The 144,179-nt window shown below is 40.0% G+C and overlaps 3 protein-coding genes, 4 long non-coding RNA genes and 1 other non-coding gene across 13 annotated transcripts; all 8 read left to right on the top strand.

The window, feature by feature from the left end:
• The first annotated feature begins 17,962 nt into the window (after positions 1 to 17,962).
• Positions 17,963 to 24,973, top strand: LOC123637400. Of its 4 annotated transcripts, none has more exons than XR_006734842.1 (6): positions 17,963 to 18,074; positions 20,504 to 20,637; positions 21,044 to 21,168; positions 21,734 to 21,807; positions 22,438 to 22,555; positions 24,476 to 24,973. It is a non-coding gene; the product is annotated as an uncharacterized LOC123637400 (long non-coding RNA). The 4 variants fall into 4 exon arrangements; XR_006734841.1 differs by having other exon boundaries at positions 22,438 to 22,575; XR_006734843.1 differs by having other exon boundaries at positions 21,010 to 21,168; positions 22,438 to 22,575.
• Positions 24,974 to 34,029: 9,056 nt separating this feature from the next.
• LOC123637492 (putative ankyrin repeat domain-containing protein 20A5) lies at positions 34,030 to 50,073 on the top strand. Its single transcript, XM_045550650.1, has 7 exons — positions 34,030 to 34,280; positions 37,751 to 37,865; positions 38,028 to 38,201; positions 42,112 to 42,218; positions 43,557 to 43,691; positions 46,276 to 46,346; positions 49,970 to 50,073. Exons 1-7 carry the CDS (start codon positions 34,030 to 34,032, stop codon positions 50,071 to 50,073), a joined length of 957 nt encoding a protein of 318 aa, XP_045406606.1.
• On the top strand, positions 45,016 to 45,122 carry LOC123637592. The gene has a single exon (XR_006734956.1). It is a non-coding gene; the product is annotated as a U6 spliceosomal RNA (small nuclear RNA).
• A 4,566-nt stretch (positions 50,074 to 54,639) lies between the features above and the next one.
• LOC123637398 (ankyrin repeat domain-containing protein 26-like) lies at positions 54,640 to 75,261 on the top strand. Its single transcript, XM_045550586.1, has 6 exons — positions 54,640 to 54,661; positions 56,511 to 56,603; positions 57,421 to 57,469; positions 69,952 to 70,012; positions 70,105 to 70,307; positions 75,078 to 75,261. The coding sequence occupies exons 2-6, from the start codon at positions 56,557 to 56,559 to the stop codon at positions 75,204 to 75,206; spliced, it is 489 nt and encodes a 162-aa protein (XP_045406542.1). The 5' UTR covers positions 54,640 to 54,661; positions 56,511 to 56,556; the 3' UTR covers positions 75,207 to 75,261.
• Positions 75,262 to 75,515: 254 nt separating this feature from the next.
• LOC123637399 lies at positions 75,516 to 80,324 on the top strand. The gene is made up of 3 exons (XR_006734840.1): positions 75,516 to 75,557; positions 77,999 to 78,092; positions 80,285 to 80,324. It is a non-coding gene; the product is annotated as an uncharacterized LOC123637399 (long non-coding RNA).
• Positions 80,325 to 83,706: 3,382 nt separating this feature from the next.
• Positions 83,707 to 118,829, top strand: LOC123637395 (ankyrin repeat domain-containing protein 26-like). Of its 2 annotated transcripts, none has more exons than XM_045550584.1 (11): positions 83,707 to 83,828; positions 91,313 to 91,346; positions 91,622 to 91,694; positions 94,203 to 94,416; positions 95,760 to 95,943; positions 96,605 to 96,742; positions 98,149 to 99,108; positions 100,730 to 100,947; positions 103,947 to 104,169; positions 106,534 to 106,576; positions 118,810 to 118,829. In XM_045550584.1, the coding sequence occupies exons 1-11, from the start codon at positions 83,806 to 83,808 to the stop codon at positions 118,818 to 118,820; spliced, it is 2,121 nt and encodes a 706-aa protein (XP_045406540.1). In that variant the 5' UTR covers positions 83,707 to 83,805; the 3' UTR covers positions 118,821 to 118,829. The 2 variants fall into 2 exon arrangements, with proteins under 2 accessions (XP_045406540.1, XP_045406539.1); XM_045550583.1 differs by lacking the exon at positions 118,810 to 118,829 and adding an exon at positions 107,811 to 107,929.
• LOC123637397 lies at positions 107,987 to 117,830 on the top strand. Of its 2 annotated transcripts, none has more exons than XR_006734839.1 (4): positions 107,987 to 108,002; positions 108,296 to 108,500; positions 108,643 to 108,669; positions 117,130 to 117,365. It is a non-coding gene; the product is annotated as an uncharacterized LOC123637397 (long non-coding RNA). The 2 variants fall into 2 exon arrangements; XR_006734838.1 differs by lacking the exon at positions 107,987 to 108,002 and adding an exon at positions 117,639 to 117,830 and having other exon boundaries at positions 108,261 to 108,500; positions 117,130 to 117,443.
• A 37-nt stretch (positions 118,830 to 118,866) lies between the features above and the next one.
• Positions 118,867 to 129,588, top strand: LOC123637396. Its single transcript, XR_006734837.1, has 6 exons — positions 118,867 to 118,963; positions 119,064 to 119,154; positions 123,854 to 123,929; positions 124,859 to 125,054; positions 125,989 to 126,217; positions 129,510 to 129,588. It is a non-coding gene; the product is annotated as an uncharacterized LOC123637396 (long non-coding RNA).
• Positions 129,589 to 144,179: the final 14,591 nt, after the last annotated feature.

Below are 144,179 nucleotides of genomic sequence, written 5' to 3'. Positions count from 1 at the left end.
GGAAAACCTTTGGATCTAGATATTTAAGGATCTTTCTGTCAAATCATTTATACGTCAGAATATTTCTACCATCCTGAAATTTTTAGTGACATAACAGAAGGAGAAACAGATTTCTTGGCTCTATCACAGTAAAAAGATCCAGGGTTGATGGTAAGACCAATTTAAAATGTTTTAGTCCCCCCCCTGCCATTTAATTTCTTTAAGTTGCAATTAAATGAGAGGTCTCTCACAGGGAGATGATAAGGAAAGACAGAGCAAAAGGATAAAAACTTGAGGTAATCAGGTTGATAATGATTGACTACTATTCATAACATTAAATTAACCTGTTGTTCTCCTGCTCTAGAAAGTGAACTGAACACTCCTTCAAATAGTTTGGGTATTCATAGCAATTCAAACATCACATATAAAGCTCCATTTGGTTGGATTATAATCTCAAATAGAAATAGAAGGTTCTGGCTAATCCAGCTAATGCAATATATTTATGGAAAAGCAGACTGTTTTACTACATCAGAAAACTTTGAAATAATAGCATGGAAAACATAGTCAATGCATTTGTGATAGTATATATTTTTGTTTCACCTGGTCTTACATAAAAAAATTATTTAAAATAATTATATCACTGCCCTTAGTGGTCTTCCTTCTGTTCTTTCCTTAATGTGCACACATGACTCTTTTTTCTGTCCAGAGGAATTTTCTATCCATGTGTGTTATGCCATAAACAATGATGGGAGAAAAAACAAACATTATCCCATGTAATCAGCAGATTATGAATGATTTTCAGCTCCTAACCAACCAAATATTATTCAACTAAAATCATTCTGAAAGCTAAGAGGTTCTTAGTTTTGAAAATAAGGAATGCCTGAAGTCTGGGTTTCGCAGCTCCTCTGTGGTGGTCTCAGTTTGAAATGATACTTTACTACTGATAAGAAAGTTACAATCATCTTTGTAGCAAAAAAAAAAAAAGAAAGAAAGAAAAAGAAAGAAAAAGAAAAGAAAAAAAAAGAAAAAAACTTCTGAAGTGTTTGGAAATATCTACATATCTTTTGTTTTTCACATTGTGTATCTGTAGAAATTTCAGAGAAAAGGTTCCACTGGAATACCTATATATTTCCATACAGTGTATAAATCTGTAAATGAATGAAGAAAAATAAAATGGCATTTTCTCTTTTAATTTAATTGTTTTGACCTAAAAACAGTTTAGAATGTGGCTAATAAACTCAGATCATTTACAATCCTGAACGTAGATAACTGATAAATGTTTCCAATTTCTGTGATTCTTTTAAGAATTCTCAAAAGCCTAATTCCACTCACTCAAGCAGAATCACTCTTTACAGGCTCACGATGTGTACTCAATTCCCCCCATAAGATCAATGTATAAAAAGCTCAATTTCAAGAATGAAATATTTGCAGAGACAGGTAAATAGTAGAAATAACATCCTAGAATTAGTCGACATCTTTTTCCTGTAACGTGATGGCCTTTTACAAAGTGGTAAAAGGAAGGATTGAAAGGAAGGAAAGAGAACAAATACTCAAAATTTAGCACTGATTATTTCTACATGCTACATTAAGCACTTCACATAGGTTATTTCATTTACTTCTGACATCTCTTTGATTTAAACATTAATATTTCATTTTTAAGCTATTATAACTGATATTCAGAGTTGAATTAACAGGTCCAAGCTCCTACAGTTGAGCTCAAACTCACATGTGACTGGCTCTGAAGCCCATGAATGCTCGCTACTGTTCCTGCTGTCTCCCTAAATGTCTGCTAAGCAATATCTACTGTTATGTTGGTCTTTTCACACAATCCTTCAAGATGAAGAGAGACAAGAACAGGTATTACCTCATAAATTTAAAATGTGAAATATGTCACCTGTTCCAATTCAAATGCACATTTATTGGGAACTGTTATGAGAACCCTTTTTCTTTCTTGTCTGTAATGCTAGTAAGTCTTCAAGATCCAGACCAAATCCTGAAGGACAGTAGCAGCTCCCTTCTCTGTGTTACTAGAACACAGAACCGCTAATATATTTCTGTTGGGTTTTTAACATTCATCATCATCAACTTTGTCCTGAATGCATGTACTAGGTTTTTATAATCAGAGACAGATTTCTATTTGTTTGCAACCAATAGTGCTGGTGCAATTCTTATCCCTGGGGCAATGCAATGAAAGCCAGATCAAATATCCTATGTGTACAGCCTCTATCATAGGCAAGAATGGTTAAAAATAAATTTCAGCTGCTTATATGGATAAACTCTCCTAGTGAGAGAATCTGAAAAATATAACAGGAGGAGGGATCCTAGATTCTAACTCTTAACTGTACTATGTAAATAATCTCTCCACCAGCCAGACAGGTCCACTGTTTCTAGCTTTACAACACAGAGATGTCTCTAAAGTCCCAGATCTGATCCCCTTTTGAAATATAATATAAACACAAACCTCTGCAGTTAGGTAAATCTCTCTGGAACTCTCATTTCCTACTTATACAATTCTAAATTTCTTTCCATAGTTTGGTCTGTTAGTACAGATCTCAAATTTCAGCAAAAATTTGTTCAGAATGACCAAAATCCACAGGGACACGAAAACACTTTCTCTACAACAAATTTCACATCTGTTAACCCGTTTTTTCCTCTATGTGATGAGCTCCTTTAAAAGAAAAAGGTGCCTTAGCTTTTGTATCCAGAACCTAGGACAGCAGTTGACACATAGCATATGCTGTGTAAAGAAGGTGATCTTAGTTCCCAGTTTGCCTGACACATCCCCAGCCTACTCCTGTTTTCACAATGTAAGCTTTTTCCAGTTTCTTTTACTTTTGAAAAAGTTTAAATCTTCAGAAAAGCTGCATGAGTAGTATATTGAATACCCATGTATTTTCACCAACTTCTCCAATTCAGTCACGTTTATTTTTTCTCCTCTCTCAAATTTTTATCTTCTGACCCATTTTAGGGTAAGTTATAGACAACATTACAATTCAACTTTGACTACTTGGGCATGAAATCCCAAGAATAAGAACATTTCCTTATATGTCCTCAATAAAACTATCATATGGAAGTGTATATTGCTTTGTCTCAGTGTTTGCAAGCATGTGTATTATGTGTGCATGTGCAAGCATACGGGTGCCTGCATGTGCAGTGTGTGCATGTGTGGTGTGTGTGTTCCACATGTGTAGGCATATCATGTGGGTGGGTATGTATGTGCATGCCTGTGTGGTGTATGTGCAGATGCACACATGGTGTGGGTATGCATGCATGTGTGTGTTCATTGTGTGGGTACATGTGTGTGTGTATTGCACACATCTCTGTGTTGTGTGTGTGTCCATGTGGTACATGTGTATTGCTTTGGGTGTGTGCATGCCTGTACATGTGTATGCATATGTGAGTATGTGTGTGCATGCCTGTGTGGTGTATGTGCACATGCACACGTGGTGTGGCTATGCATGCATGTGTGTGTTCATTGTGTGGGTACATGTGTGTGTATTGCCCACATCTCTGTGTTGTGTGTGTGTCCATGTGGTACATGTGTATTGCTTTGGGTGTGTGCATGCCTGCACATGTGTATGCATATGTGAGTATGTGTGTGCATGCCTGTGTGGTGTATGTGCACATGCACACGTGGTGTGGGTATGCATGCATGTGTGTGTTCATTGTGTGTGTATTGCACACATCTCTGTGTTGTGTGTGTGTCCATGTGGTACATGTGTATTGCTTTGGGTGTGTGCATGCCTGCACATGTGTATGTGTGTGTGAGTATGTGTGTGTGCATGCCTGTGTGGTGTGTGCATGCCTGAGTGTGTGTCTGTGTGTGTCTGTGTGTGTGTGCATGTGCTGCTCTGTCTGGGAGTGTAGTAGCATCTTCACGTCCATCACTGTCTCAACTGGGCGGACAGTCCTGGTCCCCGAGGCCCATTTCCAGGGCCTGGGTGAGAGTTTGTCCCAGACTTGCTGGCCTGGTTTGTTCTAGAGGGAAAGGGGACGGGGAGGTGGGTTGCCTTTAGCTGCGCCCGGGGGGGGGAGCGTGGCCCGGGATGCTGAGAGCTGGGAGCTAATTTACAGTTCCGGGAAGGCCGGGCTGCCGATGAGCCAGGGGCAAGAAAACTTGCTTTTCCGTTTATCACCCCAGCTCAGAGGAGCAGAGCATGGAAGGGCCTCAGAGAGCATCCACCTCTACTGTGCAGATGGCGAAGCGGGGGCCCAGAGAGGGCGTGAAACTTGCCCCATCACAGAGAGAGCAAGTGACACTGTAGGACAGGGCTCAGGTTACCCCGCTCTGCCCTGGGACCATCCCCTGGAGCCTTCGGTCATCACCCCAGGGGTCCCTCCGTTGGGGCTGGACACTGGAACACAGGAACACATGAAACATGACCTCTGCCCTTGGGGAGACGGGATCCAGGGACATTTGTTGAGCACCACTGCATATTTCCAGGACAGATGAAGGGACACATTTTCCAGCGTAGCTCAGCCAACGTCTGCTGCATACAGTGCCTGGACACAAGCCCAAGTCACAGCCCTGCCACTCACCAGCCATGAGCCTGGACCAGAAGGTCCAACTGTCTGAGCTGCTGTCCCTTCAGCTGTAAAGGGAGATACGGCACCACCTCACCTGGGCCCACACAGTGCTGCCCAGTCAGTGCTCAGTAAACGGTCTCAGCCTCCCATCTGCAGCTCCCCTAGGTCCTGCATCACCCACCCCTGTCCCTGTAGTCCTGGCCACCTTCCCCCAGCCCTGTCCCTGCACAGTTGGGAAATGCCTGAGCCATGATGTCACCCAGCTCGCTGACACGGCTGCTCTCTGGGCAGTGTCCAGCCCTGTGTGATGGGCGGGTTGGTGGGGAGAGGGACGTAGCGGAGAGGGAATAGGGAGGGGTGTCCTGACACCTGGGGGGGACCTGGCTCCCTCCCTCATCCGGCAGCACAGGGAAGTCTTTGTGGTGGTGGGTCCAGGAATCCAGGTGTCCCCCTGTCATTGTCAACTGTCTCCCCCTTTCTGTTTCTGGTCCTCTCTCAAGTTGGGAAAAATTACTAGTACTTTTTTGTAACTTTTTTATTATTAGTAGCATTATTACCGATTGCTTCTCATAATAAAAACTATCCTTTCTCATTATGGATAATTTAGAAAGTAGCAAAGGGTATGCAGAAATCTTTTTAAAAGTCACCCCCTGTAGTAAGTTGAATGGTGGCCCCAGAGACATATGTCCACATCCAAGCCCCCAGCCACGCGATGTGCCCTTATTTGGAAAAAGGGTCTTTGCAGGTGTACGGAAGTTGAAATCATTCTGGGTTATCCACAGGGACCCTAAATCTAATGACAGGTGTGTCCCTGTGAGACACACGGAGAGGAGAAGCAGGGGAAGGAGGAGATGGCTGAGAAGATGGAGGCAGAGGCTGGGGTAACGCGGCCACGAGTCAGGGGAATCCTGGAGCCACGGGGACTGGAAGGGGCAGGAAGGAGCTGCCCGCCAAGAGCCTTTGGAGGGAGCGCAGCCCTGCCCGCGCCCTGATTCTGAACTGGCCTCTGGATGAACCGCGAGAGATACATTTGCGTTGTTGTTAACCCACCCAGTCTGTGAGTGTGTGTTACAGCAGCCACGGGAAACTAACGCTGACACCCGGGCCCTCGTCTCAGTGGCCACGGTGAGTCCTTGTCACTCACGCCAGGTTACTCTCCTCTGGTCTTCAGTCTCGGGGTGTATGTATGAAAGTGTGGGTGTTTGTGTGTGGGAGTGCGTATGTGCGGGAGTGTGTGCGAGTGTGTGTTATAGCTAAGATCATACCAACAGCCTGGCGGTATCTTCATCTTTAGAAACATGATTTCATGAGAGCTTTCTCATTCCATCAAATAATTTTTACAGAATTTAATTTCTTTCTGATTGCAAAATACGATTATTTCATAACATTTGGAAGATACAGACATATACACACAAGGAATAAAAATTGTATTTCATTATGCCAACCAAAAATAATGATCATTTTTGTGGTTTTCTTCTAGATTTGTGCATTGCTCAAAATCCTCTCAGGAAACGTAAAATTGTACAGCCACTATGGAAAATGGTTTGGTGGTTTCTTACAAAAACTGAATCTACACATGCCACCCAGCTATTGACTCCCGGGCAATCTTCCCAGAAAAAGGAAGACTTATGTCCGCACATCCCTGTGCATAATTGTCCATAGCAGCTTTATGTGTAAAAGCCAAAGACTGGCAGCGACCAAGCGCACCAGGTGAGCAGTTAGTCGGATCAAGGTGTGCCCAGACCACGCCACCCACCCTGCGGCGACGGCGCAGCAGGGCTGAGGAGCAGACTACCTACGCCAGGACCTGGGTGGATTGCAGGGCCATCGCGCTGAGAGGAAAAGCCAGTCCCCAGGCACCACACACTGTGTGACTCCATGTGTATAACCTGAAAATGGCAAACCCACGGAGACAAAGCCCAGACTTGCGGTCCCCAGGGTTGGGGAGGGGCTGGGTGTGACTGCAAAGGGGCAGCACAGGGAAGTCTTCGTGGTGGGGGGTACAGGGATCCAGGCGTGTGATGACACGAGGCAGAACTATAGACACGCGTTGCACCCACGGCAGTGTCCTGGCCTTAATATTGTACCACAGTTGCGTGAGATACAGCCACTGGGGGAACTGAGTGAAGGGTACACGGGACCTCACTGTGCTATCTTTGCAACTTCTTAGAAATCAATAAGTATTTCAAAATAAAAAGTAAAAAAAAAAAAAAAAATGCTTTCAAAACAGAAGCTACTCTAGGTGTTTAAAACAGAAGTGATTAATTCAGGGGATTGGCCACGTAGTGATGGAAGGACAGAAAAGCCACTCGAGGACGTGGGGGCACAGGGCCAGCTCTTCCCATTCCTGGGGCTGGGGGCAGAGGGAGGAGGTGGGATCACTGGAGTGCTAGGGCCGGGGTGGCCAGAGCTGTGCTTATTTTTGTCAACGGTGCTCACGTTACAGTTGTGTAGTCTATGTGTTTGACTTATATTAAATATTTTTAAAAACACACTTACATAGCTACCTAGAATCTAGTGGGTTTGTGACGCCGAGGGCGTCACATATAGTCCATCAGTCCCGCAGCACTGAATGCCGTGCCGACGGTCTCCACCCTGGGGTGAGCATCCTTGGCATGAGCGTTTGCGGCATCTGCGGTTCCTTCCTCGGGACGTAGATAAGAATAGGACGAGGACAAGAGTAGTCGCAGGTCAGTGAATATAAACTCTTTCGAGACTCTTGACGTAGAGAGCCAACTTCTTTCTAGAAGCTGGTTTGTTCTTCTACCGGCTTGTTCTTCTACCCTTGATGCAGCTCTGCAGCCAGGGACTATGACCTTCAAACGGCATTAAACGCTTCAAAGGTCTAAAAGCTGACTCTGTGCAACGGGCTCCTGGTGCTTGATGAGTCTCCTGGGAGTGACACAAACAGAGGCCATGGGGCGGTGTCTGGGACAGAAAGTCGGGGAAAGCCAGAGGGCTCGTGTCGGCGGGTCCCCTGTCCTCCCTTGCGTGATGCCTGGGGTCTGGCAGCAGCTGGTCATACTGAGACGCTCCCATCTGGCGCCCTACTTGATCGACCCCTCCAAGCAGCCCAGGCTCCAGTCACACCCTACAATGTGCTGTCCCAGCAGCGTCACACGTGAGCTGGCCCTGCCTGGGATTCCCTCCCCCTGCCCTCCCGCCTTCACCGGTTTGCTCATTCATTCCTGGCTCCCGATGGAACACATGCCCCCCAGTGCCCTAGGCCCGGGGGTGCACGGGCGGCACTCAGGGGTTCAGTGCAATCGGGGAGGCGGGAAACATTGAGGCGCTGCACACATTTTAAGACCCCACTGAGTCACGGCTTCCTCTGTGAAGCCATGCGCAGTCCCCCAGGGAGGATTTCCCCCTCCCCCTGCCCCGTTCCCTGTGTCTATCAGCTAGTGGTGACAGTGTCCCTGTCCACTCTGCATTATGTGATGAATCGTTTATTGCTGCCACTCGGAGCCTACCCAGACCCAGCACCCAGTGGGGCTTAATTAGCTGGGATTCTGAGAACTGTGCTGGTGTCGTGCACGGTGGTCTCTCTGGGATGCCATTGGGAGCCCACCCATCCTGTGCACTCTGGAACACGCTCCCCCCGTGCTTGTAGCATCATTTTATAGATGAGAATCCTGAGGGTCAGAGAGGAAAGCGACTTGCCCCCAGTCACACAGCGAGCAGTGACTCTGTCAAGCTAGAGTGGGACGGAGCGTCCTCCCTGGGCCCTGCCTGCTCAGGAGCTTGTGATTCTGCTCAGGGAGGCCCTGGGCCGATGTCTCCTCGAAATTCATGAGTCCAGATGATCTGACCTTGGGAATGTGATCAGGAAGACAGAATTCATGTACCAAAATGTCCATTGCAGAGCTGTTTATAACAGTGAACCGTCAGGCAGCCTTTTGCTTGGAGAATCGTGGCCGCTTGCTCCAGGTACACTGGCCCCGGCAGCTCCACCTGGGGAGTGCCACCCAGCGCCCCGTCCTTGGTGTAGGGCAGCCCCCCAGGAGGGCGCTCCTGGCCTCACCACTCCCTTTGTACCCACCCTGTCCCCAGGCCCTGGGTCCCTGGCCATCAGGGCACGGCACCCTTGTCTGTCTGTCTGTCTCCTTGAGGCCAGGGGCTGGGGGGCTACTCCTCCTCCAGGCGCTGAGCCTGGCGGGGGTTGGGAGGGAGCACACTCCAGAGAGGGAACGCAGGGGAGGGAAGGGATGGGTGAGTGGCTCAGCGCACGGCTGAGCAGAAAGGCCACGGGCCTCCTTGTCTCATCCCAAACCCCAGGACTGTCTGGGGAGGGGCAGCGATTTAAACGTCCTCGCCTCCTCCTCCAAGATCGAGACAAGGACAGAGGTGGGGGGAGAAGTGTAAAGTTACAGGGGTTGAACTGCCCTTGACGGGTGGTCAGCAGGACAGGGCCCCCAGAGACGTCCACGCCCTAAGCCTGGGTCCTGGGCCTGTCCCCTACGCTGCAGACAGAGGGATTTGCACGTGTGACTAGTCAAGGGTCCTGAGATGGCAGACTGCCCTGGGTCATCTGGGCGGGCCCTAAATGCCATCACAAGTGTCTTACGGGAGGGAGGCAGAGGGAGAGTGGCACGCAGGGGCCACGCTGATGAGAAGATGGAACAGAGTCAGGTGTGAAGGTGCTGGCTTTGAACCCTGGGGCCATGTGGCCACGAGCCACAGAATGTGGCAGCCACCACAGCTGCAGAGGAGAGGAGCGGGTCTCCCCTAGGACCCTGGGGGGAGTGCGGCCCTGCTGACTCCTGACTTTGGCCCAGAGATACTAATTGTGAATGTCTGGTCTCCAGGACTGTGAGGGAGTAAATTTCTTTTAAGTCCCCCAGTGTGTGGTTGCAGCAGCCGCAGGACACTCACGTGCAGCCTTTGGGCAGTGCCAGAGGTTTGATGACCCTCCCTTGGTCTCCAGGTGACCGAGGGACCAGCTCTGTGAGATGCTGACCAGCATGGAGCACCTTTCTCTAATGTGTGAGTCGCTCTTTTACCAAGAAAATCTGCGTTGGGCCCGGGATCCCAGGAGAGGGGCAGGAGTCCGGGCACCGCTGGAGACCACTGGCCCCAACCTCCCACGGGCTCCCCTGGAAGCCCAGGCAAGCAGGCGCTGAGGGACAGTGACCAGACCACGCTGAGGGAGAGCCCCTCACCCAAGACTGCCACTCACGCCTTCCTCAGCCAACGTCCCCACCTCCATCTCTGTCCAGCCCCCGTGGGCCTCAGAATCACAGTGAAGACCCTGCTTTTGACTCATTCTCAAAGAGGTCACACTGCTGAGGGAGACCAGTGATGGAGCAGGGCAAGACGGGGCTGTGGAGGCACCACAGAAGCACCTAACAACACTGGGGTATCAGGGAAGTCTTCCTGGAGGAGGGGATATTTAAGCAGCATCTTAAAGGACAGACAGGAGTTCAAAGCCATCAAGGCAAGATTTCAACACAAAGGTGAAAGAGTTTGGGTGGCCAGAAAGAAGGCTCCCAGGTGGTGGATGGTGAGTGAATGGTGAGCTGGAGGCTGGGCAGGGGCCTCCAGGGCCTCTAGGCCAGATGCAGGAGCTGGGACATCACCCTGCAGAGCCGGGAGCCACAGTAGTGTCTAAACCACCACAGTAAGGTGGAGCCAAGCCAGCCCCGATCCCTTCGGGCCTCACCCCTGCCTCTGTGCACCCAGGGAGCAGCTGAGCAGGCCTGTGAAGAAAAGGCCCCTGGCCTGGGGCCCTGGCACCCAGATAACCGCCGAACGGAGCACGCTGCCAGGCCGGGGGTCCCAGACACCCCTGCTGGGGAGCAGGCAAAGCCCCAGTGTGCCGCTGCCACTTCATACTTAAGCCCCCGCCAGACACCCAGCCCTTCTTGAGGACAGAGCTCCCCTGTGTGCGGGTGGCCAGACCTGGGCTCCGCGGGAAACCCCCCTGTCCCTGGGTCCCAGAGCCAGCAGGAGGAGCGACCCTGGGGCCCTAAACTGACCCCCGCTCCTGCCACCAGGAGAACACAGCTAACACCTGCCCAGCTGGGTCAGGGAAAGGGGCCCTCCTGCTGCCCCTCCCCGTCCTGGCACAGGCGCCCTCCCTGGAAGGAGCCCCCTCGTTCTCAGCACCTTGTCACCCTGGGGAGCCCCCACAGGCCAGACACTGTCTCTGGCCAGGCCCCTGCGCTGGGCACTGGGGACACAGAGATGACTCAGCCCCACTCTGAGGATGCCGCTGTGGGGACAGGGTGGGACGGGCAGACGACAACACCCCACATGGTCAACGCTCGGTGGAGAGAGGCCCATTGAGGCAGGAGGACAGGGAGGAGGGGGCTGAAGCAGACGCCGTGGGGGCTGGCGCCCAGCGGCCCAGGCCGGGGACAGCTGCTCAGGAGCACGTCCTCCCAACCCTGACTCAGTGGCCTCACGCCGGTGGCTGGAGACTGGCCGGGTGGAACCAGCTCTTCAAACCCACACTGCGTGTCGGTGGCACCGGGCTGCGTGTGATCCGGTGTCGTCTGCGTGTGCGTTTGCGCGGCGTTTGCGAGTCTGGCCTTGGCAACTCGCTGTCCCTGCTGGGGGGAGTCTCGCTGTGCGGAACCCACGCCCTCCCGATCTCCCACGGACGGGCACGGTGAGGTCCCCAGCGTGTCCCTGCAATCGCCACCGTTCACGGGCAGCCCCGTCCCTTAGTGGGTCTACACAGCAGCCCTTTTGTGCAGCTTGTGAGTCCCTGCGCCACCAGCAGCTCTGCACAGGCTCGCGGGGCGGTGACCGCGGAGCCCCCTCGGCTCTGGCGCTCAGCCGGCGTGTGAGCGGCCGGGTGGTCTGGGGTGGCCTCGCCCCCCTGCCCCGCTGTCGGGGAGGGCAGGGTCCCCCGGCCAGCAGGGCTGAGCCCCGATGCACACCCGCCTCGCACACCTCTGCCCGCGTCCTGTGCTGATGGGCCACCGGCCAAGCCTGTCACGTGGCCTGTCGGGGTCAGAAAGGGACAGCAAGGGAGGGGGAGACACGTAAAGGTGCAGGGAGGTTGAACTGCCCTGGACAGGTGCCTGTGGGTGGGAAGGAGCCCCCAGATCCAGGGGAAGGGATGGGCCATGTCCATCCTGCCTTGTGCTGTACTGACTGCCACCAAGGACGCTTCAGTGTCATCACGTGAGCCTCCTGGAGCAGCTGAGCAGGACTCGTCACGCAGCATGGCGCGGCCCTGTGGGCGCTGGGCAGTCGCCACTGAGTCTCTAGAAAATGCCGCATTGCTCTCTGCGGTGGCCGCGCCAACTCGCACCGCAGCAGCAGTGTGCGGGGCTCCTGGGGTTGCGTTTCCTCCCATTCTCCAGGCGCCGGGGAGGACCCGGACGTGAGTTGTCCTGACGGCTGGGGAGGCTGAGCTCCTTTGCAGACACTGTGGGCCATTTCGTTTGCCTCTTCCCTAATTTGCCTCTATTTTTATTCCCTATTTACAGTGCCTGTTGGATTGTATGTGTGTGTGGCCATGTGCATGTATGTGGTTACACATGATGTTTGCAGATCATATACCTATAGATAATATACAACTGTATACTACTGTATGTTGTATACGCATGTGTGTTGTATATTCTATGTGTTACACAGCACACACGCACACACACACACGTTGTTACTGCTGTTTGGAATACACATCATGATGGTTTGTGTTATGTGTCAACTTGAGTGGTCTAAGGGATGCCCAGATAGCTGGTAAAACATTAGTTCTGGGTGTGTCTGTGAGGTGTTTCCAAAAGAGACTAGCATTACGATCTGTAGATTGAGTAAATGGGGGAAGGCATCATCAATCCCTTGAGGGCCAAGATAAAACAGCAATGTGGAGGAAAGATGGTCTCTCTCTCTCTCTCTCTCTCTCTCTCTCTCTCTCTCTCTCTCTCTCTCTCTCTCTCTCTCTCTCTCTCTCTCTCTCTCTCTCTCTCTCTCTGTCTCCCAGCCAGCACAACCACCCTCTACCCCCGGATGTGAGCTGGCCTGGGTCTCAGGCCTTCAGAATCACACCACCAGCTCTCCTGGGCCTCCTCCAGCTTGCAGATGGCAGACCATGGGACTTCTTGGCCCCCATAATCACGAGCCAATTTCTGCAACAGATCTTCTCATGCATGTCTCCTAAGGCTCGTTTTCTCTGCAGAATGCTAATAGATGCGTTGCAAATGTCTCCTCAAGGCTTCTGTCCTATCTTTTCACTGTGTCTGTGTTATGTTTTCACGCCCAGTGGCTTATAACATTAATGTTGTCAAACCTACCCATCTTTTCCTTTTATGTTATGTGTGTATTGTTTGAGAAACTCTTTCCCACTCTGGCTCGTGAAAATATTCTCATTTCTTTATGAAGTGAACATCACTTTGCTTTCCATATTTTGGGTTTTAATCTGACAGGGGTGGGTTTTTGAGGCGGATGTGAGGATGCCCATGATTCCTGGGCAACTACTTGCTCCCATTCTGGTGACTGAACAAGCCAGCTTGTCACCGTCAATCTGCATGCCTTATGCCAGGTGTCCAGATATTTGATAATTCCATTCGCAGCTTCCTTTTCTCCATAGTTATTTATTTATCCCTGCACTGATAACACTCAGTATTAATAAAGTGGTTTTATAACAAATCAAGTCTAATAGGGCAGGACTCCATCCCCACTTCTTCTTCTTTGTAAGAAGTATTGTAGCTACTCCTGAACGTTTCGTCTCCATATAAATTTCAGAATCAGTTTGTGAAGTTTTACATAAACACTTCTGGGATTTTATTGGAATTGCCATGAAACTATAAATTAATTTGAGGAAAACTGACATCTTTACCGTATTGCATTTTCCTACCCTTGAACATAGTAAATATTTGGTTAGATTCATTCCTAGATATCTTACTTGTTTTTTTTTTTCTTTTTGGTATTCTAAATTGTATGATTTAAAGTTTGCATCTCCTGGCTCTCTGTTGCGGGTCTACAGGAACAGAGTTGACTTTTGCTCACTCCTTCCCCACCAAACCTGGCTACCCATCAGCTCTAAAGCTGTCTGAGACTCCCTTGGATCTTCTCCACAACGGTCCCACCACCCGTGAATAATGGCCACTTGTTTTTTCTTTAACAATCCTTTGAATCCATTTCTTTCCCCTTGTTTTGCTGCCTTGTCTGGGATCTCCAATAGGATGTTAGCAAGACCTGGTGGTAGGATCAGCCTTGCACTTGAACCTGAACGGAATGCTCTCACGTGCACTGCTGGGTAGGGCACAGCACCCTGTCACGTGTAGGCGGGTCTATGCTCCTGCTCGTTTGCAGGAGTATTTGTCACCAGTGTGGAACACTCCTCCTACAACTGCTGAGGTGGCTCTGGGGCTTCCCTTGATGTGTCCACACAGCGTGGGCTGGAGTTGGGGTGAAGCTCACACAGGGGAGTGCTGAGTGCACAGTGGTCCTGGAGCCTCCTTCTCTCCAGGGCTCTTCCCACACAGGGAGGGCTGTCCCCAGAAGGGCCGGGTGGACATGGGGAGGTGACGCCACTCCTCCTCAGCCACCCTGGATAGGCAGGACCTTCTGAGGAAAGTGCTGGAAACAAGGCTCAGGTCACAGTCTCACACTTGGCCCAGGATCCAGCCCCTGTCGGGAACGGGCATGCCCACAAAGCCCTGCACTGGGCGGGGTCCTCCCTGCTGGCCTGCTGGCCTACAGGTGACCAGTCAGTATGTTCCCTGCACAGGAGGCACGAACATGCACGGTGGCTCCATTCAGGACAGTGGGGGACGGGGCAGGGTTCTGCCACCTGCTGCCGTCGCCCAAGGACTGGGCCATCCTAGAGCCTGAGGCGCCGGCTTGCAAGAGCAGTCTTCCTCCCTTAGAATTCCCTAGAGAGCTGGCCCTGTCTCCCCAGTCCCCAGCCTCCCCACATCCCTGGGTGCCCGCTGAGGTCTCGCCAGGACCTCACAGACAGGGGGAGTTGCCCTGTTTGTTCTGGGAGGGACCCCCCGATTCCTGGAGACATTCTGGCCCTGGAATTCCCTCTTCCCAGGAGGCCTTAGGCACCCGGCCCAAAGCCCCAATGGTGTGAGATCCTGCTGGGCTCTGGCCGGGCGCTGAGGCCTTGTGAGCGCAGCGGGGGGTGGACAAGGGCTGGGGCAGAGAGGGGGGCCTCAGGCCGGTCCTGGCAGGGTGCCCACCTCTGCCCTGTGCAAGGGTCTCCCGGAGCCTGGGCTGGCCTGGGGTCGCACAGCTGGGTGCAGGGGGGAGCCTGGGGGCCCAGCCCCTGCCCTGCGTCTCCCTCCCGCTGCACTCCTGGTGTGGGAGCCAGGCCTCAAGGCCTCGGTTTGATGCGTGGACCCCGTGGCAGGCGCAGGGGCAGGTGGGGTGAGGCCTCGGGCAGGGCGGCCAGGTCTGCTGCTCACTGTGGGTCCTCAAGGCGGGGCCGCAGGCTGCAGGGACTCCTGGGGCTCGGCCTCCCGGGTCCTGGGCTCGGCTTTGTGTGCGCTACCTGTGCCGCGGAACAAATTATCACAGACCCGGCGGCTTCAAACAGCTCCCATTTCTCGTCTCACAGTTCCTGTGGGGTCGAGTCCGGCCACAGCTCTCCGCTCAGGGGCTCCACAGACTATAATCAAGGTGCCACCTGGGCTGCGACCTCGCCAGATTCGCTCCAAACTCTCGTGGCTGTGGCAGAATTGCCCTTGTAAAGGGCTCCCGGGTCAGGTCTGGCCCGTCCAGGGTCATCTCCTTTCAATAACTCAGAGTCAACGGATTAGAGTTCTCACCATGTTTGCAAACCCTGCACCTTCCCACCCAGTGTAACCTAATTATGGGACTGAAGTCCTGTCATATCCCAGAGCCAGCCACCCACACTCCAGAGGAGGGACGAGGAACAGTCATTTTAGAATTCCCTGCCCAGCCTTCCGCCCGGGTGAAGGCACCTCATCCTCCATCCTTGTCTTCCCTGTGTGTTCACAGCAGCCCTGGAGGGCCTGACAAGCCCTGGAAGACGCGCTGGTTGTCTGTCGCACATGCCGCTGTCCATCTTCTTAACCGTCCATCAGGGTCCCTCTCGTTGGCTCTTCTCCAGATGAGAAGCCTGAGGCTCACGGGAGGCACGCTGAGGGGCACTGCTGGGGGCGCTTGGTGCCTGGAGTCAACTGGTTTCCTGCCCCCGACTCACACAGACTCCACCCTGGCCAGGTGCACAGCCTGTGACCAACACCCCTGTCCTCCAGGCCAGGCACTGGGCACACAAGGTAGCTCGAGCTGGCAGCTACCAAGTTCCCTAGAAAATGCAGCCCAGATCACTGCAGTGCCAACCAGTGTCTGAGGGCACCTCAATGCCCCCAACAAGGTCACCTGGACACACTTCTCCATCCATGCGGGAGACCACCGTGTCCTCCTTGACCCTTCTCCCTGAGGTGGCCTCCCTTGTCTCTGGAGAACTCTGCCCAGGAGAGAGTTCCATGTCAGGCTGAGCTGCAACATCCCTGGAACGGTCACCCTCCCTCTCTGAGCCTCAGCTTCCTCATCCAAAGCAGGGGGCCAGCTGGACTCAGGTCAACATTAGATGAACCAGTGTGGGCAAGATGTGGGCTCCCAGGAGAGTGGAGGCTGCCGTGCTGGGAGGAGCTCCTCAGCCTCACAGTCAGGAAGTGGGGCTGTGTGACCCTGGGCAAGTTGCTTTCCTTCTCTGTTCTGGGAAGAGTCTCTAGGGACCCCAGACAAGGTGTGTGATTTCAACCCCAGCCCCAGGAGACCCTCTGGGAGGGCCATTTGGAACACTCTCCACGTGCCCACGTGGCTCAGCCTGCGCCTGGTCCGCAGCAGTTGATAGGCTGCACGCAGTAGGTGCACAGTGAGTGTGTGTGGGCCGGTGCCTGATTCCACCCAGGGAAAACACGGCCGCTGCCCTCTAAAGCCGGGGCAGCTGCTTCTGAGCTTGAGCCCCTCCACTGCACGGGGCCGGGCACACGCTCACTGGCAGTCCCTGCACCTTGTGCCCCGTCTCCTCTGCTGAGGGAGAAGTTCCGGGGGTGCTCCCTGGGGGCCTGGTCTCCGAGGGCAGAGCAGGGCTGGAGCCCCGGTGGCCTCGGCCCACGGCAGCCCAGCCCCACGTCCACCTGCCACAAACAAGGGCCTGGCTGCCTGGTTCCGTGACTACTCTGTGCCCAGCATCTCCACGCATCCTCTCTTCACTCTTGGGACCTCGTCTTTGGTTACAGAGGAAGAGACGGAGGGTCTGAGCAGTTAAGTGAGTTGCCCTTTGGTTGAGTGCCCCATAGCCCGTGGTTGTTGGAGCTTTTCCCGTGGTAATAAGTGTCATTAATAGCAAACGGTGGTGATTAGCCTTGGGGCTGGCCCTCTGCCTCTAGAAACCTGTCTTCAACCCTAGAAAGAGCGGCCTCATTTCAGTGGTGAGCAAACTTGTGCTCAGAGAAATGAGCTCTCACCCCCAATCCGCAGCCTGGAAGCGGTGGGCTGGGGTTTGAACCCAGAGGCTGGAGCACCGACGCTCAGCACGGGTCCCTCAGGCTCTGCGGCCCGCGAGGAGCAGCGTCCCAGGGGCCAGTACCTTCAGTGGGCCCAGGCAGGGTGGGCGGGGGCGGGCAGGACTGGGTGGGCACAGGGAAGGCACAGGGCCCAAAGACCCCTGTACCCCGAGGCAGGTGTCGGGTGAGAATGACCCGGGCCTGCTGCTCCCACCCCACGTGAAGGGCTGTGGGACCAGGCCATGGCGGGTGTGAGATCCGTGTCCTCAGTGTGACTGTGACAGGCGCGTCCTGCTGGGGCCAGAGCGGGTCGTCACGTCTTCGCGTTTCCAGTTATGCCACCTCGTCCTGCTTCCCAAGCCTACCCCACAGAGAGGGTGGTTTGGGGTCAAGGACAGGTGTGTCAGCAGTTCCAACAGACTCCTTGCCGCCCAGGAGTAACTGCTCTGGAAAGCTCTGGGCTGCCCCCTGGCGGGCGAGGCCTGGGGGTGGGCTCTGCAGGCAGGAGGGGGGCTTCCTTCCCGCCCTGAGGGACCTTCCGACCCCGCCACCTCTGCAGAGTGGTGCCCAATTCCTCGTCAGGGCCGTGCCTGCCTCCAAGTCTCTCTCCAGGACTCAGTTTCGCCTTGGGAAATTTTTCACGCCACCGAGCCCGCCCCGCCCATGGCTCCTCCTCACCGGATTGGTCGAACTCCGAGAGGCGGAGATAGAGGGACGGGGAGCGAGGAGGCCCAGATTACCTCCCAACGCCCCAGCGCTCTGGGCGGGCGCGCTCTGAGAGTGCGTGCGTTCGTGCGAGAGAGCATGAGAAGCCCAGGGCCATGCACGGTGGGCGGGGACAGGAATTGGGGAACTGAGGGTATGGGCTGCCGTTGCCATGGCAGTGACGCCGGCATCCGGGAGCGACCCCGGCCCCCTGCCCGCTAGCGCGCATGCGCACAGAAGCATGCACGCGCGCGCTCGGCCCCTCCCCACAGCCACGCTGGGGGGAAAGGTCAAACTCAAGGGCGGGCCTGACCCGCTGGAGGGAGCCCCCGCCCCGCGCCGTGACGACTGCGGACCCGCCGAGCCCCGCTCCCGCCGCGGCCCGGGGTGCGGGCGGGCGGCCCCTCGGCGGGAGCCGGCCAGGTGAGCGCGGCTGGAGGAGAAGGTGTCCGGAGAGGAGAGGACGCCGCGAGCTCAGTCCCCCGCGGGACCCCCTTCCGGGGGCGCCGACGGGCTCCGGGCGCGGCCTCTGGGGGGTCGTGGGCACCTCGGACGGGCGAGCGGGCGCCGCTCTGCGACCGGGGTGCGGCCGCCGGGCGGGCGTGGGTGCGACCGGGTGGGGGCGGCGGGCGGGCGCGGGCCGGGACGGCTTCGGGACACGCGCGGCGGCGGTCGGGGGAGCCCCGCGCTCGCGACGAGGCGCCCTGCTGCGCCGGGGCCAGCGAGGGGGGCGCTGGGTGGGGGCCGCCGGGCGGAGCCGGGCCGGAGCGGGGTCGGGGCTGGGCCGGGCGGGACCAGGGTGGACAGATCCGCCCGGGAGGCGCCAGGGCCCGGTCTGTGCGCGTGGCCAGGCCGGTGCTTGACGTTTGCTGCCTGTGGAAATTTCAGGACTAACCGATAAAAAAGTTACTCGGGAGACGGAGCCGCTTGACTGTCACGCGTTCTTCCCCGTGCATGCGGGAGATGGGTTGGTCTTGCATACACAGCACACACGAAACTGAATTTATGCCCAGTGGGCTTTAAAAGTAATAAAAACTCCAAAGCCCCTGAACAAGGTTAGACGAGTTTCAGGTGTCAGGCTTCGTGTTCCGTGGGAGAAAAATATAAAAGGATGCCCAAGTACTTGATGTGCCCAAGCAGTCAGGTTTTTGTAATCAGCTTTGGCGCGCATCACAGTGGTGTGTAGTTGTAAGGGCCAGGGTTAAGGAATCACGTTGACCCAGCGCCGCCGGGTTGGAGCCTCCCTCAGAGTCACCTAGAAAACTGTCACCAGCCCACTGCTGTGCTGACTGTGAATGAGCAGTGCTGTCGCTGGCTTTTCCCTTTCATGTTTTCCACCGTCATAATGTACGCGGGTATGCTACCTGCTTACGGAATGTGAGAATGAATTATCCATAAACTCTCCACTTTGGAAGTTATTAGGCAGGAGCTCTGGCATGTGTCTTTTTTCAATATTTGAAAGTTGTTTGGAGATTTCAAATATAATGGATTCAAACTGATGGGGATGTTTTGAGTATAAATCATACCAGGTGAGTAATGTGGGTTTTTTTTTGTTTTGTTTGAGACAGGGTTTCACTCTGTCACCTGGGCTAGAGTGCAATGGCCTCGTCATAGCTCACCACAGCCTCAAACTCCTGAGCTCAAACGATCCTCCTGCTGCAGCCTCCAGAGTGGCTGGGACTACAGACGCTATGCCCAGTTAATTTTTCTATTTTTAGTACAGATAGGGTCTGGCTCTCGCTCAAGCTGGTCTTGAACTCCTGAGCTCCAGCAGTCCTCTCACCTCGGCCTCCCAGAGTGCTAGGATTACAGGCGTGAGCCACCGTGCCGGGCCTTGGTGATTATTTTCTATCAGGTATTTATCCATATTCATTTTAGCCTAATAATAATTTTGTTCAAATACATTCTCTGCACTCTTAAGGCTGGTTTCATTGATCCCAAGTGAATTTCTTTTCCTAGAGTAAGGTAATTCTATGTTTGGCCAAAAGACTCAATGGAAAAATTCTACTTTATTCTACACAATTCTACCAGTCAGAAGTAATTTGGATATTATGTATATTACAATTCTGCTTGTCAGAATTCTGAAATTGAAATATTTTATATGTGCTAAATATTTGCCATTTCCCAGGGGCAGTGAGCTGTTTACGTACGTTCTGCTCTATGCCCAGCAGTGCCGGGCTTCCTCCCCTGCTGGTGTCCAAGGCACAAGCCAGAGAAGCTCAGCTCCATCTCTCTGTGGGCTCAGGCAGCCACTCCTCCTGCTTAATAAATAACTGAATTCAGTAGGGTAGAATTAGGAAACCACCTTTTTCTTCACATTAAAAAAGTAATGTAAAACGTTAAAGAATGTTTCCACAACTAACTTAAAATGGTATTCATTTGGACTTTTCTCAATTCTTGAAAACAGCTTCGGCGGGGCCTTTTGGGGATATTATTGAAGAGTGGTGTTTTTAGGTATTAGAAAGCCCAGTTCAGTCTAAAGCCAACTTTCCGTCCTGCATGCAACTTAAAGGTTTCCTGTAAGGTCTCCACCCTCAGCTCGGCTCAACCCTGCCCCTAAACCTTGAGGTTCAGCGGTGGGAAGGATGGGCAATATTTGTTCTTTTACTCTCTTCTTTCTTCCCCTGTTTCACCCTCCAAACTCCTAGACTGTGGCTCTTGGGATATATCCATTTGGGGAATAAGATACTAGCTCCCCCTTGTGACAAGCACCTGCACACTGTGAGTGAGTCACTTGAAAGTCTTCCTCACTTGGCTCTGGGGGGGTGAGACCATCCCTGTCTCATCTCTACCTATAAATTCACCTCTGTAGAACTTTCTTTCTAATGAATCTCTATTTTTCTCTTTCACAGGATGCTGGGGAGATGAGCAATGGATGATTTTGGCTTCCTCTGAATAACTCCTGAGAGGGCATGTGTAGTTCCTCTGTGGGAGGACATTGTCACCTGTGTCAACAGATTTGAGGCTTTAGCTAAACTTGTGAGAGGTAAGGAAATGTCTAATTATACATCCTGTTATGTTTGCATATGTTAAAAGTTATACTGAGAGGAGAAAAACAGGATTATAAGTGGAAGGAAAGGGATAACAGAAAAGATTATTGAGAAAATGGAGGGAGAGGAAAATCGGGGGAATTGGAGAGAGAAGACAAGACCGCTAACCTGGACATTCTGAAATTGTTGCTAATGTCTTGGCTTGCATTAATTCACTCTAAGCTATGCCTGCCTTTGGATGCTAAAGCATGATATTTTATTTGGAAAGAGTCTAATGTAGTAAAATAAGTGATAACTTTAAAATGAAAAAAAAAGGCAAGGAGGAACACACTGCACTAAATAGCTAAAAATTATTTTTTTAATTGTAGCAAACATTGAAGTTGTTCTACCATCCATTTTCAGTTCCCTCAAGTGACAGCCATGGTGTTTAGAAGGGGAAACTTCATCTTCAGATCCAGAGGAGGGCTCTGGTTGCTCTAAACCACTTGGAATAATCCCATTTCCCAGTCATAGTGATTGATGCAGATGTAAGTCAATCAGGGAATGGCACTTTCCTAGTTAGATAAATTGGATTGGGGCAGCCCAGTCAGAGTGAAACTTGAGACCATATGGTTTTAGAACCAGCAGTTCTAACAAGGGGCCTTGGCCTTTGCTCTGCCATTGGATGTGAAGGAGTAGCCAGCATGCGTGCTGCTGGCAGTCATTTTATGAGGCCAGCCTGACAACAAGCCATCATTTAGAGGCCGGCAATACTGCCTTTTACATCTTTTTGGCCAAAACTAGCCACATGATTATCTCTATCTTATGGAGAGTCTGAGATAAATCATTTTTCAGCTGGGTGAATTGACGCTCCCAAGAAAATGAAGGTTCTATTCATAAGAAAGGTTCTACCAAATTGGCCTTTAGATGACCCCACAGTGTAAGAAGAGCACGCTACCCTCATTTCTCTAGCATCATCTCTTGACACTTTTCCTGACAAATTCTATGCTACTGCCAAATGAACTTTAATTATTCCCCACTGCAAGCCAAGCATCCCCTCACATAACCCCCCTCACACGTAATTTCTTGCCCTATGTCTGCCTTTCTTCATAGGTTATAAACTCCATGGAAGTTCGCTTAATAGTGTCCCATAACTGACCATTGTCTTGATACACACTGGGTTCATAGTAAGTCTTTCTTTACTTATGGATGGAAGCATGGGTAGATAGATGGGTAGAGAATGAGTGGGTGGGTGGATAGATGGATGGACAAATAACCGAGTGGGTGGGTGGCTAGATGGATATATGAGTAGATGGATGGTTCAGTTCATTTATGGAAGGTTAGATGAATGGATGGATGAACGAATCGGTGGACAGATGACTAGATGGACAAATAGATCAATGTTACCTATACTCTCTCATGTCTGTGTTTACCCAAATGCTGCTTCCTTTGCCTAAAATGCTTTTCTCCCGCTCTCCACCCAGCTAACTCCTATCCACCTTTTAATATTCAGCTGAGACATTCCCCCTTCCAGAAAGCTCTCCCTGACCATCCTCTCTGGACTAGGCATCTTGCTTTTTGCTCCTGCAGTGCCTGGTGTAACTCTCTACAATTAGCTTTGCTACTTTGCTGTGCTGGGCTGCAGGTCTGGCTCCCCTTGCCTTCAGACGCTCAGCTGTCTGAGAGCAGCACCTGACTCTGAGTCTGTGTGCCCTGCACTGACCCCGCTGTCAATCATGGAGTAGGAGCACAAGAAATTTTCAATGAAGTTAGAATACAAATGAAAGTAATAAAGACCACATGTTCCTTGTTTCTAGAGAAAGACACGGCATGTGGAAGACACTGTGGATGAGGTGAATGAGGAGTTCTTCCAGCTCTCTTCTCCAGTCCTGGAGCTCCAGAAAGAGGAGGATGAGCCAGACCCACTGCCTCCAGGTGAAGACAGCACATTTGTGGTAAGCCCAGCAGACGAGCATCTCAGCTCCTAAGGTGTCCAGGGGGGTGGGACCCATGGAGTCACGGCCCCTTCCACAGAGAGGTGTTGGGACTACAGTAGCCAGCTCTGACCAGAGTGTCCGCCAGTCAAAGTCAGGTTCTGTTTTGTTGGTTTCATGAATGGAAAGCTTAGAGCTGGGGCTGGAGACAGGGAAGCTCACACCATCAGATTAGGTTGGAACTCTCTAAATTAATTCACAGCCTGAAAATACTGAGGACGGGCATGGAAAAGGAGCACTAACAATGGCTGTTGTAGATGTAGCCTAATTAATAGTGCACACCTCTGGGACCAGGAGCTTTCTGCAAGATGCATCTTCCATCCAGGCTGTTCCCTGTCCTAGCTGCAGACGCAGGAGAGGATGGAGAGGAAACGAAGAAGAAAGATAGAAGTGATCATGCCATTGTGTCTGTACTGAGCTCAATACAACTTTATTTGCTTAAAAATATCAAAAAAGTAAAGCAAAAAAGCCAACTTTATTTGCTAAAGCTTGCAGCCAGTCTCTGGGTGTTAGTTGACCAGTTTGATTGTTTTCGTACTGCATAACATACTATTCAACCGGACTTGAAGTTTCTGGCACCTTTTATGTCGTTTATCTCTACTGTGTGTCGTGTTCCCACTTTGCTATCGGGTCATGTTTAATCCTCTCTTCTAGACCCCTGGACTTTCGCACCGAACCCCAGTGCCTCACTTGTCCCAGCCTCGTCCCTGCGTTGCTAAAATTAGCGAAGCACCCTGGGTGGCGGAGGGGCATGGGTAGGCACCTTCTCACATCCGCCTTCCCAGTGTGGGCATCTGAGCTGGGATACCTTGAAATACCACAGAATCCCCTCTTCCCCAGCCAGGGAACACCCTCTGCCACAGTGACCCCAGGAGTCAGGGCCAAGGGGCAGGTTTTCTTCTCATTCTTACTCAGCAGGGAAAATCAGGTTGGTCCCTCAATATGGAGAGTTTCAGGAGAACATCGTGGGTATCTGGGTCTTGATGTCTGAAGATCTGGAATATCAACTCATCTTGGTCAAACTGACCTCTCAGTACAGAAATGATAAGAAAGGGCACCTGTGTCCACAAACAGCTGAGGGGACATTTCTCTTGTGAGCAGACAAGGCAGGGTGGGGCCCAAGGACTGGCCACGAGAGGCACAGATGCCCTTCCCAGTGAGGCTGCGGGAACTGTGTCTCTCACGGCCTTCCAGGGTCCCTGAGCCCCAGAGGTGGGTCCCCTCGGGAAACCCAAATGCAGATGCTGGCTTCCTGTCATCTCATCGCACCAATCATTCTTGCCCTGAGCTTTATCTGGACTTCCTCCACAGCGTTTGCTCTAAGCTGAGGGGTCAGTTCCTCTGTGAACCCGCCCTCCGTCCACCTCAGACGGGCAGCCGTGAAGGTAGCTCGACAGCAGAGGGACTAGGTAGGTGCAGGAGCCTGTCCTCACCTGCACTGAGGGGCCAGAAGAGCATGACTCGGTGAGGGTAAAGTAACAGGTGATCATCCTTAAAAATACATTTTATACAAATATCCCTGGTTTTAAGGAAGAGAAAATTAGGATTAGATGAGGGATTATAAAATATGCTGAGATTTAATTATTCAATAATCATTCTAAATTATTAAACATGACAATTGCATAATGATATAGTTGGCACTGTTGTGCATTACTGTGGTGACAGAAACTTGTGAACACTGTGTCTTCATTTGTTAATCATGATGTCAGTCCCTGGAGGGAGCTCACTGGCATCTTCCCATGTTTGGGGTGGATGTTGGTGCCTAGAGAGTGTCTAAATGACACACAGAGAGGGCTCAGGCTAGAGTGAGCTGAGAGCGTTCAGGGGTCACCTGTCCGTGTTGTACATCTGTCATTCCCAGGTGGCTCCCAGCATCTCCCCTTGTGAGTGGCAGGAAGATAAACTTCACCCACTGGAGACAAGTGGCCCAGACGGAGAGAAGCTGGGACCCTGGGCCCTGAAGAGCCACCGGGCCCTGGAGCTGGAGGTGAGGAGAGTCCACCTGGCTCAGAGGATTGAAGACCTGGAGTGGAAGCTGTCCTTGCTCCTTCAGGTGGCCAACAGCAGTTCGAGCATGGGAGGGAGCTGGCTCAGCTGACATAGCAGCCTAAGGGGCACTGAGTCACATCAGATGCTGCATGGTGGCCACCTCCGGGAGGTGCCTTCTCACCGAGAACATGAACGGGCTCCCCTGGTAGGAAGGAGTGGGCATCTGGGGCCCGGAGTGTGTGCTGGTTTCACGACGTGCTCCTACAGGGAAACACCTGGATTTCTTTCAGAGCCTGGACCTCAGCTTGTGCTCAATTCTGCCTTGAACTTTCTGGGGTGGGGGAAAATAAACTGACATGGGTTGACAAAATCAGTGTGTGCTCCTATCAGAGTGTGTGCCCAGTTTTCTCACTCAGCTGTGGGCCGTGGCTTCCCCCAAATAACTTCAGTTGGGGCCCCTGGCTTGAGGGGTGAGAAGTGCTTGGGCGGGGCCTGAGAACATAGGTGCAGCCAGAGCACATCCACGCCCCATCTTCCATCGCACCTCACGGCTGAGTCTCCTGGGCCCCCAGTGTGGCTTGTAGGGAGTCCAAGTAGCCATGTCCCCTCCTGGCTCCAGCCGACCTCCTGGACACAGAGGAGGGTTCTGTCTGTGGCCTGGGCCTCGTGACCACATCAGATGTCCCAGTACCAAAGGAGACTCTGTGAGAACAGCCAGAGCCAGACCCAGTCAAGCTGGAGTTCCCTGACCCTGGACACACATGGCCCTGCCCTCTGAGCCTGGCTCCAGCAGTTCCCTCCTCAGAAGGCCTGTCCCCCTGTGCTGTGCCCAGGTGAGATGTGCTTCACCTCTAAGCCCCAGCCCAGAGGCCTCTCACTCCACGGAGCTTTTTCCCACCCCTTCCCGGATTTCTACCCCGTCTCCACCACATGTCTGATTCCCACCACAGTCACCTGTGCCCTGGATGGCCCTGTCTTCCAGTCGGAGCTCCTCAAAGCAGGGAGTGTCTCATTCACCTTGGCGTCCCTCTCTCACACACACAGACACACTCACACACATGCACATATGGATGCGAACCAACATTCAGACACACACACAGACACAGTCACAAACACAGACCTGCATACTCTAACACACACGCACATATACCCTGAAAACACTGCTTTGCACCTACAGGGTAATAAGTGACCCATGAAGGCTTTAAGAATGTAATTGACTGCAAGGACATAGCTTCTAACCCAGAGATCACACAGTCATGTTGGAATGTCACACAAGCACACGGGAAACTGGAGAAAATGGTACAAAACTGAGTGCCAAACCCTGTGGGCAAACTAGAATGGAAGGATGAACTCGGAGATAGAATCCTTAGGGACAGCTTCAAGGTGGTGCTGAGTGGATGTCAGGTGGCTAGAATTTAGACTCTAGAAAGGGGCAGAGAGAAGATTGCGTTTCAGGTTGGCTAGGTATCTGGAGGGAGAACAACATGCAAGGTATTGAGTAAAAAGAGGTGGCATGCATCCCTTTAGGATGAGGAAACAGCAGTAGAAAGTAGTGTGGGGAAAGTGGCCGGAGTCTCCCCCGGCTGCTCAAGTGGTCTGTCTGCGCTGAGTGGTTATCCCCTGACTGGAGCCACCATTGCTCTGGGGGGTGTGAGAAGCTACACACAGCCCCAGGACCCTAGGCCAGGCAACGGGCCTTGGGCCAGATCTGCCAGCTTTCACCTGGCCTGTGGGTCTCCAGGCTGAAGTGAGAAGTGCATGGATGTGCAGAAAGCTTGGTCTCCACTATTTGCAGAGGATCGAGGAGGTAGAAACCAGATGGGATTTGAGTGGAAGACTTCTGGTACTACCTGCACTCGTAGGCTGCTGGTGCCCCTGTGCCTTGAGACAGTAAAAAGTCTGTGCTCTCAGGGCAGAAAGTCAAGTCAACTGTAACCAGACCACCAAGGGAAGAAACGGTCCTGACACCCAGAGTTTAGCACGTAGCTGTGCCTTCCCAGGAAACAAAAGGAAAAGCACTTGGGGCATCTCACTGTGTTGGAAACATTGCTTTAAAAAAACAGTGTAGCACAGCCTGTCAGTTTGGAGTTTTTCATGTGTACAGGGCACAAGCAAAGACATAACTAGAAATAAATATATACACAGACATAAATGTGGATATTTAGAAATATATGAATAAATATGCAACATAAATATATGTATCAACATATAAACTTAAAATATAAATATTTATGCATATAATATAGAAGTGCTGCCTACCATTCTGGTGATCTTTCTCCATACAGGAGAAAAACAGATGTATATAAATGTGTGTGTGTATATATATATCTTTTATTACATATATGTATATATGCACATATTAAAAATTATATAAATATAAATACATATGCATAAATAATATGTATTAAATAAATAAACATTATCCAAAAAGACAAACGCAAATACACACAGACTGACACACATACAAATATATTTATACTAGAGGCATCTTTCAATTAGAATAGATGCTTTTCCTTTTAACCTCTGAGGTGGGAGCAGACAATTTTGTCTCAGTATGGGTGGGTGAAGAAGGGGCTTTCCATAGAGATGTAGAAAGGCCAGGTCTGATCCCCCAGGATTGGCTGGAGGGACTGGGAGTCCTGAGGGGTAAAGGTGTTGGACTGAAGGACAACCAGGCCACATTGGCCACTGGGGTCTTTAAGGGACAAGAAACATGGCCTCAGATACTGAAGGCTGCACAGTTCTGGGTAAGCTTGTTCTGGCCTTTTCCATCTGGATCTAAGGAAACCTATAGACAGGCATGAAGAATAGCTGATGGGAAATAAACTCAAATATAGGTGTCTGAGGCCTCTTGCATAAGTACATTAGGCATAGAAAACAGAAGTCTGACTTGACAAATTTTCTGGACTTTAGCTGACAGGTCAAGGAAACCAGGTTAGGGGCAGATTGTTGGACATTGGCAGCCGAGGTGGATGGATGATGCCAGTGGCTAAGGTAGTGCCTACCTTGGGGGTCAAGGCTGGTCCACCCTGGCAGAGACGAACTGCATATGAGCAAGGTGGGAAGCTATATGGAGCCCTGAGGCCTTTTCCTGGCATGGGGCCTTGGACCAGGAGCTTTCCAGCTGACCATTGTGTTCGAAGGCTAGTATCAGGAGAGCATGGCCATGCCGGAAGTCCCTTCTCTTCTATTCTCAGAATCTCAGGAGGTAGCAACCAAAGGGGACTTAATTTGAAGACCACCTGATAATACGTGATCCCAAATGCTTTTGGCACCCATATTCACCCCCAAACAGGTCAACTCTCTGTGCTCTCTCCTAGAGCACGAGCTCAACTTTCTCCAAATACCAAGAGAAGAAAAGACTCTGAAGCTCACAGCCCACACACAGTTGCATTTTTCACATAGAGCAGCAGAGTAACATGAGGGGCTCTCAAGAAACACTGAAGCACAGTCTATCGGTTTGAAGTTTCCCCATGTATACAGGGAACAAAAAAACCAAATAACTAGAAATAAATATGTTTACACACAATGTGCATAGTATTAAATATGTAATTAAATATGTAACATATATAAATACAAGCGTCAACATATAAAATAGAAATTAAAATATAGATATTTATACATGCAACTTCATAGCCCTGCCTACCACTCTTTGGTGGTCTTTCTCCATACAGGAGAGAAGTGTATGTGCACATTCACACATATGCACATATATACAGATACATACATGCATAGATGTTATATGGTTACATATATGTATACATATACATGTAAAAGGAAACATACATATATACACACACACATATTATGTGAAGAAGCCAAACACATTTGTGTTTGTCCCTCCAGCCACCTAGTCTCAGCTACAGGAGACAAAAGGGCCACAGGTGTCTTTTCCTGCTGGTTTCATGTGACCATCCCTGATGGCAAACACCAGGCCTGCAGCTTTAAGTAATGTGCCATCATCTTCCAAGTAGGAACGCTGTCTCCCTCTGAACTTTTCAATCAGGATAGGTGCTTTTCTTTTTAACACCTAAGAGGGCTACAGATAATTATGTCTCAGAATGGGTGGGTGGAGAAAATGCTTTCCATGGAGAGACAGAAGAACAAGGTCTACACCCCCAAGATAGGCTGGGGGCATTGAAAGTGTAGGTGGGTAAAGTGGTACTGGCCTGGAAGAACAGCAAAACCAGGTTGGTTAGAAGTGCACTGATGGTCTTTTGGCTTTTGGGTGCCTGGCTATTGGACCAGAACGCTACACAGTCCAGATTAAGCCTGTTTTGGCCATTTTCAGCTGGATCTGGAGAAAACAATAAATAGGCCTTAAGAACACCTGGATTGGAAATAACTTTGAAGCTAGGTCCCCAAGGCTTCTTCCATAAGTACATGGAACATGGAAAACAGACGTCTGATTTGATAAACCATTCTGGACTCCACAGCAAGTGTCAGGCAAGGAAAACCAGGTCACAGGCAGACTGCTGGACACTATTAGCCCAGGGGAATGGATGATACTGGTGGCTAAAACTAGTACCTATGTTGTGTGGTTAGGAGGGTACATCATAGCAGATGTACACTGAACCTGCACAATCTGGGAGCTAACTAGCCCCTGCTTCAGTTGGATGTTCTTGGGCCAGGAGCTCTGCTACCTTCCTGGCTGGAATTTGGGTCCCAAGGCTTGAATGAGAAATGTATGGCCATATAAGACACCCTTGTCTTCTATTCTTAGAAACTTGGGATGTAGTAAGCAGAAGGGACTTGATTGGAATACCACCTGATATTACTTGATCCTATAGTCTATTGGTTCCCCTATTCATCCCAAAATAGCCAGTCAACTCTCTGTGCTCTCTCCTAGAACAGGAACTCAACATTTCCCAAACACCAAGGAAAGAAATGGCCCTGACACTGTCAAAGTCAAAATAAAAATATAGAGATGAATCTATAAATTTAATTTTTTATTTGGGAAAGAAGAATTGCAACTCAAGGCATACATGCAGACTGAGTGGTCTTTGGTATGTCTGAAAACAAAGAGAAGTTTGGAAGTTTTATAAACACCAGAAATGTAATATATTCATTTGCACTAGTAAGGTTTGATGGAGCTGGCAAGTTTTGATTAGGAAGTAATGGTAGTGGAAAAACTTAGCCTTAGATTTACAGCAGGTCATTTAAAGCAATATTAGATAAAACTGGCCTCAAGTTCCCTGAAGACGGTTTTAGCAGCCAGACTTACAGAGAATTGCATTGCTGACACATGTTATGTGTTCTCAGTGCTTTCCCCCACCACAGGCTGCTTCACTCTGTTTTAGTTGGGTGTGGTAAGAATGACACAGTTTTACATTTCCCCCTTTGGATCAATATCTTTTTCTGAAACAATCACTGATCAATCATTTTGAAGTTAGACGTAATTGTCCCTTGGTGCCAGGATGGACCTGTCCTGGCGGTCTCTGTCCCAGGTCAGGGGAAAGTATGAGGACCTGTCAGAGACCCAGGACACATTAGAGTAACAGAGAGGCCAGAAGGAAAAATGTTCTCTGTGCCCAGCTGTTTGGATTCCAGCATCAAGTTCCATCTTCTCAGTCCCACAGGCATCAGAAATTATCTTGAAGCATTTAGCCAAATTATATTATGAAGAGAGTTGGATTTACGAAGATTAGGCAGGCAATAAGAACAAAGCTTAAAATCATAATGAAATAATAAGCCCAGTTTGAATAATAGCTTTAAACCATGAAACTAATTTTAAAGGTAATCAACTAAACATACTGAAAAGTCCAGACATATGTGGTGAGTATTATTATATGGAGTCTTGTTTCAACCTCTTAGGAAAAGCCATTTACGGCACGGGAAATTCAACTTGTCCTGGTTTACATTTCAGTGTCTCTGGCTATAGCATCGGATAGTTTGGTGAACTTTCTGTGTGGCCCGTACATTACCCATAGACTTGTCTCTTGAAATTTATCTAGTTTCAGCTTATAGGGCTTAAGGCACAGAGAAGTTTGCATTTTTGTAATTTTTTGTAGGAAAGTTAGATAAGAAGAACACAGAAAAATTCACAAAATAATATACAGAGCTACAGTCGAATAATGAGTGTATTATAGCTTTTTTTTTTGGAAGTATAACTGTTTTTCCCTATATTGATCACATAGAAACCTCAGGTTTAATAACTTCTTAAGGCTAGGACGCCAAAACAAGGCAGACTTTAGGTTTTATTTACAGTTTTAAGGATGCTGGCTCTGGCAGAAAGTGAGTTTTTATTTTCTTATTTTAGTCTAGGGATGCTTGAAGTCAGGCATTGTATGCATATTTTCAAATATGATATTTTAGTCAAAGCCTTGGTAATAAATAAATCTGGAAAACAAACAAAAATGCTTTAAATAAAAGTCATAAAGACATGATTTTATCAGTTATTCAATGTCATATAGTGAACATTTGTTCTGCTTAATCTCTGTTAGTAGTATCATGAATCCACCCATTTCTTTAGCAGAGTTCTGGAAATTTTTATTTAGTCCATTGTCCTTAAAGTTATCAGAAAGCTGTATTTAAGAGTATTTGTTGGAGGCTTTCTCTCTCCTCTCTCCCTCCTCTCCCTCCCCTCTGTCCCTGGGAAAAAAAAAAAAAAAAACAGCGAATCTGTTGGAGTCTGTTTCATGAATCTGACTGTAAATGATTTTTAGAGAATTCAAAACTATAACCATGACAAAGAATTAGAATAGCCATGGTTAAAAATCTGATGAAAGTTTACAGTCAATAAGGAAACTTCACCATATCTATGACATATAGTAACCAGCATTATGACTGATAATATATTAGATTTCTATATACTTACATGTGTATAGAAATGATATTTTTGAAACATTCATATCAACAACATACCAATAAATGAAACTAAAGAAGATCTAGTATCACTTATCATTGGACCATGTTTCTTATACAATTTACCAAATACACCTAATCATTTAATATCCTTTTAAGATGGGAGATATGTATTTTGAAACTCTCCAGGGACCCAACTGGAAATTTTCATAATTAATTCTAGGTTAAAGATGCTTAAGTTAGAATTCAATTTGGGAGAGGTTTGTCAAAGATGTTAAAGGGCTGAAAACATTTGACCAATACAAAATCACAGAACACTGTAAAATAGTAGTCATTCATTTAACCAAACTGATAATCAAAAGACTTTGAAAACAGTACAGAAAGTTACATGGATGTAAAAACCTTCACTGGTAAGCCAGTAAACCGAGGCAAGAAAGTATGTTGACAACTTTGAAGACATTTCTAATTTCATTTTATCATTAATTTTTAAAACAATTAATTTATCAAAGCTTTTCTTGTCCTTTGAACTAAAAATAATTTGATTCAATTACTAAATATTTTGAGTGCTCATTTATTTAAACCAATCAAAATAGAACTTTTTTTTTTTTTTGAGACAGAGTCTCGCTCTGTTGCCTGGGTTAGAGTGCCGTGGTGTCAGCCTAGCTCACAGCAACCTCAAACTCCTGGGCTTATGCAATCCTCCTGCCTCAGCCTCCCGAGTAGCTGGGACTACAGGCATGCCCCACCATGCCCGGCTAATTTTTCTATATATATTTTTTAGCTGTCCATATAATTTTTTTCAATTTTTAGTAGAGACGGGGTCTCCCTCTTGCTCAGGCTGGTCTCGAACTCCTGAGCTCAAACAATTCGCCCATCTCGGCCTCGCAGAGTGCTAGGATTACAGGCGTGAGCCACCACGCCTGGCCAAAATAGAACTTTTGAAGGGATTTCTTGCTGACTACACCTGATTTTATTATGTAGGCATTACATATGACGTAATGCATGTATATATGCATCAATATATCTAAATATATGTATTGTGTGTATATATATATATATATATGTACACATAAAAAAGGTCTTAAAGTTTTCATTTTAGAATTTTAGTCATGAGATAGTAAAACACATAAACTCACCAGTTTATAAAAACCAGTTGGATCTAAATCATTTTTTCTGACAAAATGGCATAAGGTTAAGATTTTTTTTAGTAGCCCATCTTATAAAGTCTGTGCACCCAATTTTCAGTAAGGCAGTTTGATTCAGTTATCAATATACTGGATTGTACAAACAACAGTTAACTGTGAAAATGTGACTGAAATATGTGAGAAGGCTGAAAACTTATGAGTTTAGAACTCTTATGAGTTCTTCTAACAAGGTATGACAGTAGTTTCTTGGACTCATTCTTTGTCGTTGAAGATAATGTCACCATTTCCTTTAGTATAGGGAGGGTGTCTTTATAGGAATTTTACATTTTACTTTTAAAAAAAGTATGAATGGCAAAAATATTTCTTAAAAAAATCTGGTTTTCAAGAGGGTTTATGTTTTTGATAAGCAGTCTGACAGAATAGCTAAGGATTTTGTAAAAAGAAGAGGTTAGCTAAGGGAACAATTAAGAGGAGGAATTGTAAAAGGGGAAGAAGAAAGTTCCAGAAATAAGAGCCCAAGCTTGCTTTGAGATATTTTGTGGCCAGGCAATCTTTGGGTCTTGACTGATTTTTTTTTTTTTCAGCTTCAAGGTATCAATGAGATGTGCGTATCTTATTTAGAGTCTACAATTTTATAGCCATGGTCAGCAGAGAGAGACCAAAAGGCCACAGGAGTCTACCCCTGTCAGTTCCCTGTGACCCTTCCTATATGACAAACACCAGGTCAGGGACTTTAACCAGACCCAGGCCCAAATGCCATCACCCAACAATGGGAAAGCTGTCTATTGTTCCAAATCTTGGAGGATCATATTTTATTCTACTTCTCCACTGACAGCCTCTTTTCCCACCACTCATACTGAAAAGTAATTGTCTGCACCAGCTTTAGGTATTCAAAACAGAAACACATTTTCTGATAGAAAGATTTGGAAAAATAGACAGCTTTATTTAGAGTCTGTAATTTTATAGCCATGGTCAGCAGAGAGTTCACCTGGCTGGTAACCCACAGGCCCAGGGGTGCCACCCTCAGAGAGCCTGAGGCAGCCCCGGGGTGAGCTCCGCCAGCCCACGTAGGGGCCCGAGTTGCAGCCACACATGCAGGCCACGTGGCAGCAGGGACAGAACAGCCCCGAGTGGCATGTTCTGGAGAGTGTCACCAAGGGGGGGAGGGGGAGGGGGGCGGTTTCCCACTGGCAGTTGTGCGCATGCGCAGTGACGGCTCATTGTCACGCGCACGTGAGCAGTTGCTTTAACGGTTCTGGTGGTGCTTGTGGTCGCTTGGCTGTGCTTGGTGCTGCCTGGCCATTTACAGCTGTCAGAAGTTGGAGACCAGGATTTCCCTTGTTGGAGGTCGTGGTAGATCGGATTGTCTTCACTGCACTGGACTCCCAAGGCGGGGAATAGGCAGGGGGTGGGCTGGGGTGGGGTGGGGTGGGGGTGCGGGTGGGCTGAGGTTCCCCCGAAACCGGCAGCCGCCACCATGAGGAAGATCTTCTGCTTTGGGGCAGACCAGGGTGGGCCGCCCTCCGGCCCCTCCAGCCACCATGGCCAGACCAGAGAGGGCCTGGAAGGCGAGGCTGGTGACAGCGCCTTCCTGCAGCCACGGTACCACATCTGGAAGAAAGATCTCGGCCAAATCCACCAAGCTGCCAGCGCCGGTGACGTCGCGAAAGTGGAGCAGATCCTTTCGCTGAAGAAAAAGGTCTTGGATGCCAGAGATAGAAAGAAGAGGTAATGGGCGCGGCCATCCCGGGTTGTGGGGGAGATGCCTTTCCCAGACTGGCAGGAGCCCGGGGAACTGGCGGTGAGGGAGCCCGGCTGTCCTCCCTGCGGGCTCCGCAGCACCTGGGACGTGGCACCTGGGAGGGGTCCGGCGCCAAGGCCAGCTTCATGGGCAGCAGCACAAAAACAGGACTTCAGCTGCTTCCCCGTCCACTCATGATTCCCCTTCTAGGACAGCTTCTTGCCAAGTTTAGTTACTTAACTAGCACAAGTATACACGGTGTTTTATTGTTAATGTACACATTTTAAATCATTATGTTATATACCTTATGGGAAGGTACATAGTGAGAGGAATAATAAGTATACTATAAATAATTCTGTGCTAAAACATCTTAGCAAGAAGTTCAATATCCATTTCATGTCACTGTACACCTATGAAAATGTGTTCTTTACTCAGGGAACTTAGAAGGAAAATTTGAGGTGGGTATATGGTACCATAGTCTTCAATAGGAAGACTCATTTTTCTGAAAATATGAGCTCTTTCTATTTTATCAATTTTACATGAGCTAAATAAATGTTATAAGGTTTCTAAATTTTTTAGTTAACACATGCTGTCTTGCTTTTACTATTGTGATGACATGAAGAAAAATTTTGTAATGGAGTAAGACTTGCTCTTCTAGGCATCCAAATATGCTATGAATTTCCACAAATTAATCATTTATTAGCAGTTGAAGAGATAGATAAATGAATGGAATAGAATAGAAAATCTAGAAACACCCAAATGTATGAAAGAATTTAAAACTTGATGATGGTGACAAATCAAACAAGATAAAAACTGACGTCTAATTTAAAATTGGGCAAAGTACTTTTTTTTACAGATCTACAAGTGACCTACAAACATAAGAAAAAATATTAAGTGTCCCTGCTAAGAGAAGGATTTTAAGTTAAAAGAGAAATGAGATACTGTTAATCTATCCTCGAAGTTTGTAAGAATGAAGACATTAAATACTAATATTAAACATGGAAAATACTTATACTGGTGCTTACATTTTATGTTGCTGATTTCTTTTCAAATAGACAACTTGGTGGTAACTACATACAAAGGAGACGGACGCGCTGCCTACTACACTAAGGAGGCAACTGGAAGTACACATTTAAAAATTGTATATGCCCTTTACCCATCAATTGCTTTACAGTAAAATATCCTCAAGAAATAGAGATCATACAATTTGTTTTTCTCAGCACTTAAAATAATACGGTTTTAAGAGGAATGCATATGATGGCTTTATAAATCAATTAGATTGTGTCCATAGATGGAATAATATGTCACCATAGAAGGTGGCATAGGTACATATGTGTGCTGACATGTAAAGAGTATTTAGGTATATCAAGTAAGAATAAAAGTCAATTTGATTATTATACATATACACAAACACACTGTGGTCTCATGTTAGCTTAAAATATGTACACAATGTGGTAAAATTTGTTATTTCTGGGCAATTAGCATGTACGATTTAAAAGTTCTAGTAAAAGTTTGTCATTAAGAATATAATCCCTGGGAAGAGCAGTTATATGAATCTTGCACAGATAGAAGTAATTTCTTAATTTCTATGAATTTATTTTAAAATTATTTTGTGGATTGGAATATTCCACCAACTTTTATCCCTTCAGAAGTAAAGGGAATCTTTTCAGCTGTGCTTGAAGATTTTATTACATACACAGTTTTTTAATGTGCATCCGTTTTGTTATATAATTTATTACTTACATGCAAAAATTTTAGATGAATCATTATAATTTAGGTGTATCATTATGAAAATGAAAAATAGGAAATATAAATGTTACTATTACAAAGGTATTACTTTATAGGGGTTTTCTTTCAAAATATTTAACTCTTGTACTCTGTTTTCTCAATGCATTTATTCATCAAACATACTATGAAGACCTGTTATGTAGCAGACGTATTCTACTAACTTTCAGGACACATCCATCCTTAAAACTATTTACCTGACCAGCCTGAGCAATTTGAGAAATTTAAAATTGGAGGATTAGGACTTAATTTCAGTTAAAGTCATTGCTCACTCCTTTCAAACAAAAGCATTTCTGAAGGTAGACAATTGTAAAAGATGACTTTAACTGCCCTTTTAAAATTTGTAACAGTATTAATTATTAACATTAAACGTTCAAAATATCTGATTCTCACACAGTGTATAAATCTATATATTGAACAAATGGGGCATACCTATTCATTCTAGTCCTGAGTTTCTTTTGCTCTGAAGTTATTTGAAAATCAAAGTAAGAATTATTTGGTTTTAAAAATTTTGTTATTTCAACCTTCTTTTCCATAGTACTTTTAAGAACTGAAACTTACATAACTGCCAGTGAAATAACTAGAACTTCCATAGACCTATTGTATATGCCCTATTTCTCTTAATGTAAGGCAGCATTGATTTTGTGATGTCCCGTTATTTTGCTTATCAATGAGATAATTTTTCTATGCTGCCCATTGTAGTTGAAATAAATTATGAATAAGAGGTGCTGTTCCAGTATCAGTGATGTTAAAATGTGAGAAAATGAGCACCCTAGCAGCACTGAAATACAATGTTATCTCTAGTCTTTAAATAAATCACAATGTAGGCATAATTGCATTATTTTGCTTAATTAAAATGTTATCTTTGTTAAGCAGTAGTAATAATTACATTATGTAACAGTCATTGAGCTGTTATTTGCATTAGGAACTGTTCCACATACTTCGTACAGATTCTCATTTGAGCATCACAGTGATGTCCTATGAGATAGCTACTATTTTTTTCTTTTTGCCTATTTTATTGAAGAGGAAATTGAGGCACAGAAGGGCTAAGTGATAGATAATAAGTTTTTTTTTTTTTTTTTTTTTTAGGCAGAGTCTCACTCTGTTGCCCAGGCTCCAGTGCCATGGCATCAGCCTAGCTCACAGCAACCTCAAACTCCTGGCCTCAAGCAATCCTTCTGCCTCAGCCTCCTGAGTAGCTGGGATTACAGGCATGTGCCACCATGCCCAGCTAATTTTTTCTGTATATTTTTAGTTTTCCAGCTAATTTCTTTCTATTTTTAGTAGAGACAGGGTCTCGCTCTTGCTCAAGCTGATCTCAAACTCCTGAGCTCAAATGATCCACCTGCCTTGGCCTCCCAGAGTGCTAGGATTACAGGCATGAGCCACCGTGCCTGGTCAATAGCTCATAATTGATAGAGCTTAAAGTAGGATGCAAATCCAAGTTGAACTGATACCAAGAGCCAATCTCTTTCTATTAAAATAGGCTGCTCTTTTATTAATCTAGTGAGGAATAGCAGCTAATAAATATTGTACTTTCTTCACAAGAAAATTAAATATTTGCTTTAAAGGTAGAAGAAAACATGCTGTTTAATATTTATAATTACACGAATCATTGTATATTTTAAGGTAGTGCACTACAATTTCCTAAAAATCTCTCTCACTTTCATAGGACTGCTCTCCATTTGGCCTGTGCCAGTGGCCATCCAGAAGTAGTTACTGTCCTGGTGGACAGAAAATGCAAGCTCAATGTCCCCGACAGTGAAAAAAGGACAGCTCTGATTAAGGTATATAGCAGCCACCTATTGCAGCATGAGACGGATTTCATTTCAATATACACAATAAAAACAAATTTGTTTCATTTAAATGTAACTAGTCGGTGGAATCTTTGGAATGTTTCTTTTGAACTCTTAGAATTTATGATCTATTTCTTGATCTGATACTGATAGGCGGTACAATGCCTGGAAGAGGAGTGTGCCACCATCCTGTTAGAACACGGTGCCGATCCGAATCACAGTGACGTGTATGGCAACACAGCTCTTCACTATGCTGTCTATGGCGACACCCCATCGATCGCAGCAAAGCTCCTTTCACATGGTGCAAATAAAGAAGCCATAAACAAGGTAGAGATCAATGAACTGTATTTGAAAAATATCAAATGGTGACATATGTAACTGTCAATTTTCCATATTTGGAAGCTCAAACGTTCCGTGAATGAAAATATTTTGAAATACCTTAATTGTCTTAAAATTTTACTTAAAATGTTTATACATTTAAAGAAGCATTAGAAGATGCAGTTTTCTTTTCTACATTCATGGTTAATATTTGTGAAAACCCTGCATTTGTTAAAGGAAAACTTGTTAACTTTTTTTTGAAACAAGTGTTGTGTTTTGTTTGTTTGTTTGTTTGTTTTTTCTATTTAGTATAAAACAACCCAGGGGACCCAAATTTGCCCTGCAAATACGCTTTATCTTATACCTGAAAACTAAAGCATTATATAGTAAATGGAAGTCTTGCTGCTGCTGACAGGTTCCTTAGAAATGCAATTTATATCAAAGTGACTTATCTCTAATTGGCAAGTCGTAAGAGAGAGAAATGGAAAGGGAAAGAGAGAACAGTCAGAAATATGCAGGAAATTTGGAAATTAGGTAATTTGCGGAAAATACAATGAAGAGTTTTTTGTGTGTTTACTTGTCTGTTTGTTCTTGGTTTCTATGTTTAGACAAAGTGCTCTTCAGTTTTACGGAAAGTAATTCTTAGTTTGGGAAAGAGTGTTAGGGAGTTGTAAACTTGCCCAGAAATCAGTGTCAGGAGGACTCTGAGGAAAGCAGATTGGCAGTGAATAGGTGGTGAGGATGTGGGAAAGACTTGAGAAGAGGGAAGAATATCCTGCTCTTGCCCAGGCAGCCACTTATCCTCCTCTTGCAGAAACAGCCACTTCGACAAGACTCTACTAGAATTTCTTGTTGGGAAGGTGGAAGGTACAAAACTTATAAATAGCAAAATCAAGTTGCATTTTGAGTTTCTTAGTCCCTGTTCTAACCCTGTGCAGCAAGACTAAATGGAGTTTTCAGCAAATGACTCCATCTCTTACTATTTCCTGTTTTGGGCCAGATCTCCAAGTGATAAAGGGCCTTGGCCATGTGAGAGAGACAGGACACTGAAGTGACTGCCTGCTCTGCTAGTGCTCAGCTAGAGCCATGTCACAGTGACCGGGGAACATTTTTTAACAATCTAGAAGTCTAGGCTCAGCCCTGCAGATTTTAATTTAGTAAATCTAAGAAGGCCTGGATATGTATATTGAAACATTTCCTCAAAGCTGGGTGCAGAAGCGTGTGCTTGTTGTCCCAGCTAGTCTGGAGGGTTGAGGCAGGAGGATCACTTGAGCCCAGGAGTTTGAGTCCACCTGTGCAACATAGTCAGACCCTCTCTGTAGCCAATAAAAATACTTTTCTTCAGATTCTGATGCATTCCTATTTAAGAACCACTGAATAAACAAATATAATATAGAAATTCCCATGTTTCAAAAACATAAGAAATCTCCAGAAGAATTGGAGATTGATAGATGCTACTTCCTTCAAATCTCTCCTTTCTAATAATATTAGCCTGACTTTATCTGCCTCTCTCTAGCTCTGTGGCTGAGCAGTTCCAAAGAATATTATTGGCAACATCTATCAGCTTATGGAATAACACCCGTTTCCTGCTGTTTAGCAATCATTCACTGCCAGTCAGAGGGTCTTTAGAAATCTGCTTATGGACAGTCTTTCAATAAGTAGTAACGGGCCCTTTCGGGATTTCACATTTCTTTGTTATCATTCAGGGGATTAGTTCAACAAATGTTTACTACAAGCAAGGCGTTCTCAGTTAGCACAGTAGCAAATCTTGAATCTTTTATTCAGGTACAGCTGTATTATGGACTATCTCAGTATGTCTGTTAAGTTCATACAGCTTTGACATAGTGAGGATGGCAGTTTTCAACACTTAAAAGCATGAAGTTTCCAAGAACACAGAGAGGAATTCTTTTAATAATTTAGTTTTAGCAGTCTGTGAACTAGTTAACCATTTGGGTAACAATCTGGGGAAAATAAACACAAGTAGATAGTAAACGAATAGATGTTTGAAAAATTCTTGTTGTGGGTATTATAAATCTTAATAGCAATTTTTATTCCATATTGGGGCTTGATATTTTGGTAAAACCTATGACACTAAAGAAAACAAAGATTTCACATGCAAGTACTTGCTTTATACATGACTATTTGGAAACATCATTAGTGAATTTTAGAACATGAGACTATAGTCAAAATGCAGCCCATAAGTAGATTTACTTTGCCTCGATAAGTTGAGTCCGCATGTAAAATTTGGGAGACATGCAGGAACCTGGGTTTCAGGCTTCCCTAAAGAGTCAAGCCTATTGTCCCTTGAGCTCATATGTTTGCTGTGCTGTGCAGAATCTTCCCCCTTTATACAAGGTGTATGTTCTCCAGTTTGCTACTGTGCCTATCTAGGTATTTCACAGGCTCAGGACATCTACTTGCCTACCTAAGCATTTGAGAGGACAAAGCTTGTTTTTTAGTATTTTTTGAAATAATTTCAAGGTTTTCAAGACAGTTTATACTTGTTTAGAATGTATGTCATCTATATTATAATATACATTTATCCATTAGTAATATGGTTGAATTTTAGAATATAGAAATTTTTTAAAAAAAATCAAGTTTTTATTATATATACCATAAAAAATCATCATCCTATTGGAATACCTATAAGCTTTTTAGGTTACACATGGTGAGAACGCTGAATCCTAACCACTAGACCACGAGGGAACTTTACCCATGGTTATAGTTGGCTAGGCTGTGTGTAATGAAGACAGCATTATATCTTTCTCCTCAGCATAAACTCTATAAAATGCAAATGATTTAGTGGCTTCCATTGTGCTAGCAATAATCCATATAGATCAGTATTAGAACTCTAATTGATAAGCCATTATATTTTTATTTCTGATTTATATTTTGCATGAAGTAAAAACCAACTCGAGTACCAATTAAAATAGAAATCAGAATACAAGTGGATTAAAATAAATCAGATAGGCATTAGCATCCCAGGATCATCAGGATAATTGAGGAAAAAAATCATAGTGAGCCTTCTAATAACTAAGATAAAAATCTGTCACCTTGTCACAGGAGAAACAACATGGACCATGAAATAATGAGTTGAAATTCATTTGAAACCTCTCTCTTTTATTCAGAGCCCATTTCCTTAGTGACCCTTTGGAGAAGCAGTACCTGACATTGGTACCCTGGTGTCCTACACTACTGTTAGAAGAGAATCACATGAGTTTGTATCACCTGGAGGAAACCTCCACATTCACTGGAAAGTTCTTAAAACTGTATCTCTAAAGATTTAATTCTTCACATGTTGTTTACCAAAAAAACTAAATAATAATAATACTTGTCAAATAGAGATCAGGCAAAGCTTGAGAGATTTCTTTAATACTGGACATACGATGCACAGTTTTGCAGTACTCTAGCCTGGATGGTCATGGAATCTTCCTTTTGGGGTACAGTGTTTAACTTATGGTATCTAAATACTCTTTGGAATATCATTTAAAAAACATTGCTTTAGGTACAATAATTGATATTAATTCAATAAAAATCCTTGAAGCATTTATTACTACATCTTAGGGTTTGTAAATATGGAGATAAAAGATACAGCCCCTGCCCCCAAGAAGCTCTTGGTTTAGATGGAAAACAATAAAATAAGTACAGCATATCATGGTAAATGTTGTGATAGAAACAAATATTCTTAGAACCTGGAAACGTTTGAAATGAGTTTTGGAGATGGCAGGAGTTAGCCTGGAGAGGCAGAGGAGGGGAGTTTCTAAGGGAAGGAGCAGAACAGATGGGTGAGTGGATGAAACTACCTTTCATTTACTTTCTGTATGATACATTTAAGTCCATAGGCTCTTACATCAAATGTTCAGTTCAGTTGAGAAATATGAAATTTTTTGAATGATAAATTGATTTTTCTGTATTACAGGATCACCTCACTCCACTTCTACTTGCTGTAAGTGGAACTAAAGAGGAAATGGTAGAATTTTTGATACAGAAGAATGCAGATATAAATGCAGTAGATAAAATGAACAGGTATAGTATTTAGTGGTTTTTTTTTAAATGTGAATGTTATTTTAGGGTAGTAAGAGTCACTCAAGTCAGAATTATTAAATGAATGAGAAGATTAACATAACTGTTGAGAGGATAGAGTGACAAATATCAACACAAATCATCACTTAGGTAGAAAAGCAATTATTTGGACTGGGGAACCTAAAGAACAATATGCAGTAGGATTCATCATCTCTCATGATACTGACTGATATTTGTTATTTGTAATCTGATGTTTTTGATCATGTGATCTTATATCACCTAAAGAGGTTCCATATTAGTTTTATTGAAGTGTGGACTTTACCTTTTAGATCACTTTATGACTCAATATTGACCTTCTTAATACTTTTATAGTATTTTTTTAACTTCTTCTTATAGAGTTTTCCTTCAAAAATGCTATATGAAACATAAATAGAAGTTGAAAATCATTTTTTCTTTGGGACCACTCTTTTGCCTTAAGTGCTTTCTTTGAAAAATATTGATGTTAGGTGATCTGTAAAGGATTATTAATTGCTATAACTAGATACTGTGGGTTCATCAGTTGTTTTCCTTTTTCATTTCTAATGTATTTTGATTTTTTCTTTTTAATTGTCATGAGAAAAGGGAGAAAGACAACTTTAAGTGGATAAAATTTTTCTTTAATGAAGATAAGTCATAAGTGGATGATAAAGGGAAGAGACAGCTTTTCATTCATATAAAACCGGGTTTAAATTGTAGCTTTCCCACTTGCTAGGTGTGCGACCTTGGGAAGACCGCTTCCCACCAAATGTGTATTCTAATATGAGAAGGAGAATAACACTATGCCCTTCCAGGGTGGTTGTGTACAAGTAAGATTATATATAGAACATTGAATTTAGTCCCCAGCACATGCTCATCAACATCATTAACTGAAACTACTATGGCTACTATTTTCACCATTACTATTAATGTTATTGTTTAAGCCTGCAGATAGCTCTTACTTAACTGACCCCTAGTTGACTCTGAATTACAGTCCATTATGTCAAAATAGGGAAGACATGGAGCATACTTCATGCAATGCTTTGCTTACTTTAGATAAGTGATCTCAGCAGAGAATGACCAACTTCTACTATGTTATACCTTAATGGGACAAGAAGCTACGTTTTTGTCCCTTCCTTTTAACCTAGGTGGTAATTTACAAAGAGGCACGCTTGAGCACCCAAGATGCTTGTGTCTGTTAGTACATATAAAAGGTTAATTCTATACTGATAGGCAAAATATTCAGCTGGCAATGTATATCAAATTAGCATTTTAAATAACTTTATTAAAGTTCCCAAGGGTGAGGTTATCTCTTTGTTATTTTAGAACGGCCCTCATGCTTGCTGAACATCATAACTCACCAAGTATACTACACCTTCTTGAGGAAGGTATGGATGTTTTTTCTGAAGATATCTCTGGAAGGACTGTTAAGGATTATGCCACTACTAGTGGTTTTAATACGTAAGTATTTACATTAAAAGACCAGTGAACACTAAATCAAGGTTTAAAATACTTTCAAATTTTGTATCTTATACATCAGGTGAGATTTCATAGTGTGTTTCAGGTAGTGTTGGAATGGCAGTGAATTAGTCGAATTCATCAGCCAGAAATCAAACAAAAGGCTAAACTAGTTAGAAGTAGTAATGGGCACAGAATTCATCATCTCAAGACTTTCAAGAAACCTTTATCATCAGGGATGGTATCAGCATCATCCATTTCATTTGAAGAATAACTCTTGTGCATGGGATAATATGCCACATGTTTGATCCTTCTAATTAGTTATTTGGTCTTGAAATGTCTACTTGACAGATAATGTTGTAGTGTCTTCTAGGGGCTATTTCCTATAGCCTCCTCCTTGAATTTTTCAGGAAATGAAATGGTTCTCTAAATGCAAAGAAGACAGTTCTTTTTACAAGTCTGAGAGAGGGGAATGAAAGGACACTTCAATCATTCTATTGTATCATTTATTCTGTTATTCCATTTGACACTGGTCTTGCTGTCTGGAAATGATTGACCTTTGCAACCAGGATGCCCTTACAGATTCAGATCCCTCAGTCTTCATATGGTGATCCATATTTAGACTTCAAGGCTACATACACATTTTTTGAGTTCGTGCACATATGCTCAACCATTGTTCCTAAACCACCAGTACCCTGCTCTGGCAGCTGGGCCTCCTAGCTAGAGCCACACACGTAGTGAGCAAAATGGCCCTCCTCCACACTCCAAACCTTATGTGGAGCCCTCATCTCAGCCTAGACTTAGCGTAGGTCTTTATGGTAAGTTATCCTTTGATGCCCCTGATTGTCTTCCCTCTAGCAAACAGTTGAGATTGTTCTAAACTGTCAGAGAGTTTCAAATATCATTATAGGAAAACATTAGAACTTCCTTTTTTCTTTGCTACCAATTTGTATGCCAAGGCTCCTTTTGCCTGTGTTTAGTGCCTTTTTTTTAAGTATTGGAAAGTCACATTTCATCCTTCTGCAGAGTAATGGTCACTAACTTGTATCTGGTCTCTCAAGTGATGTGTTTTCCATAATAATGAAAATCTCCCAAGCTACTTGGACCTGTACCTGAGGTTTCTTAAATTCTTTCAAATTCTACCTCTTAGGGAAACCATTCATCAGAATTCTCTGAGCTAAAGGTAGGTTAATTGTTTGGCTTTTCTGTTAATACAATACATACATACATACATACATACATACATACATACATACATACAGGAGGTTGATTGGATTTAACAGGGCCAAACCTCATCCCTGACTCATCAGTGTCCATATAGGGCTTTGTGCTTGCTTCATCAACACATATACGAAAATTGAAAGAATATAAAGAAGATTACCACGGTCCGTGCCCAAGGATGACATGAAAATTTATGAAGCATTCCATATTCTGTGCAGTCCTGTGAACATCATTTGACTATTTGCTGACTAGCTCTGAGGAAACAGTGTATGTCAAAGCAAAACAGGTGTGACCTAATATTAAGATTGTGAGTTTCACTAACAAGAAATTTGTGTAAAGTGATGTATGAAATGACAGTGGAGTTGAGTGTTGAGCAACATGTATAATGTCATATGCAAATATGTTGTTGGTACTGGTCTCAGACATGAGAAAATATGAACCAGAATCTCCTTCATTGAATCTAGTAAAAATAAAAGCAAGGTTTTGCCTTCCCCATCACTTGGAGAGAACATGGAGATTAAGCATCTTGCTAACGAAGATCTGCTGGTTCAGAGTTTGAGTAGGTAGAGAAGGAATAGTAGCAGTCCAAGGCAGGTCTTGACATTTGTTGATTATTCTGCCTTTGGTGTGATTGATTAGCTCAGTAATGGGGGTAGAGTTATGTTATCTAATTTAATGAGATAATATATTTATTAATAAATTTTGTCACAAATTATGAAATAGCTGAGATACCCTGAATTACAAGCCACAAAGAATAGGACAACTAATAATCAAAATTAGGACTTAATAACATTTTCTTGAAACTTCAACATTTCATTTAATATTGCAGTCTAGGGAAAAATGCAGAATGGGTTGTATTTGGGATTCTAAAATAATTTCAGCAATCAAATTAAAGAACAAAGTAATCCATTACTTGACTATTTCTTCAAGCATTGTAAAAATGTTATAGTATTAATATTAAATATTTATAAAAATGTCTATTAAGAGTGACATAAGGAAGAAAAATCGTCATGTTTTGAAGACATTGAGCCTAAGACAAGCAACTTTTCCATGAACAAATAGCTGTTGGTCATAGCACCTAAGACTTCTTTTAAGTTCAGGACACTTTTTGTTATGTCAAGCGTACTCTAGTTTGTTGACTGAACTATGCTGCTCACACTTCATGAGGACTTCACCTTAGTTTTTTATTCTTTAAATCAAAGCATAATAAGTTTGCAGTGCTTACAGATTTGAAGTGTGTGGGCTAATTAAAGTTCTGATATTAGCCCTGATTTTGTTGAAATACTGTGAGAATTTCACATATTTGGTAAATGTTTTCATATCAGCATTAAAATAGTAATATTACTTATTACATTTTTATACATAGCATTCACCACCAAATTTCAGAATATAAAGAAGAAAAGATAACTGACGATCTTTCTGAAAACAGCAATCCAGGTAAGACTTCTGATAGTGAATTACTCTTGGTCGTTCTACCATGGATAAAAAAATAAAGAGTAAGGAAGTTTTGAGCACAAAAAGGGCAGTTAAAAAGTCAATGTGTAAATTGTGTGCATATTTTAAAAATTTGTTTCTTAGTAATCTAGAATTCGGAATTATGTAAGAAGTTAATTGTAGGGAGTTTATAATCACAAACACTATTGTCTAAAAAAAGTCTTCATTTAATTATGGTCCCTAAAATGCTCTATGATATTTTTGTATAAATAATAAAATAGGTTTTAAAGTTAGTATGTTATATGTTTCCTCTGTGGTGACATTATAATCAATTGGATTTCTTATTAAAATGAGTTATTTATATTTTATAATAAATGTTTCTGTCTAGGAAATGAATATTAATTAGAGTTGCCCTGAACATTGCAGGGGTTAGGGGCACCAATTTCCTGTGTGGTGAAAAATTTGCGTGTAACTACTGGCTCCCCCAAAACTTTACTAACAGCCTACTGCTGAGCAGAAGCCCTACTGTTAACTTAAGCAGTCAGTTAAAACGTTGTGTATATGTATCATACATTATATTCTTACAATAAAGAAAACTAGAGAAAATAAACCATTATTAAGAAAATCATAAGGAAGAAAAACTATTTACTATTCATAAAGTGGAGGTGGATCATAAGAAAGGTGTTCATTCTCATCGTATGCACACAAGGTAGGCTGAGGAGGAGGAATAGAAGTTGGTGTTGTTGCTTCTGTGTGGCAGAGGCAGAAGAAAATATGCATATGAGTTGCTCCCTATATTTCAAATCCTTGTTGTTCAGTGATCAAGGGTATTACATAGTGTTTCCTGTCACTAAGGAAGTAATTATCTTTAATACTGGCAATTCAAAAATAGCTTTCTGGTGTGAACAAATAGCAATAAGAACTGTAAAAAGTAGCCAGTGTGCAGTAGTGTCAGAAGAAGATTCTTTTTTAAAGATACTGAGTACAAAAGTCAGATATTCCTTGTTGAGAAGCACAAGTTATCTTACATATTTTTATACTAACGTGGTCTCACTATTATCGACCTCATCCCAAATAAATTGAAACTGCATGAGATATATTTACTTTGTTAAAACAAGATATATATTCTTCTATCTGCCAGATAACTATCATGATAACAGTAATTTTATTAGAATAGGATACCCTGTTACCATTAGGCAAAAGATTACCATAGTCAGTATTCCAACAGACTTATTTTGGGCTCAACAAATTGTAATAAAAGTACACAAACATTTCACAATAGCAAAAATGGTACTATTCTCCCTAGGTGTGACAACTTAAGCACCTGCTAATCTGAAGTGTACGAGACACCTTTAATTTAGTACGTCTTTAAGAAAGAGCCTTTATAAGTTAGGTTTTGCAAGTTGCAGTAGACAATGATAGATGTAGTTTCAGTCCTTAGGGTTCTCATAATAAAATAGAGCTGTCCTAGGAAGTAATGTCTGTGTTTTTTCAACAGAATTGTCAAAAATCATTTTCAATCATTTACTTTCTTGACCAATTGACAAATAACGCTCAAGAGTCTTTTAGGCAATAAGCATTTTTGTTATGTTACCAAATACAAATGTCTAAGAAATACACTCAAAAGCTTTATATTTTTATTGTCATTTTTATTATTTATTACTTTATTCAGTGCTTGCTATGTGTCTGATGCCCTCTGTGAGCTCATAACTACCATTTCTAATGTACTTACCATGTTACATATGTGCAAGGCAGTTCAAGTCCACAGCAAGGAATTCATGCTTTAAAAAATTGGGTAACATGTCAGGTAAGCTTGCCAGGTAGAGTGGCAGAAGAATGATGCTTGGCAGAAGGAACAGCTGACAAGATTGCATGTTTGGCAGAAGGATCAGCAAGTGCAAAATCTGAGATCCATGTGTGAACTTTGCAGGGTGTGTGAGCAGTTCAGTTTTGCTTGTGCAAAAAGCATAAAATTGTAATGGTTGGGAATGAGATGAACACTTAGCTAAGACAAGATTGTGGAAGGCTTTTTAATGCTTCCACACTAAAAAGTAGAAATGGAGAGATCTTATTTTTTAGGCCATGGGAAATTTCTCAGGTTGAATGCATTTGGCTGCAAATAATAGATGACCTAAGGAACAGAGGCTGAAACAATAGAAACCAAGTTGTTTTGGTGGTTCCGTAATGCCACCAGGATCCACTTTGTTGTCCCTCTTTCAGGGGTGCTCTTGGCACTGTTGTGCTTATGGCTCCTTTCCTGGTTGGCTCATTAGCACCAGTTCCAAACACAATGTTCTTACAAGACACTATCTAAAGGTGGGAAGGGCTGCTTTTCTTCATATGTTTTTTGTAACTCAGGAGAAAAGTGGGAAGGATGCAGTGGTCTCCCTGTAACATTTTATCAGGTGGGTCACACCATATGCTCATTTTTAAATCAGTCACTGGGAAACAGATGTAATTACTGTGATTAGCTTAGAATAATTATTTCTCTTTTTGGAGCCAGGGAGGGGTATTAAAATGATAAATATTGAAATAGAATTGTGTTTCTCCAGCAAGAGACAAGAAGGAATGGCTACTGGGTAGGGAGCCATTAAAGTTTGTTGTAGTGATTCATTGAAGAATATTGAGCAGGGGAGTCTTAAGTTGGGATTTCAGTTTTAGGGCATTTTGTATATGGTCTAAATCAGGCATGGGCAAGCTTTGTCTGTAAAGGATCTAGTATTAAATATTTAAGGCTGTGTTATCTCTTTCACATCTACTCAACCCTGCCATTGTAGTGTGAAAGCAGTCAGAAAATATGTAAGCAGATGGGCATGACTGTGCTCCAGTAACATTTTGTTTTACAAACGATATGGCAGGCTTGATTTGACCTGTGGGCTATAGTTTGCTGACCCTTCATACAGAGGATCCATAGAATTTAATCTGGGAGACAAGGCAGCTTTTGCAGTAGTCCAAACCATAGTTTCCTGGTTACCAGTCCTTACACTAGTATGAACCTATTATGAGGCTTTCACCTGTCCTTGGTGAAGTAGTTAGCAAGGTGGGTTTATTCATTTTAAAATGTTGTATTTTTACTGGTATTAGACCTTTTTCATTTGTTTTGCTTAAAATATTTTTTTCATGTAAGAAATAGTAATAATTGTTTCTGGTTTTGGTTCTTCTTTTCCCTGTGAAAGCCATCAGTTAAGAACCCATGCTTACCCTGGAACTATAAACATAAAATGAAGTTAATTAAAACTTAAGAAGTATGATTTAACTTATATTTGTCATGGCAGTGAAAATATAAAGCAGACACAGAAGGGAGGTACAGTTAATATGATTTAGTGATTACTGAATGTAAAAGTTAGGGGGTGGAGAGAAATTTCAGATGAGGCATAGGTTTCCGGGTTGGGCATTAACATTTAAACTGGATAGGAGGAAGGAGTAAGAATTGTCAGGTGCATAGAGAAGAGCAGCAGATCAACAAGGAAGATCAACACTTTTCTATAAATGTTGAGTTTCATGGATATTCATATAGAGTCTTTTTAGTGTTTTCCAGACTCCCAGAAGTAAAGCTGCTCTTCAGAATAAGTCACATTGTTTATATGAAGAGTTTTTAGGCACAGTGTGCCGCTCTTTTCACTTAGGGAATGGTGGGAACCCTCTCAAGGCCAATGTCCCGGATCCCAGCCATGGGCCAGCCCTGCAAGCAGGCCTTTCTAAGGATGGCAGTCTCATCCTTGCTGTATAAAATCTGTTCTGCACAGCAGTTACACCCCAACTTAATTTTTGGTGGTTTTAAAATTTTATTTAATAGCAGATAATATAATGATATAGCATAACATGGTAGTTGTTTTAGTTACATGATCCATATTAAGTTGCAATGCTGTTTACTTTTTTTTTTTTTTACTGTTAATGAATGTTTAACAGATATTTGCACATAAGTTACTATGGCAATTCAGGCACTTATTTTCTGTCCTTTTCATCTGATTAACATTTCAGTAAAATTTTAGGTAACATAAGTATAATGATTTCAGATTTAACATTAGAATAAAAATTCTCTTTTATGTTAACTATAGGAATGGTCCAGGTTCAATACATCTTATATGAATTCATTGTTTATAATTATTTTATTATTTATTGTCTTGCCTAAGTTACAATTAAAGTTATTTGATTTATGTATTTTTGCATATTTCAACTTGGGAGGTGATACACATATTCTGTAACTTTGATGATTAAATATCCCTAATTTTCAAGGTGACTACATTTTGCTACAATATTAATATATGGTAATAGCTGGTTCACTGAATCTTTTTTTTTGTTTTTCAAATAAATGAGTTTATGTTAAGAACACCTCTAGGTTCACAGCAAAACTGAGAGGAAGGTACAGACATTACCCATATACTACAGCCTCCTCCATTACCAATATCCCTCCCACAGTTGCACATTTGTTACAATTGATGAATCTACATTGACACGTCATTGTCATCCAAAGTCTATAGATTATATTAGGATTCACTCTTGGTGCTGTGCATTGTATAGTGTTAGACAGATGTATAATGTCATGTATCTCCGTTGTTGTGTCATATACAGAATAGTTTCATGGCCCTAAAAATCCCGTATGTTGTGCCTTTTTCTCCCTCCCCCTTTCTTCCTTATGAACCCCTGGCAACCACTGATCTTTTTGCTGTCTCCATAGTTTTGCTCTTCCCAAAATAGTCACATATTTTTGAATAATACCTTAGATATCTTTTTGAATTTTTCAAAAAGTAAAATTCCATGGTAATTAAAGGTATTCACTTAAGATAATTCTTTGTTTCTGATTCCTACCATTTTTTTTTGTCGTTGTTCATCAGTATGGGTTCTGATGACATATGCTTTATGTACTGAAAAAGCATGATTTTTATAGGCATTTGTCACATAATGGCGAGGGTTGAGAAGAATGACATCATGCAGTACTAATAGCACTAATGGGACCATCTTGCTGTATGAAGTGGGTTCAGATAGACTCTAGCAATGGAAGACGGCAATCTCACAAGGTTGTATTTTAGAAAACTGGGAAGACAAAGTACTTCGTACTTACCATGGAATTGGAAATGAGACCCAACAGTGAATACTACAGGTGAATAAATATGTTCCTCCCTGATTCTCTTCCTTTGAGGGATGAGTTTGACAACAGTCTACATAATTATATCATGGCTCACAAACTAGATTATCAGTTATGAGGAATATCAAGAGCGTCACACTGTTTAGCTTTACTTGTAGTGAAAAAGCACTTCTTTTCCTCCCACTATGGAGTTGGACAACGGTTGGCCCATTTTTGGAGTTTCAGCAAGTTAACAATTTCAGCTACATATATATTTTTTCACATCAGAGAGTACTCCTTGACAACTTACCATCACCTCCCCAGTATTTTGTCTTAAGCTTTCCTCTGAGTATGAGATACAGCTCAGAGTGGATAAGCTCTTGCTTGAGGGAGTGATCAATCCAGTGGTTCTTTCGATGAGAGATAAAATGGCAGTTGAATTTGAGCCTTGCTTGCAACATACATAGGGCAGATAGATAGCTAGAACTAAGTATAAACTTACCAGCATCTGCCTCAGAGTAAGATTAGTGAGAGTAAGTACATTGATTTCTCTTGAGACTTTTTCCACTAGCAGCTGAAAAGTCTTTCAAGGGTCCTTGTCCCAGGCTTGTTTCCTGTTTTGCCTTGCAGAGGAGGTACCATGTTCCTATCCCTAGCTTTCCCTCAGTGGGGTGTTTTATCCTAAACTGAACAGTTTGAACTGAATCTGGAGAGCCTGTGTTGTGTGATAACAAAATACGTACTGTAGTCCACCCTTATCTGTGGATATGTTCTAAGACTCCCAGTGAATGCTTGAAACTTTGAATTGTACCAAACCCGATATATACAATGATTTTCCTATATATATACACATACGTGATATATCCACACACATATATCATAAAGTTTAATTTCTAAATTAGGCACAGTAAGAGATTAACAATGATAACAATAAAATAGAACAATTACATGATAGTCTGTGCTGTTATAAAGCCATGGAAATGTGGTCTCTCAAATTATCTCCTTGTACATACCCTTCTTCTTCTAGTGATATGTGAGATGATACAATGATACAATGCCTACATGTTGAGATGAATTAAGTTGAGTAACATAGCAGTTTTAGGCTACAATTGACGTTCTGACATCAGAAAGATGAGCATCTGCTTTGGATGATCCTGAATCGGGAAGCTGCAATCATATTGATATTTGGATCTTAGGAGCAGAGCATTTTGATGACTATTAGGTGGATAGAACATCGAGTTTGGATACACTGGTCAAGTGAATGATTCAGGTCCTAGACAGGATTGAGTGGGATGGCTGAAGTTTTCAAGATGCTACTTAGAATGGCATGATGAATGGCATCTGCATTCCACATTTCAAAAATTTTCCACCTAACGTTTTGGAACCATGATTGGCCATGGGTAACTGATACCACAGAAATGAAAACAGGGGATGTGATATTGTGAAATATATATGTGGTCTTTGATCTGGTTTCCTGGCATACAACTCCTAAAATTTTTGTACTCTCCAAAGTGATTATCTTTTTTGTGAAGGATTGACTGATGGCTGGCAGCCACCAGGTAGCTGCAGGATGGAGGCTGGTCATCACAGACCAAGGCATGATTAGGGGGCTGGGACTTCCACCCTATCTCCAACCTCCAGGGAGGAGAGTGGGGCTTAAGATAATGTGATTTTCAATGGCCCATGATTTAATTTGTCATATCTCTGTAATGAAGCTTTCATAAATAGCCAAAGACTGAGTTCAGAGAGCTTCCAGATAGCTGAATATGTGGAAGTTGTTCTAGGGTGGTGCCCCAGGAGGGTATGGAATTGCTCTACCCCATCCCCTATACCTTATCCTATGCATCTCTTCATCCATATCTTTTGCAACATGTTTGCCTGAGTTCTGTGAGCCATTCTGACAAATTAGTGGAACCCAAAGAGGGTATTACAGGAACCTGGATTTGAATCTGATCATTCAGAAGTTCTGGAGGCCCACATTTGTTACTGGTGTGGGAAAAAGCCAGCCTTGGGAACTGAGCCCCAACCTGTGGGATCTGAAGATAGTGTTGGAACTGAATTGGAGGACTCTCAACAGGTGTCTCCAGCAGAATGAATTGCTTAATTGTTTATGGGGAGTCCCTGAACCACCACCACATTTGGTCAAAGAAGTCCTTTGTGTTCATAATTGCTGTTGTGGTGTGAGAACATACAGCAGCAAGGGGGACTGCTGTATACTCTGTGATTACATCTCCCGGTCTGTTAGTCCAGAAATCATGCTGTTTAAGTTTGACACTGTCTTCTTACCATACTGACTCTACTAGTGAGACCATTTTCTGTCACTCTGGTATGTTTCAGTTGGGATTATGATGATTGTACACAGCGGTTCACCTGTAGGTATCAGATTTTGAAAAATTCCAGTCTCCCTTGCATTTGATAAATCAAAGGAGGGGAGGCAACTGTTACTAATGTATTGATTGCCTACCAATAGTATCAATAATATTAATACTAGTATAGTCCTCAGGTATGACCCCAAAAGAATCCTTTGTAACAAAGCATGAGTCTTTTTCTTATTTTGGTCCAAAATCTAAAACATATACAAAAGTGTGCATTAATTATTTATTTTTTGTGAAGGTGGAGTCTTGCTGTGTCACTCAGGCTGGTCTTATTTTCGAATCCTTCAAAGGATCCTCTTGCCCCAGCCTCTCAAGTAGCTGAACTTAATGCAGGTGCCATTCATCATGCCATTCTAAGTAGCATCTTGAAATCTTCAGCCATCCCACTCAATCCTGTCTAGGACCTGAATCATTCACTTGACCAGTGTATCCAAACTCGATGTTCTATCCACCTAATAGTCATCAAAATGCTCTGCTCCTACGATCCACATATCAATATGATTGCAGCTTCCCGATTCAGGATCATCCAAAGCAGATGCTCATCTTTCTGATGTCAGAACGTCAATTGTAGCCTAAAACTGCTTTGTTACTCAACTTAATTCATCTCAACATGTAGGCATTGTATCATTGTATCATCTCACATATCACTAGAAGAAGAAGGGTATGTACAAGGAGATAATTTGAGAGACCACATTTCCATGGCTTTATAACAGCACAGACTATCATGTAATTGTTCTATTTTATTGTTATCATTGTTAATCTCTTAGAACACCATACTCTTCAATGCTTTTAATATTCTATATTTGTCTGTTGTTGATTTAAAAATACTTTGCTTTTTTTTTAATAGTGGATGGAATATCTGAAGACTCTACAATCAGGTAGGGTTTTGCAGATTTTAAAAAATTGTATGTTAACTAAGGGAATGCAGAGAAAATAACCTAACTTTTCAGTGTTCTATTCTGGGCTGCAGATCACATTATGTGCTTAACATTTCATATCTTCTATAGTCATCACAACTGCTTCTCAAAGAATCCATGCTATTACTTTTTACTGATTAAGTAACTGTGGTTCCAACAAGTTAATTAATTGCTCCATGATCCCATAGTTTGATTATCAGCCTGACTGGCTCCCAAATGTGTTTGCTTGTCCTGTAGCATAGATCAAGAGAAACCTGTGCAGTATTGTATCAAGGTACAGGTACAAATTAGATCAATTTAGAAAGTCAGATTTAGTTATATATTAATTCTCATCAAGAGTTCTTCTTATAAATCTGGTTATTCCAAGAGCATGTCCTGATGTATTTGAGAATGACAGTGGTCCTTCCTTTTAACATGAAAGGTTTTAGGACAGATCTCACTTTGCTGTGGTTGTAGGACCATAGGTTTACATAAGCAAGACCAGGCAAGTCCTAGAGAGGAATTGTTTTACTTTAAGTGAAGGTTATCTACATATAGGCTATGTTATGTTAATTATTTATCAGCTATTTAGAATTTCTTTCTAATTGATTTTTCTACTTAATGACTTACCAGTTTAGTTTTCCCATTAGGCTGCTATCCTTGCCTAATCCCATGAAAGTTTTTTTTTTTTTTTCTAGAATCTTTTTTTTCTCCCATGATTTTCTGTAATTTTGTCTTAATATTTTTTTACTTTCTACTTTGCATTTCTTGGTTTTTTATTGTTTTTTTTCTTCCAGTTAAATAGTCCCTGCTTTTCTAAACAGAGAATGCAAAGCACATAGAAATTCATGATTTTAAGGAATCTTAGGGACTAATAAAAATATCCTCTGGTACTTTAATCTGTGTTTAACATCCTGGTCAAGTAGTTGTTTAGATAGCATACCTGAAACTTTTTACTTTGGTAAATAACAAAGGATTGAAACCCAAGATATTTAAGTGATTTATTTGAATATAGTCAGAGGCAGAAATGAGATTTGAACTCGTGTTTCTTCATTCAAGCCCAGTACTGTTCCTTTTTCATCATCTTTGTAGGTGAGTGTTTTAATAATAGAAATGGAGAGTAGATCTAGGGAACCCAAAGGAAGAGAATAAGAATGAAATTAGCTGCTGAACCCAGTGGCAGTGGATAAGAGTGGAATTAGCATTGGAAGGCCAATTTTGAAGAAGAACAATGCTGGGTTGGAGAGAAATACAGGTTTAAGAAAAGAGATCAGAATATTGGGGCTTCTGACAAGTGTGATAAAGAGAAATCATATGAATGAATCAAAAGGATGTTGGGATTTATCTAGAAAGGCACATTAAAATAGAAGGTTTGAGGGAGTTCTGAACAGGTTGCTGTGTTTTTGTTTGTTTAATTGGAGGAACTGGCAAACTTGAAATTTCTGTCAAAAGATGTTAAAAGAATTTGAGCCACTGGGAAGAGTCTCTGTAGCAGATAGGAATGTGGTATCATCTACTTCCACTCCAACCTACACAGGGGTGGCTTACAGCCCCTTGAGTACTAGGGGGCTAGCGGTTGCTGAATTACATAGGTCTGTGGCCCATGGCACGTGTCCCCTCACCTCTGTCTTCTTTCCCAGTTCACTGATGTCTTTCCCATGTACATGTAGAGTAGAGACGGGGTAAGATTTGCTGGGAAATCAGTCATGGAGCTGGGGTAGCTGGTAATGTGCCTATCCTGGGAGAGGATGACTGAGACTCGTTTAGCCTGCTTATCAGGATGAGGGAAATAGAGGGTTTCTGCTCTTGGTCATTTGAGCCTATTTTTCAGGAACCTGTGCTGTATTAGACTGAAGATTAAAAGTTTGAAGACTGCCATGGAGTCCTCCAGAAGAAGGACCTGGAATCAGGAGCCCATAAGAAGGTACTTATATAGTACTTTGGGAAATAGAAGTATGACTACCAGGATTCTCCTTTTCCAGTAGTCTCTCTCCTTGAGTATCTGAGTGTCTATGAACGTTTTTAAGGGATTGCTAGTTTATATAGACCTGAATAAGGAATGACCTGTATGGGCAAAATAATCGGGTAATATAATTTTTAATTTTGTACTTTTTCTTGGAAGAATATCCCCAATAACAACATATAATTTTTTTTTACTTTTGTACATTTGTCCTTCAAACATTTCAGATGTTTCCTGGAACTCCCTGTATGGTTTTAGAGTAAAGGGGAGATATAGGGCCTTCTTAGGTGCTTTCCTTCCTGAAGAAGCAAGCCTCCCGATTTTCTGAGTTACACAGATTAGTCTTTGAAACAGAGACATGTAATGGAGAAGGGACAGCATATTTTTCTACCTTGTTTTAGGTTATCAGGTTTCTTCCAATTCAGGTAACAAAAGTCATGTCAGTGACTAAGTGAACAGACAATTTGTGAAGACATATTATACTTGGGATTTGCTAATATATTGGCGGTCGATATCTCTTATGAAGCTAAAAGTAAGTCTTCATTGACTACTTCATAGACTGTGAGAGGTGGAGACAGAAGTAAGTAACTAGAATATTTCTTAAAACAGAGACCAAATTTTACTAATAATTATATCAAGAAACATCATTTAATATCTAGATAGCTGACCTTTCATGTTGTTTTATTTTTTCTGAGTGGGTGCACCTAGATAGAACCCTGTAGATGTTTTTATTTTAAGGAGATAACCTCATTTATTTTTGTTGTATATTTTTTCTCTAAAGGATGTCCACCTACCCGACTATTGATGATTTAAGCAGTGTCGATACCAAGGTAAAGTGGTTTCTTGTGAAATTAATTTTACTACTCTGAATCTCCTTTTGTATAGTATTTTCTCTTAAAATTTAGCAGTGGTTTACATATGACTTTATAATAGAAAATTGGTTAGAGAAAACCATTCTACATAAGTTTGATGAAACCTTTGTTGTTACCTCTGACCTGTTATCTTCCTCTTCACCTCTTCCCAATGGAGTGTAGGGAGTTTGTTCCCCCAGCTTAAGCTTCAAGCTTGTGGACTGTACTTGTGGGTACGAATCCACTGCTCCTTACTAGCTTGAGACGGAGGGAACTGTGTTTAGCTATGGGGTTGTTCCTGCTGTCATTGCTTTTAGTTTGTGTGGAGGAGCCAGTTACTGAGGTAATCCTTTGTGCCCATGGTAGGCTCTGGTCCACCAGGTGGGGTATACGAATGCCTTAAGCTTTGGGAGGGCCGTTAGCTTCTATTTGTTGCTTGGACCCTGCTCCCTCCTTTAGTAGGGGGAAGAGCAAGATGGATCACAGCTGGGGTGCAATAGCCTGGTTGTGTGGGCTTCCATGGGGCTCAGAGGTTGCTTATCTGGCCATTAGGGGGAGCCACTGATACAGAGTTGAGAGTGGTCTCTGGAAGATTAGAGGGCTGCTCCTGATGGCAGGTGCCTACTCATGTGATTGCTGAGGCCTCTGGCCAGATTTTCCATTCCTATCCACAAACCTGGTCACTTTCCCCTCTGATTGGTCCACTTTTGTTTCCTCTTCACCCAAGGTGGGCTCTCAAGCTTCCCCACAGTTTGTGTATCTGGCCTGTTGGCATGTGTCTCTGCACGTCACTGGCAGATAGGGGGATCTCCAATTGTACTCGCTTTTCTGCCGCTAGACCCCAACGCAAGGTGGGTGGGCCTCTCTACCCCCCAAAGTCACCACTAAAGTGATGCTCCCACTGGGAGTATAATGGCAGCTAAAGGAAATTTTGGTTCAAGCTTAACTCTCTATTAAAGTGAGTGGGGATAGGGACGGTTGCTCTGATTCAGCCTGTGGCACTAAGGCATTTGGTTTCCATAGGAACCAGTACTTATGCAAATTGAGTCCCAATGGCACAGCCAACTCCAATATGGCACTTCTCAGTGGGGAAGGGGGCATGGGGCTCTCCCATAGAACCCTGCTCTCTTGTGCTCCTCCACACCCTCCCAATGGGGATGGGTTCTCACTTGCCACCTGAACTTAGAACTGGATCTCTCCCCCATGTCCCCTGCCCTTCTGTCTGCACAATTAGCAGCTGAACACACCAAGCACCTGTAGGCAGCAAGATCACAAACTGAGGGCTGTGGGTGGAAAAGTGCCCCTGGCACTGAAGCATGTTACTGAGCACAGAGAACTCCAGGGCTGCTATGGTTTGGGGAAGGGGCTGTGGACTTCCTGCACCACTCTGAAGTTTGGAGTGACACCTGTCTGTCTGCCTCTCCGAGCCCTGGTGGCAGCTCTGCTGACCCAGGCAGGCTCAGCTTGGCATGGGTTCTGGGAGTGCGCTTCCCTGGCCCAAGGCAGGCTCAGCTGGGAGTGTGTTGTTGTGTGGAACCAAGTCACTCAGTACAAGGTGTTTTGGTGGTTACTATGGGGTGGGTGCAGCCACATGGCTAGGAGTTGCTTGAGCCAAAATTACTTCCTGTGATGCCAGGAGGCGGGGAGTGCAGAGGAGATGGCATCTGAATGCAGCGATGCCAACTCCCTTGTCCTTCTGGCCCTCCCCTAATGGATGAGAACCCTGCATCTCATTGCTGCCCTGAGGCCTCTGGGTGGGGGAGGGGAAAACAAAACCCTTACCATTTCCCTGGGCTCCAGGACTCCCTGGAAGTAGTTCATGCCAATAACTCCCTTCTATCTTCCTCTCTCAGTAGCTCAGTTCTTCTTGGTGGTGTTCCTGGACTCCAGTGGTATCTATCCCTGAAGTCTACTTCCAAGCGGTAATCACTCTCTGCTCTCCTCAGTCCAATCCTCAACTGTTCTGCTGGGATGGTCCAGCAAGCTTTTTCTCTAGTCAGCTACTTTGGCTTTCTCCCCAAGGACTCCTATGACTCTTATGTTAGGCCTTTTACAGAATCCCATATTTCTTGTAGGCTTTGCTTGTTCCTCTTGCTTATCTGCTCTATCTCTTGACTGACTTGTTCAATTAACTAGTGTTGTCTTCAAGTACTGAGAATCTTTCCTCTGCCTGATCTAACCTATTCTTAAGGTCTTCCACTGTGTTTTGTAATTCCTTGAATGATTTTTTCATTTCCAGAAATTCTGTTTGATTTTTTTCTTTAATATTTCAGTCTCTTTGGTGTTTTTTTCATTCATTTTTTGCATTGTTTTGGTCCTTTCTTTGTGTTGGGTTTCCTTGTTATCCTGTATTTCATTGAGCTTCCTTTTAATCCATGTTCAAAATTCTTTATGTGTCATTTCAATATTCTGGTTTTGGTTGTTACCCATTGCCAGAGATGTGGTGTCCCCTTTTGGGGGTGTCCTTTTGCTTTGATTCTTCATACTTCTGGAGTTCTGTCTCATATTCCTTCTCATCTGGAGCAGATACTGCTTCTTACTTTTGGATTTTCTTTTGTTTAGAGAATGACATGCCCAGTTTATTCTCTGAACCAGTAGGTGGTGCTTGGAGGTGAGCATCAATTACAGCCCATATGATGAGTCAGTAAATGCAGTAAAAAGATGTACAAATTGACCTCACTGTTAGTAATTGGTGCTTGCCAGAAGGAACAAGCTGCAATGCTTTTTTGGGGGGGTCATGTGCCCAGGTCTAGTCCCTCAAGAAAAGCACTCTCTGGCCCCCAGTGGTTGGATGAACCCTGGGACTTCCAAGTGTGCCCTTACTTTCCACCACAGCAGTTGTGGGTGGGGGACTGAGGCTGGGCATGTTTGGCTTGGGTGGTGAACTTGCCATCAATATGAAAAATGCTATTAACAGGGGTTGAAGATCTGCTCCCTACCTCTGGACAAAGCTGCCAGGGAGGGGCTGAAGTAGCCCCATTCAACCAGAAAGTCTGTGTGAGGAGGCAGTGCTATCTGAGTCCCTCAATCTGGCAGTCTAGAGCATGCCTCACTCCTTTCCACCCTCCTTTATTACATGGTTTCTCCCAGGCCTCTGCCATTAGGCCCTCAAACCAGCCAAGGTCCCCTACAACTGTTGTGCAAGCCAGGATGTTTCCTTCCCAGAATCCTGGCCTCAGCTAGAAGTGCGGTCCTCCCATGTAAGAAGGGTTGCCCTTAGAGCACACTACATCTAGGACCCCCACTGCACTCTCCTCTTTGTCTGTCCCTGCAGGCACCCACATTTCATGACACTTATTCACAAATATTTCTTCTGTGCCTCCAGGCAATACGATTGAGACCTGGGCATACATGATCTGGCGTGTGGGCCCATCCCTGGTATCCAGTTCTTGACCATACCAGGGATATGGATGCTGTTCCCAAGTCATCCATGGGGTACCCAAGCTGATTCTATGTCCCCCCACCTTTGGTAGTTCCATGCTTTACTGGAGTTGCTGGGAAAATATCACCAGGGATGGCTAGCAGACAGGGAGCTCATGGTCTGTGTTACCCCTCTGTCTACTGCAGGACCAATAAGGAAAAGTGTGAACCCTGTTTCCTGTAGAGGCCTCCATGTGGTTGCCCAATTGTTTCTCTTGGCAGCGATGGGTTGGGGAGGGAAAGGAGAGAAGAAGAGTTTGGCTGGAGGAAAATCCACTGTGGTCATCTCCAGCCCTCTCTCCAGGAGGCAGTCTGTCCAGAATGATGGGGTTGCAGATTCATGCAGATCACCTGGGACCCACAGGACCCCTGTGGCTCCTGTAGTCTGGGACAAAGTTGAGCAATGTCTATGTGGGGGTGAGTAATATGGAACCTGAGGGGTTGAAGCCCCCTAGGGAGGACAAAGGTGTCTGATGGTAGAGAAGAAATATGATACCTGCTGTCCAGCTCAGATTTGTGGGGTGTTGTTGGAATACAGAATTAAGAGACATGGAAAGTTGCAGGAGTTTTTCAGGGCTTTGCTTGAAGGAAACTGAGCATATTAGTTCACATTCCAGAAGCTGCTTAGCAACAGGGGAGGCATTCCACTGTCCAGGGATGACTGCAAGGCTATGCCTGTCTCGAGGCCTGCAGGCCAGCACCTGGAGCTTGTGTAAGGCGGAGCTCGGCATAGGGTCACAGGTTAAGGAAGTGATCAAAGGATGCCAGCCCAGCAGGCACCTGTAGCTAAAGCTAATTAGCCTCATGGACAGTTCCTGCTTCGCTCTTGACCACATGTCTCAGTTAATGACAAACTAGATAAAGAAATACATGGTCTCTATATTTCTGTTTTAGCTTTATTGCTAATTGGTAATTTTATCTTTAACTTCTATACACAGGTAGGTCTATTCTTAACTTAGTGCTTAAGAAGTTTATCTGAGAAAAATTTTGTAACCATTTGCTCACGTAGATATAATTAATTAAAGGATCTCTTGAAACCTTTGGGGAGCCTTTAAACCTAAATGAATAATCTGTACACATAAATCTGTAACCGCTAACAGCTAATTGCTGTGCCAATAAATACTGATGCAGGATTTCACTCAGTGACTCTTGGCTCACGGGAATGCTGGAGGACCTCTGCCTCCCCCATCATTTTAAACTACACTTTGTCTCTGTCGCTATTATTTCCAAATGTCTTGCGAGGATCCTGCTTGGAACCTGTATTTCCTGGAGAATAGCTGACTCCCAGCAGGGCGGGAGGTGTCCAGGGAGGCTGGGAGCCTGGTTTCCTGTTTTTAAGAAGCTCCTTTCTCACTGGTGGCAACATTCTCTGGGCTTAGGTGGGCAGAAGGATGCTCCAGCAGCTCTGGAGCCCACCGACAGTCTGAGATGTGAGGGAGGGGGATGTTAACTCCTCCTCCACCTACCCTTCTTGTAGGTTTCCAAGCCTCTCATGGCTTAATCCCCACTGATGCCGTTCTCCTTCCAGTTGTGTTTTGCAGCCTCTTCCTGTGGAGTCTCCTGTAGGTTCAGGAACCCTTCCTTTAGACTGTCACTCAATCTGTGTTCGTTTGTCTGTTTGTTCTTTCTCTTTCATCTAAAGCTCCTCCTTCTTACAGAGATGCTCTGGCTAGTGGTGCCTCTGGTTCACCATCTTGCAGTTATTTATTTTAAACTTCTTGATCTGGGCTCCATTTAACATGACCTTCTTGGGAAGGCTTTCCAGATATTCAAAGGAAATTGAGTGTTGTTAAGTAACTTGTTGGTTACTACAGGTGAATCAGCACAGGGGGAACCCCACGTCCAGTAATGATATGACGATTGCTAGATCCTTGTAGTACTGGCTTGGTGGAGTTGGGAATGATATAGGAGAATTTCCTGGATTACAAGGAAAATTTCTCATTCTCTTTCCTCACTCTGTGTATTGAGTTGGTGGAGTTGGGGGAGGAGCAATGTGGGCACTCCCTCATGGTCACCATAGCTAAGACTTTGCTTAGGTCACACTGGAACCCAGCCAATCTCAACAAAAGCCCTTGGTGACTGTTGCCTGGCTCCCTCTGATGTTTATGCTAGCCCAAGGGCTCTTTAGTCAGCAAGTTGTGAATCCTGCCAGGACTGGGTCTTTCCTTTAATAGCAGAGCGTATCTTTCTGGCTCAAGGTGATTCTAGGAGTGTAATTCATGGACTATGTTCTTAAATCCAGGGCCTTAGGAGTCTGCTATGTACTTTATTTTGCTGTTGGCATACAAGTTGCAAAACAAAGTCTTCTGAATTTTTTCCTTTCCTTTCCTCAAATGGAAGAAGACTCTCCCTGAGCTGCACTGCCGGTGTTTGTGGGAAGGGTGACATAAGCACTGTCTTGGCCACCACCATTAGTGTATCTCTGGGTCATGTGTACCTCAAGCCCACTGGATCGGAGCCAGCACAGGCACAGGAACTACCCAAGGATGGTGTCCTTTGTGAAATCACTGCCTTACGAATGTATTTCAGGCCCCAGGCTGCTTTTTCTCAGCCAGTTGATGGACGTAGTCAGAACTAAGGTTTCAGGACAGAGAATTTCTCTTTGGCTGGGTGGGTCCAAATGCTCCCTCTGTGGGCACTGGCAGTATTCTGACCTGTGCTATGTTCCTCAGAAATTCAATACAAAGTCCCACAATCACTTCATTCTCTCTGACTCAGGGAAATGTATTCTCTTTGCTTGATGTGCTGGTGTGGCACTGCCTGTGGATGGAGGAGGGATAGTGTGCAAGGCTCTTTACTGCCCCAGTCAATGCCTCTTTCATTGATTGAATGTGAAACCTGGTACTGAGATCACTCACGTGATTTTTGGTTTTCCTGAAGGTGCTTCCTTGCGTGTCTAGTTGTTGTATTTGGTGTTCATGTGGAGGGATGATTGTTGCAGGTTTCTGTTTGGTCATCTTGCTCTTCTCAGATCTCCTACAGGTGTCCTTTTTATAATATGACTTCTTTTCCTTTGGGTAGATCACCAGTTGTGATATTGATGAATCCAATGGTATGTCTACTTTTAGTTCTTTGAGAAATCTCCATATAGTTTCCATAGAGATTGTTGTAATTTATTCTCCTACCAAAAGTGTATAAGCCTCTTCTTTTCACCACATCCCCACTAGCATCTATTGGTTTTGACTTTTTAATAACAACTATTCTGACAGGGGTAAGGTGGTATCGCATTGTGGTTTCGATTTGCATTTCTCTCATGAATAGTGATGTACAATGAATAGTGATATGTTTTCATATGTTTATTAGTCATTTGTTTCTTTTCTTTGGAAAAATGTTCATTTATTTTGCCTACTTTTGATGGTTTTGTTTCTTTTTTCGTGTTGATTTGAGTTATTTATAGATTCTGGGTATTAGGCCTTTTTCAGATACGGAGCTTGTGCATACTTTCTGTAGGTTTTTTACCCTGTTGATTACATCTTTTGCTATGTAAAAGCATTTTAGTTAACTTAATTTCAATTTATTTATTTTTGATTGTATTGTATTTGCTTTTTGGGTCATAGACATGAATTCTTTACCTAGCCCTATGTTGAGGATAGTTTTTTCTAGTATTTTTTTTCTAAATTTTTTTTTATGGTTTCAGGTCTTACATTTAAGTCTTAAATCCATCTTGATTTAATTTTTGTATATGGTGAGAGATTGAAATCAAGTTTTTTTCTTCTGTATATGAATATCCAATTTTCCTAGCACTATTTATTGAATAGGGTTTCCTTTCCCTAATCTATGGTTTTGTCTCCTTGGTGAATGATCAGTTGGTTGTAGGTATTTGGCTTTATTCCTGGGTTCTCTATTTTGTTCTATTGGTGTATGTATCTACTTTTATTTTAGTAGTGTGATTTATTGGTTAATATTGCCTTATAGTGTAAATTAACATCATGTAATGCGATGCCACCTGATTTCTTTTTTCCTTAACATTGCTTTGGCTGTTCGTACTCTTTTCTGGTATCATATGATTTTTTTGGTTTGTTTTTTATAATTCTGTGAAAAAAGTGACATGGGTGTTTTGGTATAAATTGCATTGCATCCGTAGATTACTTTGCCAATGTGGCCATTTTCACAACATTTATTCTTCTAATCCATAATCCTGAGATACTTTCCCAATTTTTTGTATCATCTAGGACATTTTTAAAGTAGTATTTTGTAGTTCTTCTTGTGGAGATGATTCACAATCTTGGTTAAGTATATTCCCAGATAATTTATTTATTTATTTGTTTATTTGGAAGCTGTTATAAATGAGATTGTGTTGCTGATATTATTCTTACCTTGTTTGTTGTTAATGCATAGAAATGCTAGTGATGTGTATACATGGAATTTGTAACCTGAGACTTTACTGAATTTATTTATCTATTTCAGGAATGTCTTGGAGGTGTCTTTATGTTTTTCTTTGTATAAGATCATATCCTGAACCAACAAGGATAGTTCGACTTCAATTTTTTCTAATTTGTATGCGCTTTATCTCTCTTTTTCCTCATTGTTCTGGCTAGGACTTCCAGTGGTGTCTTAAATTGAAGTGGTGAAAGTGGGCATCCTTGTCCGTTCCAATTCTTCAAGGGAATGCTTTCAGATGTCCCCCATTCAGTATGATGTTGGCAGTGAGTTTTTTATATATGGTTTTCACTATTTTGAGGCATGTTCTTCCTATGCCTAGTGTCTTGGGGGTTTTTGTCATGAAAGGGGTATTGGATTTTGTTGGATGTTTTTTCTGCATGTATTGAGATTAGGCTTTGGTTTTGTTTTTAATTCTTTTCATGTGGTGAATTACAGTTATGGACTTTTGTATGTTGAACCACATTTGCCTCTCTCAGGTGAAACCCACTTGATCATGGTGAATTATATTGTTGAAGTGTTTTTTGCTAGGTTTTGCTTGTTTGTTTGTTTGTTTTTGAGGAATTTTTAAATCTATTTTCATCAAGGACATTGGCCTATAGTTTTCTTTTTTTGTTGTTGTGTCCTTACCTGGCTCTGTTATCAGGATGATATTGGTTTTGACAGGTGAGTAAGGGAAGATTCCCTCCTTGTTGTAGCACAATTTCTGTAGAATAGTACAAGTTCTTTTCTGTAGCTCTTGTAAAATATACCTGTGAATCCATCTCAGCCTAGGCTTTTTTTTTTTTTTTCCATGGGAGTTTTCTTGTTAATGACTCAATGTTATTACTCATTATTGGTCCATCCAGGATTTCTATTTTATCCTGATTCAAGCAGGGGACTTTGCATTTTTCCAAAAAATGTGTCCACTTCCTCTAGATGTTCTAGTTGGTGTGCATAGAGGTGTTTGTAGTAATCTCAGATTTTGTTTTAAAATACGTCTCATTTTCCATTTTGGATTGAGTTTATTTGAATCATCTCTTTTCTTGACTAATCTGGCTCATGGTCTGTCAATGGTTATATCTTTTCAAAGAACGAATTTTGCATTTCATTGACATTTTGTATTTTCTTTTTGGTTTTACTTTTGTTTAGTTTTGCTTGGCTATTTGTTATTTCTTGTCTCCTGCTAGATTTGGCATTGGTTTGTTTTCATTTTTTCTAGTTTCCTGCGGTGTGATATTGGGTTATTAATTTGTTGTCTTCCTCATGTAGATATTTTGTGCTCTTATAAACTTCCCTCTTGTTACTACTTTTTCTGCATTTTAGAAAATTTTATAGCTTTTGTTGCCATTGTCATTCAATCGAAAAATATTTTTTCATTTCTGTCGTGTTTTCATCTTTGTCCCAAAGATCATTTCACAGGAAGTGGTTTAATTTCTATATATTTGCACAATTTTGAGAGTTCCTCTTGGAATTGTTTCTCATTTTATTCCACTGTAGTATGAGACAATAAATACATGATATGATCTTGATTTTTTAAAACTTTTCTGAGATGTGTTTTGTGGTTTAGAATAAGTTCTGTCTTGGAGAATGTTCCATGTGCTGATGAGAAGAATGTGCATTCTGCAGTTTTTTTGGCAGTATATTCTGCAAATGTCTCTTAGGTGCATGTGTTCTACCATCTTAAATCCATTGTTTCCTTGTTGATTTTCTGCCTCAGTGATTTATCTAGTTCTGTCAGTAGAGTGTTAGGGTCCCCCAGTATAATTATGCCCCTATTGATTTCTTTTCCTGGCTGTAGTAGCATTTGTTTTATGAATTGGGGAGCTCTGGTGTTAAGTACATATATATTTAGATTAGTTAAATCTTCTTATTGAATTGATCTCTTAATCATTATATAATAGCCATCTTGGTATTGTCATTATTGTTGCTTTAGAGTCTATTTTACCTGGTATAAGATTAACTACTCTTGCTTGCTTTTTATATCCATTTGCATCGAATATTTTTTCCAGACCTTCACGTTGATTCTGTGAGAATCTTTATGAATTAAATGTATTTTTTTGAGACATGATATTTTTGGGTTTTGTTTTTTTTATCCATGCCATGAATTGATACATTGCAGTGGGATATTTAGAAGGTTTACATTGAATGTTAATATTGATTAGTGAAATACTGTTTCAGTCTTGTTGATTTTTACCGGTAGCTTTGTATTCTCACTTAATTTACTATTTTGTAAGAATTGTGAGTTTTAACTTCTACTTATTTTTACACTGTAGAGTTTGACTGTACTCTGATTTTTAGAGCACTTTTGGGCATTTTCTGTAGAGCAGGTCCAGTGCTGTGAGTCAGGGGAGAAGAGTCTGAATGGAGGAGAGCTGGCACTCTGGTCTTCTTTTTCCCAAGGTGTACCCTGCAGGGGATGCACTCTCTTCTTACTTGAAGGGAGCCCACCGTGTATGTCCAAGCTCTGGGATCACACAGTTCCCCTAAGACCTACCAGTGCCCTGTGGCTACTGCAATCTGACTGAGCATTAGAGAATATTTGTGTGGGTTCCAGGGTCAAGAAATGTAAAATGCTGAATTCCCCTGGGCAGGGCAAAGGCACACAATAGCTGGAAAAGCAGTATGACAACTGCTGCCTCAACTTGGGTCTGTGGTAAGCGTGAGTGATAACCAGTGGGCTAGAAGCCTGTTGCTGTATTGTCAAGAAGCTCTCAGTTCACTGAGGGCAGCAGTGCTGGGCCTATGAGGCTACAGTGTCTACTCAATAGTTTGGAGCCTTAGGACTGCCAGAGGTGTGAAAGGAGGAAAATCAAACACACCCACCTACCTTTTCCATGGGGCCACTAATTCCCTGGGGGTTCATTTCTTCTAAAATCTTGTTCCTTCTTGTTATTTCCTGTGACTTCTTTCCTTGGTGTCTCTGGCAGATTCTGGCACTCTTTCTTCAGAATTACACCTGGGCTAGGATTTCATCTGAAACTTTCTCTTCTTTCTGAGATGATCTGGCTTCTGATGTCTCTACTCAGCCATCTAAGCTATATCCACTCCATGTTTTTCCTAGTTATTTAAATAATAATTTTATGACTCCTGTATTACTATGAGTTACTACAGGTTAGGAAACATATTTGTGTGTGTGTTAGAGTACGGAGAATGTAATCTGGCATGTATAAAGCATTTTAATATATTTCAATGGGAATAAATGAATAGATAAATGAATTTTAGTGGAAAGAAATGTTAGAATATTAAGGTTATAATGAAATGTTAAAAGTAACAATATCCATAATATAATTAATAATTAAATCTATTGAATTTTTAAAATATAATTTAAATTTATGTTCCCCTTTAGTAATTAGAATGTATAACTTCAGGAGAGTTATTATGAGAAAATATTTCATAAAAATGAACAAATTAGCAACATATCATAAGTAGGAAAGAGAATTATGGTATCTTTTCTAGTATCATCCAACTAGAAGTTTAGATTAGGATTTCAGATTAAAATTTCTTAAGTGTTCCTTATCTTCAACCGAAGTTCTATTAAAAAATGTCTTTTTAAGCAATACATGAATCTTTATAATTCTAATTACCAATTTTTTCTCCAAGTACAAAAGAGATGGAATATTTCTTTTTCTGATTTTTTTATCTCTGTAGCAATAGTGTCACAGCTTCCACATAGTGGAAGATGATTATGTTTCAATAATTTATTGTTTTATGGTAATTAAATTAAATTCTTTCCTATAGAAGAATATAGGAAAGTAAATTGTAGAGTAAATATTAATCAATTATCAGTTTTATCATGGATATACTGTAAACTAAAGTCTCTGTTTTATTCTCATATTTCTCCATGTACCTTATCATACAGAATATTTTTCCTTTTCTTCCATGGTTTAATCACATATTAGGTGGAGTGGTCATGTCTCTTTTTGTTTGTTTGTTTCATCCTCCTCTTCCACCTTGCAAAAATGCTTTTCCCCAATCTAAATATTTCCTTGCAGAATGCATTTCCTCAGTGTGTACTCTGTCAGTGCCTCTTTGTCTTCACTGTCATCGTATTTAGTGAAAGCTTTCTACTGAGTAGCTCTTTGTGGCTTTCATTCTTCAATGATTGCCCCACAAGGTTTATTATTGTTTTCTGTCTTTCTTGGGAGAACCTGAATCTATACAATAATTTATCTTTAGAATTTTGACAAACATAATAGAAGTGATTGATAATATTTGCAAAGCCAACCCATTAAAATAAGTTATTACTAAAACCTAAACTCTCCCATTTTCCCTGGCAAGAGATAGTTAATCCAAATGTAAATCATGCAAACACATTTCACAATGTAACACAAAATTGATTAATTTAAGTATCTTAATGATAGTTACTTTAATAATCCTGTAAGCTGACTAGGTCCATTTTTGTCTCAGGCTATTTTGGCTAAGAATATAATCTAATGGATATTATAGCATTTGCAGAATAATCGATTATGGGCAAAGGGAGTAACATTCTTAGGACATCTGTACCATCTCTCATAATCTTCACCCTATGAGAAGATGTAAATTAGTAAATGACAGAATTGAGGTTGAATCTACTCCAAAACCTCTTTTCTTTGCATTAGATCATATGGTAATGGTGAATATTATAATTATTTTACCACTTTGATACTTGTTATCCTTAAAGCTATTGTTTTTTGTTCTAGGATGTTTCTGAACCAAACTTAACCAACTTAACTACTGCTTCTCAGCAATCCAGGAAAAATTGTAAGCTTTTTAAAGATTGCCTATTTTTGTGTTATCCACTGATTCTTCATTACAAATATCTTTATATATTATTTACTTTCTTTTTACTGTAGTAGAAGCAAAATATGCTACTGTGAGAACAGGTAAGGGAAACGTGTTTGAGGACAAGATTTCTGATCATCCAAAGGAAGATGTGTTTGAATGCTTTCCCACAACATCAGGCAAAGTCCAGGGCTTTTTAAATCCTTCCTTTCCACCACCTGAGCCTCAGCGGAAACCTTCCTCCGGGTCATTGGAAAACTGTGGTCTTACAAAGGTAAGTTATTATTTGAAAAATTTTTCTCCCCCATATATTTATGTACCCCCATCCTCATAATGCTGACAAAAATACTGTAAAGAAATGGACCTCCTCAAGGCCATAATAGAAAACAAATGTAATAACAAAAGGAAGGATGGACAGGATTGAGATTTGTAAAAGTTGAGGGGAGTAAACAATTCTTAGGTTAGAAATTGTAGAAGGAAAGAATTAGAAAGCAACCCATCATGTAGTCATACCTCCATGACTACATGATGAGTGCCAGGTGCACTGTCTGGAGAATGAGAACGGACGCGCTTGGGACTCTGACTCGGGGGGATGGGTGGGACATGGAAAATGTATATAACCTAAACTTATGTACCCCCATGATGAGCTGAAATAAAAAAAATATATATATATAAAAAAAAAAAAAAAAGAAAGCAACCCAAAAGAGCAGCTCAGAAATGTGGAAATGAAGAGGGGGATGATGGGGAAGAATTCATGGAAGAAGGGCAAGATAAATACAAAGTTTGATTAAGAGAGTCAAGATCACACAAATTATTATGAAAAGATAACAGAAATAGTGGAGATAAATGAGAGTGGGAACTCTGTATTGTAAGGTATGTTAGAAATTGTTTTCATGCAAATCAAGAAAAGACAGGCAATGAAAAAGAGGCTGATATTCTTTTAAAAACTTATAGATTGCTTTAATGAAAAACAAACCGAAAAGTTAAGGGTGGCTATAATTAATATATTGTACATTTAAAACTAGCTATAAGAGAATAATTCAAATGATTCTGCCATAAAGAACAGATACTATTTAACATGATGCATATCTCAAGTACACTGATAAGATTCTAGAAATGTATCAAAATTTATGTCCCTTCAAAATTTGTACATCTATTATGCTCAAATAAAAACTATGTAAAAAGGAAAAAAATGAATCCTCATTTTTAAAAAATTATTAAGGTAATACATTTAATCTAGTAAATTATTAAAGTAATATATTTAATCGAGTAAAACCTATGTTCCTGGATAATGCCAAGTGAAATATATTTCAGGCCATATCTGATATTATGAATTATTAATTTTTGACTCTTTCATTTCTTCTTTAAGGTTTATAACTTATCTTTTGCTTATCCATAACTTAATTAAATAATTTGTATTACTGTTTGGTATAATGTTGACAATCATTTTAGATCTGTTTGAAAATAGAGAAAGGAATAAACATTTTATTTGATCTTTTTTAAAATTTCAGGTTATATAAGGGAGGTTCTTAATCAGTATTCATTAAATAAGAATATAAATTTTGAGCTGCAACCCTCTTGAAGAAATAAATGCTACAATTGTTTACTTCTGGACATGTTATTTATCTTGTGCCAATAATTTCTACATATAACAGACACACATATGTATACATCACATGAATGCAATCATAATTGATTATTGTTCCCTAGAATAAACTACTTATTGTCATAGCATTATAAAGAAGGGGTGACTGTCAACAGAGTATACACATTCATCTCTGGAAGATGGTTGTTTACTTTTAAAAAATATTTCTAGCATTGGGAACATTTTATATTATTCTCAGGAAGATTTATTAAGTTTAGTATTCATAGTTGTTATATCTTGCACATAAATTTTTTTATCTGCAAAACTCAGAAATCCTGTAGACTTGATTTTGTAGTCCTCTCTCCACTCCTTATGTGAATATTGGGGCCTGTTTGACAATTGTAGATGTATTTAAAGATTCTTAAATCTTCAATTCGGGTAATCATAGCTTTATGTTCTTTATAGTAGATGCTCTCTCCAATTTTTACCTACCGTCCTATATGATGGAAATAGGAAATTAGAGCTATGAGTATGTTGCTTACATGGGAGTAAGAAAACAAGGTGAAATTTAATGGAGGGCTTTATGTTTCTTTCTTACATGATCATAGTACTTAGAAATGCATCATAATTCTGCATCACATAAGCATTTCTCTTCTACAGTTTAAAATTTTAAGATTAATTTTATTTTTTGTAGTGTCATTCCTTTTTTTATTTTAATTTTTTTAATTCAGGATATTTTGGGGGTGCAAACATTTTGGTTACATGAAATATTGTTTGCCTCACCCTAGCTAGGGCTATAAGAGTGTCCTTCCCACATACAGTGTTCCCCATTTCCATTAACTGTGGGTTTACTCCCCTCAGTCCTCCACCCCCCAACTTGACCAGCACCCAGTGAGTATTACTACCCTATGAGCACCTTAGTGTTTATCAGTTAGTACCAATTTGATAGTGAGTATATGTGGTGCATGTTTTTTCATCCTTCTGATACCTTACTTAAAAGGATGGTCTCAATCTCTATCTAGGATCACATAAGAAGTACTAGATCACTGTTCTTTTTTGTAGTTGAGTATTATTCCACGGTATACATATATCATTTTATTAATCCACTCATGTATTGATGGGCACTTGGGTTGTTTCCATAGCTTTGGAAAAGTGAATTGTGCTGCTATAAACATTTGATTGCAAATGTCTTTATTCTCTTCCTTTGGATAGATGCCTAGTAGTGGGATTGCGGGATCAAATGATATCTCTATTTTTAGCTCTTTGAGGTATCTCCAAATTACTTTCCACATGGGTTGTACTAATTTGTAGTCCCACCAGCAGTATAAGAGTGTCGCAATCTCTCGTATCCATGCCAGCATTTGTTATTTTGGGCCTTTTTAATAGAGGCCATTCTCACTGGAGTTAGGTGATGTCACATTGTAGTTTTGATTTGCATTTCCCTAATGATTAGAGATGTTGAGCACTTTTTTATATGTTTGGTGGCCATTAATCTGTCTTCTTTTGAAAAGTTGCTGTTCATGTCCTTTGTACATTTATTGATGGGGCTATTTGACTTTTTCTTGTTGATTTTCTTAAGTTCTATATAGATTCTTGTTATCAGCCCTTTATCAGATGTGTAGAAAGCAAATATTTTCTCCCATTTTGCAGTTTGTCTGTTTGCTGTAATGATAGTTTCCTTGGCTGTGCAGAAGCTTTGTAATTTGATCAGGTCCCATTTGTTTATTTTTGTTGCTGCTCTGATTGCTTTGGGGGTCTTCTTCATAAATTCTTTGCCTAGGTGGATGTCTAAAAGACTCTTCCCAACATTTTCTTCCAGAATTCTTAAGGTTTCGTGCCTCAGGTTTGAGTCCGTTATCCATCGTATGTTGATTTTTGTGAGAGGTGAGAGGTGGGGATGCAGTTTAAATCTTCTGCACATGGACATCCAGTTTTCCCAGCACAACTTGTTGAATAGAGATTCTTTTCCCATATGTATGCTTTTGTCTGCTTTGTTGAAGATTTGATGACAATATGAGGATGGTTTTATGTCTGGGATCTCTGTCCTACTCCAAAATTCTATATCTGTATTCTTGTGCCTATACCATGGTGTTTTGGTTACTATAGCTTGTAGTAAAGTTTGAAGATACTTTCAGACCCAAAGTCAAGGGCTGGAAAACAAACTTCCAAGCAAATGGAAACCCAAAGAGAGAGGCCATGGTGATTCTGATTTCAGACAGCATAAATTTTAAAATAGCAAGACTAAAGAAAGACAAAGATGGTCACAAAATCATGGTGAAAGGAAAAATCCAACAAGAAGGCTTAACAATTCTTAATATTTATGCACCAAACACAGGAGCACCCAGATACATAAAGCAAACCCTGTTTGATCTAAATAGCATGATAAACAGTAATTCCATATTAGGAGGAGATTTCAGTACCCCACTGACTGAATTGGACAGATTCCCAAACAAAAAGTAAGCAAAGAAATCATGGACTTAAACAAAGCTCTAGAACGAATGGGTCTAACACACATCTACAGAATATTCCACCCAAATAAAGCTGAATATACATTCTTCTCATCATCTCATGGAACTTTCTCCAAAATTGATCAAATCCTAGGCCACAAATCAGACCTCAACAAATTTAAAAACATAGAAATTGTACCATGTATCTTGTCAGATCATAGTGGTATAAAACTAGAGATCAATTCCAACAGAAACACTGCTTCACAAGGTCATGGAAATTAAACAATCTCTTGCTGAATGATTACTGGGTCAAGGGAGAGATCCAGATGGAACTTAAGATTAATTTTAAAAATAGTCTTCTTGCAGCATCTTGAATTGGTACTTTAGAATTAAATCTTTTTATTCAATTTAAAAGTGTATGTTATGATAATATTCCAGAAATAAATATTTTGATATATTAGTACTATTATATCTCACATTCTTCAAATTTTTAAAAGTATAGTTGAAAAAATTGAACTGTATTTTTCCTCCTCTTATTCTCATTTTCAAAATTTCTGAGTTCTGTATAGAATTTCATTATTTAATTCTACCATTTTCATATACTTTACAAATACTCATCCTTTTTCTCACATTGCCCTGTCTTGAAATGCTTCACACCCATTCTCAGCACTTTTTCTATCTTTCACAATGTGGCCATATATCTTTGCAGTATTTCCTGATCTTCCCAGGGAGAACTCACTGCTCTCTCCTTTGTGCCCTTACTGTCCTTTATTCACTTTAATTGTAGAATCAGTGAATTATTCTTTTCCATCTCTCTTTCATACATCTCAAACTCCTCTTGAATCTAGGGCAAAATCCACTGTTTTTTTATATTATCAGCTTCTGCCAGAATAGTGCCTGTGATTTGATAGACAGAGTAACGTTCATTGTCTTATAGACTAATTGAGTGAGTGAGTGAGGGAATAAATGCAATGTTTTCTGAAGTTGGGATTTTTTTTTTTTTTTTAAATAGGAAGGAGCAACAAAGCCAGCATCTGGACAAAAGGAAAATGGTATTGGTATTATTGAACATGCTCCGCGAGAGCAAAAAGTAATGTCAATTTTATTTATGTGCACAAAAATAACAGAAGTGGTAAGTTAGTGAATATCTATGATACTCTTTAATCCTTAAATGCCATCACACACACAAAAAAAACATTTAAAGTATGCAGACCCAAATATATTATCCATTTCTTTTAAATATATTTCTTTTGCTGTCTTTCAGGATACTGTCTACTTTTTTCTTCCTAAAACTGGTTCAACCTTGAAATTATTTTTGCTATTAGTTTTATTTTATTGAGATAAAAATGAATGGTGATAGACTTGTATATGTATTTAAAATGTATGATAAAAATGTTCTCATGAGTGTATCTGTGAATACCATTTTATAGACAAGATGTCTGCATTAAAGCCTGGAAAAAATGAAGATGCAGAATCACCTCAGGATTTGGAGGTACTGTCTATTGTTGTTGTTATTTTAAAATATAAGTATCAAATGATGTTAGAACCTAAAAGGAAATGTTTAGACTTTATGTTCTCACCTCTGTTTATGCCTGTAAAGAGTTAGCTTCTTGTATTTTCAGCTCACAATTAACAAATTGGTTATTGCATAGTACAATTCTTCTCACCTGTGGGATTCATTTAAGAAGCTACTATAGTATAGTGCAACAAAATAAAGCTTAGAAAAGGAATCAGTTTGGGTTCTCAACTTAGGTTTTTCTACAACAAAAGAATTATTCCAGGTCAACTTATGATCAAATGAATCATTCTATGTTATATGTGGGTGTGTAAAAGTCCTAATGATACTCAGAGAGAAACTGTTTGAACGATTGTCTTTTCCAACGTGGAACTTAAAAAGATAATATCTGCAACTTGAAGGTGTTCGTATAATTGGGTTGTTAAGTATAGATCTGCAAACAACATTTCCAGACAAGGAAAAGTATGGGAACAGTAAATATGTAGGACTATAGTAACAACAGTTCAGTTTAGTGGTGTTTTAATAAGTAGAATTCATTTTTAAAAATAGAAGCCATTGGATATTTTTGTGGCATCCATGTTTGTACTAGTGTCAGCATAATATAATGACAGTGTACATTGAAGTGACAACTGTGGAAAGATATGGGAAGGGTCTGATGATAGAACAGCTGCTGCACAGTGGTACCAGCACTGAGTGGAAGCCAGAAGACATGTTAGTGTCCTGGTGCTGTCGCTTAGTAGCCATGCAATCTTGAAAAAAATGAATGATTTATCCTATTCAGATATCAGTGACCTTCTTCATAAATATGGTACTAACATCTATTCCTTAAGTACACGCAATGAACAAATGTGGTAAGAAACATAAAAACATTTTGTAAACTGGAGAGAGTGTTTATACAAATGAGGGACCAAATGATTACACTGATATTCACTAACTTAATGAATGCTGAAGGTACTTTTTGCAAACCAGAAGGCAGTAGTCCTAAGAAAAGAATGGAAGTTATAGCAAGCATATGGATTCCTAATTTTGGTTATGTTCAGTTTCCCAGCAGACTATTACCAGAGATGTCCTGTGGGAATATAGTGATTTGATGCTTGAGACCTTCCTGATGGGATTTTATATGTTTTGACGTTGATTAAATGTCTGTTATTGAGTACCAACTACATGCTGGGAAGTAAGACACTGAATATACAAGATGAGGGAATATTCTATAGGGGTAGGAAGAGAAAAATAAGTAAACAACAAAGAGCTATAGGTCATTATAAGTTCTGCATATAAGGAAAACAGAGACTGGTTAGAAAATATTGAGGTAGTTTGTAGTTAGGATGGGGATGGAAATGTGAATAGAATTCTGTAGTCAGAGAATATCTTTCTGAGGGTGACATTTACATCGCCGACTTTCACATGACTAGGAATGAGCAAGCCACGTGAAAGTCTAGGAGGAGGACATTCTGGACGGAGAGATGAGTGGATCACATCTCTTCATTTTACCCTTAACATCCTGGAATGACCAGGAAGCAGGAAATGGGACAACCACCATCCTACTCAATTATTATTAAGTATAGAAAAAATGTACAAATAAGTGTCCAGCACCATTTAGATGCTTTATGAATAAATATTCTTATAATTCTCTCTTCATTAAGGTTTGCTATTCTTTTTTGCAGTTTTCTTTTTAATTGGGAAAGAGTTACATATACTTTACTTTGTGTATCTCTAATATTTGTTTGCTTTACCTTGTACATGTGTAACATTTCCTTGGTTTTATTGAAATATGACATAAAGATATGTTTTTTTACTACTCCATCATTTTATTGATCCGTTTATACTATCAGTAAAAACTTTATTAAAAAATATTTAGATATTTGCAAGCCCTTGTTTCCAAAATGATGCAGCTTGTTAAATGTGCTGTTCTTCCTGAACTTGACATACTCTGATGTTTGTTATCATGCTAAGTATCTTATTTTAACACTAAACATTTCAAAGGTTAAAATTATTCTAAATATTTAATTATGTAATTATTATAGTAGGTGTATTGTATGTATGTATATATATTAAATACTCTTCTTATTTTTGGTGGGGATTGTAAAGTACAATCAGGTATTTTGAAGTTACTTCCTTGTTGAAATGTGCATACCCATTAATATTTTGTCTGTGACTATATTGCCTTTTTCCTCCATTCTTGGTTTTCAGAGTCAATAGCCAGAAATAGATAAAAGGTAACCTTGAGCTGGATAACATATGTGAAGTTCCCTGTACAAATGTTTTGGTTTTTCAATACATACTTCTCTTATTTTTAAGTCTAATTGCCTTTACAATACGAAATTCAGGTAGTTTTAAGAATATGATTGGAAAATTTTGATGGAATTCATTATTTTTATTTTTTAATTGAAACTTATTATTGATATTAATTTTAACAGAATGTCTCCACGAATCTCCCACAGAAGTATGGTGGTGATTTACGGTGGGCTGCAGTTCACAAACAAGAATACACCATAAATGGACAAGTAGAAGGTAAGAACCATATTTTATTAAAAGAAAATCATTTAACAGACTGTTTATTTAAAAACATGTACACTGATACATTCTAAAATCCAAAGAATATCATCAAGCATCAAGAAGCAGGCATATATAATGGAGGGTGGTCAAATAAAATAATTCTTCAGAAAAAGGAAGAGCAGAGTGTTTGAAATGTGGGAAGCATATAAAGTGAGCTTCCAATACCAGAGTGTGTCAGAGAAGTATAGCAAACATTTCTCACTCTTCTTATCTCCCTCACTGTTGGGAAGGCACTAAGGATTGAGGCACCTAAGCCTGCATCACTATCTTTTCTATACCATAGAGGAATAGAAGCATATGTGGTCAGCTGTACACATGCATAATTTAATGTGGTTTGAAATGTTCTTACTTCATAGGGTAGAATTAGTACTGCTCAAGATAAAAACTTTGGAGAGAAGAAGAGAATAGGGTCAGTTATGGAGAGATGAGGGAAGATAGAGGCTGATAAGCAGCCCATTAGAAACATTATGACTTGTAATACAATTTCATTTGTGGGGACATGATAGGGAGGAACATGAGGCTAGATTCCAAAAGGGTCAGTTCAGGTAGAGGAATGTGGAAGTACACTCAGTGTAGACCAGAGCGTCTCAAACTTTCATCAATCAGCTGTGTTAAAAATGCACCTTCTGAGTCAGCAGCTCTGGGATTCTGCATTTCTAGTAACTTCTCAGCTGATGCTCCTGCTGGTGGGCCTTGGGTATAGACTTCTTTTTAGAGAAATCTGGAAGAAGAGCCATTGGATAACAGTTTAAGACGTTACAGGATCAGGAGAAAACATTATTTTGTTATCATTTCTGAGCATGTTTGTAGCCAGAGGGGAAGGAGCCAAGTGATGAGGAAGGAGAAATTAGAGATGTAAGGTACTACTGCTAAATGAAGAGGAAAGATGTGGTGGGAATAATAAATCAAAGATGTTGAAGGAGGAGAATAAGGGGCACAGATCTCTACATGACTGCTGTAAAGGAAGAAAGATTGTGAGGGGTGAAGGAGGGAGGAATGAAAGAAGTTAGGAAGGTGATTTTGGAGTTGATGAGGAAACTTGGGAGCACTTCAGATGACTTCATTATATTTACACTCAAACAGAAGCTTAGATTCTTGCTACTTTAAAGGTTAGTAGAAGCAGGAGGGAGTGCTAGAATTGGGGTGAACAATAGTAGTTTATTTTTCCTCCCCATAGCTGTCAGACAGCAAATATACATGTTGCATTAATATTAGTTAATCAAATGAGATTAATTTGAATATAGATGCATCAGCCGCTTTTTTAAGATAGCTAAATTTTTGGTAAGGTAATTGTTTCATAAAAGTCTTTTAAAGACTACTTGGTAACCAAACTAATTTTAAAAAGAAAAAAAATTACAGAGTTCATCCTTGAATACTAAAATTGTTATTTCAATATAGAAAATTTATTATACATTGTTTCTTAGATGTGGTGTTAAGGCTTTTTGTATGTGTGTGTATCAAGAAAGTTTAAGATGACTAACCCAGAGGATACAAGAAATGTAGGCATACCAATAGCCCATATAACTAATGAAAAAGGTGAATATTTTCATTAACTAGCATTCCACAAATGAATCCAAGCTGATCAGTTCAGAATAGTTTTTCCGATGAAAGATGAATTATGCTCTCAACTGCATTGCAGCTGAGTACTTCTAAATCGTGGGACAAATTGAAGAACATGATAACTAATTATAGTATAATGGTACAAATAATTCTGTTGGGTTGTGTTACAGATATGCTGTAGCATTCTCCCATCAGTTTTGATGGTTACCCCCTCAGGGTCATGACTTTCTCCGCTGATTAATGATCCCTTTTCCCCTCATCAATCAGCATGTTCACACAGATCTATGGCCACTTTCCTCTTCAGTTAACAGACATAGCTAATAATTAATAGAATTTGTGAGTGAATCTTTGAGATGTTGTATGCCTTGGACCAGGTGTCTCCCCAAGTGGTTTCTTGAAGCTTGGGTTTTTTTCTTTTTTAATTAGAAGTATTTCTTAAAGAAGTAAGTATTTCATCATAGATTTAGCTTCATTTAAACTCTAAATTTATACAATGAAAATTTTATTTTCTATCTATTTCTATAAAGACTGTCTTTTACCTCACTCTTCTAACTAATCCAATTTAATTCAATGTATGGATTTTTTAGCAGAAGAAGACCTAGAAGTGACATCAGAGAATGAGCAAGAGAGTCATGAAGGAAGTGAAAATAACCAGCCACCGGTATGTAAAGATTTAAATTTAAATTTCTGGTTTAACATAATTTTCTTCATTTTAACAACATCATTTTGCACTAACCTGTTAGAGTAAATAATCATTTACTATTTTATAATTTTATTTATTTATATTTTTATTTTTCCAATTTATTTATTTATTTTCATTTTTCAAAAAAATTTCAGAATATTATAGGTCTACAAACATTTTGGTTATGTGTAATGCCTTTGCATTGCCCAAGCCAGAGCTACAAGTGTGCCCATCCCCCATACAGTGTGCTATGCGCTCATTAGTTATGAGTTTACCTACCCCCATTTAAAGTAGTTATGCAACTGAAAATATTCTTACAATCTCTAGTAACTTATAGCTGATGTTTACCTTGGAGTTGAGGCATATGTTTTTCCAAATTTTGTTTACTCTTCCATTTTTACAACTTCCTTACATGATAAAGAGGGTGACATCAAATATTGAATTATAAGCAATAGAAATTATGAGTAATTTAAGAGTGATGACCACTGAGTTGTATTCATGTCAAAGGAGTAACCATTGCCAGTAGTTCAGAATTTTCAGTTTTATGTTATCAATCATTAATGGCATGGTTAAAGATTTCTTCTGCCTTGTGGTCTCTAATTGACTTCATCATCTATGTCCAGGGTGAGAATAGGGTCATAAAGTCATCTGTACTGTCTGTTAAGGGACTCATATCTTTAAGAAGGGGTCCTTTGGTGTTAGGGTACAAACAACTTTCTCACTTGTTTTAATGTGGGAAATCATGAAATGTTATTATATTTTTAAATTCACTGTCATTAGGAGACTTTAGACTGTTAGTGGCCTCTGAATGGAGGTTTTTTCCAAGTTCTTGGTGTTAATCAGGAAAAGAATTTTAGGATGGACCATGAAAGTCAAGCAGGAAGCTTTATATTGAATGATTGAAAGCAACAGTGCACTCTCTCAAGAGTAAGAGAGTGGGCAGGCTTTGAAAAGAGCATCTGCATCAGGAGGAAGAGGTTTTTGGTGTTTTGAAGTCTTATTAATCGAGGGGAGGAGTATTTATGAGTAAGGGGCTGACTTTTGCTATGAATTTGGGTAGTAATTCCTAAAATTGGGTTTGCTCTCATTTTAATACTGTATATGGCTGTCTTTGAGCCATCATGGTGATTTCAAGGGTGGAGCAATTGTAAAACTCCAGTAATAATTGGCCTAAGTTCATGTAAAATGACAGAAATCATAATGACAAGCCAGCTGAAGCTGGTTCTTGCCTATGGTTAACAGCCCCTCTAGTCAGCTCCTGTCTAAGGGTTATTTACTTTAACATCTGCTCCCACTTTGCAAGTCCCCACATGTGATCTCAGCCCTGTCTCTGAAACTTCTCTTCTAACAAGACTATATTAGAACCAGTCTTAAGCAGATTGTCCATCTAGATTCGTGACATTATCATCTTATGGTATATCATTTGAATTAACATTTAAGAAATTCCTTTTCTTTCTAATTGGTGTGTTGATTTTGGATCCTAATAATTAAAAGTGTGACACTCTCCAGTTAGCAATCTTTAGAAAAAGTACTTAAGTGCTACCCTTTCTACTTTCTCTTCATCAATTGCCTGATCCATTCTGATTTTCTACTTATAAAAGTCCATGGGTAAGATGGAGTTATCTAAAGATATAATTGTATATAGAAATAGATTTTATCTGTTATGTAAATGATAGGAGTTCAGAATATTTTTTTCATAATCATTATTCCTTAATCAACCTGTTTCTCCATCACCAGTCTTCCAAGTGGCCTAAGGACTGGGAAGCTAATTCATTCACATGCCATATCATCTGAACAAGAATAAATGTAAAATAAGTTAATAAAAGTATGTAGTAAGGTCTAGGATTTTTTCACCCCCTAGTGACTTAAAGATGAATTGCATTGATTTGAACAATAAAATGAAAATACAGTGGGAAGGAAGCAGTGACTGAGAAGAGACAAATATGTGTCTAACCTTGAGAGTTGCAACAAATATGCCCAGCCAAGTTTATCTGTTTAATGTGCTTTTATGTGTGCAAGATTCATCTATTTGATTCAAACTGTTGGAACTTAAAATTCCATCATAACCACTTTAAATATTATTGACCAGAAACATATATAGTTCCACATAGCTTTTAAAATCGCCACTCTCAAATGTTTGTGAAATCAGAATTTACATTATGTTGCAAATATGGTATAAGATTTGACAAGTATGATTTGATCATATGAGTAGAAAAATCCCCAGCCAAAAATACAGTATTTGACTCCAAAATGGAAAGGTGAGTTCTGTACGTTGAGTTTTAAAGCTACACAAAAATCTGGAGATACTCTTTTTTAAATGTCAATGTAGATGAGGCCTGCCCCCCAATTAAGGCATTTAGTTATTTTGCCAAAGTCAGACAGTTAATTTATCTGACTAGTTTTTGACTAGTTTAATCTCGTAATTTACCTGATTCAGCATGATGCAATTCCACTATCTCCTTTTCATTTTTTTGTCAGAAATTGCTAGGTAATGCCACTTTAGGAGCTTTGAATGAATCATTTAATCTTTCTCAGTTTTACTCCAGTTATCAGTAGGTGAAGGAGCTAAAATAGATAATTACTTTATACTGTACATCCTCCAGCTATAAAATTGTATGGCTACTGAATGTGAAATTTGGAAAGCATCTCATTTTTCAGGACTCCACACCAGCAACTGAGCACTTGCACTCTGCTCCTTGTGTGGTGACAAACTTGGTTCATATACATTTGTGTGTATCTTCATCTTTTGATATTTCTCTATCCAAATGAAAAAAGAATGATAAACGGCAGCAGCAAAAGATTAACTTGGTGCAGAAAAGGGAAAGCTTTCTCTCTGTTCCTGAAGCCTTACAATATGGCATCCTCTAAATCTGGCCATTTAACGTAAAATCCAGGTGATAAGACAGAAGAAGACGTGATTTATGTCTTTGTCTTTTTCTTTCTGTCTCTGCCAGTCAAATGGGGGTGGAAATTCCTATTATCCAGAGAAGAGTGGATGTGAATAACAGCAAAAAATTAAGAAGGGCCCTTTTAGAAATTTGGGAAAATTCTGTTTCATTCACTCAAACAGAAATGAAGTAGACTTTATAAAAATTTCAATAATACCATAATAATTATAATTATATGATAATTATGTACAATAATATTCAAGTAAGCACAAAATATTTAATGATTAAAAATATGACAGTTAAGGTGAGTCAAGGGATAAAATCAATGAAAAGAGAAAAAGTTATTTTTATTGATAAGGTAATAACAATTATTCGTACTATCAAGCTTTCATTAAAGGTTGAAGAAAAGGAGAAGCACAAAAGCAATAAAATGGCAGCATCAGAAAACCTATGTGATGGTGCTGGTGATGACAGTGATGATGACGCATTACTTCAAGAAAGAAAGAGTAGAAAAACTGACAGTTGGCAATTTCCTAGGATGGAGAATGAAGTGTGTGATAGGTAAGCCTGTAGCAATATTTAACAGTAGATAATTTTATTGTGCTATACAATTAATTCTAATTGGACTAATATTCATGATTAACAAATTTTATGCTTTCCGTAGGTATATTCAGCCTTGCTCGGTGATCAGAAAAATGCACATTAATGATGTAACATATTTTCCAATGATACTGGCATTTTATTAAAAGATTAGCAGTGTTGGCAAATGTGAGGAAAATGCATTTTGATACACTGTTGGTAAATAAAATTGACAAATCCTTTTTGAAGTGTAATTTAGTAGCATGTATCAACACTTCAAATATGTCACTCCTTTGGCCTACCAGGAACTTAGGATCTGGAACTAGATGCTGCAGGAAAACATGACTTGTAGAAACACATGTAAACACATACGAGTTAAGGACATTTATTCTATATTGTATATAACATACAAGAAGCCCATATATTCATAAAATAGATAGCCTATGTATGTCAAAGATCTATAATATATGTGTGTTCAGCATATTCATACAAGTGTGTTACATGCATACATGTATATGCATGTTAAAGATAGTTACTGTAACATCATCATCTCAAAAACTTCGAGGTAGTCTACATACCAATCAAGAAGGAAATAGTTACATTGTCATGTCCATATAATAATGTCATATGCAACCATTTAAACAACAAAGTTAGATCTGTAGTGTACTGATTACTTCACAATTGACGGATATTTAAAGCATATAGTTTGATGACACATCTTAAGCAAATTATGTTAGAATTCTTGTAATATCTGCTGAGGTTCAAAAGGATGCTGCATGCTACACTGCAGCTCTACCTTGTTCCCAACAGAATTGCTAATTATTGATTTGTTGGGGTTTTGTTCTCAATGCATGAGTGCTCACCTGCTGGATCCTCACATTAATCCAGATATTGCCAAGGGATTGCATATCCATATCCCATATAAACATTTTCACATTTTGGGTAAAACTTACTAAAATACATCAAAGGATCTTTAATCTACTAACCAGGTATTGGCCACCTCATTCTGTAGAAAGCCAGATAGTAAATGATTTAGGCTTTGTGAACCACAGGGCCTCTGTTCATTGTAGTCCACAAACTGTGATAGACAGTAAATAAATAGACACGGTGGTGTCCCAATTAAACTTTACTTATGAAAACAGGCAGCGGGCTTGACTTGGCCCCAAGACACTAATTTGCTGACCCCCGTGCCAAGATCAAGGTGCTGCTAATGTGGTGAATCTTCTTTGTAAAGATAGCCTGAATTCATGGCATTAACCTTCCTTTTAAATGTATGTCAGTATGCATCATACCGTATTTTCTACAGTGACTTTATATGTTACAAACATTCGGTTTAAAAATGAGATTATTTTGTGCATTTACCCCTTTTATTCCTGTCCTTGAATCAGTATTTTAGTATGAGTGATTGCTTTCTATATTTGATGAGTATAAAATATCCTGCAATTGGATGATGTTTCTAAAGGCAAAAATACTACTTTTGAATGTTTTGGTGTTTCTGTGGTCTTTTTTATAAGTATGGGCAAAAGTATAAGCAAAAATCAGCTTATATGATCTAGAAATGTTCATAGGATCTTGTAATTCTATAATTTTTGTGAATTTATTCTTTAATACCTTGGTCTGGCGTTCTTTAAAATGCCATATGTATACAATTTGGAAACATTTAAAGTGTGAAAATATACTATATAATTATTTTATAGTGATTGAAATATATAGCTAAACAAGAAGAACATTAGAGTGTCCATGATCATGCCACTTAGGTATGATGGCCTTGAAAAAACTGCCTAGTGTCTGCACATGGACTTGAATTTCTTTGCCATTCACTCTTGAACTCATTCCAGCAATTTTCACTCCCACCTCTAGTGCAAAATTGGTTTTCTCAAAGTTCCCACTGATTTTCACTTTAATAAATCTAGATATAATTTCTGAGACCTCATTTTACTCACTCTGTCAGCAATCTTTTCTCCAGTGAAAAACTCTCTCCTCCATAATCCCTTTTACCCTTGACTTTCAGGATATCACTCACTCACCTGGTTTTTCCTCCTTCTTTTCTAGTTCATCCATCTTAGTCTGTTTTGTGTGTTCATCCTCACACCCCACCTTTCGCACATTGAAGTGTCCCAGGGCTCAGTCCTCAGGCTTCTTTCTCATGACTTTTACTACCTTGTGTGTGCTAATGATTTTCTTAATTCCAGACCTATAGACAAAACTGCCTACTTGACCCCCGTCTTTGGTTAGCTATTAGGTATCACAGCTTACGAGGTCCAAAATTGAGCTATTGATGTTCTTTCTTATACCTCACCCTCATCATGGAGTCTTTCCTACCGGAGTTAATGGGAACCCTTTCAGTTACTCTGGCAAAAACCTTGGTGTAATCCTTGACATCTCTCTCTCTCTCATTCTCTCTTTTTTTCTCCCTCTCTGTCTCTGACATCTCATACCAAATCTGTCAGCAAATCTTGTCAGGTCTTCCTTCAAAATAGATGCAGAAACCATTCACAGATTGGTGAAGCCACCACCAATGTCTAAGCCACCACCATCTGCTGTCTAGGTGAGTGTAACGCACTCCTAAATGGTCTTTTTTTTCTAGTCCTCTTTCCATCAGTGCTTAACCCAGTGCTCATATTAAAACAAGTCAGAGGATGTCATTCCTCTGCTCAGAACATCCCAATTGCCTCCCATTTCAGTCAGAGTATATGTCACCATTCTTCTTAATACCTAAAAGGAAGCACATGATCTGATCTTTAGTCCCTCTGCCTTAATTTTCCATTTTTTTAAATCCCTTTAGCTCTGCTACTGCCTCATTGAACTTCTCACTATTCCTTAAACTCTACAGGCACACCTCTGTACTTGGCAGTTCTGTCTATTTTAAATGGTTTTCCTCAGAAATCTTTCTGGCCTCCTTTTGTCTATTTCTTCAGTTCTTTCCTTAACAACTGTTTTCTCAGCAAGGCTTTTTCTAGACATGCTAACATTTCCACCATGCCTCTTCTCCGACACATAAACATTTCATTATCCTGCTTTACCTTTTCTCCTCTAACATATGATGCAGTTTGCCCAGCTGTTCTGTTTACTGTCATTGTGTGTTTCCTTCACTCTCATGATAGGACTTTTGCGTGTTCACTGCCATACCCCTGTGTCTGGAAAACAGCCTAGCATGTAATGTCATAAGGACCTACTCAATACACTTGTATTAACTGAGTGTATGGAGTTTACCCTGTGGGTATTGTTTTAATCATTAGACTAAATCTCATTTAAAAGTGTGACATGGGTTCATTGTGACAACTTTACCTAGCGATTATGCATTTTTGAATTCTTATGTACACTTTAATAAGCTATATTCTGTATATTTATTTGTTTTCATTTAGGGAGAAAAGCCCAATAATGTGTTTACTCAGTATTTACTCTTTTACTGTAATGATGATTGTTTTACATATGGTAAGACAGATCAAAGGAATTGCAAACTTCATTTGTGTTTATTAAGAAAAGTAAAATATAAGTGAGGTAAATTTAATGGACTTAACAATTCTTTCCAAAGAATGGTGAGCCTTCAATATCTGAAATAAGAAGATGAAGTTGGAATTTATTGCTTTCTCTACTAAGAGAGCTATGCTGGTGAGGCAGTTTCTTCTGACAGAGCAGTTGCTGATCTTACACAGGGTTTTGGGAAGAGTGGCATTGAAGGACTGGCAGCCTTTCAGAGGAATACATGGGTTGACATCGTCTGTACTAGCACGGTTATTTGAGTGACACAGTGGTTGAGTGCTGGGCACTCCCAGGCATGTTTCTTGGAATGAGTTTGTGTCTGACTGGCTGTCTCTCAGAAGCAAGTGGCTGATACTGATTGGTGAATGAGGCCAGTGGTCACTGATGGATTGACTAGATTTAAAACTACTTGGGGGTGGCTATTTGTTACCATGGCTACAGATCAGTCATTTTCTAAGTGTGAGGACCAGACATTTTGTGTTGTAATCAGCCTTCTATCAACTATGTTCAAAATGAAAACTATTTGTTATTCTAGAATCGTAAACTTATTTTGCAGTTTGAGTCAAGAGCAGTTGTTTGATAATTGCTCTCAGGAAGATTTCTCCCCAACCCCCTTTTCTTTCTGGCCTGTTTAGTCTTAAACAGAACAGTTATCTACATGATTCATTTTATAGCTGTTACTTTTGTTTTTGTTTTTGATATATTTAAAGGCTCATGCTCAACTCCTAACATAATCTCCTGTGGGAAATTTTGGTTTCTTTGTAAATTCATGTACGTATATGATAGTGATTTTCTTACACATGTGTTTATTCCACAAAAAAGTAAATACACTTTTCTGTTGGTATATCTTACTATTTACATTAGAATTAGCTAGGCTAAAAGTATATAAAATCAAAAAATTATTTTATTTTCAAAGAAAATTATAATTCATCACAATATTACCATTTATAAATCCTATATAGAATGATATATAGGTATTCTAAAAGTAAGGATTTCTCCTAAGATATTTGCTGATTTCTTACATTCATGTTATGTGTGCTTCATGCTATTTTATAACTTTTGAAGTGAAACATTGTCATATTTAAACAGAAAACCAAAAATATAGCACAAATCTAATTATTGCTCCTATGCCTAAGAATCATTTCTTGTAGGCAGTGAGCTCCCGGCTTTCAGTGTAGGATTCAAGGTCAGCGTAGCGTTCACCTCTCAGCATTTGCTTCTATGTATTTTACACTTTTCCTTTCAAGTTCCTAAGAAACACCTAGACACCCTGTGCCTCATCTTGGTACGCACATTCTTTCCTTAAGTTGGTTGGCTTTCTCCTACTTTTTGCCTGGTGAGCTTCTTTTATGTATTTTGTCTGTTCTGTGAAGCCTTCCCTGGGCTCATGTAGAACTTTTCAAAAAGATTCAGTCTTTTGTATCACATTGTATCATAATTGCATTTGACCTTTTTTTTTGAAGCAAGGAACATGTATTTCTTTGCATATTGTTGGTGCTTCATAATATTTTTTTAAATTAATAAGTGAATTGAAATGGAGAAGATGTAGAAGTTTATAAAAAATTCCCTTTTATATATTGTCAATAGAATTATTAGAAAACATTATCTCCTTTATGTGTTTGTTTTAAAGTACTAGTCCTGCATTGCATATAAGGGAAGTAAAGAAAAATGAAAATGAAAAACAGACCTCAAACGAATCTGTGATGAGCAGTGTATGCGCAGGCCAGTTTAGTACCTGGAGGTGTGAATGATGACAGCGCCTGAAGTGAAATAGAATGAAGGAACATAAAATCTATAAGTCCTTTATGTCCTTGTGAAAGAATGTCAGCAGTGATTACTTTTACTGGAAATATAATAGTGTTGTCTGCCAAAACTAGAGAATGCTCAACTGTATCCATGCTGTGAAATGATTGATTAAGATGAGGACAAGTGAACTTGGACAAGGAGTAGAGCAGTAGTTTCTTTCTTTTTTTTTTTTGTATTTTAAGCTAAGTATTATTATTTTTCATTTCAAAATATTAAGAGAGTACAAATGTTTTTGTTACATGGGTGGGTTTTGTAAAACTTGAGTCAGGGCTGTGAGTGTGCCCGTATCCTCTGAGCAGTGTTCAGTATACCCTTCAGGGCGGTCTGTGCCCCTTTCCCTATTTCCCCCTGCTTGATTTCCAATGACTTTCAGTTCCCTGTGTGTCTGTGTGTGCCCCTTAGCTAGTTGTAATTTATTATAGAGTGGATGGAACTAGAGACCATTGTCCTAAGTGAAGTAGCTCAAGAAAGGAGCAGTTTCAATAAATGGTTACCATGGAACCCTGACTGTAGTGGACAGCATGGACAGCTCTTGAGTGACATTTTCCTGGGAAAGGCAATGGAGAAATGGGTAATAACTGAAGAAGAATGTGGGATTCAAGGGAGTTTTATTTCTTTATTTTAAATTAGAAGCTTTTAGAGAATATATTTGTATGCTGTTGGGAATGACCAAGTAGAGAAGGAAATTTAATTTTGTTTACATGTCTGAGCACTAGAAACCTTCATACATTACGTTTTAAGCATTTGTAGTAAACTAATTGTCCTTAGAAGTTCTATTCATGTATGATTTTATAGTAGGATGTTATTTCTTCAGAACTGGTTCAGAAATGAAATTGTCTAATTGAATTAAAGATGCCAATGATGACTTAAAAATTAAACTGTAATAGATAGGATTTTTAAAAAGTGTAGTAAAAACACACAGACACTTAAGGCATATTTATTACAGTTTAAACATTCCTTTTTGACCATGTATATATTACAGTACCTTTACCAGTAGCATAATAAATACCTATGATTTGGTAAGGTGCTCTAAAGTATCAGGTATATGTGTCAACTTTATAATTATTTAGATTGTGGGAAGGGCTTTCTTCATGTACAACAAAAAAGCAAACTATTATGATCTACCACAGATTATTACTTCTGGATTATAAAGTTCTAAAGTATAAAATAAAGTTTCATTGTACCAACAATGTCATTCACATGTATTACATGCTGAATAAGTATTTGTTGAATGCATGAATGAACAGTTGAACAGATAAATGAATGCTTGCTGATGACGTTCTGTAGAAAAAATAAATGTTTAGTTTATTAAAATAGGTTTCCAAAATTGGTTGAATATAAAACCTTTTAAGAAAACATTTGTAAGGTTTAGAAATTATTATGTATGATTTTGGAAAGAAATGGAATGATAATATTGTTTCCTCTGCTATCATCTCACTTAAAACACTTAAAAATAAATGTTACTTTCACATCACATGGGGAAACCCATGCTTTGGAGTCAGAAACCTGGGTTTGAATGCTGGGTCTGCTACGGACAAGCTTTATGGGCTTGAGCAAGTTCTGTGGCCTTTCTGTGCTTAGCTTCTTCCTTTATAAAATACCTAATGTGTCACCTACCTCACAGGATTATGGTGAGGACAAAAATGAGTTTACCACATGCACAGTGCTTAAAATAATGCATAGTATCTGCATAATAAGTTCGGAATGAGCTAGCTAATACCATCATGAGAAAAACGTTTCCCTCATATAAGGACATAAGTATGATTTCCCAAATAGGTTTCAGTGCCAGTAAAAGCTTGTTTTTAGTGAAAAGAAGAATAATCACAATAAAAATACCCGATAGATTTCTTTCTATCAAATAATGTAGCTAAGATGTGTTTCCTTTTGTTTTGAATGTCAGAAAGCTTGATCAAAATTTAATTCTTTGTTATATTATTAATATATTTTCTGTATCTCTTCATATTACTTTCTATCATTTAAACTTCCTTGTAAAAATTATTATATTTTATATTGCCTGTAAATATAATTACCTGTAACATTTTGAAGAGGAGAAATAAATTTACATATGAATTTTATCATATAAAAATTAGACATTTTATATATACAAAAGTTTTAGCTATTCTTTGTATTTCATATATTTATTGTTTGTCTGAAAGAAATTGTTTGTGTTTTTCCAGGCCTGCAAAGAAAACACCTAATGAAAAGAACAAGGTATTTAAAAATAAATTATCAAAAATATTGTTAGAATATGTATTATACAACATAAAATAAGAAAATAGTTTACATTTTGTTGTAAAGTCATTTGCTTTGAAAAAGTGGTAAGAAGCAATAGGCATCGATAAAGGTATCCTTCGAACAAAAATCCATTTCTTTTAGAAGAACCTATGATTTTATTCATATAAAGGTTGGATAACTAGCACTTCTGTACATTTTTTTATGCTATGAGTATTTGGAGACATATTGAAGCAGTGTTATTTATTTTGTAGGTGAAAGAACAAATACAGTCTATGAGTGACCATGATGACTTAACTTGGTCATCTGCAACAGCCCCAGAGGATTGTGAGTTGCCTTCCTCTTACTATCAGCATTTTATCTTGCTTGTTGAACAGCTTGGAATGTATTGTAAAGGTAGAACCATTGTATAAATGTAAGACCTTCTTACGTATCCTAAGTAACATATATGTACCCATTGCTTAGCACTGCACCATACAGCACTGATGTGCTATAGTCACGAGTTCATCCCAGAAATATACTTTATGTTAATGTACAATTAGAACTAATGTATATTGTGCACTCTCAGCTGAAGAGTTATGATAATTCCACTGTGTTTTTCTCTCTGTGAATGGCATGCCCAGTCTTTTTGTTGACTCTGCTTCTCCTCCTACCTATAGCCAAGGGCAGGTTGCCATTAACTCCCACCTAGAATATTGGAATACACTTAAAACTGTTTTCCCTTCTACCCTAGCTGCCCAAACTGTGGTCTACTCTTCAACCATAATTATATATTTTGAAAACTCCAGATCTCATCATGGTCCTCCCTTGCTTAAAACGCAGCTATCACCTTTCATTGCTATAAGGTTAAAGATCTCAATTCTCCAGCATTATACTGCATAATTTTCTACCCTTCTTTCTCTCTGTGTTCCAGCCACCATCTTAGATGCTTGTCGCTCTAATCAATGGCTTTCATGAAGCATAATTAATATATGATAAAGACATAGATAAAATATACATTTTGATAATTTTGGACACATATGGAGACATTAAACCATCACCACTGTCAAGATAGTTAACATCCATCACTCACAAAAGTCTCCTCATGCCCCTTTATATTCCTTTATTAAGAAACTACTCAATTGTTTTCCAAAGTATTTGTACAGTTTTTCATTGCCATCAGCAGTATCTGACAGTTCCGGTTGCGCTGTATTGCCACAAACACCATGTTGTGCCATTTTTTAGAATTTTTAAATTTTAGGCATTCTGGTGGGTGTGTATTGTGCATATCATAATGGTTTCAATATACATTATCCTAATAACTAATAACCTTGAGCATCTTCCCATATGCTTACTTGACATCTGTATGACTTCTTTGTGAACTATCTTTTTGGAGGTTTTTTAAAATATATTTTGGATACTTTTACTTTATTAACAATGTTTTTTTTTTTTTTTTTCTGCAAGGACTTTGTCCCAGTTTGTGGTTAACTTTTCTTTCTGTTGGTAGTATCTTATAAAGAGAAAAAGTTTATAGTTTTAATGAAGTCCAATTTATCTATTTGTTCAATTATGGATTTTGATTTTCATAGCATGTCTAAAATGTCTTTGCCCAGCATAAGATCACAAAGACTTTCTCCTGTGCTTTCTTCTGGAAGTTTTCTAGTTTTAGGGCTTATATTAATATTTGGATCTATGGTTCCATTTTGAGTTCATTTTTGGTTATTGATATTCAATTGTTCTGGCACCAGACGGTATCTTTCCAATTATATAATGGAATTTAATTATTTCAGTGATATTGTATAGTTTTCAGTGTATAGGTTTTCTTGATTTTACCAGTTTTATCTGTATTTCATTGTTTGATGAAGTTGATTTTTAAAATTTTAATTTGCTTGTTTTTTGCTAGTATGATTTTTTTCCCAGCCTGGCTCATGGGAATGGCCACTCTTCCTGGCTCTGTGTGAACACCAGGCATGGTTTCCTCTATTTCTTTTAGCTTTTCCCCACCCCCCACCCTTGGTTTAGGTAGTTTCCTAGCACACATGCACTGTTCGTTACTTTACTAAATACCCGACAGGGGATCTCTGCAGGTCTCCAGGTTTCTTTCCCTGTGCTATTCTCTCCTATCCAGTGTTCTGTCCTGTGATCTCTCTCTGCCTTGGTTTTACCAGACTCTCAGCTTCATCACCTCAACTCAGGGAGTCTGGGAGACTCTACCTGAGGTTTTTCCTCCCTCAGTCATGGCCTGGAACGTCTGTCAAGGCAGAGAGCTGAGGCATTCATAAGGCTTACCTCACTTGTTTCCTTTCTTTCGGGGATCATGGTCTCCATTGCTTGAAGTCCACTGTCCTGAAAATCGTTGTTTAATGTGCCTTGTCTATTTTGTTCTGGTTGTTTCAGGTAAGAAGGTCAATCAGTACCTGTTCCTCCAACTTGGGTGGAAGCAGATTGCAGTGGAGCTTCAACCCAGGCTGTAGAGTGGCTGGAATGTTTTCCTTCTCCCTTTGCTCAACTGCTTCCTTTCATCTTCTGTTTTTCAGTGTTGCCATCCCTTCCTCAGAGACAGTTCGCTGGGCTCAGTGTAGATCAGTTTTTCTTAAGTGCTCATAGAACTCTCTTTACTTATAGCATCTATCTGAATTTATAATTGTCTTTGTTCCTGACCACACTTAAAGTATTTAAATAAGAACAGAGGTCTTATCTGTTTTATCTTCAGAGCTGGGTGTAAGGTCCTCCACATTGCAGGCCCTCGCTATATATTTGTTCACTGTATGAATGAGTGACTGTTAAATGTGCAGTCCTTTATATCCCAAAAGTACTCATGTATTTTATATCTTTATTGTTTTCTCCCTAATACAGATTTTGTTATCCTATTGAAAATGCAAGATGCCATTCTTTCCCAGCAAAGATTAGTAGAACTTAAAAGCAATGAGTGTGAAAGACTCACAATAAAAATTGGAAAAATGGAAAACGAGGTTAGCATTCTGCAAGATGAGCTCTATGAAGCCAAAAAAATAATGTCACAGTTAAATTATGAAAAAGCCGTATGGGAATGTGAACTCTCTACTTTGAGGTATGACATCCTAGTTTTAAAGAAATGTTTGCATGTACTGTTTACTTCACACTAAAGATCTACAGGAAAATTTGAATAATTGCTACTTCCATTCTGGGGTTTAACAGGGGTAAAATCTGTGATGTTGTAGAGTGTGAAATTCCTCAAAGTAAGACAGTAAGTTATAAACTGTGAATATGTCTACTAATAAACAAATGCATATTCTTTTACTACTTAATGCTAATGGCTACATAGAAGTCTAAAATTTGGCAATCTCATTATTCCAGAAATTATATTTTGAATTTTAAAATTTTCTGTATTATAATCAATGCTACAAGGAACAGCTTTGATATAAATATTTTCCTACGTTTCTAACTATTTACTTTGAATAAATTCTTCAATGTAGAATTTTTGGTGAAAGTATAAGAACTTTTAAAGAAAGATCTTTGATCAATATTGATATTTTTTTCTCAAGAAACTTCATATTAATTTACAATTGAACAGAATGTGAAATGGCCATTTTTCTCAACCCAGAATGAATTTTAAAAATTTTATATGCTTTTATTCTGAATATGCATGGAACAAAAAGTAACATGGAACATAATTACGGATTTGTTTCTTCAACATCACTCTCTCATACAGAGATAAAGTTAATTCAAAGTTCTATGTTAAAATACATATTATCCTATGTTATTTAATTAAATATTAGATCTTCTCTTGTTCCAAAGCAGATTTTAAAATTTTTTATGAAATATAAAATAATGAGCAAGATACACTGAACATGTTACCAAACAAAGAAATGCAAAAGGTGTGGGGTAATAGATACTGGACTCCTTAGGCTGTTCCTGGATCATGGTAATCTGTAGATACATGTTCTGTGAAAGACATGGGAAGGTGCTCTCCTACATGGTAAATTATTGTTAGGGATACCTGCAATATGTCATGAAGTTGACAATTTATTTCTACTGAATGTCTAAGCTTGTTTATAAACAGTGACTTTTTAAAACTTAGTTAACTTGAAATGATCTGCCCTAATTGAGGGGTAATTATGACTGTGTGAAAACAAGGAAACTTTCAACTTGTATCTTTAGTGGATCATTGCCAGTATTCTTTTCCATAATATTTACCAGAGGTACTAGTAACACAAACTTATCAGTTAGCAGATAGTTCTTTCATCAGTACTCTTTATATCCTTTGGAAGAGACTGAAATGAGAAATTAAAAACCTGAGAAGTAGGAAAAATATTCAAGAGCATGGAAATTTTATTAGGATAATAGACCAACATATGAAGAGGCAGATCATAAAGTGGACTTTGTATTTTCTACAAAAAACTAATTTTAAAAGATAAGTGTATTTAATTGCAGATGTACCTTAAAAGAAGAAGGAGAGAAGAGAAGAAATGCTGATCTGTTATATGAAAACACTCGAGAAGAGATAAGAAAAAAGGAAGAGGAATGCAGGAAAGAAGTTGAAATGAAACAACAAGCTGAAGAGTCTGTCAAAACACTGAATGCAGAAATGAATATATTAAGAAACTATTTGTCTGAGGTAAATTGATCTTCGGTAAAACTTTCTATTTTTTTTATATTTCAGCTTATTATGTGAGTATAAAAGTCCAGGTTATATATATTGCCATGTCCCGCCCATCACCCCCCCCGCCCCCGAGTCAGAACTTCAACCATGTCCTTTCCCCAGATTAACTTTATGTCAACAATATTGCTTACATCAATTTGGTAAAATATATGTTATGTAGGATTAAAACACAAGAAAAATGTTATCTTAAAAATGAATTATGGCATTTTTAGCTAAAATTCCTTATTATAAATATTGGCATCTGATAAGTGTTCAGTATATGCGTTCTGCATGGAGCAATGAAGGGAAAGTTGAGTTTAATCACTAATAAAAATGTTAATTTAGGCATTTTTATATTACAGTAAGGTCTATAGCTTTGAAACTCTAATGAAACTAGTTTAATGTTCTGTAAATTTTTTTTCACAGTACTATATATGTGTGTATTTAAAATTGTTGTTCTTTGATGAATTTAGCTGTCATTTATTCAATTAAAATTGGAGTAATTCTTGAGACATAAAAGTCCTTGTCTTCCATAAGCTCTTGCTTTTCACAGCTTTGTTAAAGGTTATACTCTTAATTAACTTTTTGGACTTTTTTCCCTGATGCTATTAGACCAAAACCTTTACTATATCTCTAGCTTGCAGAAAAGTACAACAAGAGTCAGAGGCAGCTATATGGAGAGCGGAATGCCAGACAGTTACAAGGTTGGATTCTGGCCAATCAACTTTACACACAAACTGAAACAGAAATGACTCTGAGGGAAATGGAATCTCAGGTATTTTCTTTAGTCATTTTCACATACGTGTTTGTGTGTGCTTGTATGTGTATATATTAATATGTAAAACACAAACTATATGCATCTTGGAAAGTATAAAGTATTTTAAGCTGCATGTCTGTGTATTTATACATCTATGGCAGTGATGGTGGTGGCATTTTTGGCCCATTGGATAAAATATTGTTCTCAATTCAGTTACATTTCTCTGCCATAGTCCAGTAGTTATAGTCACAATGGCCTCATCCAAATCAGAGGCTTTTAATGTTTTCTGTAGGAATTGATGGTATTTTCATAATCTCAAATCCCTTGCTACTAAGAATAGATGTTCTAGTTTTGGGAAGTGATTCCATTCCCTTGATATATTAATGGAGAGGTTAGTTTATTACTTGCACTGATGGTTAAGGAGGAAAAGGACAGCCAGTTCAGAGACCATATTTGGGATGCCATGCTCCTCACTGTGGAGAGGAGTTACAATTTGCTCCAAGTAGTGTCTTATTTCAGTACAAAGAGGTTTTGCAAACAATAGTATGCCATAACATAGACTTAGTGAGAATTTTTTGAAAAGTGTTTTGTTCCTAGTAAAATGATTGAGTGCATTTTCCCCTGTTCACACTGATTACGGTTTCAAACATTGTAACCAGGAGAAAATAAGAGCCATTGTGATGGCAATTCATGATTTTCTTAAGAAGAGCTCAATCAATGTTATCTTAGTTATGGCTGGTGTTTTGAAATGAAAGGCTTCCTTTGTGTTTATATGCTTACACAAGAGAAGTAACTGTGATTTGGTAGAGGTAGAATCAGAAGACCTGGGGGAAATTCTACAGCTTGCCTACATTGTTAACCTCTCCTTTTCAGAACTGTGATAACTAAATGAGTTTGTTGATGTATGTAGAAATGGTGTAGGACAAAGCCTAGATACATCATTTGTCCACCAATGTACCATACACACTGACTACAAATAGCTAGGAAGGTAGAATATCTATAAGGAAATTTTATCTGTCCAAATATATGCAAAGCTAAGTCTCTTCCTATGGGTAACGCAGAGGTTAGCTGTTACAGTGTAAACCCAATTTTTTAATGTAGTCAAATCTATAAATCTTTCTTCTTATGCCTTTGATTTTGTTGTAATTCAGGGAAAGGCTTTTCCAATTCTGAGATTCTTAAAAATTCTCTAATGGTTCCTTTTTCCTTTCATGGATTCATTTTCCAGAAATGAATGTTTGATGTTTTGAGAATTTATGCTCTATTATACAGTGTGAGGTTTTGATCCATCTTCTATTTCCAGTTGGATATCCTCTTATTGCATCATTTTCAATGTATAAATGGATAGGTTCTCCTTTATTTTAAGAAGAAATCATATGTCATTTCATTGAGTGCTAACTAAAAGTTCCCTTTGTTGTACTTAGATTTATCAGAGTTATGAAAAAGAACGATTTCTCATGCGTACAAATGACATGTTGCATGAAGAAATAGCCATGCTACAAATGGAAATAGCCACAATAAAATATCAGAATGAGGAAAAAGAAAATAAGTATATCAACCACATTAAAATTGTGGAAGAAGTGAATGAGAACCTTCAAATGACCATGAAAAAGAATGTGGAAAAGTTAACAGACACAGTATCTCAGTATAGTGACCAGCTTAATGCTCTGGCATGTGAGAATGCCTTGCTAAATGCTCAACTACAAAATGAAAAAGAGAGCAAGGAACAACTGCAAGCAGAACTTGAATCCTGCAGTTCTAGACTGACTGCTGCAATACATGATCAATACGTTGATCAAATTCTGATGTCAGGAAGAGACGTCGAAATGTCTTTCCAGAGAGCAGGACATGAGTGGTTTTGCTTACGGAATGAAATAAATGTACCTGTGTCTGATCTCAAAGAAAACCATGAGATTTTTGGTCAAAACTGTTCTAAGGCTCAAAGTCAAATCGGTAGCCTGGAAGATGAGCTCCATAGCACAAGAAATGTTCTGAGAGATAACACTCTGTCTTTGGAATGTGTCCAAAGACACCTCTACCAAACAGAATGTCAAATGGAAAAGATCAATCAAATGTATGAAAATGAACAATATCAAGTGAAGAAATACATTGGACAACAGGAATATCTAGAGAAGAGAATATCTGAACTAGAAAGAGGAAATATGTTGCTTCGAGAGCAACTGGTGTACGCTCACAGCAGAGCAGAGCATAAAGAGGAGACACTGATGAATATGCGAGAGCAATTTCAAGATACTGTGAAAAACCTTCTAGCTGAGAACGGAAAGCAAACCCGTCTGCTAGAAGATAGAAGTAAGCAGTTAATCGGTGAATGCAATCAGTTGAAAGAAAGGCTGTATCAAAATGAAAAAGGGAAACCAGAAGAAGTAAGTATCAAGAAACATAAATCTTTTTCAAAGTTCCTGAAAGAAAATTTAAAGTAATCTTTGTTTGTGACCATATGTTGAATCTAGTTGAATATAAACATATCTAGATGATAAATGTATTTGCAATATCAGGCTAGAAACATACCTTGTTTCCAGCTAATAAAAGGTATACATAAAAAATACTTTTTTTAAATTTATATTTTATTTCAGGATATTATGAGGGTACACACGTTTTGGTTACGTTTTATGTCTTTGCCTCACCCAGGCAGGGTTTAGAGGCACGCTCTTCCCCTCTACCATGCTCACCCTGTCCATTAGTTGTGAGTTTATGCCCTCCCCAAACCCCTAATTCCTGGAAAATATTACTACCGTGTGAGCGCCATAGTGTTGATCAGTCAGTGCCAATTTGATGGTGAGTACATGTGGAGGCTATTCCTCTGATCCTGTGATACCTTATTGTGGATAATGAGCTCAAGCTCAATCCAGGAAAAGTATAAGTGGTGCTAGACCACTGTCATTTCTTATTGTCATACACAATTGTGTAATATTCTTTGTATACATATACCAAATTTTAGTAATCCAGTCATGAATTGACGGGCACTTAGGTTGGAACAGAACATGGTAGACCGTGGTCAGGTTCAACAGTAGGAGCAGGAAATTCAAGAAAAAGCCACACAGTTTATTGCAGAAAAATTAGGAGAAGTCAACCTATTTTTACAGGTTAAGTGTGAACTGCACTTGCATTCATTTCCCTGCAGATTATATTGTCATATGTACATTGTGTGTGTTTTTTCTACTACACTTTTAGCAATTGGTTTTGTAGATTTCTAGAATTAGGGTGGCGTTTGTTTCTCCCTTTAACTTTTTCAGTTTCTATCGTCATTACAACTAAATCGATCTTTGAGAGTAGTGATGCACCTTAGAGAATCATTTGTATATTTAGGCCAGTTAGCATGCAGTTAGCATAAAACAATAGTACTAGGAAAAGAAAAAAAAATGGGATTTAGAAATTCTACCATACTCTTGAATTGTACTTGTGTTACAATGTTCAGTTTTTAAAATTGTAAATTATTTCTATTCTTTAGATTATTAGATTCCTTGAGTACTAATTTATGAATGATTCAATTTTTTAAAACCCAAATTGAATGATCGATTTAGTTGATAATTGCTGATAAATATTTTAAACCTCATCTTCTTTTGTCATGTATTTAAAATTGCTCTCTGAGGATGGGTGTGGTGGCTTATGCCTGCCAGCACTTTGGGTGGTGGAGATGGGAGTATCACTTGGGAACAGGAGTTCGACACCAACGTTGGCATCATAATGAGACCCCGTCTCTCCAAAAATAATAAAATGTGCCAGGCATGGTGGTGCACACCTGCAGTCCCAGCTAGTCGGGATGTAGAGGCAGGAGGATCGCTTGGGCCCAAGAATTGGAGGCTGCCGTGAACTGCGACTGGGCCACTGCACTCCAGCCTGTGTGACAGGGAGATACTTTCTCTAAAAACTAAGATAAAGCAAAATCAAATAAAATCACTGTCTGATTCAAAAGTGAAGGAAACAAATATGCAAGAATTGTTTAGGTTGTCACTGCTAAAAATGTATCCTTTTAATTTGTTTCAGGCACAAGCAGCATCGGAAGAATACAGACGACAGTTGAGAGAGAATCATCTGGCTGCAATAAGCAGTCAGAGGGAATTCAGAATGAACAATCTTGAATCCCAAGTCTCCAATATGACAACTGCTCCAGAAGATTTTCATTGTATTGAACTGGAAAAATATAAACACTTCTATCAATTAGAGTTAGAAGACAGAAAATACTTGCCAAAGAAACTAAAAATGTAAGTCAAAATATGGAATGGAAAATAAGTTAAGATCATTAATTTGCCTTGAAAGTACGCCTTTTACTAAGACAGACAGGTTCATGAGATTAGTGGGAAGTGAAAGCTAGCTAGATAATATAATTTTGGAAAATTATATTAATAAATAAACTTGCCTTTAAAATGGGAGTGCAGGACAGTTTACATCTCTCCCTCTTTTCTTGTTTTATCTGGCTTTGTTTCTCCTTAATAGTCTCACGTAGTTAACCTGACCTGATAGTCCTTGAGCTAAGTATTTTGGAAGCTTTATGATTTAGAGAGGGATACTGTCATAAAACTGCTTGTCACCATCCCCCTAAATGAAAATATTAATGAGTTTGACTCCTTTTCGGAAGACTACAGCCCGAACCAAATAGCCAAGTACTGCAACTACTTCTGGTGCATTCTGGCACTCAGTAAATTATCTTGTTTATATTGGTTTACCAAAAAAAATAATTTCTACATTTTCTTTTTTTTTATTTATTCAGGATGTTATGGGGGTACAAACATTTTGGTTACTGAAAGGGTGAATGAATGACCTAAAGGACACATTTCACACACAGGTTATGTGAGAGCAATGTGGCTGGTTTATTCACCCGGGTGTGGGTGGGCTGAGTCAGAAGTGTCAACACAGAAGGGAGTTCAATCAGGTTTTTTATAAACCGGGATAGCCGACCCCCTCCCACCAGCTGTGTTCAGTTCTTTGTTTCTGGGCCACACTGGCAGGTGGAGAATTGCTTCCTGCTATGGGCAGCAGAGGACAGTGGGCACAACAGTTGTTTGTAGTACATTTTTCTTAAAATGACCAAGTCCTATGGCCCCTTTCCCCAGTCGCATCCATCCTTCTGCTCTGACATAGTCCTTATCAGGAGACCTAGGGAGGGATAGCCTTGGTCTCCATCAGGGAGGGAGCGGGAAGGAATGCTGGCTGCAACTGTCTGATCTACAAAGTCCGGGGTCTCCCCAGACTGCTGTGGCTATTGTTTTATGAGCCTAAGCTTTGCATTAACCACATTCTGTCCTATACATCCTTTTTGGGTTTCTACCTGTAATAAACCTAACTGTTGCATACAATGCTGTTTGCCCTGCCCTAGCTTGGGCTACAAGCATGTCCCTTCCCCATACAGTGTGCTCTGCTTCCATTAGTTGTGGGTTTACCCTCTACCCTTCCCCCCGACCAGCACCCACTCAGTATTACTACCATGTGAACACCATAGTGTTGGTCAGTTAGTACCAATTTGATGGCGAGTACATGTGGTGCATGTTTTCAACCCTTGTGATACCTCACATCAAAGGACGGGCTCGATCTCTGTCCAGGATAATATAAGAGGTGCAAGGCTCTTTCAGACATCAGCCTAGGCAAAAAATTTATGAAGAAGAACCCCAAAGCAATCACAGCATCAACAAAAATAAACAAATGGGACCTGATCAAATTAAAAAACTTTTGCACAGCCAAGGAAACTATCATTAGCGTGAATAGACAACCTGCAGAATGGGAGAAAATATTTGCTTTCTACACATCTGATAAAGGGCTGATAATAAGAATCTATATAGAACTTAAGAAAACAACAAGAAACAATCAACCCAAGGACAGGAACAGAAACTTTTCAAAAGAAGACAGAATAATGGCCAGCAAATATAAAAAAGTGCTCAATATTTCTACTCATTAGGCAAATGCAACTCAAAACTACAAGATATCACCTAACTCCAGTGAGAATGGCCCTTATCAAAAAGTTCCAAAACAACAAATGCTGGCCTGGATACGGAGAGATAGGAACACTTTTTACACTGCTGGTGGGACTGCCAATTAGCACAACCCCTGTGGAAAGTAATTTGGAGATACCTCAAAGAGCTAAAAGTAGAAATACCATTTGAGCCAGTAATCCCACTACTGGGCATCTAAACAAAGGATAAAAAGATGTTCTAGGGCCAGGCATGGTGGCTTCCACCTGTAATGCTAGGACTCTGGGAGACCGGGGCAGGTGGATCATTTGAGCTCAGAAGTTCGAGACTGAGCAATAGCCTGAGCGAGAGCAAGACCCTGTCTCTACTAAAAACACAAAGAAATTATCTGGACAACTAAACATAGACAGAAAAAATTAGCCAGACATGGTGGCACATGCCTGTTGTCCCAGCTATTCAGGAGGCTGAGGCAAAAGGATTGCTTCAGCCCAAGAGTTTGAGGTTGCTGCAAGCTAGGATGATGCCATGGCACTCTAGCCTGGGCAACAGAGTGAGACTTTGTCTCAGAAAACAAACAAACAAACAAAAAGACATTCTATCATAAAGACATCTGCACTCCAATGTTTATAGCAGCACAATTCACAATTGCAAAGATGTGGAAATAACCCAAATGCACATCAATACATGAGTGGATTAGTAAAATTTCAGATATGTAACTATGGAATACTACTAATCTACCTTTTCATAGGGATAATCATTTTGTTGTGTGTATTTAAGGAGTATAAAATGATGTTTTGATATGTTTGTACATAGTGAAATAGCCATTATATTGCACCAAACTGATAAATTCACATTGTTCATTTTCACTTACTATTCCTTTCAATACAAGTGTTTCTTATGGCATCCACAAGAATCTTATAAATAGAGCCATTGCAGAAGGCAGCAATTATTACTTGTTAAGCCATACATTGCTGCATCATTGATAGACATTTCTCTACCCTCCTTACTTTATTTAAATTACTTCTTTTTCAGCAATTCCCCTAGGAATATATATATATATACACACACACACACACACACACACACACACACACACACACACTCACTCACTTCTTTGGAACAATTGTGAAAGCGTAACTGCACAGAGTAGGCATGCTTTGACACATCTTCAAAGTTAAAACACTATTTACTGGGAAGTTCCATTTACTCTTATGGTCACTTTTTGAAAATGTAATCATTTAGGAATCATTTAAGAAAAAATGAAATACTAAACATTTGTCTTTTTGCAATCTTCACAGAGCTACTGAGAGGCCAGCAGCGTTCAGTAGCAGTCTTGTTGCAGAGACACAGGAGACCAGAAGTTTCTCTGGCCCTTGTACAATGAGCACAGAGTCAGCTTCTGCTGGAACTGTTGTTGATGGGTTAGGTCTTCACAGAGAATTTCCTGGAAGAGAATACTCACTGTTTTCTTCTTCCTGCCCATGGACTTTAGATACCAGCTTGAAGAATAACTTGAGTGAGGTTAGTTATATGATCTTCTTTCCTTTGGGTTTCAGATTTCTGATATAATTACTGTTTTTAGTTTGGTGAAATACTGAGTTGTTTAAATGACCTATGCATGATTAGTAACGGTTATAATTATCTGAGTTAATAAAGAGAGGAAAGAGAAAGTTTTCTATTTTCTTAAATTCCCTGCAGCTCTCATTTTCAAGAGATACCCAGATAGTAATGTTATTCAATACATGTAAGTAAAATGACACATTTTAGATTTGTTTAAAGGCTGCATTTAAGTTAGATGTTAGAGATTGAATTTTCTGTAATAACAGGAAGTATATTGAGAGGTCCTTTGGCTTCCTTCCAATTGATTTTAGTTTGGCTGTGGTTGTGGTTCATAACACTTTTGAAGTTTTCCTCTACCATCTCAAAGTTTCCACCCTTAGTCACAAGGGAATGATTGGCATCCAAACACTTAACCACATCTGGATATTTATTATTTATAGCAGTCCAAGAGAGGTAAGTTTTATGAATTAAATAAACCTGTAGTACTACAAAGATTAACTTCTCTTTTTAAATTAAAAGATTTGTCATTTCCTTACATAAAAGTACATGTTTAATTGCTAAGGTAATTACAGCCTTTTAATCTCAAGTTTTGTAAAATTTGCCTATTGGTGGGCAATTGCACAGCACTTTTTAGTTAAATGAGGCATGTACTTGAACTTTTAAAATGGCATTCACTTTTGTCTCTCTATCTTGCCATCACTTGAATGATTGATGACTAAGATGGAAAATCTATCAAGACATTTTGCTGTCTTTTTTCCTTCTATAATCTGTGCCAGGCACTGTATTGCCCTTCAGGCGACAACAATTCTGAATTTCTAGTAAGGGAAATATGAGGAAAATGTGTGATTTAAGGGGAAAGTAAGAATAAAATGAAAGAGTCTTTTAAAACATTTAATATTTGACAGTCTCACTTGTCAATATAGATAAAATCACTCAAGCCTCCCACCAGCCAGGACAAAACTAGAAGCATCAATACTCCAGACCCTTTTCCTAAGCCTCTGGGTGCCCCTCCCAGAGCAGCTCCCTTGCTGGGATCTGGGTCCGTCCCTTTCCCTTCTGAGCTTTCATATGTAACCTGGGAAAAGATTATTACATTAATAGGCCCTTAGTTCAAGTCACGTTGCGATGTACATTTTACATAGTGTTTATTAATGGTAACGTAAGATTCTGTTGATAAAGCCTTCTCCCTTTATCTGGTATTGAGTTGTACTTTTACAACACCTGGCTGGTAATACTGTTATCAGATTATTCATTTGTTCATGCCTTTCTATGGTGGTGTTCTCACAAAAGTGTTCTGGAAAACAGTCTCTCAAAATACTGGGAAAAGTGTTAGTCAGACATTTGTGAAGGCATCAGATGTCATATTATGATTATCACCACAATATATTTATTAGCTTGAATATACTCTTTCAGGCCCCGTTTTGGGCATTTAGAGGGAGAATACCTTTTATACAAAGGAGTTAAACAAGAATCCTCTATATGAGAACATTTACAATACATTAAGAGTTAGAAATGTTTTCACACATTTTTAGAAATAACTAAAAATTGCAACTGTAAGCAGCCAGATGTTTCCAAAACCTGGTACTAATTTCTGAAAAGAAATAAAAATTACAATTCATGAGCTATATATTTTTGACCTCTTTTCTAATTCTAGAACATCGTGAATCAAAGAAACTAAGTTTGAAAACTGGCTCTAACCTATATTTATCCTTATTTCAAGCAAATTTTGGGAGATCTTAGTGTTCATATGACAAAATGTCAGTCATAAGACAGGCAGCACAATATTTTTACCTAATCTTAGCCAGTAGAATATTCACATGACATTATGACAGTGCCATTTTCTTCATGTGTGTATTCATGATTCTGTGCTAAAATGTTAGTAGCATAGAACATACTTTAATATTTTAGTTTTATTAGAAGTGGAAAATAAAAATTTTATTTTAAGGAAAAATCAATTACAGTGAAAAAACCTCATCATGTTTTATAAAGGGTAGAGTTTTTCTAAGAATTTCAAAGTAACACATTCATGTGAAAATGTGATTTGAATTGTCCAACCTTTGTACTGATAAGAGAAAATGTCACCCTTTTTGGAGTCGTGTATATTCAGTAGACCAATATTAATTGTACTTTTTTATTAGATGATTGTAGACAGCATCACACATACACACTCTGTTATCTAAATGTGAAATAAATAGGAATTTTATTTTATTATGTGATTATTTCTCTATTTAAGCAATCCTCAAGTTAAGTCTAGTCTCTCTAGCAATGCCATGAAAATGTCTCTGGTTTACCTGAAGATTATAAATAATATTTGACTTATTTCAGATGCAGCAGGAGTTGGAAGAAATAACTGTAGGACTAGAAGTAGGTATGCTGTCAAATTTTATGAATTAAATTGAGAGTAATGATTTGATTTCTGAAATCAACTGTAAGTAAGAAGTGGCATCCCTCTCTATTATTTGGTTAATAGATACTACATTAAATATTTCCTCTTACATGAATCTAGTGAAAGATGTGAAAACACTAACATTCATACTGAACAGTATACTTATGCTTCATGATTTCATTATCATATTTCATAGCTTCAGAGAAATCTCATGAAATTTATGTTTTGTTTTGTTATTTTCTGGATCTGCACTTTATTCACTCTACCATCCCTATGAACCTATTCATGCGTCAGGCAGCACACTGGAACTATTCTCAGAAAACGAAGGCATCATCAGCTTTCTACGTTTATGATAATGATTTAAGGCCAAAACCCCCAGACTCATCTAGTGACACTAAGCCAAGCAATTATAGTTCATAAGCAGTCACTTGACCTGTGACCTTTTAAATCCATCATCTACTTTTTCACTGGCATACTTTTGCCCTCAGAAAAGGTTCCATATTTCTTAGCATGGAAACATCACCCACATCAATGTGGTTCTTGTCAATTTTTTCAACTTCATATCTTGCCACATACCCTACACTGCCCCTCTGTTCTAGCATCTCAAAAACTAGACTACTTAGAATTCCACAATGTACCTCCTCACTGCCACCTGTTTTCCTTTACTTCTTCCCTCTATCTGATAATTGTCCCTCAGCTATCAAGTTATGTATCACTCCTACCAAAAAGTGTACTCTACTGATAGAAAACTTGGACAGATGGCCCTTGTCTGTGTTAAAAGAGTGTCCATTTTATACTTGTTATGGTCTCTCTGACTCTGCAGGGTGTTCCCTGCTTCTCCTCTTTGCATATTACAGTATACGATTGTTGAGGTCGGTCATGTGGACTGTGTCATCTTCACCTTGTCATTCCAGTGCTTGTCATAGTTCCTTCGCATGTGGTTGTTGAATGAGTGAAGGGAGCTGAGAAAACCAGATGCTGAACCACAATGATAATTAATTTAATGTGCAACTATGGGCAATAATATTTAATATAATAATAATAATATGATAATATAATATTAATATTACAATACGAGTTTTGTATTGCCTGTTTACATATATATTTATCATTCTTATTAACACCAATAAAGTTCTTGCCTCTTTCTTACTAGCTTACACTTATTTCCTACAAAATCTTTTAGGTAAAGAATATAATTCTTTACTTTTATTTCCAGGTGCTGCTGGATACAGTCCTCTAGAAGAGTTTCTCCTCTAGGATACATTAATGAGTCAAGTCTAAATGAATATATTCTTTGGAAGGCATCTCAACAATATATGCCAATTTTTTTTTAAATTATATGATGTGAAAGACTTTTAATTGGATCTTGCCAATGAAAGCCAATTTTATATTCTCAAACTGTCAAAGTGTGAGCTCTTTCAATAACCAAACACGCAAGTTTTCATGAATACTTTAGTGAAGTTACTTGATTTCTCATTCGTCTTTTACCATTTTCATCACTATACATAATGATAAATTTACATTTAGACAGACATCATTTTGGTTCAGGTACTGTGGTCATTGTCAATGTTTGGAGGTGTTACAATTGTTACAGTGCCATCAGACTTATGTAATTTTAATTTTCAGCACAGATTTATATGGCTCTTTCTTCCTAGAGACAAAAAGTTTGCCTAACTCTTTTGATTTTTTCTGTTCATTCAGATTTAGATCATGTGTGTTTTGACAAGTGTATCACAGAAGTGATCCTGTGGATCTTCTCTTTGCATCCTAACATGGGATCTACATCTGATTTGTCTTATTCCTGATGATGTTAGTATTGACCGCTAATGGTGGTATCTGCTGTGTTTGAGATTTGACTTGCTGAATGAGCCAAGCATAGTACCTGAAATAAATCTAACTCAGTCAGGTGTGTAATTCTTTTTACACTAACCTTACTTGCTTCAATTTCCTCATATTTTGGTGCAGATTTTATTTCTAAATTAGTGACATCCTTTGGTCTGTTGTTCTCTTTTTTTCTTTTGCTGTCTTTGTCTGGTTTTGATGTGAAGGTGATACTGGCTTTATAAAACTATTTGGTAAGTAATTGTCTTCTTCAATTTTTTAGGAGAGTTTGTATAACCCTGGTGTTAATTCCTTGAATGTTGGTTAAAATTCTCCAGTGAAACCCTCTAGGCCTAGAGACTTTGGGGAGAGGGAGCTGTTTTATTCCAAATGCCATTTGTTTCTTAAATAGTTATGGAGCTATTCAGGTTATCTATTTAATATTGGCTCAGTTTGGATAATTTGTGGTTCTTGAGAAATTGCTCCATTTGTTATACATAGTTAAGTTGATGAGCATGACATTTTTTGTAGCATTCATTAGTTATCATTTTAATGGCTGTAACATCTGCCTTTTTTGCTGCTCATGTCTGATATTAGTGATCTGTATCTTCTCTGTTTTTATCTTTCTCGGTCTTGTCAGATTTTTGTTGATTTTATTTATTTTTTTAAAGAACTAGCTACTTCTTTTCTTGATTTCTTATTATTTTTCTGGTTTTTCATATAATTATTTTTCTTCTTATATTCACTATTTCCTCGTCATTCTTATTTTCAGTTTCTCTTGCTCTTTTTTAGTTTCTTAAACTAGGACTATTGATTTGAACTTTTCCTTTTATAATAATGTAGGTACTTAGTGCAATAAATGTCATCTTCAGCACTGTTTAAGTGGCGTTCACATAATTTCATTAGTTATATTTTTATTTTCATCCAGTTTCATGTATTCTATATTCCTTTCAGTTTTCTTCTTAGACCCATGGCTTTCTTTGATGGGTACTATTTAATTCTCAACTGTTTGGAGAATTTCTGTTACCTTTCTCATTGATTTCCAGGTGTATTCAATTATTTTAAGTGAACGTACTTGTATGATTTCAATGGTTTTAAATTTCTTGAAGTTTATTTTGTGACTTAGAATATGGATTATTTTTGTGAATTCATCATGGATTATTGGAAAAAAAGTTTCATATGCTATTATTGGGTGGACTGTTCTATGACTACCCACTTGTGGGGGCTGAGAGTGTTATTCACTTGTTCTACGCCTGTGCTGATCTTCTGTCTGTAGATTACTAGAGTGGGGTGGTGAAGTCCTCAGGTAAAATTGTGCATTTATCTGTTTCTCTTTTTAGTTCTGTCAGTTTGTACTTCATGTGTACAGAGGCCATATTGTGTACACATTTAAACAGCTCTTATGTCTTTCTTGTTTGTTGGCCTTTCCATTATTGTGTGATGTACCTCTTTATGTCTAGTAATTGTTTTTGCTCTGAAGTCTACTTTATCTCATATTAACATAGCCATATTAGTTTTTAAAGAGAACTGAGGTTGCGTAGTTTATCACTTCCATCCTTTTACATTCGCTGTAACTATGCTGTTAAATTTGAAGTGCGTTCATTAACAGGCAGCATAAATTTTGTTGAATCATGCTCTTTCCCCCTCCACTTTGGTATTGTCTTTTAATTGACACATGCCCACTATTTGCATTCAAGGGAATTGTTATGTGCTTAAGGGTCAGGTGTGTGCTACTTTTTGATTTGTTTTCTGTTTGTTAATTATCTTGCTCTTTCCTCTGCATCTCTTTCCTTACCCTCCTGTTGGATACTTCAGGAGTTTTAGGATTAGATATTGATTTTTTTACAGTGTTTTTGATAATATATCTTTTATAATTTTCTTAGTGGTGACTTTAATTATTATTATACATGCACAACTTATCAGAGTCCACTGGTGTGGATGTTTTACCATTTGAAGTGAAATGTAGAAACCTTATTTCCATTTAGCTTCCTTCAGCTTTTTACTTTTTAAAATGGAATGGTGCTAAGTGATGCCCCTGTTACACTGGATGCCACATCAAATATCATTCAAAAACGTATGGGAAGAAGCATATTTTATCCTCCCCTATTTTCCCATTCTGATGTTCTTCTTTTTGAGGTTCCAAGCATTCTTCTGATACCACCTCCTTTCTGTTTAGAGAACTCACTGTATACATTGGTAAGAGGAGGTTTGCTAAGCACAACTTGTCTTAGTTTCCTCCATCTGAGGATGCCTTCATTTTCCCTTCCTTTCTGAGTGTGAATTTTGCTGGATGCAGATTTAGTGGCTGATAGTTCTTTTCTTTCAGCAATTTAAAAATGTTAGGCCTCTTCCTCCCATCCTCCATGGTTTTGAATGAGAAATCTGTCATTTGAATCCATATCTCTCCATCAGTCTACATCATTTCTCTTGGGCATGCTTTGAAGAGTTTTTAATCTGTCTTCATTTTTCAGTTTTCAGAAGGTTTTAAAGGACATGTCTTGATCTGGACTTCTTTGGGTTTATCTTATGTAGAATTCACTTAGATACTTGAATCTGTAGGGTTTTGTCTGCCAAATTTGTGATATTTTCAGATATTACTTCATTGAATATTTTTTCAGTCCTACTGTCTCTTTCGACTTTCTTTTTTTCCCTGGGTCTCTGATGATACAGATGCTGTCTGATGGGTCCCCGCGGCTGTCTTGTTTGTTCTGTTTTATATCTGTTTTTTCCTTTATTGTTCAAAATAGGGAAATTCTATTGATTTGCTTTGAAGTTCATTTATTCTATCTTCTCCCTTTTACTATTGAGTTTATCCTCCAAATTTTAACTTAGTTATTATAGTTTTAAAATCTACAATTTCCATTTGGTTCCTTGTTTTTATTTTGTATGTCGGAGTATTATAGGGTTACAAAGGCTTTGATTACATAATTGCCTTTGCCCTGTCCCAAAACAGTGCCCATTCACTAGGGAGTATGCACCATAGCCGCTATTTGTGGATTTACCTAATCCCTCTTCCCCATTCCTACCTGCTCAACACCCTATCAATGTTTCTTCCCATATGTGCACATTAGTGTTGATCATTTGGTACGAATTTAATGGTGAGTGCCTGTGGTGTTTTTCCATTCTTATGATATTTCACTTAAAAAAATGGACTCTAGCTCCATCCAATATAATAGAATAGGTAGTTAATCATTTTTAATTTTTTTATACGGCTGACTAGTACTCCACGGTACACATCTGCCACATTTTTTAAATCTGCTCATGTATTGATGGGCACTTGTATTGTTTTCATATTTTTGCAGTTGTGAACCATGCTGCTATAAACATTCGAGTGCAGATGTCTTTTTCATAGAATATCTTTTCCTTTGGGTAGATGCCCAATAGTGGGACTGCTGGATCAAATGATAGTTCTACTTTTAGTTCTCTGAGTTATCACTATGGTACTTTCCATAGAGGGTAGTGTCAGTTTCCAGTCCCAGCAGCAGTATATGAGTGTTCCTATCTCTTGGTATCCACACCAACATTCGTTGTTTTGGGACTTTTTGATAAAAGCCGTTCTCACTGGAGTTAAGTGATATCTCATAGTGGTTTTTATTTGCATGTCCCTGAGGATAAGAGATGTTCACCACTTTTTAAAGATGTGTGTTGGCCATTAGTCTGCCATTAGTCTTTTCTTTTGAAAAGTTTCTGTTCATGTCATTGACCACTTTGTATGGATTTGTTTGATGAGTTCCATATAGATTCTGGTTATCAGCCCTTTATTGGATGTGTAGCATGTGAATATTTTCTCCCATTCTCTAGATTGTCTGTTTGCTCTCATGGGAGTTTCCTTGGCTGTGCAGAACCTTGTTAATTTGATAAGGTCCCATTTGTTTGTTTTCACTGATGCCATGATTGCTTTTGGGGTCTTCTTTATTAATTCTTTGCCTAGGCTGATGTCTGTGAGAGTTTTTCCAACATTTTCTTCTAGAATTCTTAAGGTTTCATGCCTTGGGTGTAAGTCTGTAATCCATTGTGAATTGATTTTTGTGAGAGGCAAAAAGGGCAGTTCCTGTTTGAGTCTTCTGCATGTGGCTATCCAAATTTCCTAGTACCACTTATTGAATAGGTATTCTTTTCCCCACTGTGTGTATGTTTCTTGTTTATCAAAGAGCAGATAGCTCTATCTGGATGGTTTTGTATCTGGGTTTTTAGTCCTGTTCCACTGGTCTATGTCTCTGTTCTTGTGCAAGTACCATGCTGTTTTGGATACTCTAGCCTTGTAGGATAGCTTGAAGACTGCTAAATTGGTGCCTTCCATTTTTTTCTTTATGCTTAAGGTTGCTTTTTCTATACGGGGGTCTTCTCTTGTTTGATATAAAGTGTTCATTTATTTTTTTGAGATATGCAAAAAACGTTGTTGGTATTGTAATAGAGATTGCATTGAATCTGTAGATCAGTTTGAGCAGTATGACCATGAGCATGGTGTGGCTTTCCATCTGTTTATGTCCTCTGCTATTTCCTCGCTCAGTGTTTTGTAGTTCTCCCTGTAGAGGTCTTTCACCAGCTTAGGTGAATATATTCCTGGGTATTTTATTTACCTTGTTGCCATTGTGAAAAGTATGGAGTCTTTGATTTGGATCTCTGTTTGACTGTTGTTTGCGTATATGAATGCTACCAATTTATGTACATTAATCTTGTAACCTGAGACTTTGCTGAACTTATCAATTGCAATAATCTCTTGGCTGAATCTTTGGGGTCTAGATAAAATATCATATTGTCAGCAAAGCACAGTAGTTTGACATCTTCTGCCCCCATTTGTATTGGCTTGCTTTCTTTCTCTTATCTAATTGCCCTGGCTAGGAACCCAAGCACTATGTTGAACAGAACTGGTGATAGAAGGCAATATTGTTTGGTTCCAGTTCTGAGCAGGAAGTCTTTCAAATTTTCCTCATGCTGTATAATGTTGGCAGAGAGTTTGTCCTATACGGCTTTTATCATTTTGAGGTAAGTCCCATCTATGCTTATTTTGTTAAGCGTTCTTATCATAAAAGTGTTCCAAATTTTATCAAATGCTTTCTGTGCATCTACTGCGAGGATCATATGGTCTTAGCTTACACTTCTGTTTATGTGGTGAATTACATTTATAGATTTGTGCATGTTGAAACATCCCTGCATTTTTGGGATGAAGCCCTCTTAATCATGATAGATTATTTATTTGATGAGTAGCTGAATTAGATTTGCTAGGATTTTCTTGACATTTTTTGAATGTATATTCATAATGGATATTGGTCTGTAATTTTCTATTTTTGGCGAGTCCTTTCATGGCTTTGGGATCAGAGTGGTGTTGGCTTTGTAAAGTGTGTTGGGGAGGAATCCTACCTTCTCAATATTGTGGAATAATTTCTGCTGTATAGGCACCAGTTCTTCTTCGTAGGTCTGATAAAATTAAGCTGTGAGGCCGTCTGGTCTGAGACTTTTATTTTTAGGAAAGTTTTTATTGCTGCTTCAATTTCAGTACTTGATATTGGTCTGTTCAGGAATTCTATTTCTTCCTGATTGAGCCTAGGGAAGCATTGTCATTCTAAGAATTTGTCCATTTCCTCCACACTTACAAGTTTACCTGCATAGACATTTTCATAGTATTCATACATGATATTATGTATTTCCATGGTATGAGTTGTAATTTCTCCTTTTTCATTCCTGACTGAGCTTATTAGCACCCTGACTTTTGTGCTTCTGGTTCTAGTGAGGATCTTGCCAATCTAGTCAGGATCATGCCAATTTTCTTTTCTTTTCAAAGAATGAACTTTCTGTTTCATAAATTTTTTGTATAGGTCTTTTATTATTGATTTCATTTAGTTCTGCTGTGATCCTTCTTATTTCTTTTCATCTGTTGGGTTTGGAATTGGTTTGCTCATCCTTTTCCAGTTCTTTGAGATGATTCATTAGATTGTTGGTTTGTGATCTTTCTGTATTTTAGAAAAAAGAATGTATGACTATAATTTTCCTCTCAGGATTGCAGTAGCTGTGTCCCACAGATTTTTGATAACTTGTGTCCCTGTTATCATTTAGGTCAAAGAATCTTTTGATTTCCATCTTAATTTCCTTCTTGACCTGAGTATCATTCAGAAGTATGTTGTTTTGTTTCCATGAATTTGTGTAGAGATGATTGTTTCTGTTGGAGCTGATTTCTAATTTTATTCCATTGTGGTCTGAGTGGATACATGGTATAATTTGCATTTTTTAAAAAAAATTGTTGAGACATGTTTTATTGCTTAGGATATAGTGAAGCTTAGAGAATGTCCCAGTAGCTGATGAGAAGAATGTATACTCAGCAGTTTTTGGGTAAAATGTTCTGTAAATGTCTGTTAGGATCATTTCTCATAGAGTTCACTTTAAGTCCATTGTTTCTTTGTTTATATTTTATTTGGAGGATTTGTTCTGTTCTGTGAAAGGGGTTTTGAAGACCCCAGTTATTATGGTGCTGCCATTTATCATTTTGCTTAGATGAAGTAGTATTTGCTTCATGAATATGAGTGCAGCTCTGTTGACCATGTAAATATTTAGAATTGTTATGTCTTCTTGTTGAATTGTTCCTTTTACCATTATATTATGACCATCTTTGTCTTTCATTACTTTTGTTGATTTGAAGACTAAGTTATTCGATATGAGAGCTGCTACACCAGCTTTCTTTTGGTTTTCCTTTCCATGGAATATTGTTTTCCATGTCTTCAGTTTGAGTCTGAATGAGTCTTTGTGAGTTAGATGTATTTCCTGAGGATAGATGTTACTTGGCATATGTATATGTATTCATTCACCTAATTTATGTCTCTTCAGTGGGCAGTTCAAGTCATTCATATTTATTGAAATATTTGATAAGTGGGTCAGATCTGTTCATCCTGTTGATTAGATTTCTGTTGCTTTGTTTTATCTCTGTGCCATTGTGGTATCTGGCCTTTAACCTTTAGCTTTTGGGTAATTTTACACTGATGAGTTCTATTGTGCTGACCCATGACTAATGCAGTTCTGAGTACTTCCTGCATGGCAGGTCTTGTCTTGAACAACTCCCTCAGAGATTGCTTATCTGAGAACAATTTTATTTCTCCGTCATATATGAAACTTAGTTCTCCAGGATACAAAATTCTAGTTGGGCCTTATTTCCTTTGAGAAGAGTGAGAATAGAGCCCCAGTTGTAAGGTGTCACTTGAGCAGTCTGCAGTTAGTGTGATGTGTTTCCCTGGGTAAGCTACTTACCGCTTTCCCCTTACAGCTCATAAGAGCACCTCTGTCATGTTTAATTTCTCCACTCTGATGACTATGTGTTGTGTTTTCCTCTTCATCATGGCTCCGCCAGGGGTCCTAGGAGGTTCTTGTACCTGGATATCTAGAATTCTAGCAAGGTCAAGGAAATTTTCCTCAATCATTCACTCAATTAAATTATCTAACCGTTGCGTATTTTCTTCTGCCGCCTCAGGAATGCCTATGATTCCTATGTTAGGCCTCTTATCATAGTTCCATATTTTTGTATGTTTTGTTTATTTCCCTTATTTCTCTGTTCTCTCTCTGTGACTGACTGATTTAATTGAAAGGTGGTATCATCAAGCTCTGGGATTCTTTCTTCTGCCTGACCTAACCTGTTCTTAAGGCTTCTTACTGTGTTTTGTAATTCCTTGAATGAATTTTTCATCTCCAGAAGTTCTGTTTGATTTTTCTTTAATACTTGAACTGCTTTAGTGAATTTTTCATTCATTTCCTGCACTTTGGTTTTTTTTGTGTGTTGTATTTCCATATTTTATTGAATTGCATTGAGGTTTCTTACAATCCATGTTCAAAATTATTCACCAGTCATTTCAGTGTTATGATTTTGGTTGGTATCCATTGCTAGAGTGCTGGTGAAGCCTTTCCTGGGTGTTCTTTAGCTTTTATTTTCCATACTTCTAGAGTTCTTTTGCTGATTCTTTCTCGTATGGAGCAATTTTTACCTCTTTGGAGGTAAAAACTTTCGATTTTCTTTTGTTTCCATAATGACATATACCAAGTTTAATATCTGAGCCCTGAGGTCATGCTTCTGTGTGAGAACTGACCACACCCTGTATGGTGAGTCAGTAAATGTAGTAAAAGGGCATGTAAACTGACCTCCCTATCCGTAGGTGTTGCTTGCTGGGAAGAACAAGCTTCAGTGTTGTTTTTGGTTCCTGTGACCTCGTCTAGTTACTCAGAAGAACTCTAGTGTCCCAGGTGGTGGGTGGGGCTCTGGAACTGGCAGGTGTGTCCTTATTTTACACTTCAGCGGGTCCAGGTAGGGGAGTGAGGCTGGGTGTGGCTTGGTTTCGTGAACCTGCACTAAAATTCCACAGAAGTTTTAGCAGGGGTCAAATTTCTGCTACCTGCCTTTGGGCAAAGCTGCCAGGGATGGGCTGAAGTAGGGCCTACTGAGCCAGAAAGTCTGTGTGTGGAGGCAGGGCTGTCTGAGACCCTGAATCAGGTAGTCTGGAACAAACTTCACTTCTTTCCACCCTCCCCTATTCTGTGGTTTCTTCCAAGCCTCTGCTGGCAGGCAGGACCTCAAGCCAGCCTTGTTGTACTATGACTGTGATGGGGACTGAGAGTTTCCCTGTCCAGGATCCCAGCCAGAGCTGGGAATGGGGCCCTTCTGGGGGAGGAGGGGTGCCCCCACATGTACACCATAGGTGTGAACCCAAACTGCACTCTCTCCCAATCTGCCCCTGCAGGCATCCACAGCTCATGAGAATTATTCACAAATATCCCCTCTTGCCCCTGGGTTTTGTGATTGGGACCTGAGTGTACTGGATCTGACATGTGGGCCCATCCTCTGGGCCCTGGAGATCAATCCCTGAACATAGCAGGGAGAAGCATACTGTTCCCAAGTCCCTCCTGGGATGCTCAAGCTGGATCAATGTCCCTCCACTTCGGGCTGTGTCCCACTCTGCTGAAGTCACCAGCAACAGTACCAGGGATGGCCAGCAGGCAGTGCACTCACAGTCCAAGCACCTCTTTTTTCTGCTACAGGACCTCCAGAGAAAAGGTATGAGCTCCATTCCCTGTGGGAGCCTCTGTGTGGTGGCTCAATTTTTTCTCTCAGTAGCCATGGGAGGGGGAGGGGAAGGGAAGAAAAAGAGTCTAGGTGGAGGAAAGTCCACTCTCTCGTCTTCTTCAAACCTCTCTCTGGGAGGCAGTCCACCCAGAATGACGGGTGTGTGGAATCACTCTCATCATCCAGGACCCACTGCACTCATGTGGCTCCTGCAGTCTGGGCCAGAGTTGAGAAATGTCTGTGTTGGGATGAGGAAGATGGAACCAGAATGTTTGGGGCACCCTGGTGAAGACAAAGGCAGCAGGTGTGTCAAAAAGCAATGTGGAATCTCCCATCTTGCTTGGGTCTGTGCGGCATGAGATGCACTAAGCGGTGCTGGGAGTCTAGTGCCCTTTTTGAAAGCAGCTCTCCACTCACTGGGAGCAGCGTTGTCTGGGCTTGCATCAACAGAATGTCTCTCCAGCACCTCAAGAGCCCAGGAAGAGTCTGAGATACAAGGGAGGGGTATGGTACTGGATCCAGGTACCCTTCCGCCTGGACTCCTAGCCTCTCTGGGCTTAATTCCCTGCCAGTGCCTTTCTCCTTCCAGTCTTGCTCTTCCTCTTCCCCTGGAGTCTCCTGTGGGTTCAGGAACCCTTCCTTAAGCCCCCTTTCTGATCTACATTTGTCTGTCTGTTTTTTCTCTTTCATCTAAAACTTCTCCTTCTATAGAGATGCTCTGGCTGGTGGTGCCTTCGGTCCACCATCTTACCCCCCATAACCATTTGGTTGTTTCTCATAACTTCTTTTCCTTTCCTGAAATTTTTAAGGTTTTCATTTGTTTCCAGACAATTCCTAATTGCTTATTGGCATGACCTCACTCAGTCTCATTGTAGCTGGGGCAGCGTAGAGGTTCAGGTGCCTGCTGGGCCCTGCTGACAAAAGAAGTATGGGAAATGGAAGTGCAGATTAGCCTGGACTCTACTATCTTGTCAGTGTGTTGATTCTGGCTTGCAGTGGTGGCTCAGCTTCCTACTTGTCTCCAGTGACTCCAGGGTAGGGAAGGTGACACTAGCCTTGCCTCTCAGTGTGTGGGACTTTTTATTATTGAGTTGAGGTGGAGGCTCAGCTTCCTGCTGAACTCCAGTGCCATCAGGGCTGCAAAGATGACACTAGCTCTGCCTCACACTGTCTTGGTAAGTCTTTTTCATCCTGGGTGGGTGTGGGGGCTCAGGTTGCCTCTGGACCCCATTGATACTACATTGTCAAGGGAACTGTAAAATTATTTCTTTTTGTCAGGCAGGGGATGGGGAACAGCTTCCTACTTTGTCTGTTGCTACCACTCCAAAGTGAAAATCATAATGCCTACTTTTGCCAGATGGGAAATAGAAGATGAGCTCCTTCATTGGTGCCAGTAATACCAGCAGGCAAGAACATCAAAGCACGGCTGCTTCTGTTCAGTGGATACGAAGTAGATAATCTGCTCCCCAATGGACTCCACTGAAACCCTCCTTGTATTTCATTGGAGTTGGGTGGGTATTGCCAGCAAGGTTTTCTGCTGTTAGGCCATTCTTTTCCAATCCTTTGGTTGGGAGAGCAGGCTTCTTGTTTTGTTTTGTCTGTGCCTATTAGTGGTCCTGATTGGAGGCTTCCGCAGCACTCTCTCCAGAGCATATGCGAAGAAAATGAAGACCCAAGGAACTCATCATTGTGTTATTCCCCAGTAAGTGCATCTTCTTTTCACCTTTCAGATTCTTCCTATGCTTGCTTGTTGTGTTATATCCAGGGTCCAGGGTTTTAGTTGGAACAGGGCAGACATGGTAATGCTGAGGCTTCTCCAACTTGGCTAGAACCAGATTTTAATTGTCTTAAAGTTAGAATTTGTGTGTGTGTGTGTGTGTATTTTATTCCTTTTTAAATCCTTGAATCTTCTGGTGATTAGGTTGGAGAGAATTAGCATGCCACCTGGGGGAAAAAACTGTCATTTCCACAAGTAAAACAATAGTCCTCCCATGTGACAACTTCATTTGATTATCCTAACAAATAATGAACTGGAGGCACAGATATAATGAGTGTTAATAGGGTCTCATTTGTGATTATCAACATAGTAAAACTGTTTCACAGCCTATTAAAGTCCTACTATTCTTCTATAAGTAAATGGGAGTCTGTGGATAGAATTATGCTATATAATATAATGGCTTTAAAACTGAATCATGGTCAAAGGTTAACCCAACAAGTTTGGGGGAAAGATCTCAGGAACTAACTCCATCACTGTGGAGATGAGCACAATTTTCCAAATACGTTGATGCCTTTGAGAGAACCTGATGTCCCATGGCCCCAGTTCACTGAGTTCCCGGAGTGCCACCGACCAGACACGAATGGCCTAGTTCTAAAACTCATGAGGTCCTGCGCTAAAGATGTATAAAGACTAGTGTACTAGTTTTCTGTTGTTGCATAACAAACTACCACAAATTTAGGGGCTTAAAACAACACTCATTTATTAACAAAGAGCTCCCAGTTTGGGTGGATTCTCTGCTCAGGGTATCAGAAGACTGAAATCAAAGTGTTATCCAGGTGGGTTTTTTGTCTGCAGGCTCTATGGAGAAGTCTGCATCCAAGCTCATTCAGGTTGCTAGAATTCAGTTCCTCACAGTTTTAGGGATGGGGTCTATTTCTTTGCTGGGTGTTAGCCAAGGTCCAATCATGGCATCTTATAACTATCTGCACTCCATCTCATGGGTTTTCTTCTGTCTTCAAGCAAGCAGTGATGTGTCAGGTCTTCTTGTGCTTCAAATCTTTTTGACTTTCTCTTCTGTAACAGCCAGAGCAAGGTTTGTGTTTAGAATTCCTCCTCCCACAGCAAATCTTCATGAATCTTTTATCGACAGAGTCTACATTCAGGTCCTTCTGGGAACTCTCAGAGGGACCTTCGTGGTGAGACGTTCTAGTCAGTCACCACATGGTGTTCACATCTTGATCTTTTTCCTCTTCTTGGGTCCAGCAGTGTCCTCCTGCTTGTGTACACTCACAGGTCCCATAATCCTCCTCAGGTCGCCACCACTTTCACCTGGTAAGGCTGAAAATTCCACCAGTGCCAAAGCAGGAGATTCTTTGAGGTGCTCCATGATGAGGGATGGGATGGGGAGAGATGGTCATCTTCTCATCTTTTGTTTACGTGCTTTAAAGTAATGTTAATATTTCAAAGCTTTTAGTGGTGCAGTGTTTTCTTTTGCTTTTTTACATATGATTCTTTGTCCCTTCCTCCATGGGTCTCAGGCATCAACCAACAGCCCTGGGCTAGGTGAAGAATCTAATGATCAACCACCAGCATCTCATCCAGACAAGATTTCTGCTAGGGTATCTAAGCTTTGGTGTCACTTTGACACATGACCAGTAACTTCATGAAGGCATTCAGTGTTGCCCCCAAATTCTAACATGTTCTCTAGTCTGGTGATGCTCCCATGGTATTTTTTTAAAATATTTCACAGCTTTTCTTCCTGCAAACCTCCAAAACCTCCAGTGCTCTCTCTTTGGTCGAGGTCCTTCTTCCTACTGAGACTGAGAAAACAGAAACAATCAGAAGGGATCTTCCATATTTCCTCCACACCTGTCCACCTGCATGCTGTGTGTGTCTATGCCCTTGCCTTCTCTCCTGATGCCATAGGCATGCTCACTGCCCATGCCCCTTTCACACCAAACCCTCCCCCTTGCACTAGAATCTATCTACCATCTTCTACACATGGATATACCTCTAGACATTGACCAATGCCCCCTCACGCACTGAGAATTTCTCCTCACTATTATTTTGTAATTTTTGCTTATTGAATATAAATATATAATACCTATTTTTTTTACCATATATTCTCCTCAAGCCACTCTATTTCTCTTTTCCAATTTATATCAATATTTACAGTTTTCAATTCTTCTCCTCCAATTCTATATAGAACTCATACAAGCCATCTTCCCCTTCTACCAACTTTGCCATGGTCAGTCATCATTGGCCTCTTCCTAGATCCAAAGTTTAATTCTTAGCCTTCATCTTAATTTAATATTGGAGTAATCATTGGCCTTGTTCATCCCCACTCTTGTCTAGTTCTAAATCTGTCTTCATTTGGCTTCTAGAACACCACATTCTCTCATTTACCCTCCTACCTCAGGAACCATTCCTTTGCAGATTCCTTTGATAGTTTGATTTTATTCTGCTTTGTTTTTCTTTTCTAAACTTATTTCAGAGGGAAGTTTATATAGTCTGATGACTTTAAATAACATCACTGTGCTGATGGCTCATGAGTTTATATATCCAGCCTGGACCCACACTCCTGATCTACAGTCTGGGATGTCCAGTTGCCTGTGGGGTCACTTAGCCTTTGTACCTGGGAGTCATTTGGAATCACTATTCTCCCATTCTTCTGCTTTGCAATCTTCTCCCTCTCCAATCTTTCTGTTTTTCAGTTAATGGCAACCACATCATACCAGTAGCTTAGGAAAGTGTTCTTGCTGTCATCCCTGTTGTCTCTCTTTCACTTAAACCCATATGTCATATATCCACCAGTGCTGGGGCCCTAAATTATCCTTTTATCTGGTATCTGTGAGGCCTCACTGCCTGTCCACCACTGCTCTCACCCCAATAACATCATCTTTTGCTGTAGTTTTTATTGTCCTTTTCTATCTCAGATGGCCTCTGCTGCCTTAGTCCTTGCCCATCCACATTTTATTCTCAGAAACCAGAAGAGGGTCTTGCCTTCAAGACAGTGCAAGCCACCCCTCAGTTCAAACACCTAAGATGGTTTCAGGTGGCACAGCAAAGCCCAGATTCTTCCCCAGGGCTAACAGATCCCTCCTGCCACTCCCAGTGCACCTCTCTGACCTCATCCCTGTCTTACCTGCCTTGTTGGTTTTGCTGTTATGCTTTTCCCTGAACATGCCAGCGTCTTGCCTCAGTTCCCCTCTATCTGCTGTTCACTCTGTCGTCAGGGTTTTGTAGACATGGCCCAGGCTTGGCTTCCTCTTTGCTGGAGATACAATATGACAATGGTGTCAGAACTTCTCTGACCTCCCTATGAAAACAAAAATCCTACTGCTCTCCTCCATACTTTGCAGAGTTTATTCTCCTCCATGCTTTATTTAAAAATATATTTTGAAATAATTTTAGATTTAAGGAAGAATTCCAGAGACTGCACAGAATTTCCACATGTCCTTTTCTTAACTTCCCCTAAGGTTTACATATTATTTAACTATAATACATTTAACAAAACTAAAAAAAAAATAAATAACATTGCTATGATACTATTAAATATATTGTATAATTCATTAGAATTTTACCATTTTCCCATTCCTATTTTTGTCTGTTCCAGGATCCAGTACTAGATACAGTGTTGTGTTTAGTCATTATGATTCTGTAGTCTTCCCAAATCTTGACAGTTTCTCACTTTTTCCTTGTTTTTCATGACCTTGACACTTTTTATGAATAAAGATTATATATTTATAGAATTCCCCTAGTTTATGCTTCTCTGTATAGTTTGGGGGTATGGATTTGTGGGGAGAATAACACAAAGGTGAAGCAACCTTTTCCTCACATCATACGGGGGCAAGATATCACTGCTGACATTAACCACGATCACCTGGTTAAGGTGGAGTCTGCCACGTTTCTCCAGTGTGAACTTACTATCTTTCCCTTTCCACACTGTGTATGTTATAATTGCATCAGACTAACCACAGCAGGTAGTAAATATGTGGTTAAATATATATTGAGGTTTTACAAATCTCTTGTTTTCAGGTTTCACCCAATAATATCGATCCGACTTTGGATCTTGCCTGCAGTGACTACTGCTGTGGTGTTCTAATAGTGATTTTCTATTTCCCCATGTTTTCTACATAAATTATTGGAAACTCTTCCATAGGAAAGATGATTCCTCTCTCCCATTTATTTATTCATCATATTATTTTTATTAGTATGACTCATGTATATTTATATTTCACTCTGAATTATAACCCCCCAATATAACACTATTTCTTGTTGTTGCTCAGATAGTGCTAGCTTTGGCAATTGGTAGCTTGTTCAAGTAAGCTCCATGCCTCTTTGACGTGCCCTCTTGTTTTGTTCTTGGACACATTTTTAAATTTGTTTTTGGCACCACAGGATGCTCCAGGATCATCTGGTATTTTCATTGGCCTGGTCCTAGAATCAATCATTTCTCCAAAGACCTGATTCCTTATAGTTGAAAATGTTATTTAGAATCCAAGAAATAAAAACAACTAATAAAATGAAAGATAAAAAAATAGAAACGAAGATTTATTTTCATTGCTTCTTGGCAGTCAGAACTAGAAAATCTGTGTGTGTATGAACCCATGGTTATACTTATATCTCTATGTAATCTGTATATTCATCTCTTTATATACTGATATCTCCTAACTTCATCCAGCACCACAGGATTTTTGCACTTTCAATGTGGTGAAGTTGAACACTATAAGTGAGAGATTGAAGAAAGCACAAGAAAGGTATTGTAGAAAAATTCAAACAAGTCAATATATTTTTACAGGTTAGTTAATTGTGAAATGCACTTACTTTATTTCACTGCACATTATATTTTTGATGTGTACATTGTGTGTGTTTCCTCTGTTTCCATTACAGCAATTGGATTTGTAGATTTCTAGAAGGAAGGTTGCCTCTGTTGCTCCCTTTAGCTTTTTTAGTTTCTGTCATCATTATAACTAAATGGATCTTTGAGAAGGCTGATACTCCTTAAAGAATCATTTGATTATTTAGGCCAGTTAGCATAAAAGAAGACTATTAGGAAAAGAAAAGATTGTGATTTAGAAATTGTACCATATTCTTGAATTGTATTTCTGTTAAATTGTTCAAATTTTAAAATTTTAAATTACACCTATTTTTCTTTGGACTATCAGATCACATAAGTAGTAATTGAGGAATGATTCAATTCTTTATAAGCCAGATGAAATTATCAATTTAGTTGACAATTGATGTTAAATGTTTTAAACCTCAGCTTCTTTTGTCACATATTTAAAATTGCTCTCTGAGGTTGGGTGTAGTGGCTCATGCCTCCCAGGGTGGTTGAGGTGGGAGGATCACTTGAGGCCAAGAGTTTGATACCAGCCTGGGCATCATAATGAGACCTGATCTCTACAAAAAGTAATAAAATGTGCCAGGCATGGTGGTGCACACCTGCAGTCCCAGCTACTCAGGAGGTAGAGGCAGGAGGATAGGTTGAGCACAGGAATTTGAGGCTGCAGTGAACTATGATTGGGCCACTGCACTCCAATCTGGGTGACAGGAGACATTGTCTCGAAAATTTAAGATAAAATAAAATAAAATAAAATGGCTGTCTGATTGAAAAGTGAAGGAAACAAATATGCAAGAATTGTTCAGGTTGTCACTGCTAAAAATGTATCCTTTTAATTTGATTCAGGCACAAGCAGCATCTGAAGAATACAGAGAACTTCACTTAGAAGTCAGATGGAACTCAGAATGAAAGATCTTGAATCTGAAGTCTCCAACAGGAAAACTTCTTGAGAAGACTTTCATTATATTGAATTGGGAAAATACAAGCACCTCTATCAATTAGAATTGGAAGCTAGAAAATACTTGTCAAACAAAATTAAAAAGTAAGTCAAAGTATGGAATAGAAAATAAATTTAGTTCATTAATTTGCCTTGAAAACATGCTTTTTAGTGAGACAGGTTTATGACATTAGTGGGACGTGAAAGCTAAGTACATACTATAATTTTAATGGTAGTCCAGAACAGTTTACATCTCTCCATATTTTTTGTTTTATTATGACTTTCTTTCCCCTTAATATTCTCATGTCATTAACCTGACCTAATAGGCTTTCAGCTAAATATTTTTGAAGTCTTATAATTTAGACCACGATGCTCTTATAAAATTGCTTGTTACCAGTCCCTAAATGGAAATATTAATGAGTTTAACTACTTTTTGAAAGATTACAAAGTAAACCAAAAGAGTCAATTACTGCAACTACTCTTGGTTGTTTCTGGCACTCAGTACATTAACTTCTTTATACTGCCTTACTAAATACAATAATATCTACCTTTTCTTAGTGATAAGCATTTTACTGTATGTATCTAAGAAATACAATGTTGTGTTTTGATCTACTTACACATAGTGAATGGCAATTATAGTCAAGCAAATAACATATTTCCAATAGGTTAGTAATGTTTCACTTACTAACCCTTTAAATACAAGTATTTCTAATGACACCCTCAAGAATCTTATAAATAGACCCATTCCAGAAGGCAGCAAGTGTTACCTGTTAAGCCTCACATTATTGTCAGAGATTTCTCTCTACTCCTTACTTTATTTGAATTACTATTTTTAGACATTACTCTAGGAATGCTTATACTTCTTTAGAACAATTGCAAAACTATAACTGCACAGAGTAGGCATGCTGTGACACATTTTCCGAGTTAAAACACTATTTAGTGGGAAATTCCATTTACTCTCAAGGTCACTTTTTAAAAAATATAATCATTGAGGAATCATTTCGGAAAAAAATGAACTACTAAGCTTTGTCTTTTGCAGTCTACACAGAACTACTGAGAGACTAGCAGCATTCAGTAGCAATCTTTTTGTGGAGACAGGAGACCAGAACTTTCTTTACCACTCATGGACAGTCCTATAGTCACGTCCTGGTGGCAATCTTAATAATGGTTTAGGTCTTCACAGAGAATTTACTTCAAAAGGATACTCAACGTTCTCTCTTTCCTGCCCATGGACTTCACATACCAGCATGAAGAACAACTTGAGTGAGGTTAGTTATATTATCTTCTTTCCTTTGGGTTTCCAATTTCTGATATAATACTTGTTTTTATTTGGTGAAATACTGAGTTGTTTAAAGGACCTATGCATGCTAAGCAAAGGTTATAATTCTCTGTGTTAATAAAGAGAGGAAAGGGAAATTTTTCCATTTTCTTAAAGTCCCTGCAGCTCCCATTTTCAAGAGTTACCTATGTAGTAATATTAATGCTATTCAATATATGTAATGAAAATGACACTTTTTAAATTTCTTTAAAAGCTGCATTTAAGTTAAATTTTAGAGATTGAATCTTATTGCGTAATAACAGAAAGTATATTGAGAGGTGCTTTGGCTTCCTTCTAATTGATTTTAGTTTGACTGTGGTTGTGATTCATAACACTTTTAAGGTTTTCCTCTACCACATCAAATTTTCCGCCCTCAATCATAAGGGAATGATTGGCATCCAAACACTTAACCACATCTGGATGTTTATTATTTATAACAATCCAAGATAAATAAGTTTTATGAATTAAATAAACCTGTAGAACTACAAAGATTAACTTCTTTTTTTAAATTAAAAGATTTTTCTTTTTCTTACACATAAGTAGTAATACATCTTTAATTCCCATGGAAATTACAGTATTTTTATCTCAATTCTGTAAAATGTGCCTGTTGATGGGCAATTGCACAGCACTTTTTAAACAGTGAAATCAAGCAAACATCTGAATTTTTTAAATGGCATTCACTTCTGTCTCTCTGTGTTGGTATGATTTGAATGATTGTGACTATGATTGCAAAGACCATCAGGAGTCTTTAAACACCAATGATGACCAAACAAAATCAATTATATTCTTCCTACCCAGAACTCCATGGAATGCCAAACATGGTGCCCATGTCCCCTGAAGATGTAAGAAGAGCATCCCAATCCAGAATTTGATTTCACGAAAGAATCTATTTCTGGAAAATCTCAAAATGAATCCAACAATGAAAAGCTATGGTAATTGTAGAGCTGTTTAGGAAAAAAAAATAGTTCAAGTATACTTGACCCAGTTTAAGATATTTGTCCAATGTTTCACCATTTTTGACTAGGGGGAGAATTTTAAAGGCTCAGCACGGTAGTGCATACGGCAGTGCCAGCTACTTGGGAGGCTTAAGCAGGAGGATAGAGGGACAATATCTTTTATATAAAAGATTTAAATAAGAAACTTCTAGATGAGAACATTTACAATATAGTTTGAAATGTTTTCACACATTTCATAAACAAGTAGATAATTGCATCTACAAGTAGTCAGATGTTTCAAAAACTTGGTACTAATTTCTGAAAATAAATCAAAGTAACAATTAAAGAACTACATATTTTTTGCCTTATTCTAATTCTAGAAAATCATGAATCAAAGAAACTAGGTTTGAAAACTGGCTGTAATGCATATTTATCCTTTTTTCAAGCAAATTGTATAAACTCTTTGTGTTCATATGAAAAAACGTTAGTCATAATACAGACAGCAAAATATTTTTACTTAATCTCTGTCACAATATTCACATGACATTATGATAGTGCCACTTTCCTCATGTGTGTATTTAAGATTTTGAGCTAAAAAGTTAGCAGCATAAAGCGTATTTTAAAATTTTAATTTTCTAGAAGTGGACTATAGCAACTTAATTTTAAGGAAAAATCCATCAAAGTGAGAAGAACTCATCATACTTTTATATAAAAGGCAGGATTTTTCTGAGAATTACAAAGTAACACATTCATGTGAAAATGTTACTTGAATTCTCCACCCTTTGTACTAATAAGAGAAAATGTCACCCTTTTGAAATGATGTATATTCAATAGACCAATATTAATTGTGCTTTTTATTAGATTAATGTAAGTAGCATCACACATATATATTCTCTATTGTCTGCATGTAAATAAATAGGAATTTTATTTTATTTCTATGAGTATTTTTCTATTTAAGCACTTCTCAAGTGAAGTTTAGTCTTGACAATAGTCTCATGAAAATATATCTGATTTACCTAAATATTATAAATAGTATTTGACTTATTTGAGATGCGGCAGGAATATTATGAAGAAATAACTATAGAATTGGAAGAAGGTATCTTGTCAAATTTTATGAATTAAATTGAGATTAACAAAATGATTTCTGAGATCAACTGTAAAAAACAAGTGGCTTTCCTCTCCATTGTTTGGTTAATAGATACTACATTAAATATTTCCTGATCCACACATGTAATTAAAGATGTGAAAACACTAGCATTCATACTGAAGAGTATACTTGTGCCTCATGATTGCATCATCATGTTTCATAGCTTTTTACAAATCTCATGAAGTGTATGTAACTTTTTTTTTCTGGCTCTACACTTTATTTACTCCTGCCATCCCCATGAATCTGTCAGTGTGTCAGCCAGCACACTGGAACTATTCTCAGAAAACCAATGCATCATCAACTTTCTACCTTTAGGTTAGCAACTTCAGGCCAAAAAACCCCAGATTCACTAGCAACATTTAGCCAAGCACTTGCAGTTCACATGCAGTCACCTGACGGGTGACATTGTAAATGAGTCATTCACTATATCATTGGTGTACTTTTGCCCTCAGAAAAAGTTCCATATTTCTTAGCATGGGAGAAAGCACCCATATTAATGTGGTTCTTGTTAGTTTATTCAGCCTTATCTCTTACCACGTACCTACTCTGCCCCTTTGCCGTAGCATCTCACTAAACTCCACTACTTAGAATTCTACAGCATTCCTCCTCACGTCCAGCACTTTGCATTTGCTGCTGCCCTCTATCTGGCACACATTTTCCTCGTCTCTCAGCTATCAGCTTCCATATCACTGCATCACAAAGTTTATAGTGTTGGAGAGAAGACTTAGTCATATGGCCCTTCTGTGTGTTCCAATTGTGCCTTCTTTTAAACTTGTTATAGTCTCTATGACTCTGCATGGAAATTGCCTATTTGTCTGTTTTCTTTTTCATAGTATACTATATGATTATTGAGGTCAATGATGTGGCTGTATCATCCTTACCTTGTATACCAGTGCTTGTCATAGTACCTTAGCACATGGTTGTTGAGTAAGTGAATGAAGACTCAGAAAAGCAGAAACTCTGATACCTAACCACAATGACAATTAATTCAATGTGCAACTACAGGCAAATTATATTTAATAATAATTTTATATTACATTTGTGCATACATATTTTTTTGCTATTAACACGCTGATAAACTTCTTGACTGTTTTTTACTCACCTTCACTTAGTTCCAATGAAATCTGTTAGGTAAAGAATACTCTGTCTTTCCTTTCCAGGTGCTGCTGGATACTCTCCTGTGGAAGAGCTTCCTCTCTAGATTCACTGATGAGTCAAATCTAAATGAAGACATTCTTTAGAAAGCATCATGGAAATATGTGCCAATTTTTAAAAAAAATGTATACAATGTGAAAGACTTTTAAGTAGATCTTGCAAATGAAAGCCAGTTTTACATCCTTGGACTGCCAAAATGTCAGCTGTTTATAATTTTAATTTTAAGCACTGATTTATATGACTCTTTCTTCTTGGAGAAATAAAATTTGCCTAAGGCTTTTCACTTTTTCTGATCATTCATTCCTTCATTTGTTTATTTCTGATTAACTTTTGGAAACAGTCTCAAAGTTAGAGAGAAGTTTCAAGTTCCAAATGCTTACACAGAACATATCTAGGCTCAATCAGAAAGAAATAGGATTCCTGACCAGACCAATATCAAGCACAGAAATTGAAGCAGCAATTAAAAGTCTTCCACCAACAACAAAACAAAATGTCCCAGACCAGATGGATTCAACCTGAATTTTACCAAAGTTACAAAGAAGAACTCATGCCTATACTGCAGAAATTATTCAACAACATTGAGAAGGATGATATCCTCCCCACCTCATTCTGTGAAGCCAATATCACCTTGATGCCAAAGCCAGGAAAAGATGTAGCAAAAAAAAAGAAAACTACAGATGAAAATCTCTTGTGAATATAGATGCAAAAATCCTCCACAAAATTTTAGCAAACCAAATCCAAGAGCATTTAAAAAGTAATTCACCATGACCAGGGGGTGGGGTCCCTTTATCCCAGGGATGCAGGGATGGTTCAACATATGCAAATCTATAAATGTAATTTACCACATGAATAAAGCAAGAATAAAGACTATCTGATTCTCTCAATAGATGCAGAAAAAACATTTGATAAAATACAGTGCACTTTTATGATAAAAACCCTTAACAAAATAGGCATAGATGGAACATTCTTTAAAATTATTAAGGCCATATATGATAAACCCACAGCCAATATCATACTGAATGGGGAAAAATTGAAAGCATTCCCACTTAGCACTGGAACCAGACAAGTTTGCCCACTATCTCCACTTCTATTCAACATAGTGCTGGAAGTGCTTGCCATAGCAATCAGACAAGAGAAGGCAATTAAGCATGTCTGAATAGGGGCAGAAGAAGTCGAACTCTCACTCTTTGCTGATGATATGCTATTATACCTAGAAAATCTCAAAGATTCAAACAAGAGACCCCTGGAATTGATATATAAATTCAGTGAAGTCTCAGGATACAAACTAAATGCCTACAAATCAATAGTGTTCATATATGCCAATAGCAGTCAAGCCAAAAATCAAATAAAAAATGTAACACCTTTCACAATAGCATCAAAGAAAATTAAATATTTAGAAATATATATAACAAGGGATGTGAGAGATATGTATAGGGTGAACCTATGAAACACTGAGAAAGTGTAGAGGATGTGCACAGATGGAAATCCCTACCGTGTTAATGGATTGGTGGAATCAATATTGTTAAAATGTCCATTCTACCTAAAGTGATCTATAGAATTAATGTAATCCATATCAAAATTCCACCATCATTCTTTACAGATTTAGGAAAAATAATTCTACACTGCTTCTGGAACCAGAGAAGACCTTGTATAGCCAAAGCAATCTTAAGCAAAAAGAACAAATTGGGAGGCATCAGTCTGCCAGACTTCAATCTTTACTACAAGGCTATAGTAGCCAAAACAGTATAGTACTGGCATAAGAACAGAGATACAGACTTTTGGAATAGGACGGAGATCCCAGTTATAATACCATCCTCAAATTGTCATCTAATCTTCGACAAAGCATACAAAAGCATACATTACGGAAAATAATCTCTATTCAATAAGTGGTGCTGGGAAAACTGGATATCCACACATAGAAGATTAAAATTAGATCCCCACTCCTCACAAAAACCAACTCACGTTGGATAAAAGACTTAAACCTAAGGTATAAAATCTTAAGAATTCTGGAAGAAGTGTTGGGAAGTCTCTTAGACATTGACCTAGGTAAAGGATTTATGAAGAAGACCCCCAAAGCAATCACAGCAGCAATCAAAATAAACACATTGGATCTGATCAAATAAAAAAGCTTTTGCACAGCCAAGGAAACTGTCATTAGAGTGAATAGACAGCCTACAAAATGGGAGAAAATATTTGCTTTCTATACATGCAATAAAGGGCTGATAACAAGAATCTATATATAACTTAAGAAAATCAACAAGGGAAAATCAAACAACCACATCAATAAATGTGCAAAGGACATGAACAGAAACTTTTCAAAAGAAGACAGAATAATGACCAGCAAACATATAAAAAAGTGCTCAACATCTCTAATCATCAGGGAAATGCAAATCAAAACCACAATGAGATATCACTTAACTCCAGGGAGAATGGCGTTTATCAAAAAGTCCCAAAACAATAAATGTTGGTGTGGATGCAGAGAGACAGGAACACTCATACACTGCTGGTGGGACTGCAAATTAGTGCAATCTCTGTGGAATGCAATATGGAGATATCTCAAAGAGATCCAAATAGAACTACCATTTGATCCAGCAATCCCATTACTGGGCATCTACCCAAAAGAACAAAAGACATTCTATAAAAAAAGACATCTACACTCGAATGTTTATAGCAGCACAATTCACAATTGCAAAGAGGTGGTAACAACCCAAGTGCACGTCAATACATGAGTGGGTTAATAAAATGTGGTATATGTATACCATGGAGTAGTACTCAGGTATAAGAAACAATGACGATAATAGCACCTCTTGTATTTTCCTGGATAGAGCTGGAACCCATTCTACTAAGTGAAGTATCCCAAGAATGGAAAAATAGGCACCACATGTACTCACCATCAAATTGATTTCACTGATCATCACCTAAGAGCACATTTGGGAATAACATTAATCGGGTGTCGGGCAGATGTGTGAGGGGAGGGTATGGGTGTATACATACATAATGAGTGCGATCCACACTGTCTAGGGGATGGACACGGTTGAAGCTTGGACTCTGGGGGGGGCGGGGCGGCGGGCAAGGGCAATATACCTAACCTAAAGTTTTGTACCTCCATAATATGCTGAGATAAAAAAAAAAAGGGGAAAAAATAAGGGTAGTATTTAAGAAGCAACATAAATCTCTTTAAATAGTCCAAGGTATTTAATAATCTAACTGTGGGTGCAACATGAAAAAACATGCTTCATTTGGAATAAGAAGGGGACCCTGAAAATTCCTTTCTCTAGGTGCACTTGAAACTAGAAAAAGTTTTGTGTTTGATTTAATGGTTGTTTCTGATAGCATTAGGTAAAGTATCATGTCCTGGGTCTAAGACAGCGTGAAAGAGAGAGACCAACTTATTCAGCATCTGCTGTGTGTCAATCAAGCTGATCATTGTGCTATGTATTTTACATACCTCAGTTATTTTGTCTCTCACCACCCAGCAAAGTGATCATCATCATACTTACAGATGAAAAAATTGACGCACAAGTTCAGAAACTTATTCATGGTATCATGCTGGATCAGTAGTTCTTGTCTTAGCTGTGCAATTCACATAGTATCTCCGTGTCTCATTTTTCTCCTTTTTAAAATGAGTAAGTTGGACTAAGGCTTTTGTGTGTTCTGGAAGGAAGGTTCTGGATTCTAATATTCAAGCATTTTCTGTAGTTTGTGACATCTTTTCCAAGATGGATAAATTAGACCAGCTGAAGTGGTCCACAGAGCCTGCAAACCCACCTGGCAGAGCAGGTTCCGATGGTCCCCAGCATCCTGGAAAACCAATAGCGTTATCTGGAAGTTCTGTTAAAAACTGGGGGAATAGTGGCAAAGACTTGTCCTGCTCTGGTTGGAGAATCTGAGGGCTCAGATTACCATTGTTTCAAAAGTATTGAGTTAAGGAATTGCAAGTTACTTCGTGCAGAAAACATAAAAATGTGAGATTTGTGGTCAGCAACGGAAGTAACTTCTCTGTCACCTCTCTGATGCACCCACCTCCCTTTCCTACTTGCACAGAGTACCGCATCCTACTTTATTCAAGACTTTTTAAAAATAGCTTAACCTCACCTCTGCTTTTTCTTATTTCTTTCTAGCCTTCTCCCTAAAAATTCCTCTTACCTCTGGACTCACTTATTTTGCATAAGCCTCTTCTATAAATCCCAAGATTACTTTTCCCATCTCTTAAGACTGTAAACTGGGTAATATGCTCTGAATGAAAGGCCATGGTGGGTTACTCTGTGTGAGACATAAAAGCAACATCATCTGGCATAACCCACTCCTGGAACTCCAGATCCTTGGGTTGTGAGTGAACATTGCAATTTGAAGCCCTGGAGTAAATTATTTTAAAGTACATTTTCTGCAAACACTATGGCTTTTGTTTCTGGCATGCTCCTCTTACAATCTTCAGTTCAGAAGAAATACTGAACTCAGCTTTGAGCTTTTCTCTTACCCGATCCCTAATATGTTATCAAATAGCCCTGTCGCTTGTGTAATTAATCCTTTTTATTTTTCTTTAGCTCATGTGAGGATTTTCTCTTAAATTGGAAAAGTAATATATTTATAGATTAAGTCATTTGTGATTTTACTAATTTCTGGGTCAGGTTCTTCTATCTTTTATAATACACTGGTGATGCTGAGAACTTTCCAGCAATGTTTCAAAGGAAAAAAACCTATGATCTTAATTGCAAAGTACACATTGAAGACTTCTAACTAGATACTGTGTTGGGTGCCACACAGAACGCAGACAAGCATTGTTTATACCCTCAAGGAATTTATATTCTTGCAGGCAAATCCGCAAATTGCTGCTGTGAAAGGCATACTGACTCGTGTTGCTGGAGTTCAGAGTTAAGGGGACTGCAGGTGTTGGAGTCCTGCGGAGGTGAGATCATTAGCTGCTTCCTCTCTCAGAGAGCTGCTGCCTGCAGGGACATTATGCTCTGTGGAGACTTGGGAATCTCTAAGTGTATCCATATTTTTCTTGCTCTTGCTATCGTAGAGGAAGAGTTCACGCTCTTATCAAAGTCTCCTGCCTTCAAAAGTTCAGCATCCAATCTCTTCATGCATTCAGTAGGAATAAAGGAATTAGCAGCTTTATGGAGGTGAAATCGACTTTATGTTCACCTGTTATTTGGTTTCTCTGTAACACTGATGTGGTTAGCATTCTCTGCTCCTGGGTGAGTCTCCGGTCATCTTGCCTGCATGCATTACCCCTCGTGTGTGCCCCTTCCCCTTGGGCTGCCTTTCCTCTGTCCGCATTGAAGTTTCCTTTTCTTTCATCCAACCCCAATTTTGGGATTTCCAAAGACCAGGAACTAGGCCGGCCTCTTTTCTCTCCCATTTTTTTCCTTTCCCTAGGTAATTTAATCAATTTTAATAATTTTACATGCCACCTCATAATGATAGCTCCCAAACTTATCTCTCTAAGCTAGATCTTTCCTTTGGGCCTTTCATCTTACTTATCCAATTGCCTGGTTACTATTTCCGTTTGTATATCTCACAGACACCTGAGACATAATCATCCAAAATGGAATGTTTGTTTTCCACCTCCCCCACCCCACTGTTGCTGATCTCAGTATTGGCTCTAACAACCAACCGCCCAGTTGCTCAAGTCAGAGGTTGAGGTCTTAACTGTGATTCGTCCCCTCCCCACATATGATCATCAGTGATCCTGGTGGATCTGCCCAGTGAATGTCTTCAACCGGACCATTTCTCACCGTCTCTACTTACCATGCCCTTGGCTGTGGCGCCATCATGATCATCATCTAGATCAATGCAACTGCCCTCCCTTCTCATACCTCAATCCACGCTCCACACAGCAGTGGTGATCCTAGCAGGCGAATCTCACAGTTCTGTTTCACCCTACAAAAATCCTTTCCATGCCATTCTTTCTCCTGTATCCACCCCTCTGTATTAGCAAAAAGGAAAAACAAACTCTGTTTTTTGTCCCCTCTTTTCCCCATGTGCAGACACTTAACCATTCCTCTTTCTTGTTTGGGATTCTGCTGTTTCGATTTTCTTCCTATCTCATGAAGTTACTAAGGGGATTTCCAAAACAAAGACAACTTTCTTTTTGAGGGAGATTTTGAATATTTTTTGAATAATAAATTGTTCATCTCATCAAAAATGGGAAGGAATTGTAAGGGTCCTTTAAAAGGTGGTGAGATTTTTGGCAGACAGAGATGCTCAGGAATCATGTCACATGGAGAGAGATTCACCAGGACTGACATTTGCAAGTGTAATGTTGGTTTGAGGAAGAATGAGAGGCTTTGCTTAGCTGGGAGAATAGCGTGCCTGTGGGGTACATGGAAGATCCCTGGAAGGGTAAATTGTGCCTTACTGTGGCATCCTCCCTGACTGAGAAATTTGAATCAGGTACAACAGGAAAAGTTGGAAGCCACTAAAGAGATTTTGAGCTTAGATATGATGCAGTGAATGTTGCACTTTAGAAATGCCAGGCTGGCATTATTGGCAGGGATGCATTGGGACAGATTGGGATGGGGAAGTCAGATGGTAGGGAATTCAATAAAGCGACTAGTCCACCTATACAGGTGAGAAATACTGAAAGCCTAAGCTAGAATGCCAGCCGGGGTCACTTTATTTGCTTTAAATATTATTATGCTGAGCTAAGTATCTGTTTTCATTGATCCACTTCTTCCATCTGGTTTAATACTGATGTTACCAGCCCTTCAGATACTTGCTTTAGATTAAAAATTCCCAGATACTACAGCCTTTCTTCACATGCCCTCCCGTTTCCATCTGTCCCTCTGGAGGCCACCTGTTTGTCAATGTCCTGTCTAAATTGTAGGGCTCAGAATTAAGCCAATTCTTTACATGTGGTCTGCCTAGAATAGGCTCTCACAATTACTCTCTCCACATAAATCGTATTATGTCTCTGATCACCTCATCTGCTATGTGATATGGATATGTCTATATGGAAGCGATATTCTTGATAGACAACAGCTGCCCAGCAAGGAGGTAAGAATTATCTGCTTCTCAATCATTTGTCATGACAACTTAGCTAGTGTTTTCTCTGACTTTGCTTGTCTTTTCTACTTGCTGCAAACCATCCTGTCTTCTGTCTCTATTTTACACGTTTCAGTTTGGGGAGCATTAGCAGTGTTTGCCTTATGCAAAATCTAGTGTTTATAATAAATTCATTCAACAAGTTGTTATCCATTGCCTACCACATCCAGGTACTGTTCTTGCGGCCTGAGATACATCAAGAAACATGATATTAAATGTTCCTGCCTTCCATTCACCACTGTTTCATGGGTCACTCTCTGGTTAACAAGTACCATCAGAGGAGCATTTATTCACTACAATAATGATGTCAAAGCTACTGGTTCCGATGGAAGGTGTTTCAAGGGCAGCAGATTCTGTAATATGAGTGAAAACTTCTTGACTTTGGTTCAATTCTCCCTAATATTGTCCCTTTCCTTCATTTAAATTTCACCATTCTTGGGGCGGGGAGGAAGAAGAGGTGTTAGCCTGGCTCTCATATGGAAATTAATTGATGTTCTTCCTCACAGTGGGCTAGATAATTTAAAAATTAATATACTGTGCAGAGAGCAGTACCTAAAGGTTGCAGAGGCTGACTGGTGAGCTGCAGGCATTTGAGTCTGCCAAGCAGAATGAGAAATAGATAAAGCTAATTAGAGACCTAGTAAAAATGAATTAGTGGTGTTGAAAAAGCAAATTAAGATGCAGACAATCAATCTAATTTCAGGGTCTCTGGTGAGTGGTAAAGCTTAATCCTTCTTGTATTTGATGAAGGCATGTATTAATTAAAAATATTTATATAGGCCAGGTGAGGTGGCTCATGCCTATAATCCTAGCACTCTGGAAGGTCGAGGCGGGCGGATCATTTGAGCTCAGGAGTTCGAGACCCACCTGAGCAACAGCGAGACCTCATCCCTATTAAACATAGAAAGAAATTATGCGGACAGCTAAAAATATATATAGAAAAATTAGCTGGGCATGGTGGCACATGCCAGCAGTCCTAGCTACTTGGGAGGCTGAGGCAGGAGGATTGCCTGAGCCCAGGAGTCTGAGGTGGCTGTGAGCAAGGCTGACACCATGGCACTCTAGCCCAGGCAACAGAGTGAGACTCGGTCTCAAAAAAAAAAAAAAAAAATTTATATAAAAACAAGTCCGTATGAGGTCTTTATGACCAGAGGAATCAACTTCAATTGGTTTGACTCTCAGAAGATGGCCATGATTTTGCGGTGAAAGGCGAGACCTGCCTTCACACAACTAAATTAGAGCCTATTTTCCTAAAATATATTTTGCCAGCGAGAGAGAATGTTTGCTTCCCTTCCTTTCAGTTTTGTTTTCCTTCATTTTCTCTTCTGGCTTCCTGTGACCAATTCCAAACCATCCATCCTGCTTCCTTTCATTCCGTGGTCCTCGGTGCAGAGGTGGTAGCTAAGCACCAAAGCAGAGAACAGAGCTGGGTTTTGGAGAGAAAAGAAGCCAAGTGAGCAGAGAGGTCACGAGCTAGGGGAGGGGAAGAGGCACTTACAGTAGGAGGCAGAGACACCTAGTAAAAGCACAAAGAAGGAATAACGCAAGGATTTGGAGTCCTGTGAGTGTCAGCCACTGTGAAACTTCTAGATCAATGAAAGAATGGGTTATCGTATAATAATTGACTATCTGTTAGCATTGTGCTTCTTTCTACCCAATATATTGGGTAAGAGGATTACTACACAGTAGGTTTCCCTTTTTCATGTCTCTCTCTCTTACCCAACCTCTGACAGGGGCTCAGAGAGTAGTAACTCACCAGGGAGGCCACAGGGAGCTGCATCCTGTGCACTGTCCCTTCTGGAGTTAAAGAAAGTCAAATAGTTTTGCAGCACTGGAATAAATGGAGCGCAAGAGGCCAGTTCTGCTGCTGTATCTCACTGCCCTACTTTACAGCAGAAATGGGATTCAGTCAGAGGCTGGAATCAAAGCAAATCTTCCTGGCTGGCTGCAAGTCTCGCTTGAGTCTAGCTGCTGCTAATATTATAATGATGGCAGGAAGAATGGTTGATGGCAACATGTAGAGTTTTATTCTGTCAAACTCATTTTTTTAACTGAAAATGTTATACAACACACAGGAAAAAGTAAAAAAAGAACTTAAAAAAAAGTAGACATATAATGAAAAGCCAGTCTTCCCTTATTCTCTCAATGCAGGTTTCATTTCCACAGATGGAAGATGGTTCACAGAGGAGACAGAAGGGGAAATAAATAAGAAAAGTGACATGTAGCCCTGGGAAAACACTGAGCATCTGCGGTTCAGGGTGATCAGTGTGATAGGATGCAATCAAAGTGGAGGAGGCTTTCATATTCTCCTGGGAACAAAGGACTGTCATTAGAGCAGGACAGAGTCCTGGCCTGGGTGGACCCTGATCTTATGGCAGAGGCCTGGCACGTTTCTGGTCACCACCTGTGGCAATGCTGTTAGGGAAAGGCCACCATTCGTGTCTGTCAGTTGTCTCTGTCTCTGTAGAAGTGTTGGACATACTTTACCAGGTCGCCTCCTCCTTGTTCTGTGCCCCAGGATTACAGGCAATGGAGGTTTCCTACTCTGTGAATTTGACACCTGAGCATTTTCAGTTTAGCACTTTATTTTATACTTAGTTTATGTAACAACAACTATGAACAAGCCAGCAATTATTTATTGAAAGCCTGTTGTTTCAAGCTTATGTATATATGTTTTCTAGCCTATTTTATATGTTTATACACACACACACAGACACACACACACACACACACACGTATATATATTCCTCCAAGGCAGAGTTAGCGGTCCCTGTAACATGTCCCAGAGAACTCTGTATTTCCCCTCTTGGCATTTATTATGCTGCATTTTAATTCTCTCTCTCTCCATATATGTGTGTGTGTGTGTGTGTGTGTGTGTGTACAGTCTACATATACTACAACTGTATGTTAATATATAGTATATATTAGCAGTCCCCAGCCTTTTTGGCACCAGGGACTGGTTTCAAGGAAGACAAGTTTTCCATGGACAGGGGGTAGGGGGGATGGTTTCAGGATGATTCAAGCACATTACGTTTATTCTGTACTTTATTTCTATACTTACTACATTATAATACATAATGAAATAATCATACAAACCTCTCTGCTAATGATAATCTGTATTTGCAGCTGCTCCCACCGTTAGCATCACAGCCTCAGCCCCACTGCAGATCATCAGGCATTAGATTCTCATAAGTGGCAGCAACCTAGATCCTTCGCATGTGCACTTCGCAGTAGGGTTTGAGCTCCTGTGAGAATCTAATGATGCTGCTGATCTGACAGGAGGCGGAGCTGAGGCGGTGATGTGAGCAGTGGGGAGAAGCTGTAAATACCTGCCACTCACCTCCTGCTGTGTGGCCCGGTTCCTAAGAAGCCACAGACAGGTACTGGTCTGCAGCCCGGAGGTTGGGGACCATAGATATATATCATACACACACACACACACACACACACACACACACACATACATACATACATTTATATAATTAGCACCTCAAGTGCTTTTCATTTGTCCTCATGGGTCTGGGGAGATTATTTTCTTTGTCTCTCACAGCATTTAATTTACCTGGGAGAAAGGCTTATTCCCTGTGCAGGTCACAGCCGTTGTGTAGAGTCTGAAGATCTCAGGCTGCTTTGTCCACTTTATGTCTGGAAGCTCCCTCTGAGACGGGAGCCAGTGCAGATGGACAGTGTGGGTGGAATAACCCTACAGATGAGCCACACTGCTGATGGACCATGGCATTATTTCTATATTTGTGTTACTTTTATGCCTCTTTATGTATGCATGTATATAAATAATGCTACTGCTCTGGGTCAACTCTGAGATGTAAAGGTATCTGCCAGGAGATTGGCAGATGACTCAAGAACCTAAAACTTTTTTTATTTTGCAATTTCCCTGGGGCCTTCTACAGCTTTAGAGCAGAAGAGAAAGACAGTTTATATCAATGCACAGGAAACATCCTGAATTGCTATTTAAAATTTAGAGATGGCTGCAGCCTGTTTTCAGCATTGCCAAGTGTCTTGCAGTTTGCATTACTGCTGGGGGGGGGGGGGGGGATTATGTTCCCCAGCATTCTGCCCTTACATCCTGCTCTTTGCTGCTGTGACGACCTCATATATTTCTGTAGCTCTGCTGCTCGGGCCACCACGTCCCCTTTAGTCAGCTAAGTCTGATGATTCCGACAGAGAATTAACCAGCCTGAGGCAGCCAGTGAGTTTCCTTTGTTCCTCCAGATCCATTATTTCCCCTGCCTTTACCCTAGGAAGCTGACCTTGACAGATTACACAACCTCTGGACGCTGTTGCTCATTGGTTTCCTGTTGGGGCCACTAGAGATGTGAGATCATTGGGTGGGAACAGAGAGGCTGGGGTCACCACAGCCACAACAGGGCGGCCTCTCTCCTATGGTTCTCCCTAGCACCTGACAATGTTCCCTCTTGCCCCAGCCTCTCCAGCGGCTTCCCACTGCTGCTAAGCCTGGGGTGCTCCATTGACCCTGACTGGCTTCCTTCAACCAGGCCCCACATCTGTGAATAGTCCCTTGATTAAACATCCTTTGTTGCTACAATGAGTATCCATCTGTGTCCTGCCAAGGCCCTGAGTGATAATTACTCCTTAGGAAAATGACTATGTTGTAGCTTCCACGCAGCAGCCAACTCCAGAACAGAATGAATAAAATCCATAAAACAGTAGGAGGTCTTTTCCTCCTGAAGAGTACTGAACTAGCACCTCTGATGCCCTCACATCTGGATTTATGATTGAGATTGTACACACACACACACACACACACACACACACACACACACACACAGAGTTTTCTAAGTACAGTCAGTTCTGATTGACCTCTTCCTCTGCTCATTCTCTCTTGCATGTAATTATGTTTTTTTATTGTAAGCCAAGCTCGGAAGCCCTGATATCATTTTGCTGTAAGATAATATCCAGGGGCTAGAGGGGTGGGGGAAAGCGAAGTTATTTTTTAATGGGTACAGAGTTTCAATTGGGGCAGATGAAAAAGTTACTGTGATGGATCATTTCACAACAATGTGAGTGTACTTAATGCTGCTGCACTGGATATTTAAAAATGATTCCATGATTTAAAAATGATAAAATAACAAACAGCATTTAAAACCCAACTCACATTATAACGTGTGATACAAAGAGGGCTACTAACCCATCAAGAATTCCAGTAAAACCGTGGATTTTGTTTCCCATTGTGACTGCATTATCTTTATCAAGTGACTTTGGGGGAGCCATTTACCCTCTTTATGCCTCAGTTTTTCCACCTACAAAGTGAGACGAATCATTTTGGTGGACTGATGTTTCCTGGGGTGGTAGGAAAGTCATGCTGTGGTGTGGGTTTGTTACTGAGGCGTGTGCTGTTATGCAGATGGCCACTGCAGGGTCCCAGTCCTCACCCACCATGGCTGGTTTACTCATTGACTCTTATTCCTCAATGAACCGATCATCAGAGGTCTGTTTCATCCTATGACCATCAAATGGCACTGTGGGGACACGCTGTATTGGAGAATGTCAATCATTTGCAGTCTGTTGAGTCTTCCCAAGCCCATCCACCTGGTTTTCCTGAAGCAAGACTTCTTTAACATCAGGCACACAGAAAAGAAACCCATTTATTGGAGTAATAGACAAAAACAAACAAACACACAAAAGCAAAAAGGCAGAAATGATCTCTATTTCCAGAGCCTCATTTCCTGGTTCCCAGCTCCCTTGGGCAGGGTTTGGTTGCACTCCAGAATGATGTGGCTTTCAGAGGAGGACAAGATAATGCTGCTCATAACCATGATTTGCATACATTGAGGGTCTCCATATTTTCCATCGCAGGGAGTGCTGGAGGAATAAGACAAGGTCCTTGGGCTAAGTGAAGAGATGGAGTTAATACCAAGTGCACCCAGCCGAATCTGTGTCTCAAGCTCAAAATTTTTACCACATTTCTTTTAACTGTTGTCAGTTGTCATCAAAGCAGCGCTATTTAATAGCTTTTCACTGGTCTTTCTCTTTCATGGCTATTACATTGGCAGTTGGGACGTAAACATGTGTATGTGTATTTCCTTCTAAGACTTACAGAGTGGAGAGTGGAAGAGGCAGGAGAGAGCACTGATGACTATTGGCCCAAATACCTCATGTTGCTTAGAAAGACAAGTTGGAGACACCATGTTATTTTGCTTGAGCTCTATTTCCCCATGCAAAGCCATTTTGGGATTATGGATCTTGAGAGAAAACTAAGTAAATTCTGAACATTAGATATTTCCTCTATTTCTCCTTTTCTTTTCTTCTTCCTTCTTCCATTACCTCTTTTCACATTTTTCTTTTTCTCTTTCCTCTCACCGTTATTCCTTGGCCTCTTTTTCTTCTTGTGTATTTTCTTTTTAAAAGGGAGCAAAAGCTGTGTGTAGTAAAAAACATCTCAAAACACAGTTGAACTATGCTTCACTTCTTTTTCTCTCTAATCCCAATTGCCAAGGGTAGATAATCACAGATAGACTTTCAGGAAATATCTGCTGCATGCTCTCACTCTCGAAGCTTTTCTGCTTTATTTGCCATATTGAGATATGTGCATTGCTGTCCTGTGCTCAAAATCATCCTAATGCACCAACCATTCAGCATAGGCACTGCTGGTGTTCATAGGCAGCAGTGGCTCATTGCTTCACATCATCTCCAGTAGAAATAAGTGTGGAGTTCAGTTTGAGTGAGTGCTAGCTTTAGCTTTAAGGACTGGATCAGTACTAAAACACAGACTAATTATTGAGCAAGATTTGGTGTCTCTGAATAACTAAATACATTTCAGGTTAAATGGTAAACTCAACAAATGTTTGAATAACTATTACTATGTGTTAGTTTAGTTTCTAAGGCTTTGGCTATAGCAATGAAGAAAATATAGTCTCCACCCACGTAGAACTAAGGGCAGAACCTGTGTATCTTCTACTCAAGATATCTCATTATCAAAGATAGAAATACATCTGTCTGTTAATACATTAAAGGAAAAGATAAAATTAGTTAGCAATGGCCCTGTGGTGTTCTCTGAAGTGGTGTTTTTGCCCAGATACCAGGTCTAATTCTCAGCTCCTCTTTTGATAGAGCAAACACAAAGGAGGTGGCAGGGTAGAAGTCAGCAAGACAGGGATGTTGAGATGCTTGATGTTTTCTGAAAAAGCCATTGGAACACTTGAGGATACAGAGTTGGCAGGAAAGGGAAGATATAAGCAAAACAAATGGTCTAAATTGTATAGTGTATAGAAATTCATTCTCAGTGCCCCAATTTTTACCTATCTAACAGAGGGTGATGCCAATGTCAAAACTAAAGTTACAATAGGTTAAGTGACTTTTCCAAAGCCACAAGAATAATATGTGGCAGAAGTAGGTCAAGAACTCAAGAATCTCTGGGTCTAGCATGAGTCCCCTTTCCCTAACACCATACCACCTCTCCTTCAGCTGTTGACTAGAGAACCATCAAGAAAAGAAATAATAGAAACTGTTATGCTTTGTGAGATTTCATTGAATTGACCAAGTAATCAATACAAATATGTTATTTTGCCTTCCTGATCTATTAAAATTATGCAATCTATTAAATAGGTACAAAAAACTTATGACATCTCAATATGTACTGACAGGTC

The sequence above is a fragment of the Lemur catta genome, chromosome 4, assembly GCF_020740605.2.
Source record: "Lemur catta isolate mLemCat1 chromosome 4, mLemCat1.pri, whole genome shotgun sequence".
Lineage (NCBI taxonomy): Eukaryota > Metazoa > Chordata > Mammalia > Primates > Lemuridae > Lemur > Lemur catta.
This window is presented reverse-complemented; position numbering and strand designations above follow the sequence as displayed.

Bases quoted from the DNA above. Each gene is read 5' to 3' on its own strand.
- LOC123637395 (XM_045550583.1), top strand. From the start codon at position 83,806: ATGGAGAATGAAGTGTGTGATAG. The intron at 94,417-95,759 runs GTATGACATCCT...ATTTAATTGCAG, and splicing joins TGTGAACTCTCTACTTTGAG to ATGTACCTTAAAAGAAGAAG. The intron at 96,743-98,148 runs GTATTTTCTTTA...TGTTGTACTTAG, and splicing joins TGAGGGAAATGGAATCTCAG to ATTTATCAGAGTTATGAAAA.
- LOC123637492 (XM_045550650.1), top strand. From the start codon at position 34,030: ATGAGGAAGATCTTCTGCTTTGGGGCAGACCAGGGTGGGCCGCCCTCC. The intron at 34,281-37,750 runs GTAATGGGCGCG...TCACTTTCATAG, and splicing joins GCCAGAGATAGAAAGAAGAG to GACTGCTCTCCATTTGGCCT. The intron at 46,347-49,969 runs GTAAGACTTCTG...CTTTTCACTTAG, and splicing joins TTCTGAAAACAGCAATCCAG to GGAATGGTGGGAACCCTCTC.
- LOC123637398 (XM_045550586.1), top strand. From the start codon at position 56,557: ATGGAGTCCTCCAGAAGAAGGACCTGGAATCAGGAGCCCATAAGAAG. The intron at 57,470-69,951 runs GTAAAGTGGTTT...TTTTTGTTCTAG, and splicing joins TAAGCAGTGTCGATACCAAG to GATGTTTCTGAACCAAACTT. The intron at 70,013-70,104 runs GTAAGCTTTTTA...TTTTTACTGTAG, and splicing joins TCAGCAATCCAGGAAAAATT to TAGAAGCAAAATATGCTACT.